At 36.8% G+C, this 144179-nt stretch overlaps 5 protein-coding genes across 6 annotated transcripts; 3 read left to right on the forward strand and 2 right to left on the reverse strand.

Moving 5' to 3' along the window:
* Nucleotides 1-6666: 6666 nt before the first annotated feature.
* Nucleotides 6667-27360, reverse strand: LOC140140896 (stromelysin-1-like). The gene is made up of 8 exons (XM_072162648.1): nucleotides 27135-27360; nucleotides 17716-17984; nucleotides 14633-14916; nucleotides 11095-11253; nucleotides 9653-9825; nucleotides 8757-8898; nucleotides 7825-8082; nucleotides 6667-7405 (listed from the first exon to the last, which is right to left on the reverse strand). Exons 1-8 carry the CDS (start codon nucleotides 27267-27269, stop codon nucleotides 7164-7166), a joined length of 1662 nt encoding a protein of 553 aa, XP_072018749.1. The 5' UTR covers nucleotides 27270-27360; the 3' UTR covers nucleotides 6667-7163.
* Nucleotides 27361-36004: 8644 nt separating this feature from the next.
* Nucleotides 36005-37051, forward strand: LOC140140368 (5-hydroxytryptamine receptor 7-like). Its single transcript, XM_072162129.1, has one exon. The coding sequence runs from the start codon at nucleotides 36005-36007 to the stop codon at nucleotides 37049-37051; it is 1047 nt and encodes a 348-aa protein (XP_072018230.1).
* An 8898-nt stretch (nucleotides 37052-45949) lies between these two features.
* LOC140140897 (uncharacterized) lies at nucleotides 45950-65906 on the forward strand. Its single transcript, XM_072162649.1, has 7 exons — nucleotides 45950-46080; nucleotides 50439-50682; nucleotides 51155-51429; nucleotides 53144-53350; nucleotides 53659-53799; nucleotides 55487-60562; nucleotides 65137-65906. The coding sequence occupies exons 2-6, from the start codon at nucleotides 50462-50464 to the stop codon at nucleotides 55669-55671; spliced, it is 1029 nt and encodes a 342-aa protein (XP_072018750.1). The 5' UTR covers nucleotides 45950-46080; nucleotides 50439-50461; the 3' UTR covers nucleotides 55672-60562; nucleotides 65137-65906.
* A 2035-nt stretch (nucleotides 65907-67941) lies between these two features.
* On the reverse strand, nucleotides 67942-89265 carry LOC140140902 (vesicle transport protein SFT2B-like). Its single transcript, XM_072162655.1, has 6 exons — nucleotides 89111-89265; nucleotides 82764-82850; nucleotides 81260-81348; nucleotides 75223-75340; nucleotides 74090-74148; nucleotides 67942-72787 (listed from the first exon to the last, which is right to left on the reverse strand). Exons 1-6 carry the CDS (start codon nucleotides 89186-89188, stop codon nucleotides 72718-72720), a joined length of 501 nt encoding a protein of 166 aa, XP_072018756.1. The 5' UTR covers nucleotides 89189-89265; the 3' UTR covers nucleotides 67942-72717.
* Nucleotides 89266-89323: 58 nt separating this feature from the next.
* Nucleotides 89324-99421, forward strand: LOC140140899 (citramalyl-CoA lyase, mitochondrial-like). Of its 2 annotated transcripts, none has more exons than XM_072162651.1 (7): nucleotides 89324-89469; nucleotides 90457-90762; nucleotides 91795-91986; nucleotides 93629-93824; nucleotides 94844-94957; nucleotides 96007-96185; nucleotides 97329-99421. In XM_072162651.1, the coding sequence occupies exons 2-7, from the start codon at nucleotides 90487-90489 to the stop codon at nucleotides 97413-97415; spliced, it is 1044 nt and encodes a 347-aa protein (XP_072018752.1). In that variant the 5' UTR covers nucleotides 89324-89469; nucleotides 90457-90486; the 3' UTR covers nucleotides 97416-99421. The 2 variants fall into 2 exon arrangements, with proteins under 2 accessions (XP_072018752.1, XP_072018751.1); XM_072162650.1 differs by having other exon boundaries at nucleotides 89330-89496.
* Nucleotides 99422-144179: the final 44758 nt, after the last annotated feature.

Below are 144179 nucleotides of genomic sequence, written 5' to 3' on the forward strand. Positions count from 1 at the left end.
AAAGGTGTTAAATACAGAGGAATGTCTCAAAAACAGAGAGGACATTCCTCTGTATTTGAGACCTTTCTGTTTTTGAGACCTTTTTCTGTTTTTGAGACCTTTCTATATTTGAGACCTTTCTCTGTTTTTGAGTCCTTTCTATGTTTTTGAGACCTTTCTCTGTATTTGAGACCTTTCTATGTTTTTGAGACCTTTCTCTGTATTTGAGATCTTTCTGTTTTGAGACCTTTCTTTGTTTTTGAGACCATTCTCTGTTTTTGATATCATTCTGTTTTGAGACCTTTCTCTGTATTTGAGACCTTTCTCTGTTTTTGAGACCTTTCTCTGTTTTGAGACCTTTCTCTGTTTTTGAGACCATTCTCTGTTTTTGATATCATTCTGTTTTTGAGACCTTTCTCTGTATTTGAGACCTTTCTCTGTATTTGAGACCTTTTCTCTTTTTGAGACCTTATTGTACTATTGAGACCTTGTTGTGTGTTTGTTTCTGAGACCTTTCTGTGTTTTTGAGACCTTATTTTACTTTTGAGACCTTATTGTGTTTTGAGACCTTTCTCTGTATTTGAGATCTTTCTGTTTTGAGACCTTTCTTTGTTTTTGAGACCATTCTGTTTTTGATATCATTCTGTTTTGAGACCTTTCTCTGTATTTGAGACCTTTCTCTGTTTTTGAGACCTTTCTCTGATTTGAGACCGTTCTCTGTTTTTGAGACCATTCTCTTGTTTTTGATATCATTCTGTTTTTGAGACCTTTCTCTGTATTTGAGACCTTTCTCTGTATTTGAGACCTTTCTCTCTTTTAGACCTTATGGTACTATTGAGACCTTGTTGTGTGTTTGTTTCTGAGACCTTTCTGTGTTTTTGAGACCTTATTTTACTTTTGAGACCTTATTGTGTGTTTATTTCTGAGACCTTTATGTGTTTTTGAGACCTTATACTTTTGAGACCTTATTATGTGTTTATTTCGGAGACCTTTATGTGTTTTTGAGACCTTATTCTACGTTTGAGACCCTTGTGTGGTTTTGAGACCCTTTTGGCCCTCACGGCCGCCCATAAAAGTGAATGGCAGTCATCGTGTGTCATTGAACAGCGCAGTGAGAGTTAGCTGTTAGCTCTGACCGCGGTCTATTCAATTTGGAGAGCATTATGCATGATTGTCTTGATTGATATCCATTAATACGTACCCTTTTACATATGACCTGCAACTTTTTGAACCGTACCACATTCCATTAACTCATCGAGTATCAATATCTTTTTCACGAGTTTAGTAAGACATCAGTTAAAACAATTATCTCACGTTCATATAAATTTTATATGTTAACTGTGCTCAAAAGTTAAAGCTCATGTTCAAAGTAATGATTACTTTTTTTATGTGTTTGAATACCTGGCTTAACCTACCTCAACATTTTAAAAAACGTGCAGTCTTGAAGGTGTTATTTACATGGAAAAAGTATTGCAACATCAACATAGTCAAAATTGCGTTATGCGGAGAGAATCGAGTGATGAGGCTATGTACCAAACTGATCAGAATTTCAGAAACCACCTCACATGTTAAAACAAGGGCAGTGTCTACTGTGTTATTTGTAGCTACTGACTTATGCTGCGATCAAAATCAAAATTGTATTATTCTAAAACCGTTGGGGTTAGACAAAGTACCCCACTGTAAGTATGATGTTTTTCAATTTGTAACTGCTAAAGGCCTGGTCACACAGTGACGGACGATAAGCAACGAAAGGTGACGAACGTGAAAATCACAAAATGTTGACGGCAAAGCGACGACAAAAGAGGAAAAACAAGATTCGCTGACGAGTGGGAACGACCTTTAGCGACAACACGACGGCAAGGGACGAAAGGCTGCGGCAGGAAACGGAGACTAGCGACCAAAACCGGACGTTGTCTGGGCGATGAGTGACGAAGTCTTGACGGAGCCCGACAACAAGCAACGAGGTCAGACGGCTGGCAGCGGATTTGCTTGCGGCAAGGAACGGCAGCTGACGGTGGATTGCAGTGATGATGACGTGACTCAGCAGCCGACATCAAAGCCTGTGTGTGTGCGGGTCGTATAGTCTCATTTGGCGTTCCCACTCTTCACAACGTTCTGATCATCCGCTCAAAAATATCAATATCAATAATAATCAAAAATATTAACATCAATATCAACAATAATCAAAAATGGTAAAATCGATATCAATAATAATCCAAACTAAAATATCTATATCAATAATAATCAGGATTATTAACATCAATATCAATAATAATCAAAATATTACACATATCAATAATAATCAAAAATAGTAAAAATTAATATGAATAATAATCCAAACTATTAATATCTATATCAATAATATATCAATAATAAAATATTAACATAAATATCAATTATTATAATCAAAGATATTAATATCAATATCAATAATAATAACACATACTACACATATCAAACATAATCAAAAAATTAATATAAATATCAATAGGAATCAACATATTAAAATCAATATTAATAATAATCCAAACTATTATATCAATATCAATATATCAATAATTATTAAAAATATTATCATCAATATCAATAATAATAAAAAATGTTAATATCAGTATCAATAATAATCACAAATATTAACATCAATATCAATAACAATATCAATAATAATCAGAAATATTAATATTTTTGATTATTATTGGTATTATTTTATTTTTATATGAACTTTAAAATTGCATCGTGCCGGGTAGTCTATTGAAATCGAACTGACGTCAATAAAACGTCAAACATCGCACAAAAAAGACTTGATTAGAATTTACAGTCACTCATCGTGAGTTGCCGTTAGTTGTCGCTGAGAATCCGTTAGCGACCGCAGACGGCCGAAATTATTCGTCGGGAAATTTTCAACATGTTGAAAATTTTGTGACGACAAAAAGTAGTTGTGATTCCGTTCAAATTTCGTTGTAGACCGCAACCCTCATTTCTTTGACGTTTACATACCGTGCGAAGCCGTCTCTAGTCGTTTTGAGGTCGTCACAATTTCGTTGGTAGTCGTTGTCAACGACCATAAAAAAGACTTGATTAATTTCTACAATCCTACAAATGCATATATCTATTTCATGAATCGCACAAAAGTTTAAAATCGTTGACCATCGTTTAAAAATCGTAACCCATCGCAGACCACCGTTTCAATGCCGCAGGTACTCGCAAACGATACTCGCAAACAATATCCATCACTCTCCGGACAAAAGTCACTGTCGCACCAAGATCGTTACAATTTCGTTGCTTGCCGCAACGTGTCGTCAGGGTTCGAGATGTGACGTCGCTTGCCGTTGTTTATTCGTCAATGGTCGTTGACAACGACTACCAACGAAATTGTGACGACCTCAAAACGACTAGAGACGGCTTCGCACGGTATGGAAACGTCAAAGAAATGAGGGTTGCGGTCTTCAACGAAATTTAAACGGAATCACAACGACTTTTTTGTCGTCACAAAATTTTCAACATGTTGAAAATTTCCCGACGAATAATATCGGCCGTCTGCGGTCGCTGACGGATTCGTCAGCGACAACTAACGGCAACCCACGATGAGTGACGATAAATTCAAAATTGCAATTCGCAGCTTATCGTCGCTTGCCGTTCACCCCTATTCGTCACTGTGTGACCAGGCCTTAACCATCTATCGTATACGTTACGCGTCACATGTCCTATACCGTGTGGTAAAAAAATATCGGTACCGTCGACCGCCCTCTATGTATAGGATAATGGCCAAGGATTAGAACGTGAGTGGGTAAGAATGGCTGAGCCGCGGAGCGGCGAAGCCATTCTTACCCACTCACGTTCTAATCCGCGGCCATTAACCGACTTAATACACACCTATGACGTCGCGCTATTGTTTTACCGCTCCATTATTTTTCACGAATGGAGTGTTATTGAAATAGGTTGCTCTTTACAAATTGATCAATTACTCATTGATGCCGGACAATACACTAATATAATGATCGTACTAAATTTTAGGTGCGAGTGCAAAAATAGTCCGACTCAGCTGTATGTAAAATTTCTATAGAAATACCCATCATATCACGATCCAGGTGTTTAGTTCAAATCATCCGTAACCACCTTCTTGAATTATAAAGATTTAAAATGTTTGTTACACAAATTGAATAAACGTAGATTCGTAAAATCATTAAAGTGATTAGACCATCAATAGTTCTTTATGCCCACTTCTAATGTATTAACTGTTGAAGTAGTTGCGTCATGTTGCGTTTAGGTCTCTATTTTGCATAATAAGGAAAATTGGCAAAAGGTCATATAGCATGTATAGGCTCATATGAAATGGTCATTACAGTTGTCAACCTCAAGAAAACTACACCTATCGCTATACCTGAGCAATGATACTCTTCTCTGTGAATCGAGTTTACGATTTTGGAACAACCATGCAATTATGGACACTATTGTTTATCTTGGATAATTTTGTGATGGAATCATTCCGAGGATATATATCGTTGATTCGCAGCAGAAGGACCAAAATCAGGTACGAAAAGGTACGAAAATTTTAAATGTACTACAACACATTTTACCTAGGCCTATTATTGTCCTTGAACTTTGTCGGCAAAAACAAAACAAACTTCGCCGCCTTCGACGCGAAATAAAAGCCACCTCAACTTCCAGTCCCCTTCCGAAATCAAATGGAGCGTCCCTAACATTGTAATATTTAATTACCGTAAAATGGGGTAACTTCGGTAAGCGGGGTAACTTTGGTCGTTCAAATATATTTTTTAAATGGTCATATTTCCGTACAGCAATATTGTTTTTAGTCATATTTGGTCTCAATTTGTTAAGAAATATATTTGGAAGAAGTCGCTCATGTCCAATTTCTTTGAAAGTTACGAAAATATTGGCATTTTGACCAAAATGAGCATTTTTTACATTTTTTTCAGACAAAATAAAAGTCGATATTTGTGAGCAAGGATGCGTGCTTGCTTAATTTTGCATGGGGATAAATGTCACAAAAAACAAAACCTTGCCCATATACAGCGAAGATCAATTTTTTTCATTTTCTTTTCTTCATGGAATGTAATACTCTGACCAAAGTTGCCCCAAATGCGGGGTAACTTTGGTCAGGCTATTTTCAACCCCTAGGGCACCCTTTCAAAATTATTCAAAAATCTTTTTCAACTTCAAGGTGTAGAAGGAACCCTAACGTCATAAAAAAGAGATAATTAGAAATATATTTGGTTTTGTTTGGAAGCAGTGGTTTAAAAACTCTGAAAAGTGCCCAAAGTTACCCGTTTTACGGTATCGGATAAGCCTACTGATCGATGTAAGTAAATATTCAAGCATGCCAAAATACCATCAGATGAAACATCAAATATACTAATGACAAATAACAATTATACAGAAAATAGACCTACTGTGGCTTTTATCATTATTAAACATGCCCGAAGAGAACGATTTGAAAATAAACAGATTCATAGGCCTAAATACATTGATACAGAATGTGTATTATATATATGTAGCAATGTTGCCCAAAATATGACAAATTATATGTAGGGCCTAAGCCACTGAAAACGTATAAAAATATAAAGAAGGAAAAAAAATGTTATAAAAAACAGTAAGCGTAGAAAGAAAGGTCCAAATAAATAAAAGTAAAGGCCTACGAAGTAAAGCCAAAGTGAGGGTAAAACACATCTTGCATAATAAGTACAACGTACTTAGCCAACAATTTAACCTGCCCGTTTTGATCTTGACTTGCTTTTCACAGATTGCATTGTAAGGGCTCGGATAGCGACGTTTTTACGTATTTTGTTTGTGGCACCTAAGAGCAAATCAGACACATCCTTCTGATATCAAATAATTTAGATTTTTATTAAATTCGCGATACAATACACATTTTAAGGCAAATTATTAAAAATTGATATTTTTGAAACTTAACAGTCCTCAAAGTAAATTGTATAAATCTAACGATATGCAGTAAATAGTAGGAAGTTGGGTTGAACAGCCGTCAATCATATGAAAATTGTGACCTTCATTATTAAAGATATAGATTTTTTCCTCAAAACACTAAAAAATGTAGGTCTTTTTGGAAACAAATGTTTAAGTTCTATATGAAAGGTCAAATTTTCAATTGAGTCGGCTTTTCATCCCAGCTACATAGGCCTATAGTTTAATTACATATCATTAGATTTATAAAGTTTACTTCGAGGACTGTTACATTTGGAAAAATATAAAAATATGAAATTTTAATAATTTGTATTATATCGCGAATTTCACAAAATCAAAATTATTATTATTATTAGATATAGGGACAATCCTCGTATTCAGCATGCAATTCGATATGTCTGATGTGCTCTCAGGTCCCATGACAATACTGTGCAAATGTTGCTATCCGCTTCCTCAATTTATTGTATTAATGAAAATCATTTTCTTCTTGTTTTTCGTATCATTGTTTTGCATGAATGAAGTGATGATAACAATACCGCACTTTTCGCAAATACTTGCTTTTCAAAAGTGCAATTGATATTAACACTACATTCGTAACTGCCAGTACTTTTTCCCTGAAAAGTATTTGCTTTTCAGAGAAAAGAGAAAGGCATTTACGAATGGCGTGTTATTGTGATCATCGCTCCATTCGTGGAAAATAATGGAGCGGTAAAACAATAGCGCGACGTCATAGGTGTGTATTAAAGACAGATTAATACACAAGGATGTGGATATTGTACAGTTTATAAATTAGTTCGGTGCTATTCGGCCATAGTCATGGAGAGCGAGTTGGCGCAGCGGTTGTTCCCTCGCCTTGCACTACTGAATTCCCGGGTTCAAGCCCCGGCCGTGCCCAAGGACTGTATGTGCATTTGTTTTCTCCGGGATCTCCGATTTCTTTCCGCTTTCACTAATTCGGTGATTAGGGTTTTTTTTTTCAAAAACATCCTTCACCCAATGGAATTTGGGGAGGTGCACACATAATTTTAAGTTCGGATATTTTTGCGCCGGGTTCGGCCGCAACCTAGTTGATGCGATCTGATTGTGATGATTTACCATGGCAGCGAAATTACAGCGCTTTGAATCCTCCATGATCTGGAAACGGCGCTATATAAATCCGAAATTTATTATTTTATTATGCGGTGGTCACAATTATATTTATAAAAGTCTTTGGTTTGAAGAACAGTTATTATACATGTTGCAAATTACAACACAGCAGATCTCAGACACAGAACAGCAGCAGGTATTAAAATTAAAAGTGTTGATGTAAGTGTTCTTGAGCCATGGTTGTGAGTCTCGGTGTCGGTTTCTGTATCATATTCATCCGTTTCAGGAGGAGGGCATCCAAGCCAGTCAACTGCAAAATATCGAGGATAATCCGGTTCTATCTGGCTAGATGTATCATTCAATTTCCAGTATCGTTTAGACTTGACAAAATAAGTTTTTTCTGCAAATAAGAACAAAAATTAATGTGGTTTTTATAGTACCGATCGATTATTCAAAAAAAATTTCTTAATTATTGGCAACGTGTTTGCATAGTATTTTTTGTGGTATATGAGAGCACATCAGACATATCGAATTACATTCTGAATACGAAGAATGTCCTTCTAATATCAAATAATTTTTGATTTCTTTTTAAATTCTCGATATAATACAAATTTTATGGCAAATTGTTAAAAATTAATATTTTCACATTTAACAGTCCTCGAAGTTAATGATATTTACCTAAAGTGTAGTGTAGCTGTGAGGAAAAACCGACGCTCATTCGAAAATTTTGATCTTTCGTATTGAAGATTGAATTGGTACTTTATTAAAACTGATACACAACATTGACATGATTGATCTTTTTATTATAATCACCCTTACCTTTGAATCTAAAAGCTGCGGCCAAATCATTCCCGATATCCCATACTTTCTTAATTCGCTTTGGATAACCTTCATCAATTATACGACTATACTCGTCATATTTCCAGACTTGAGTCTCAAAAAAGAAGTAAATTTTCCCTTCCGTATTGTAAGGTAATGCTGCATCTATTGATATTGAGCTGGGTAAGCCAAAATCTGTCATTGGTTTAGGTCGGGCGTGAGTTGGTGTTAGACCATTAAACTCCCAATATTCATTTCCTGCAAGAAAAGAACGAAATTATAGACATAAAAGTAACCACATTGCTCTGTTGTTTTGCAGTGATAAAAGAAGAATACTTTCTTGGAGTGTAATATTGGGCCCGTATAGCCGTTGAATTTGGAACACAGTGAGTGTGAATTTCAAATGAGGTAATATGGGTGGCTTCCACAGTCACTTCAACTGGAAAATACCCGCCCATATTCACACCTTGAGTTCATACGCGATTAACAATTGGTTAAGTTTTTAGCAGGTTTGCCGTCGGATCGGACAAGTTTAGAACTGCCAAGCTTTCGTCAGGAGTAGGCCTATCTCTGACATCTTCAGAACAAAGTACATAAGAATTAGACATGGAGGCCGCCCCTTACGTACTGATGGCTCTGAAAAGAATCGTTCACTGAAGACTGTCGCCTGTCAACAGAGAACAAACAGATCTCGCCGAACTGCTGATGTAAAAGGTTTGGTGGCTCTGAAAAGAGCCGTTCACTGAAGACGGCCCAAGTTGTCAACAGAGAACAAGCAGACCTTGCCTATCTCCCAATGTAGACGCGATTATTACAACTTATGGTTTAATTCCCTTTCAAATACTTAAGTTCGCTTCGCAAAAGCGAACAATTTGCCAGCATGCAAGTCGGTTCTGCCTGGCACCACTTCTTGAAAACACATTAGTACTCACCTTTAACAAAAACAATGAGACCATTTTGTCTTTCAAAAACAGCGGTGATGCCATCGGCAACATTATCCCAAAATAAATCGATATCAGTTGGATATCCTGGATACGGCGTTCCGTCAGTTGTAGTGCGCCACATTTGATCACCCTGGTTTAGAGAGAAGAACAGAAACAAATTAATTAATATCGAACATGTTGAACACACAAATTTACGACCGTTTCAAGGAGGCACTTTGTGATCCACAGCCTTCATCCCCCACTTACTCCAAAAAAGTTGAGATTTTTAATGTTTGTGTGCCAAATCTTGCAGTTTCAGTCGCTTGACAAAGACATTGTCCACTTTCTATTTTCTTTCTGTCGACAGACAGAAAATACAACATAGGGCTTGTGGTTATGCATAACACACAAATTTAAATACCGTAGTCTTGTTTAAAACAAGCTTGCGTTGAAACTTCATTAACAGAGAGGTTGTGACTTCCAAACGCCGTGTTCATACGCCCGTCTATTTATTCAAAATCACTCTCCTGCGATGGAGCGCGATCCTTTATTTAGCCAGTATAGAAGATTATACACGTACGAAATGAACACGCGGATAACGTAGAAAATGCACAACATTTGTCCATTTGATAATAATCCGAACATCCGAAGGAAACTATTAATGTGATCCATTTTGTTTGAACAAAATATTAGCCTATAATAAAGCAACAGTGCGATGTAAAAACATTGATTTAATATGTGCGTTTCATACGTACCGACTGTCCATTGAAACGAGTGTGATCTCGGCCGTATAAAAAGAGATTGCGATTTGCATCTCTGATGCAAACTTCCACGTGTAACGCACGGAGGACGTTAAAATTGACAGTTTAATTTGCGCTACAAAATAGCTACCAATAGAAACTTACTTTGAATAAGAAGAGTTCTCCTCTTATGGTTGATATGGCGTCGAATTTTATGCTACAAACGGCGTCCCCTGGTTGCTGAGTTGTCGTAGGTGGCGGTGGTGGTGGTGGCTCTGTTGCATAGACATCTGGCTTCTCAGGCTCTCTTGGGGGTGGTCTTGGTCCTGGATTCGAACCTAGATGTGCAGAAAGCGAAAGTTTAGAATCACTGATGATATGAACTAAAAGGATTTTGGACAAGAAATGTTAACTCCTCCATGGTTCAGTTATAATATAATAACGGTCGCGGAAAGGATGAAGTCGGAGTGTCCATACATCGGAAAACAAACGTTTAAACACAATTTTTCTCTCAAACGGACTCTTCACTTGTACTGGCGAACCCCGGGTGGCGAACCTAATAATGGACATCACATGATTAAAAGATTGGTTCAGTTGTTTATATTTATTTGTTTGTTACTTCCTAGCTCCAATCGTTGTTTTATATTTCGTAGTCTACGACTAGAGTGTTTTATAATGTCATTAAAGCGTCGCTCTTCCTCGGGCATGGAACGTCTTTGTGCCAATTTCAAATGGAGAAACCCCAATAAAACACGACATAATCGTCCACAATGTATGACACTGCCCACTCTAGAAAACGTTTTGTATTTACGTAAGTCTGTGTTTATCATCCTTCATAATAGCATTCCAGTCGCCATGGTCACCCTGTCAAAATGGGACTTTTATTTCGAATTTATAATTGGCCAGCTTTAATGTGCTGAGAGTATACTCAACCCAGGGTTCGCAGGTTTTTGCCGCAGGTGGAAAAAACCATGGTTTTAACCGCGGTTTTAACCGCTTGGCAAAAACAGTTTTTGCCAGCAAAAATGGCAAAAACTAAAAAAGTGATTTAAAGTTCAGTTTTTCATCTCAAAACAAATTAATTATTAAGTTACAAACATAATTTCCTGAGTGTAACAAGGCCAGATTTTGTTATTATTAGTAACATATTAAGAAATTAAAGGCATGCGTTTTCAATGCTCAAGTGCATTTAACCTAAATGTGGCATATATCAAATTCAAAACTTTTTCATTTTAAGGATTTAATGAGACAAAAATATGTTGAATGATTCATTAAAAGTTTGTGTTACTCTTTATGAGCTTTCTGTGTTACTTTATAATATTTGAGTGACTATATGTGAGTTTTTGCCAGTTTTTGCCAGTTTTGCCGGTTTAAACCAGGCAAAAACAGGTTTTTGCCGACCAAAACCGAACCCTAACTCAACCACATCTTTTTATTTTTAAATTATTTTTTATTGACGTCACTTTTCATGGCCAAAATGGCCCCTGAAAAGTCCGAAAAGGCCTTACAAAAATATGTATTTTTTCTTACATCAGCCCAAGTGATTGTGAACAGTCCCCTATTATAGGCTATCTCGTTATACAACAACGTCCAAAACCATTTCTTACCGTATAGCATTTGAATTCCAACGATATCATCATAGTCTAATCTGAAATCAGGATTCCAACCCTGGTAAAATGGCGCCATCAGAGCGGCTGGATTTTCGGAATGGCCTAAACCCATACTATGGCCTAATTCATGAGCGGCTACCGTAAAAAGGTCAATACCTGTAATAGAAGTAAATAATTATAGTTAAAGCAATTAAATATTGTAACATTTTCATTAAAAAAAGGGGTTTTTTCCACAAAATATTAGTATTCAATCACAGATGTGAGTTTTCAATTTTGACCCGAACTAAAAAGAGAGTTCCTACATTGAGTCATGTTAGCTCAATCGATAAGGCATTCGACTATTATAGTGCGAGAGGTTGTAGGTTCGAACCCCGGCGGTAGTTAGTACGCTCTCGTGTAAAAATTGAGTTAGCTTGAAATTCCCCTCGACAAGGAACTTACTACTAATTGTCTCGTTGAATTACCCGTTCGAAACTCGGAGAGCTGATCCTGTTGCCTGTTGTTTTAGAAGGATCTTATGGCGCTCTGAAGAACTCTTCTGGTTCTCTGAACTCACGTAGGACCTTTATTGGTTCTTAGATGTTCACCAACCCCTTTTGAATTTGAAGGACCTTTAGAGAACTAGAAAGTTTCTAAATGACTTTCAATGGTTCTCATGAGAGGAACTGTTTTTTCTAATAGTGTGGTTTACCAGAGAAGATATATCTTACACTTCCCATGCCTTTCTCCCATTTTAATTTCCTGTACTGATCGACTCGATAGTAACAATATATTTTCAAAGTCTATTTCATTAGGTAACCTTTACAAAGTATATTGGAAGTGTTATTTGATGAAATGAGGTGATATATCTTGTTGCAAAGGATTCTGGGAAAGGTAAGGTGTCTTCTCCGGTAGTTTACATTGAACTAGAACTACAAAACAGTTCACTTCCCTGCGTTCAGACTTACTGACGTTGTTTTGACTTTTTTTTATGGCGCAAAAAAACGAATACCTCTGCAATTAGTGGCGCTTCTAGTGACTTTGACAATTACGCATATTTATCTTTATACGTATATGGTCAATTCCAGCCAAAGGGACAAAATTCTCTCTGGGGCCATTTTGAAAATGTTTTCCTTTTCAATTCTAGACTTATCAAATGAGACGATCATATCTAGTGAATCATCAGGTGGAAGTGCCATCGGATTGAAAAATGACTTTTCTTGCTAGACCAAATAAAGTGTTAAATGCGCATATGCATGTTACCCACGAATTCAAGCCTTTTTCAACTGTTGTACGCCATAAAATTTCACTTTCTTTAATATCTTTCAATATTTTATGTGTGACTCATATACACTAGAAATCGGTGAAGACTTTGAACGTAAAATAGAATTTTATTACATATATCTACAAAGAAATATTTTGGTTATTACAAATTTTAAGAAAGAACCAGGTGTACAGTTAAGATTGTGTCAATTCTTCGAACTCTTTCCAAAGTGGCTGTCATTTAACATTACTGTATTATTTCGAAAGATTAGAATAAATACTTCATATAAATATAAAGTTAGATTTTGTATCTCGTCGCAGGATGAGGATCTCGGATGGATTCGTGGGTAACAGCGTCTGGAAAATAGCAATTCCTATTAAATTTGTTAAATAAAAATAAAAAATACTTTTCCGTATGTCAATAATTCAGGCTGCAATGGCACTAAAATGAATTTTAATCAAAATACAAACTACATGGAATATTTAGAATGGATCATTATGGCATTTTGGGTATAAAATTTTGAGAATAATGAAGTTGCCAAATTCAAATAGACAGAGCAAACAGTTTTATATTATTATTTTAGTAAAATCATTTCATATTTTCATGCAGCAATATTCTATTAAATCGTGTTTGACAGTTCCTATGTACTAAAACACTATTAATACATTGTTAACTATAATTTAAGTAGGAATTCGTGGGTAACCAAAATGTTCGTGGGTAACACATATTTGAAGGTATGTATTGGTAAGCGGCAAAATAGAAAATATTACAAAAGGTTGGAAACCATCATGCGGTTATTCCTCCATTGTGTTTCAACGATTCTCGTTTCTCTAACCAATTGCATTTACCCAAAAAATGGTAATTTAGGATAATCAATCAAAACTTCATGATACAGCTTCAGTATACCTTCAAGAGGACCCTATTAAACAGGAATGTTTTGGAACCTATTTCGCATGTTTTCAAAATGTTAAGATGCATAAGAAACTTGTAATTTACGAGTAAATCCTTGGATTCGTGGGTAACGCCGAATTCGTGGGTAAAGCTATAAGTACTATAGTACCGTTTGGGGTTTGCGTTTCTTAGGTGCATAAACTGTAAGTACTGTAAAAATTATATCATACCCATGGCTTGAATATGTGCTGATTTAAACTTAAAATAAACAATCTCCTTGTTTTTCAAGGTTAGCATCTATTCGGGATTCGTGGGTAACAAAAGTTTAAACCGTCGTAGATTCTTTTTTAAAGCGGTGAACGTATTTTTACGATTTACAATTTTAAGCGCTTGTCAAACTAAATTCAGTGTCCAAAGTCATTAAATGTTAATTTAAGTTATGGCAATTATATTTGCTGGACTCGTGGGTAACAGTTGATACGTGGGTAACGTCAAATTTGATTTTATGGAATTTTATGGGTAAAACGTATTCGCATAAAAAAATCACTTGGACCTCAGAATTATAGAACGAAACTTCGTTTCATGATATAGTCATTTATGGCATATTCACTTAACATTTTTCAGAACGATCATTTTATTTTTGATACGCGGGTAACAAAATTATTAGCCAAATTGACTTAATGGCCTCTAGAGTCCACAAACTTTGGTGGAATTCAATCGTTTTACATATGATGAGAGATCGTGCAAACGTCTTTCTAACGGTAATAATTTCATTTTGATGGAAGGACATTCAATGACATATATGGTGCTTTATCTTTGGATTCGTGGGTAACGCCAATTCATTTAAGCCATCATAACTTGTCCCCTGGTATGACTTGCTAGTAAAGGCCTATATGCACAAAGAGAGCACATTGGACGTGACATGATATACTCCATCAATAACGTGATTTCCTTTATTAATGACATTTTAAAGTGGAAAGTTAACATAGAGAGAATTTTGTCCCGCTTTCGCTGGAATTGACCATATATATATAGATCTGGAGTCCACTAAACTTTTAACCCTTCGTAACACAAGTAACCGTTCGTAAAGTTACGAATACCCAATACTAGACGTAATTTTACGAAGGGTCCCTGCAGTAAATCTCTATTACTTACGATGAATACCGTTCGTAAATGAGTTTAGTGAAATGGAACTTACGTCTCCTCGTAAGTTACAAACGATTTCAAGACTTAGGAAGATTCGCAAAGTTTTAATAGCAAAATGGACCCAAACTATTTGTAGTTTAAATTAAAGCTGCAAGAAAGATTCTTATTACTTTGGGTTACGTCAAAATGTTAATCAAATGGTTTGAAAATATATTGATTCTTTATACCAAATTCCCTGCATATTCGGTATCTTACCATTAACATCTGTATTATACAGAAACATTTCATCGTCATCAAAATGTGCATCACCACCAATACCTTCACCAGGGAAAAACGCATGCGCAAGAGTACCTCCACGCCCGTCAAAAGTAAATCCATCCCCATGCTCACGTGGTGCAAACATGATTTCAATATCGGCGATGCCATCACGCGAGATCTCGTTGAATCTTAAAGGTGTGACGTCACTCCAGACTTTGAGGGCATTTTCAATGGAGGTTCGTATCTGGGTTGGATGCATGTCCGGTGTGTAATTCTCAAAACTGCGGGAGAAACCAAAGAGTGTCACATTGTTATTGATCTAATGTACAGTCCCAATTATGAATGGGGTTAAAATGTCAGAAATATGTGCCGATTTTTCCTCCTTTTTTGTCAAATCTGTTCAATCGACAAAAACACAATAAGAGTTTTGGTGCTCGTTGAACTCTAACCTATCGAAAAAAATGGGGTTTTTGGTGCTTCGTACTAAATACGGTTAAAAGGTTTTACCAGAATTAAAAACAAATGAAAACATGTTTGTCTCACAAATCAATTATTTAAAATATTTTAATGATAACAGTCTTGCAATAATAAATAAATGAATAATAATTAAAGCAATTTCCCCGATAGTTCAGAATTCAACCCAATAGGTCAGGGTTCAACGGTCCCCAAACTATCGCACAATGCTTTAGGCATTTGTAATGCCGATGTCGATTATTATAAGGTTCGCAAGTTGTAAGGTTTGCTAGTCCGAACATAATGTACGCTAGTCCGAACATAAGGTTCGCTAGTCCGGACTTAAGGTTCGCTAGTCCGGACATATGGTTCGCTAGTGCGAACCGAACATAAGGTTCGCTAGTCCAGACATAATGTGCGCTAGTCCGAACATAAGGTTCGCTAGTCCGGTCCGAACTTAAGGTTCGCTAGAGTGAACATGAGGTTCGCAAGTCCGAATATATGGTTCGCTAGTCCGAACATAAGGTTCGCTAATCCGGACATACGGTTCGCTAGTCCGGACATAAGGTTCACTAGTCCGGACATAAGGTTCGTTAGTCCGGACATAAGGTTCACTAGTCCGGACATAAGGTTCGCTAGTCCGGACATAAGGTCAGCTAGTCCGGGCACAAGGTTCACTAGTCCGGACATAAGGTTCGCTAGTCCGGACACAAGGTTCGCAAGTCCGGACATAAGGTTCGCTAGTCCGGAAATAAGATTCGCTAGTCCAGACAAAAGGTTCGCTAGTCCGGACACAAGGTTCGCTAGTCCGGACACAAGGTTCGCTAGTCCGGACATAAGGCTCGCTAGTCCGGACATAAGGTTCGCTAGTCCGGACATAAGGTTCGCTAGTCCGGACACAAGGTTCGCTAGTCCGGACATGTGGTTCGCTAGTCCGGACATAAGGTTCGCTAGTCCGGACATAAGGTTCGCTAGTCCGGACATAAGGTCCGCTAGTCCGGGCACAAGGTTCACTAGTCCGGACATAAGGTTCGCTATTCTGGACATCAGGTTCGCTAGTCCGGGCATCAGGTTCGCTAGTCCGGATATAAGGTTTGTTAGTCCGGGCATAAGGTTTGCTAGTCGGACAGTTAGGGTTAGGTTAAGTGTAGGGTAAGGGTGGGTCCTATTATATAGCGGACCAGCGGACATTAACTAGCGCCGGTGGTATAGACTGACAGTCAACCTAGTTTGTGTAACCTTTGAAATAACATGTAAGCCTATAACTAAACCATTTTCCTGTATCCTGGATCAGAGGAATTTACCGATTGAAACGGAGTTTTTTAAAGGAAGTTAAAGACTATACAAATATTGTGGTTGCTTGACTTTCAATGTGTCTATGTGATGCCTGCATTTAGTATGTTATTTGAATGGCGTCAGAGAGGATGAACGAAACTGGGACGGCAATGAAGGGATGTTTTATCCGTTTGTGTTTCTTGGAACTTTGCTATACTGGATTTCCTCAGAAGTCACTCAGTGACGTAAGGCACCAAGCGACCGTAGCTACAAAGTTTAATTCAATTCAAATGCTTGCGACTTGGTGCTTCTAGTGACTTTTAATATTGATCAAATATGGGCAATCGCTTTTCTATAAGCGACGACAGAAGTTACGTCACAAAAAACGGCATGATGGCTGCCAATCATTTGTGGTAGAAGGAAAGTAATCTGAAGAGGAGAAACGTATGAGATCTCATTCTTTTGCATTTCATTTGAAATCCACCCTCCACTGTGACAGGGTTTTAGCTAAAATCTCCCTATTATGGGTTTCCAGTAGAATAGACAATTGGGTAGCTTCCATTTGAAATACTCACTCCGTTTGTGGAAGTTACAGGAAAGCCATATATACAAGGGGTATACGTTTTAAAATATTTAACCCAACAATTGAATATATGAATACAAAACCCACCCAAGTCCATACTTTGGCCAAATTGAGTTAAGCATGGGAAATTGTTGCTATACATAGGCCTGTAATATGTACTCAAATTCATCCTCTGTGTCTATTGAGCATGTGAAAAATAGCGTGTATGAAAGAATCACCCAAAGTCCATGATATAAGTCTTGTAACACATTGATTGAAATCCAGTATGTATAAAAAGAACAACTTGTAACACATTCATTGCTTGAGAGTGACTTTTGAAAAAAAATGGGTTTAATCAAGGAAAGTGTGTGGTTTATATTACATGGCAGTATGCTTATCAACAAACATACCTGTGTGCTTTATTTTGTATTATCTTACTCGTGGTGATCTCATTCCAACATTGTTGTCTTTGTATATGATTAAAAAAACCACGCAAGTCCAGCATATAAAATGAACCCCCACGAAGTCCCTGAAATGCTAATCGTCATATACCTAATACAGTTTAACCCACTCATTTGCACATAAAACTTGCCATATTGACCAGATAAATCTAAATGAAGGGATTAAAATGAGACACAAGTTTTTTTCTCTAAATTACTTCTCATGGACTTGGGTGGGTTTTGTATTCATGTATTCAATTCCATTATAAAAAAAACAGTCCCCTGTGGAAGACTTCTTAAATCTTCCACATGGGTATGGCAGATTTTGAATGAAATATCCAACTACCTACCTATATGTTAAGTCCGTCTTGCCCCATTTGAGATTTTGATTAATTGAATATCGTCTAGATCGGAATCCATTCTGATCTACGTCAACATCGGGTACCCCACAACGTGGCCTCTGCATCAATTTCATCGTCTTGTCGTCCATTTGTCCTGTTACCGGAAGGCGAAAGAACCGTTGCATGTGTGCTATTGAACGTCGCATTTCCATCTCTGTAATGAGTTCGGAAGCTTCTGGATCCGGTGGGGGCATCCAACCATATTTCTTCATATACGTCTGTAATTGTAATGAATGAATATTGTAACAGAAGTATTACTATCCAGGGATTAATGATCTTGAAAGTTTAAGGCAGTAAGGGCTGCATCATTTGATTTCCAAGGGCAGCATTGAAGTTTTTTGGAAAAAAAATCGCCTACTAGTACTATACCATATTTAATCCTGATGTGGCAATGACGTCAACGCGTTGAAGCAGCTGTTTCGTGCGCGCATCTATGCGGCGTCTTTAAGCGCGTGCGTTTATACATCATCGCTTTGAGCGAACACTAGCGATTTGAGGCTGCGTCCAATGAAATGCGCACTGACGTCACTGTCGCATCAGGGTGAAAAATGGTATAGTGAGACGAACATTATTTTGCTCCAATGATGATTAAATTTTTCCCCACCCAACTCTGTATAAAGTTATACTTAAAATTGGAAAGATTCAACCCGACTCAAACTTCCATTGTCCCCAGAAGTTTTAACGAAGCGCCCATGATGCAGTCATGTCTACAGTAGAATTCATCTCGACCTTTGCAGGACTTAACCCCATTAAAAGCTATTAAACCAAGATAACACTCATTGAAACAGCTCAACTGATTAAATCGGATCTTCTCTGGTTGTGCACAAGTAGCCTACAAGTGTCTGTTTTCATGTGCGATATCGCAATAAAGCTGATATTCATAGCTTCAGTTGGGTAACCGATTACAAAGGAAACGAAAGGAAACAATGTTATGTGTGGCTTTGTTCACGAAATCAGACAATGGCGTGCTTTTTGTAAACCAGCATTCTTGAAAATGAGCAACATAATGATTTTTGACTTAACACGGTTTGGAAATAATTTCTTCATATTTTTGGTGTTATCTGTCGTTTACATGTCCTTCCTAAAACACAAAAGTACGACCCTCTCCAAACACCTAAATTAGCTAAAAATTTAGGACATGTTACAAAACTATATTGTCTAGAATTTTAGAAGAGTACTTTTAATATTGGCCGGTTATTTTTCACACAGCGACGTTAACTAGGCAATGTACTATTACCTACAACATTAACTAAAATACCAAAGTACGAATATTTCCAAACATCTAAATTAGCTAAAATTTAGGACATGTTAAAAACTATATTTTCTAGAACTTTAGAAGAGTACTTTTAATATTGGCCGGTTATTTTTCACACAGCGACGTTAACTAGTCATATCCCCATACTGTTAACGTAGGGCTATTTGTAGGGGTCACGCGTCAATGGGAAAGAGCACTGTGTATTGTGTATAGGAAAACGGACAGTAACTGCAGTATGCCCTAAACCATTGTAACAGGAGAACGACAGACACTTCTGGCGATTCACATTACGATGCGCCGCCAGCGGTTGCTCTTTCCAGTTCAATTTTTGACCTTCAGTGTTGACATTGCCGTTCTAGCTATTGGATTTTTACACGAGTGTGCCAATAATCATGTTGAAATAAATGGATCTAATATAATTGTAAATTACTGTTTTACTGCGCATTCGCGTGTAACATCGTTATATTAAAAACACAATGACATTATATTCCTGTCTTGTATTCTTATTACTCGGGCTTTGCATGTCGACATTTTCCCATTATGCGCTGCTCGTACCGTACTCGTACTCAATATTTTGAGGTCGAATTGTGAGCAATGGATGATGAAGACCATTTTTGGCTATTGATAATAAAAATTATACATGTATTAAAACTGCATTGTTTTGCCAATGTCAATTGCACTTTTCGATGGAAGTCAAATACAAATCCGTGATTCAAGTTCAGTTATACTATATGACGGAAGTTCAAATGCAATGAAGGTTGATGGCGGGAAATCCTTGACCGGATCGTGCAAGAAACACATCACCCGTTAGCAAATGAATTAATTAACTAATATTATAAACCTTACTTAATACCTTACTGAACTCACAAAGTAATAATACGTTTTACATTGTCAGGATTGACCGATTCAAATTTATGCGATGGGTTCGATTTTACAAAGGGGATTTACGATTGGTAGTTTGATACAAATAGGCCAAGAATCCATCGTATACAATTTGTATAAGTTTACAATGGGTCAAAAAGGCCTACTTTATGAAACCCACCCTGCCAAATGGGTGTTTAGAAACTAGCGATAAAGGAAGGATTCACTTCCGGCTTAGGTCATGGGTCAAGTGCACAAAAATCGGCTGTCGTGCGACATTTTGTGCTGTATTTGGACACAAAAACAGCCCTCAAGAAAATAGTGCATAATTCTACCTGAGACGAACTTTTTACAAACATCATACCCCCGATCAAACAGTGCTTAAACGAGGCTTCGCGTTCAAATAAGAAAACCCGTTATCTAAAAAGATATGACCTGCTTAAATATAAAGAAAAATACTGACATAGGTTTCGGATGCGGTATTTTTACTGATTCAAAAACACCCGTGTCCTTGGTAAAATGGCATTACCTATTTTGTAATATAATTTGTAAATACGCTCTTACTCTTACTAATGTTTGACAATGGCCGGTAGTATTGTGATAACCATGAAGGTTATACAGACCTACGAACATTATGCTAATAGTCATGTGAAAACTTAGCCTTGTTCAAGGCCTTCTAAGATTTCCTCCCATCCCTCATGACCATTCTCGGGCTCGCCAAGTCAGTGAGGGCCACAGATTACGGCTACTAATGACCGTGCGTACGTTGAAAAATCGAGCTTGGACTGAGTTTACGAACCGCCAAAAATCGTCTCGCCCTGCGGGTTCGCAGGCTCAATCCGAGTTCGATCGTTCGACTTACGCATGATTATTTCAGCCACAGTCTGTGGCATGGACTTGGCGAGCCCAAAAGTAGTGATAGGATTCAAGTGGTGGTCATATGGGGGAGGAAATTTAGAAGGCCTTGAACAAGGCTAGTGAAAACTTAACAAGATATTAAAACAATGCCTGTATATAGCATTATTTCGATTAGCCAAAGCAGGGATATGTTTTGCATGATTAAAGAAACATTATGCTAAATGTAACTCGCTCTCGCTACTACTGGAAAAACAATGTGAAAATAGACAATTGAATTTTATATTGTGCACTTCCACACGGAATTAAATGTTCGCGTTAGTTTCGCTTCTTTTACGCAGTCAATAGAAAAGTGAATCACATAGCTAAATTTATATCGAAACCAAGTTGCTAACATACTAATAATAATTCATGATCTAGAGCACGCAGCCTCTTCCATTATCATGTTAATTGTCTCGAACATAATCCTGCATTCAGAAGTGATGATGTACCAGGATTAACTACCATAGCAATATGTTAAAACAATTTTTGAATATATCGCACTGCACTAGTGCGTTCACGCGGTACCTCTGCATTGAACCATATCATGCTGATCACTAGCACCTGTAAGATTAGTATCTTTTAAAAGAGCGGTATTGCATTCAATCTATGACTGCTTGCAGACATACACAAGTGATGAGTGCAACATGCTTGTAGTGCAGGGCGATTATTAAAAAAAAATGTTTTAACCTAATTGGAAGCGAAGTTACGTAATGTTACTATGTCAACGGGATCACGCGCTTAAGTAATGAACCACGACCACACAAAGTATATGGCACTCGAAGGTATACCAAAATAGCGTGATCCGGTAACCAAGAAAATTACTTAACTACTTCGATACTGAATTGCTATTCGCCGTGATGATGTAACTGGATTAATTACCATAGCAATATATGAATACAATTTTTGCATAGATCGCCCTGTACTACAACGTTCACGCGGTACCTATGCATTGAACCATAAAATGCTAATCACTCGCATCTGTAAGATTAGTATCTTTGAAAACAGCGGTATTGTATTCAATCTATGATTGCAGACATACACAGGTGATGAGTGCAACCTGCTTGTAGTGTAGGGAAATCTATTCAAAAAATTGTATTCATCTATTGCTATGGTAGTTAATCCGATTATTACATAACTTCGACGGCGAATGGTAGTTAATCCTGTTACATCTAGCCCGGGGACCGGACATTTCGTTGAATTCATTGATTATCCCATCATGATGCAGTCATGTCTACAGTAGAATTCATCTCGACCTTTGCAGGACTTAACCCCATTAAAAGCTATTAAACCAAGATAACACTCATTGAAACAGCTCAACTGATTAAATCGGATCTTCTCTGGTTGTGCACAAGTGACTGTTTTCATGTGCGATATCGCAATAAAGCTGGTATTCATAGCTTCAGTTGGGTAACCGATTATAAAGGAAACGAAAGGAAACAATGTTATGTGTGGCTTTGTTCACGAAATCAGACAATGTCGTGCTTTTTGTAAACCAGCATTCTTGAAAATGAGCAACATAATGATTTTTGACTTAACACGGTTTAGAAATAATTTCTTCATATTTTTGGTGTTATCTGTCGTTTACATGTCCTTCCTAAAACACAAAAGTACGACCCTCTCCAAACACCTAAATTAGCTAAAAATTTAGGACATGTTACAAAACTTTATTTTCTAGAACCTATTTAGAATAATTTAAATGTAGCTTTTACCGGTTTTTTTGTTGCATTCTTCAGAAGTGAGCGGTCCGATACCAATATTTTCGGTCAAATCTCCATTCAAATAACACGGGGAGTTGGCTAGCTATGCCTTGCCCTCACTCATATTTTACAAAAGTACGACCATTTCTGAACATCTAACCTAGCTGTAATTTTAGGTCATGTTAGAGAAATATATTTGCTAGAAGTTTTGGAGAATAAATAAAATATTGGCTGGTTATTTTTCACACAGTGATGTTAACTAGGCAAGTGTCCATTCTCCCAACATATATCATTTGTAGGGGTCACGCGTCAATGGTGAGAGCACTGTGTATTGTGTATAGGAAAACGGACAGTAACTGCAGTATGTACTCTTATCCTAACAATATAATAAAACGATAAAGTAACTCATACGTAACGTTATCGCAACACGACAACGTCTGCAACGTTACGGCATGGTTTAGGTGTTAACGTTGTACAAAATGTTGAATGTTCGGGACAATGCTCTGCGAACTTTAAATTAGGTTCTAAGAACGTTATTTCGTAACGTTCACAAACGGTCCTACAACATTATTGTATACACAGATAGAACTAAACATTCCTTTAGGCCTACAGCAGATGATATACACTTAACGTGCAACATGCAGTTCGACGTTTCGCGCGAATTTTATACCACTGCAACAAACGCATTGGCTATTTTGACCAACACATTACTCGTTGACTGCCGATAAAACGCCCAATAAAGACTTAGTCACCGGACCGCGCCGGCCAGTTAAAGTACATGCCCTATCACACCACTCCACACCATACATAAATTCTCCCAGTCACATTTCCCAAATATGAAATTAAAAAAAGTCAAATTTTAATTTACTTCTTTTAAAGTTTGGCAGAGGCGGGGTTCGAACTCACGGCGCAACGCTTAGTACTCTATGAGCCTAGCGCCTTAGACCACTAGGCCACTTGTCTTCTTGTTATTCATCTGAAACTTATTTAAAAATATAATCACAACTTCAACATAGGCCTGCCACGTGACAAGCAAAGGCAGAAAACGTATTATATTTTGGAATTGTATCTGCTTCATACTGCAGTTACTGTCCGTTTTCCTATACACAATACACAGTGCTCTTTCCCATTGACGCGTGACCTTTACAAATAGCCCTACGTTAACAGTATGGGGATATGACTAGTTAACGTCGCTGTGTGAAAAATAACCGGCCAATATTAAAAGTACTCTTCTAAAGTTCTAGAAAATATAGTTTTTTAACATGTCCTAAATTTTTAGCTAATTTAGATGTTTGGAAATATTCGTACTTTGGTGTTTTAGTTAATGTTATAGGTAATAGTACATTGCCTAGTTAACGTCGCTGTGTGAAAATAACCGGCCAATATTAAAAGTACTCTTCTAAAATTCTAGACAATATAGTTTTGTAACATGTCCTAAATTTTTAGCTAATTTAGGTGTTTGGAGAGGGTCGTACTTTTGTGTTTTAGGAAGGACATGTAAACGACAGATAACACCAAAAATATGAAGAAATTATTTCCAAACCGTGTTAAGTCAAAAATCATTATGTTGCTCATTTTCAAGAATGCTGGTTTACTAAAAGCACGCCATTGTCTGATTTCGTGAACAAAGCCACGCATAACATTGTTTCCTTTCGTTTCCTTTATAATCGGTTACCCAACTGAAGCTATGAATACCAGCTTTATTGTGATATCGCACATGAAAACAGTCACTTGTGCACAACCAGAGAAGATCCGATTTAATCAGTTGAGCTGTTTCAATGAGTGTTATCTTGGTTTAATAGCTTTTAATGGGGTTAAGTCCTGCAAAGGTCGAGATGAATTCTACTGCAGACATGACTGCATCATGTAAAACATTAATGTGTATTATAATAGAGCTACCATTATTTATATTGTTGAATTCTCAAGCGCATAGAGACAATTAATACGAGCGTCCTATGATACATACACAATACATAAAATCGATTTTGATCTTCGGCATTACTCGGTGACCTCCGATAAAACGCCCAATAACGCCGGTCAGTTAAAAAAATGCTTAAGTACATGCCCTATTGAGATAAGCAATCCTTTTGTGATATGTCCATTCATCCATATAATAATAGCAATCAGATTTTTGGATGGATGTTTTACACAGTGATTGGAGAAGAAGCTATGTAAATAATCAAAAGTACATGTCTACAAATTGACAAGGACAACTCCTTTTGTCAAAATTGTTTTCACCTATTGCTCAGTATGTTAATTAATCCGATTAATTACGTAATTTCGCCAGCGTATGATATATCAGTACTAATATGTAGGCCCAAGGAGGTTAGATATAGAAAGAAGAGGAAAAAGATTACGTATCGCATATTGGTCCTTTGTGCCTATTAGAGTTTCCGCCAAGGGAGAAAAGAAAAAAAGGAAGGATGGGGGGGGGAAGGAGAGGAGAGGGAGACCGATGGAGTCACAGGGCTCTAAATTACATAGGCGTAGATCGGGGGGGATAAATGCCACAATATTTTGCCAGGGGATGGTCAATATAATCACCCCCAATATTGACGCCTGTGTATTGGTTTGTGTCGAAATTAACCTCATATTTGGCCATTTTATAGCCACAAAATGCCATTTTAGCGCTTTGCGCGAATTTATTCCACTTTTGTCCCATATTTCACCAGTTTAGTTTCAATAGGCCTATGCTAAAATTTTCGCGCGCATTTGTACCATAAGGTTCACTGTACTGGGTACTTTTAAAAATCCCAACCTAACCTAAAACATAACTTTAACCCTTAGATTGGAGCTCTACTAGAAGTAAAAATATAGATAGTGAACAAATTTAGTATTTCTATATCTATGTGAGAATGATACAATAGAGGCCCTGCATGAAATTATTGATTGGCTCCAAACAAAGGTTTTCAACCGGTGTCCTTCACCGTAGTTATGGCGGAGTGCAGTCCATTCAATCAAATGTTGTCATCAACCTATTTGATCGTAGTGCAGGATTATGTGTGTGAGACGAACTGTCACGGTAGATTGCAATCATGCTTTTGTTGAATGCATTTGAGTAGTCCGCTATATTTACGGGATGATACGTCGCATGCAAGGCCTCTATATGACATGATGAACATAGTCATTGATGCATCAGTTTTAAAATAGACTAGGCGGTTACCCATATTTGGCGGTTCTCGGCTGGGCGCGATTACCAGGCTGATGGTGACATGCCCATATGACAATGTTTACTAATTTGACCTCAGATGACCCCAGGGTGACATTGGATGACCCCAAAATGACCTAAACTTATAACTCTAAATGTTAACTGTACCCACCAAGTTTCATGCCCATATATGAGCTTTTACTAATTTGACCTCAGATGACCCGTGGTGACCTTGGATGACCCCAAAATGACCTTCAAAAATGCTGCTTTAAATGTTGACTGTACCTACCAAGTTTCATGCCCATACGACACTTTTTAGTAATTTGACCTTAGATGACCCCTGGGAGGGGACCCCGTGGTCAGCTGACTTAACGAACATAAACATCTTCTTGCCAGCACAGAACTAAACCCACCCACCGAGTTTGAGCCCCGTACGACCTAGTTTCATGCCCATATGACAGTTTTTAGTCATTTGACCTCAAATGACCCCTGGGAGGGGGGGCCCCGTGGTCGGATGACTTAACGAACATAGACATCTTCTTGCCAGGACAGAACTACACCCACCCACCGAGTTTGAGTCCCGTACGACCTAGTTTCATGCCCATATGACAGTTTTAGTCATTTGACCTCAAATGACCCCTGGGAGGGGCCCCGGGGTCGGATGACTTAACGAACATAAACTTCTTCTTGCCAGGACAGAACTACACCCACCCACCGAGTTTGAGCCTCGTACGACCTAGTTTCATGCCCATATGACAGTCTTTAGTCATTTGACCTCAAATGACCCCTGGGGGGGGGGCCCCGGGGTCGGATGACTTAACGAACATAAACTTCTTCTTGCCAGGACAGAGCTACACCCACCCACCGAGTTTGAGCTCCGTACGACCTACGACGGCCTCACATTAGCAGTCACAGACAAAACCTAAATCTACAGAATATATCCATTACTCGTCGATACTCGAAAGAGCTCAAAATAAATAACTTAGAAAATTTTCTTTAACATGTTTTCATAGTTAACCATCGTTAGCCATGGAAATCTATCATGAGAACTGACCGGTGACTAAGTCCGATTTATTGGGACGTTTATCGGCAGTCAACGAGTAATGATTTTGGAGTTTATCCAAAATTTATATAAATGTAGTTTATTTTTCACAATTTAAAACTCTTCAAATTTATTTATTTTAAGGCGAGGTCGTGCATCTCGATCAGGAGTGATTTGGGGTGACCATGAATACATCAGCAGATTTCTGATGTGCACCTGTAGCATGCGCCAAAAATGAAAATCAATGTTTGTTTATTAAAAACCTTTATAGTATGCACTCGTAATAGTGACTTTAAAAACGTTGCTATTGCCATGTGTATACTAAAATTTACGTAATATACCAGTAATTCATTGTGCTTGAACTGTCAAAATCACGGTGTGCCAGTTTCCCAACCAGTCCTAAATTTGAACACTGCTTTATTTCACAACTGATCTTGCAAAATAGGTAGAAGTCTTCGTTATACTTACCACACCGGCTGAAAAATTTTCTGGTGACCATGTGGATCTCTTAAGTATTGCTGCTGCGCCATCTGTATCTGGGACCGCAAGCATAAATAATCCAATAAAAGCACTAATTAATACGCGTAAATTTTGTCCTTCCATTTTCGTGCAATATCTCTTAATTAATGTTACCAATGCAATTAACAATCCGAATAAGTATTGTGTTTGTCATCAAAAGTTCAAACCATGAAATGAAGAACTGTAGAAACTGTGCGCTATATGTATAGTTATCTCAATACCACTAGCCGGTACTTAAGTTTCCGGTATAAACATGCATATAGCTGATACAATGCCTAATACAGATGGTGGTGCAGCCTACAGGAAATAGATTCTCGTGACAAGACAAACTGATGATCTAATAATTATGACACATTTTTACAATTAATATTAAAAAGTGAAAAAAATACAAGGTCAGGCAAAGGTCGCCGATATTATAATCCTGGACTGGCTGTCGTAGGTAAGTATTAACCCGTGAACCAACTTTTAAAAACAATATAATAGCGCAGTGATTTGCACTACGCACTCAGGCACAACGCCTAGACGTTGATCCACAAGCCTCAGCACACTTTACCATGTCTACAGGTTGTCGCTGACCACTACGGTCCCATATCATTCCATAAATGATTTAACAACAACAAAGGGACTTTGCAGCTACAAGAGTGCACACCCTAGAATTCTACAATTGACCATCGCTGCATCGCAACCAGGATCAACTCCCCGAGTTTCGTACGGGTTACAACGAGACAATTAGCAGTAAGTTGTAAGTTCCCTGTCCAGGGAATTTCAAGCTAACTTACTTTTTCCACGAGAGCGTATAAACCATCGCCAGGATTCGAACTTTCGCCCGATGGTTTTTGAACTGTCGCCCTAAAAGCCTAAATGTTGCACCAAAAGTAGAGTAATTTGTTGTAACTTTCAATATTCATATCTAACCTACTCTGCACTGATTTTACAATGGATGAGTTATTTGAGGCATAATGATACCTACATCCTAACTCTGAAAATAATTTAGCAAAAACTTCATTTTGCATTGAAATTTGTTTTGTTTTTTAGCCTTTTGTTCAACTATATTCATGCTGTGCAGAAGCCCATACAGGTCCCGATTGACACATTAGAGACCTATATTATACCCATGATGTATTTAATGAAGCTATAACTCGCCAGCACGAAATTCTCGAAATATAAGGTTTCTAATGAAATATCATTATCATATTCAAGTATACCATAGAGATAAGGCCTAGATAAGATGCTTACTCATACATTTTTAATAGGTCTATACTTTCACAAACCAGGGACTCGGGGAGATTAGAGAAATGCCCAAAGTTTTCATTATTAGGGACCCAGTTATTGACAGAAAAGATAAGCAACATTACTGGATAGATATGTTCTCAAATGCTATGAAGCATGGAGGTTACTGGTTTCTTGATTATGCTCATGAACAGGGACTAAGTTTCAGTTGGTAGTAAATCGGCTGTCTGAAAATATCCAGTGTATTTTGCCTATTATGTTCAGCCTTATAGATGAATCCAACGAACCAAGTGATGGTCAGAATACATTCGGCCATTACTGCACCAAACTGGTGTTGTGACTGCCCAGGGTAGATTAAAGCCGCTTAAAATCGATGTTGTATTGTGTATAAACGTTCATCATTCTTTTGTCTACGTGCAACACGGGTGATGGAATGCAGATTATAATCCCCGCTAAGGCCGCTTCATTTCACATTTTAGGTGAGATGGAGCCAACGGAGACCCAGCTATGGCTGCCACTGAGGTGTAGGAATGCGTGAAATTGGATTCGTCTGTAAGTAAACAATTTATTGGACTAACCTTACTCACAAATCAGTAAAGCCTATTATAATCATGTGATGGCACAATCAGCCAATTGCAAACATGATTAGAAAAAATTTTCTGGCTGCCATTATCTCATTGTCTCATTGCAAGATTAAATGGGTTGCAGTCCTAGATAAAGGCATACGAACGAGGGTATGAGATATTGGAATTATTTTCTGGCCTCTTTACCACAGAGTTGCTGGGTTACAATAGCTATTAAAGACACAGGGTATGCAAAGGATGAACTGTTAATTGTTAACGTTTGTTCCGAACTAACGAACGAAAAAACGTGTTGATTGAGATGTTATTCAAAACACTTAATTTCAAAATATGATTAATTGTCGAGAATTGTAGTTTTATTTGGTTGTTTGTTTGATTTTGATGTTTTTGGTGTTTTCTGTTTGGTAACGTTTTTGTTAAAGGTATGGCTACCTCTGGCCTTTCGCCAATCTCCTCCATGATTCGTAAGAACTTTTGGCATTATTCTGATGATCACAGCACTTATTCTGAAGCAAACAGTGAATTTCAAGGTGATTTTCAGTTATCAACCCTGTTTGACCCCTGCATGACCTTGAACTTAAAATTTGGGTTTACCCCATAGACACCAACTATAATGACAATGCATATATGTGTACATTGTAATGCATTTCATTATTGAAGATGGCTGAAGTAATGCATTATTGCGTTTCCCCTTACCCCACCCCGTGTATCATACCTGTTACGTTTCTTTTTGATAGTCATGCGGGCTCTGACTCAGGAATTAATCATGTTAATTTAAATAGATTCCCGGAAAGTAATATATTATTTCAATGTTCACCACATTATTTCTGGACCATGACACAGGTCTACTGAGTTTACTTTGCACGGGGGTGGGTATTCAATTACACTATTTATATCTATACATACAATGATTATGTTGAGGGAATATATTTTGTATCATAATAACAAATCCCTTTCCATCCGTATTCCGTTGACGGCTCAGCGAGCGAAAGAATGAAAGAAAGTGCGAAAGGAAGAGCGAAAGGAAGAGCGAAAGAAAGAGCGAAAGAAAGAGCGAAAGAAAGAGCGAAAGAAAGAGCGAAAGAAAGAGCGAAAGAAAGAGCGAAAGAAAGAGCGAAAGAGCGAAAGAGCGAAAGAAAGAAAGAAAGAAAGAAAGAAAGAAAGAAAGAAGGAAAGAAGGAAAGGAGGGAAAGAGGGAAAGACTGAAAGAATGAAAGAGGGAAAGAGGGAAAGAGGGAAAGAATGAAAGAATGAAAGAATGAAAGAATGAAAGAGGGAAAGAGTGAAAGAATGAAAGAATGAAAGAATGAAAGAATGAAAGAGGGAAAGAGGGAAAGAATGAAAGAATGAATGAAAGAGCTATACAAAGAAAAAAGAGTGAAAGAAAAAAAGAAAGAGCGAAAGAAAGAAAGAACAAAAATAAGAAAGAAAGAAGGAAGGAAAGAAAGAAAGAACAAATAAATAAACAAACAAACAAACAAACAAACAAACAAATAATTAAAAAATATAAAAATATAAAAAAAAATAAATAAAAAAATAAAATAAAAAATAAATAAATAAATAAATAAATAAATAAATAAATAAATAAATAAATAAATAAATAAATAAATAAATAAATAAATAAATAAATAAATAAATAAAGAGCAAGAATGAAAGGGAGAAGTAAGTGAGTGTCCGGTCATACTGAGACTTTTGCATGTTTATATGAAACCACCCATGACAGCTTTACAAGCCAGTCGTCTGCAGATAGCTATCAGGAAAAAGTTTCCGGACTTTACAAAAAGTTGAATTACTTCCTCGATTGCGATTGAATTACACCGAATAAAAACACAATATCATGATTATTGACCAGTTTTCTGAGTAATACTAATTGGTGTAATTCGTCACGCTATTGGGACGAATTACGATTGCGTACGATAATGTAGACCAAATTTGGAATGGTATGTTATTTACAGGTGGGTGGTACTCTTCTTTGGATATAATGTAAGCAAATAATTTCTAGACATCATAAACTGCCTTAGACAAAGTCTTTGGAATCAATCTTATTTTAGTACTTTAGACACCGGTGTCTAGAGAAGACGCGTATATTATAGTATGAGATTATTAATAGAGAAAAATCGAGGCATTAAACTATACAATGCCATTGGATACAGTCATATATTCAAATCCAATTTCACGCATTCCTATACCTCAAAGGCAGTCAGAACTCAAGTTTGTTTGATGGCGTGAAAACTGTAGCCATTTTAAGAAAAGGTGAACTAAGATGGCGCCATTTATCTTAAATCTTGTTACCATGTTTAGAAGGGGTAGACATTTATATAATGGTATCAGAACATCAGAAAAAGACCGTAACAAATGGCAATGACATTTTCAAAAAACTTATCTTTTATCATAACATAATTATAAGGAATAACTCGTATTCCTTGGCTAATTTAAATTTAAAATGTATGAAAATAGCGCCCTCAAATTGTACACAAATGTACACTTATAAAAATTACCACAAAAAGGCAATGAGATCTATGTTTGAAATAGCTATAAAATATATGTGTATATTAGTGTGATAACTGTTGGTATTGTCCAGATCTAGAATTGAACATTACTATTAAATGATCACATCAAACAATCATGAGCTGGGTCCCGATCGTGTCCATCCCGCCTGAAATGTGAAATGATGTGGCCGTGGCGGAGATTTTAAACTGCATTTCAAAAGTTTACTAACAATATGAAAACGATTTTAAGCGTCTTTAATCCACCCAAATGGGCAGTCACAACACATGTTTGCCATTGTTTTGTGCGGAGGGGAATCAGTAATAGCCGAATGCATTCTGACCATCGCTTGGCTAATGGAATTCGTGATGAGAAGATCGACGGATACGAAAAAAAACGTAGAAGGGGAACATAAGAACGACAGGACGACAGAGAATAAAAGACAGAAAAGGATGAAGAATAAGAAACAAAAGGAGAAGAGAAAACCTATGAGGAAGAAATATCAAATAAATTCACAAAATAAATGATGAAGAAAACAATGTGTAGGCGACGATTCAGTTTTAGGCTATAATTCAGGAAAAGAACCGGGTATTAAAAGTACATAAGCTACGAAGTTCTGAATCAAGCGGACTTTGTACAAGTAATACAATGATACCCTGAATATCATGTGGGAAAAATGTCATTCTAATTTTAAAATACAAACCAAGATTTATCGATAGGACATATATTTTGACCTTAGAACCTGGAATATTATGACTATAGTATCCGGACATTGTGCTATAGGCCTAGCCAGTGTGACCATGATGATATGCCTAATATTCCTGGGCTCGGGCTTACCATCAGTGAACCACAAATATATCCTGTAATACGGTGATGTCATCTTGTATTGAAATGAGTCATAGCCAAATAGAACAACGTTAATGGAGTCTGTTTGGGAGCTATGTGATTGAACCGTAATAATGCTTAAATGGTCGCTCCGTGCGGAGACACACTTTGGCCCTGATGGAAATAGATTCAAGCAAAATGCTTGGAAATAGATTCAAGCAAAATGCTCAAGCCATGCTAAAAAGAGTGTAATGCTGGCCTAATGAAACATAATAAAAAAAAAAAAAAAAAAGAAAAGAAGACACCCAACAAAATGAAAATGCATAATTGCATATCATAATGTCCAGGATCATAAGTTTGCTGCCAGCCTCTTGGATCTGGGTCATAACCTATCCGCGGCCGAACAGGATTATGGGTAAAAAACAACAGGTAAAATAAAGTAGAAGGACGCCGCAAAAGGGCCTGACGGAGTTAGGCTAGATCTGGGTCAAAAGAGAGGAAGTTCTTAATCCAATCTCAACTACAACAGAGGCATGCATTTGGTCTTCATCAGCTAGTCATATAAGTTTCGCTATAGTCATCATGGTCTTAGGGTACGCTTGTCCAAAAATGTTTATACTATGCAGATAACTTTACCCCATATCCTAACCCTAAACCTAATTATAACCCTAACCCTAATTCGAACCCAACCCAAGCCGTAACTTTTCGACTAGCAAACCCTATTTTTAGACTAGCGAATTTTGTTTTCGGACTAGCAAACCTTATATTCGGACTAGCACACCTTATTTACGGACTAGATCAAATCATACTTTCGGACTAGAAAACCTTATTATTTGGACTAGCGAACATTATTTTCGGATTAGCTAACCTTATTTTCGGACTCGCGAATATTATTTTCGGATTAGCAAACCTCTTTTCGGACTTGCAAACTTTATTTTCGGAGTAGTGAACCTTATTTTGGACTAGCACACCAAGGAAAATAAGGAAGGAGTACAATCATGCAGAAGGTAGCCAGCTCAGAAGGAGCTATAACAGCCAAGTTGAGATAAGAGCTCTCAGATGGCAGCCACAGCAGCAAGAAATGTTGAAACACTGTTAACACCCTGTCTGGTAAGTGCGGAGTTGATATACCCTTGCGGATTGATGGGCAAGTTTACACTACATCAAAAAGCTGAACAATTTTGCCAGACCTTTGTCGCTAAATGTCGGCTTGCCAGCGCAGAAGAATCTGCTCCTGAGATCCAGCATTTAGCAACACGCTCAACAATGGAAAAGATAGCCTTCAAGGTCAATGATGTTTGGAAGCTTCTCAGGAATCTGTGTAACAAGATAAAACTACTGGTCTTAATGAAATCCCTGCAAGAGTCCTGAAGGAGTGCAGCGCAGAACTTGCAAGGCCACTCAGTCTGCTGTTTGAGCTTTGCTCCTCCAAGGGAGTTTTCCCAAGCCAATGGAAGTCTGCATCTGCATAGTTTTCACAAGAGAGATTCGAAGTCTAATCCATCTAACAACCGCTCATCGCCATGCTCTATATCACCAGCAAGGTCATGGAGGCTGGATCTTGGAGGCTGGACCAAGCTAGATCTTCTGTTTGGTACCACCAAACTGGCTGAGAAAGATGAGCCGGAGATCCTGAGAGTCACAGTCGACAGCAAGCTGACCTAGGCAAAGCACGATTCTAACGTCTCAGCCAGGGCAGGGCAGAAGCTGGGCGCTCTGACATTGTGTCTGAGGAGAGTTGCAAATAAACTTGATGTCGGTGGCAGAGCAACTATTTACAAGGCTCAAGTTCGCAGTGTGATGGAATACACCATGTCTTTAATGAGTGTCAGCGCCACCACTCTAGGATCGTCTAGACTCTATCCAGAGGCGTGAACGAAGCTATCGAAGAGGAGGCAAGTACAGAGCTGAACATCAAATCCATGACATCTCTCAATCAAAGACGTAAAGTGGCTGCAGCAATACTCTGCCAAAATGCACACCAGTTTATGCCCACTAGATTTGAAGGCACTTACTACCAAAGCCATTTGTAGTCAGAAGAGCTACCCGCTCCAGCTTGTACATGCCTTGCCATGCTCTCATAGGACCAGTTTCTAGAACCATATCTACTGGGATGACCTTCATGCACACTGCAGTTCACGTTTGGAATAGCCTACCAGATGGAGTAGTCGGTGACATATCTGACAACGGCGTACTATCCTTCAAGAACAGAATGCATAAGCATCTTATTTCACTTGTATGATGCTTTACTGTACCCCTTCCTAAGCTGCCGTGAACCACTGATTGGCCCATGTGGTTGTCTTTTATAGTGCCTTGGTGCCTTTATAAGTTCCTGACCTGTGTCACTCCTCATGGGATATTGTTTACTCTAGCATTTTATAAAAAAAAATCAGACTCCACGAATATACTGCGAATGTATTGATGATGGTATTCTCAAATGCGACACAAACCTCCGTAGGTTGCATGTCCGGATAAGACATGCAAGATGCGTGTGACGTATCATATCAGCTTATTTCGCTAGTCTTGATCTTGATCCTTGCAATCCGTAATCAACTGTCTCCAACTAGAAATATGTATCATACAATCTCAGGGTTCATCGACCAATTTAGAATCTTAAGGCAAAATTGCCAAAGGCAGGTACAATTGGCAAGGTCCATTTTCTACGCTTCCTTACTCTTATATGTCTGAATATTTGAGTGCAAATACCGCTAGTAATACTCCCCTCCGACCCGCTTTAACAAACCAATGAGAAATAATCAATAAGCCCAATCGCCATTCTAACTTCCGTTTTTTGAGAGCAGTTTTAGGACACTTTGACCTCTGATATATCAGGAAAATTGACGTAATTATCATTAATTTTCTTATTATTGTCACAATTTTGTTTTAAATATTGTAAAACGTTTTAGATTATATTTTGTACGTACAAAAACCCAATATTTCTGAATTTTCTGAAAGGTCAAAGGACAAAGTGTCCTAAAACTGCAAAAACTGTCTTACAATGCATTGCAAACTTCCAATGCCGATTGGGCTTATTAATTTGATATGTTTTACGTTTGTCTAGGTATGTTGTTTAACAGAATCTCCCTACAATATAATAATAATGTAATAAAGGATGTACAAACGCAGTAACGATGCTGATTGATTGTACAATTAATAATGAGCATGATGAGACACAAGTATCACACATGTATGTCCACGTGACCGGAGTCAGTACTTTGTAATGAATAAGCACGAAGTCATTATGCAATATGCATTACATCACTATGTTGTTTCGAATACCTCTTAACAATGTCAAATGTCATTTTCAATGATTTCTATACTAATCGTTGAAAATAATTACTTCCACGGCGGCCTGTGTCAATATTGTTTTGTGAATGAGCACGATGGCGTCGGTAATTTGTGCAAATTGATTAAAAATTATTTATTGAAGATAATGGGAAAAACATTTTTGCAAAAAGTGTCGACGGTCGGTGACCGATGGGAGTATTTTTGTCTTATTCTTCGCGACCATTGACACATGATTGAAGTGCAATGATTTTACTCCTAACTCAGTAGTTTAACAATGGGAGTGGAAGTTAATGACCTATAAAATACTGCGGGTAAACTATTATGACATAAGTAGAGGCTGAAACATAGTGGCAGTAACATTTGTGCACAAGCTAACAGAAGAAACGGACACAAGCAACCATTTTCACCATGTCGAATAGCTCCATCATCTCCATGATCACAGACATATCTGATCACGAAGTCCTGAATGCTGACAATTTAGTAATTCACAGCAATGTCATCGTATGGACGATATGCCTTTCTCTCATAACCGTCTTAGCCAATCTTGGTACAATCATAGCATTCTGGAAGGTCAAAAGCTTAGGAGAGAAACCCGCAGATCTTCTGATATTAAGTCTTGCTTTTATCGACCTTTTCCAAGGATTGATAATGCTCCCATTTCATATGTCTCTTGACATATTGGACGGACGCTGGATTTGGGGAGAGCTTGGCTGCAAGTTTTACGTCCCAATGGCTTTGGCATCTATAACCAACGGCCTCCTGATTCTCTGTACAATTAGTCTGGATCGCCTTCTCCTCGTCAAACTTCAATATCCAAAATATATGAAGTTCCAATCAAAACCACGGGTTTTGTTGGCAATATCCATATGTTGGCTACTGTCGTTAGTTCCTGCTGTTATAGATGTAGGATTTTGGGAGTATGCTAAATCTCTTAACAATTCTGTGCCTATCAACTTTGACTTCGTCTGCCTGTCACCGACAAGATGGATGATGCCCAAAGTATCCCTTGTATTTTTATTCACGTTTTTCTTCATGCCTGTATTTCTTGTCGCTGTGTTTAGTCTATCCTTTCTTCATGCGTTACATCTCAGGCTCCAGAAGATCAGAAGAGTGGGACCTGAAGATGAGATTGCAATGCCTAATAGTAATAGTAGTACAACAGGTTCAATGTCATCGGGAAAACGATTGCAACGGAGCAGAAATCGATACATAAAACCTGCTATGACATTAGGTGCTTTAGTAGCAGCAATGTGCGTTTCTATATTGCCTTACTTATCATACGTGGTAGTTGTTGGTTTAATTTGCCCAACTTGCCTGAATCCATTAGCCGTACACTACCTGGTGTTTCTGTTGTATTTGACTCCATTATTGGATCCGATAATGTACGGAATCACAGAAAGTAAACTGCGTAAGTTTTATGTCTCTTGTTTCAAACGACTCATAAAACGTCGGTAAGCACGATCAGCTATGTAAATATTACTATAAGACCACTTGACATCGTTGTTTATCAACAAAGGCGAGGGACTGGTCTATCGATATGCTTGAACGAATCAATACACTGTTCAATGTCTTTCTTGTACTATATGAAATATGGTGGGCCATTTAAAATACACGTGGTCTGAGCAAACTACGATGCGTACGCATACACTGCAGGGCAAAGAACAATGGAAATGGAAATTGGCATAATTCGCGCGCATATTGCCGGGCAATGACGTTACATGCATGTAAAATCGAATGACAATAACGTTCATTAAATGTTAGTCAAGATAGTCTTCTAAATATGTCATATGTTATGTTTTTTCCTGTTACATAATGTTAAAAATGACATTAACAAATTATTATTAATTGTATCCCGTTTATATTCTCGAGTGACCAAAAGCCTCCAGATTTTCTCTGCACCATCAGTCTGGATCGCCATCTCCTAGCTTATGCTTGTTAACCCTAGTGCTAAGGTTTTTCATCCGGCGTTAAAACGTGTGCTTACGCCAAAATCACTCAAGCTAATCGTAGATCCAGTGCGCTTATTTTGGTGATAAAATTCCCCCACACCTTACCGCGTGGGAGTAGGACCGACCATCAAAAATGGTGGTGAATCCTTCCATACCCTCTTAATGTAAACTGAAAGTGAAAAAGAGTACTGTAATGTCCCCTATTTTATACCTTGAAAGAGTGGTTTCCACTCTTTTAGGAGTGGTTTTCACTCGCTTAGGTGTGATGTTATATTCTTCTCACTCATTTGGATAATGAGTTTTTCCCATTTTTACATTATGCATGGGAGTAGGTTCCTACAGTAAAATCTATGATTTTCATTTTTATCTTGTAAGATTATTCTGAGAGATATTGACTTCTTACTTGGTAATTAGGTTGAAATAATCATTTTTCATTTATCAGAAAACACGGTGAAAATTGCATACTCGTTGAATTTTGTGTACATATATCCATAATATTGCGGGGGCGCGCACACGTTATGACGCCATAGTGACATGTTGGGAATGTTTGTACTTATTTTGGTATCACTGGATAGAGGAGACCCATAGCTATATTTCGTACCAAATATAACGATATGCGTTTATAATGGAAAATTAGGGGTTGCACCAACTCCTCTCCACGTAGTGATATAGTCTAAGACATTATCTTCATGAGCTTGCAAATTGATTTGCATTTTTAAGAACAACAATACCAGTGATAAAGTGTTTATAATGTCTTTTTCAGAGATAAAATAATAAATAAAAATATACACTATTTGTAACGACCATATTTTATTGTCAATTTGTCAACCAATAAGGAAATACAAATGTAGAGTAATGCATTTTGTAGGCCTACAATACGAAGTAGCACAAAAGTATCTTTAAACTAAACAGAAAGCCATTAGTTTTAAAAATAAATAGTATATTTGGGTAATATTTTAGTTCAATAGCTGCAAGATCTTATCCTGCGCATTTCAACACCTTTTTGGATCTGCTACAATTTCTGACAAGCAAAGTTAATACTAGCATTATATGACCGAAAGAAGCATTTTAAAAGTGCAACTCTGTCAATTTAATCCATCAAAAATCAATTTGACAAATTAATAAAAAAAAAGTTTAGAAGTTTGACATTGGTGTTTAAATTTTACACATGTTTACAAATCGAGGACAAAAAAAATCTCTAGACACAGTTTTTGCAGTGTATAAGGGAGGTATAGAATCTATCCCGATGCTAATTAAAGTACAGATATCATGTATCATTTTATGAAGTACTAACTGCCCTTTATCCCACCCTTACCAGCACAGACGGTCAATTCAAACACTTCCAACATCCGTGGGCTATTTTAGTCGGGAAAAGTCACTGCATGTTGGCAAGTGTTTTTTCGCAGTGCCTGCCCTTCCGAAAATACAGGGAGAAGCGGAGCCACTGTCAGTGTCGCCGGAAAATTTTGACTAGATGTACCAGAGGCGTTATAAGGCAATCTTTGGTTGAATAAAAAATATTGTTTATAGGCCTACTGAGAGGAAAACTATACTAAATATCATTTTTACGTAGGATTTGTGACTCGATCTTATTTCGCGGAAGAACTTCATTTCCTGGTCATTTTTACCGGTTGAAACTTGAATGGATATATGTTTTAAGCACGGATTTGTAATTCGTACTCATAGGGCCTGCACTTTGGCTCGTTTTTTGCAGGTTTACATGGTCCAATAATCACAAGATGACTGACATGTGGTAACAAAGGAAGCAGTCACTGCAATATGATTATGTCCCATATGATTGGCCATTCAAGACACCCATGTGAATATACTATAGCGGCCTTTACTGCGCCGTGATTACGGTGAAGGACACTTTTCAAATCCTTTGTTTGGAGCCAATCAATAAAAGCATGCAGGGCCTCTATACCCATGTACAGTTTATCCCTTACATAACCTATGTCTTGAATACGCTGGCAAAGTTATGTAATAATCGGATTAATACTATATATAGCAGTAGGTAAAAACAAGTTTTGAATAATCCGCGCTACAAAGTCCCATTCAGTGATCCCAGCGCGAGCGAAAGTGAAAAAAAAAATCAAATTGTTACATTTATAAATTTTTTAATGAAAAAAAAAAATGGCAAAAAAAACAAAACAGGAAAACGACAGTATTGACGAAGTTGAAGCCCCATTCAAATACATGTAGCTAATTTATATACTGTCAGTACCGGTATATAAATTACAGACTCACGTAAATGCATTATGTTTTGCCTTAGACACACGGCTTTCGGCTGAACCACTGCACTAGCAAGCTTTGTTAGCACATCTATGACAATGACGAAAGGTACAAAATCAGCCATGTAAGGCCTTTAGATAGCAGAAGACACCAAATGACCAAATTGGTGTTTTATGACCTTTGACATTCTTTTGTGGCGAGTGACATGGTCTTTCAATTCACGCCAAGTGTCCTTGACAGGTTTGACTATGCTTCAGTGGTCATGAAAGAATTCAAAAGATAACCTCTGCCCCAATAATCCCAAGCAATTGTCTGAAACTGCTCCTCGGATCATAAGAACTCAGTCCTCAAATGATAGTCATAGTAATGTCCAAAATATAAAAATTACTGACTATCATTGAAGACCGATCCGCAGTCTAGTATCCAAAATCTAAATTTTGCTGATTTTTACGACCGTCGGGATGAAAAAAAAATCAAAAAATCACTGAATATTCCTTTAGTTCCCTCCTCTCCTTACCCTGGCAATATAAAAAAAAAAAATAAATAAAACAAGAAATTTTAAATTTGTCATTATATACTCAAAATGCTGAAATAATACTAGTAATAATTATCGGGAATGGTTTCTGTTAATTTTGAGCTGAAATAATAAGGTAAAGTGAAAGAAACACTGCTTGTTATTTTGGCCGTTTAACACGCAGTTCTATGGGAGGACATTATGACTTTATGTCGAACTTTGCTCTATTTACCTACAAACACAAGCAATTTAGGTGCAAGTTGTAAACATTACAAATATGCTAAAAAATCAGGTTTGAAAAAAATTTACCAAATTCATATTATAAGATCGTACATTATGACTTTAAGGGATCTGGAATGAGCGTTTTGAGCGTTTCGATAGTATTTTTGTGGGACATGAGAGCACATCAGACATATCGAATTGCATTCTGAATACGAAGAATGTCTTTCTGATATCAAATAAATTTCATTGAAATTTATGATATAATACAAATTTTATGACAAATTATTATAATTTGATATTTTTCACATTTTTGATATATAACAGTCCTCGAAGTAAATATCATAAATCTAATGATATATTCTTAAACAGTCCCTGGCATACCATACATGTATAGTCCTATGTATAGTAATTTTGCTTTATCTGTTTTGTGCTGTTTAAACAAATAGTTAAACATAATTTCCATAAAATGTAAGCTTTTACTGTCAGATATGTCCCTTTTAATTTTGAGCAGAACAAGTGAGGTAAAGCAAAGAGGTGTGTGTGTGTAGGTGTGCGTGTCCTGCACGCGTATTTTTTTTTTTTTTACTATAATGGGACGCAATACGATACCGGTATGTTATTAGAATCAAACTTAAGAAAGATGGCTCTTGTCAAATCCTACAATTCTGTCAGAGAAAATATGCATATTTGCATTAAATTTTAATTAATTGACATAATTGATTAATTAATAAATATTTTATTTAATGATTTACCATAATTCCAAACATGTCAAACAATGTGTCAAATTAAAGCTAATTAAATGCTTTATAAATTGGTCAGATAGAGCACATTTTGCAGAATGCATTTAGTATTTTAGTTACATGACTCCAAACATTATATTCCAATTTTTTGCTATACATGTACACGCATAGGAGCTGTACTTTTAAAATCCGCGCCTAATCAATAATAATAGTCTTTCACTCCATTGTCAAACCTAGAGTGTGATGGTTTTGTAGCAGATGACAGTGCTCATTCAAGCCTGTCAAGGTCAGTTAGTAGCCACTTGCTGAATGGATGGCCATTATCAGCTATCAAAGAGATGCCTTGTGCAGCTGCCAAGGTTTGATAACATTTTGTTAAAAACCCAAATGTGATATAAGGACAAAGCTGTGCATGTTGGTACTTAATTGTTTGGATTCTTATGTTGAAATGCCCTTGTATTAGTATTTTTTTGTGTAGTGTATATTGTTCATAAATTATATAGCTTTTAAATTATGGGCATTTTTGCTCTGTTGCACTGTACCATTATGGAATATGAGCAAATCAATTACCGACACAAGCAGGTATACAGTGCATTATTTTATTTTTATTTCGTATCTCAGGAGCACAGCTCACTTGGTAAGGCATCAGAATTTTGTTCACGAGCGCTTCGAACTTTAAATCGGAAGGTGGTGAGTTCGAGCCTCATCACGGTCACATTAATTTTATAAACCAAATATTGTTCGAACTTTTCATATTTGTTTTTCTTTTATTGTTTCTTTTCTTTGTCTTTTTTTTCTTGTTTTATTTATTTTTCTTTATTTTTCTTTGATTCATATTGCCAAGGTAAGGAGAGGAGGGAACTAACGGCCCATTCAGTGATTTTTTCATCCGGACGATCGTAAAAATCATCAAAATTCAGATTTTGTACTGCGGAACTCAGTCTTCAATGATATAGTAGTCAGTAATAATCTTTTGGTCATTATATGACTATCATCATTTGACGACTGAGTTCTTATGATACATCATCCGAAAAGCAGTTTCAGACAATTGCTTGGGATTGTTGGGGCAGAGGTTATCTTTTGAATTCTTTCATGACCACTGAAGCAGAGTCAAACCTGTCAAGGACACTCGGCGTGAATTGAACTGACCATGTCACTCGCCACAAAAGAATGTCAAAGGTCATAAAACATCAATTTGGTGTCTTCTGCTAGTGGTTCAGCCAAAAGCCGTGTAGGTCTATTTAAGACAAAAATAATGCATTTACGTGAATCTGTAATTACAGACAGTATATAAATTAGCTACATGTAGGCCTATTTGAATGGGGCTTCAACTTCGTCGATACTGCCGTTTTCTTGGGTTTTTTGCCATTTTTTTCATTAAAAAAATTTATAAAAGTAACAATTTGATTTTTTTTTCACTTTCGCTGGGATCACTGAACTGGGCTTTGCAACGCGATAGGCCTATATTCAAGTTGTATTCACTTACTGTTATAGCATTAGTCCGATTATTACACAACTTCGCCAGCGTATTCAAGACATACAATGCAAATAATCACCTAGATTATGACGTAGCATACCGTAAATATGGCGGAGTACTCAAATTCATTCAACAAAAGCATGATTACAAGCTATTGCGATCTACCGCGACATCTCACACACATAACAAAGTGTTACGATCAAATAGGTTGACGACAACGTTTGATTGAATGCACTGCATTGCGCCATGATTACGGTGAAGGACACCGGTTCAAATCCTTTGTATGGAGCCAATCAATAATTTCACGCACATCCTCTATTATTGCCAAATTATTGCCCGGGGTGATTGCACACTGTAAAAGAGCTATTGTTATAATGTTTGATGAAATCGTGTTTAACTATTTGCTTAAGAACGGCACAATACAGATAAAGCAGACAGATTTACTACATGTGGTACATGTATATACATAATAGGGAATGTGTGTGAGTCGAGTATTACCTAATTATAATAGGGCGTATCCAAAAATGAATTCACGCCCCTTTCAAATGTCGAGCCAAAGTGCAGGCCCTATGGCACGGATTTTTAATCTCACTGCACAAGCGTGCCAGGAGGGAGGAGGCACGTTAATAGCCCCTGACCATCATAATTCAACCAACTGATTGCTCTTTGCAACTCTATACTTCCATCACGTCTTCATGGTCGTTATATAGGCCTACTTAACCCATGAAGACAAATCAGTCCACTTCTATTTTCTAAAAATTCGCTTCTTGCTACTTTTTTCAGCAAAAAAGTCCAAAGTGGGACTTACAAATTTAAGGTTGTGTTTTTAAACAAAAAGCGCACTTTTCATTCCAAGAAGGTCCACTTTCTGAAATACTGCTGTTATTAAAACTCATTTTAGGTACAAATTCTGTACTGATTCTGCTGCAGCATACAACCCCTCCCCCACCCCTCAACCCGGCAGCCTCTCTTCAAATAACAGTAGGCATATTTTTATGTAGGCCTATATATCCCACCGATAATGCCGGGTCAAAATGATGCAACATGTGAATTTGTTTTCATCTTTGCCCTGTTCCCACCAAAACCGGGAAGAAATTGGTATTCCCCCCCGAGAAATCTGGCTACGCCCGGCCCCTGGGAGAGGGGCTTGAAATCAGAAAAGGCCAATGTCAAAAAACTGTCCCCGAAGCCAACACTGGTTTTAAGCAAATTTAAAAGTAGGCCTATAATTGAGAAATCAAAACAAAATTTAAGATATAGGCCACAAATAAAACAAACGAACATCATATAGGCCCTAAAGTAAAAACTAAACACAAAAAACAGCGAAACAAAATCATAGCAAAACAAAGGAAAAACAAATAAACAACAAAACAAAAGAAAACAAAAAACACAGCATATAATAAAAATGCACAGAACAAAACCAAGCAAAGCAAACAAAAACAAAAACAAAACAAAAACAGCTAAACAAAGTAAAAGCAAACAAAACAGAGTGAAACGAAAACAAAAGAAAGTAAACTAAAAAAAGCTTAATAACTAGACAAAAACAAACAGAGCTAGAACCAGTAGCGTAGCCAGCGGGGGGGCAGGTGGGGCAGAGTGCCCCCCCCCTGACAAAAAATGAAAGAAAAAGTGCCCCTCTGACAAAAAATGAGAGAGAAAATCAGGAGGGCAAAGGAAAAGAAAAGCGCAAGGAGCCCCTTTTCTAGCAAAATTCAGGGCCAAAATAGTGTAAAATACAAAATTTTTCCGCGCTACGCGCGCAAATTGTAACAATAAAGCCCTTTTTAGCCGGATAATGGGCGAAAATAGTGTAAAATACCATTTTCTTCACGCTACGCGCGCACATCATCCCAATAAGGCCCTTTTCGGGAAGCTCGAAGACATACAGTCTCTAGGGTAGGTGCAGGTAATATGGGACAGCAGGTAATATGGGACACCTGTTTTCATTTTAACAAAAAGTAGCTCAGAGAAGGTAAACACTTTAAGTTGATTTGTTAAGTGTTTAGAGACATCAATTGTGCTTCTAGAAATGCAGTTTTGGAGTCTGTGTATCAAACTCTTGGAAATCAATGCCAAAAAGAGTGAAATTGCCCAAAAAATTATGTCGTTTTTTTGGCCTGATATAAAATCAATGACGTCACATTTTATAATGGTGTATCCAAAAACTCTGGTACTGAGGGGGCATTTGTCATTTTTTTATGATCTTTAGGTGATGGGTTAAGCTTATCAGCAGGTAAAATTCCACTGACAAGTGGCACTTTCCTTTATAAATGATTATTTTCTCTGATTTTCAACTGAATGGGTGCAGGTAATATGGGACACATAGGAAATTGTGTGCATTGTCAATGCGAAAAGCAAAACTATTTAGAAAATTGAATTTTCTTGTAGAAATTTGCATTTACCATTCAAAATCATGTAACAAAAATGTTTTTAGAACAAAAGAGTGATTTTCTGAACTTTTTGATTTTCACCATAGAGATAACACAGTGTCCCATATTACCTGCACATGCAGGTAATATGGGACACTTGACGATGACGTCATTTTGACGTCATAGCGTCCAAACAAACATAAAAACAAGGTAACATTGCCTGTTTTATTAATCTTAAAGGACAGGTTGTTCATCATAACAATCTCTTGTGGGCATATCTTCTTTAGTTTTTATGCAAATAAGCTAAACGTCCTTAATGGTCCCATATTACCTGCACCTACCCTATGTATTGTATGATGCAACTGCAATTTTTTTCGTCTTTGCCCCCAAAATTTTATTTTGCCCCCCCCCCCTGACCAAGAAAGCTGGCTACGCCCCTGGCTAGAACAAGAACACAAATGCAAACAAAACAAACAAAAACCAAAGCAAACAAAATAACATAAACAAAAACAAAACAACAAAATAAAACAAAAACTAGACAACTAGGCCTAGCCAGAACCAATTACGCGAAATAAAATCCCGGGAATAAAATATAAAAATGATTCAAACCAAAAACAAACAAAGCAAAATTAACATTAAACAAACTAAAAATACAAAAATAGTTGCAGTTAATACAAGAACACAAAAACATCTTGCAGGCCCTATTCGAATTTACCTTTTATCATTTCATCTTGATTGAGTTTGTGACAGCAGGCCAAATAATTCATCCGGGAATTCATCTGACATGACATTGAAAACTTTTTCCCGCGACGGTTGACCTCATTATTAACAGCCAGTGTCCCTAATTAAATCGACAGCCTGTGGGTTAAAAAGATTTGCTGAAATCGTATCGGAAAGATAAACAAAGGTCTTTCTTCGTCGGCAAATCTGGAAATATATCAGATATTTTCAGGAAAATACTGGTCAGCGGATTCATAAAAGGTAAAAGCTTGAGTTTAACCACATATCTGCTTAAAATTGTGTCCACAGAATTGCATTTTAAGCATAACTATGGCCTCGTAAATTCCTTATTTTGGCTTTCGGGAGCATAATTCGACAGCAATGCTCGAAATGACACGTACATCATGATCATGTACATGTAGTATGAATGATGTACAATGATGAAGATAGTGGCGATCTATGAGACGAAAATGTATTTTCGTTTCAGCTGATGATTCTCCGGGCATGACGGGATCATGCTTCAGCTCCGATAAATACCCAGATCCGACCACGGATCCACAAAAACAAAAAATACAATGACTGTCATGATTGTAGGTAACCCAGGCAAACCTTAGTTAACACATTTGCTGGTCAGCCAAATTCGCCGACAGAAAGAAACCTACATAAATATGTTTTCTATACTTCACTTGACCCAAATATATAATTTTTTATGGTGATAAGTCACCCGCACATGGAATTTCAGAGGATTTTGATAGCAGTTCCATTAAAAAAAGCTGCTATCGCCATGAGACTAAGATCTAGAAACACCCCGAAATGCCGTTTTGGGGAATTTTGCTAGATGAATCTTTTTGATGAAAGTCAGGCTTTGACAAGATGTAACTTTGCTACGGAAAGTGCTATGAAAAAAAGGTTTTCAGTTTTGGCTTTGTTTACTCAAGGGCTTTAATTTGATATATAAAATGATGCAGTTTGATGGCAAATTTGAATTCACCTAGGATACCTAATGATTGATTGTCAATGACAGTCAATGTGAAGTCAATCATCTATTTATGCCAGGCAAACCTTAGTTAACACATTTGCTAGTCAGCGAAATTCGTCTAGACCGGGGGACCAAACACAATACATATTTACATAGAAATTTCAATTTTTTTCAAGAACAGGTCGGTCAAGGAAACCTACATTTAAATATATGTTTTCTATACTTCACTTGACCCAAATATATGATTTTTTATGGTGATGAGACACTCACACATGGAATTTTAGAGGATTTTGATAGCAGTTCCATTAAAAAAATCTGCTATCATCATGAGACTAAGATCTAGAAACACCCCCGTAATGCTGTTTTGGGGAATTTTGCTAGCAGAATCTTTTTGATGAAAGTCGATCTTTGAAAAGATGTAACTTTGCCACGGAAAGTGCTATGACAAAAAAGGTTTTCAGTTTTGGCTTTCTTTACTCAAGGGCTTTAATTTGATATATAAAATGATGCAGTTTGATGGCAAATTTTAAATTCACCTGGCATACCTACATCTATAGTAAGAATTCCAATTGAATGAATGCAGCTTTCAATAGCTGCACTCGATCCAACCGCGATCAAATATCGCGTATTTCAAACTACAACGCGAACGCACGATCTTGGATACAATGCTAACCAATCACAAGTGCGTTGGAATGGTTGGATTCACTTCCGCGTTACTCACGCCCTGTCGCAGACGCTGGCGTATATCTCGCAGTGTACGCAAAAATTTGTCGCGTTATTGAAAGCTGCGTTCATTCAATTAGAATTCCCACTATAGTCGAGTACTACCGTAAAGTGGGGTGACTTTGGACAGTGGGGTGACTTTGGATACACATATTGGACAGGGTTGCTCAATTTAAATCAATAATTTTTTTCTAAAAAATCATTGATTTAAATTTAAATGATTTTTTGGAAAAAAAATTGTGATTTATATCAAGCAACCCTGTCCTATATGCATGTCCAAAGTCACCCCACTGTCCAAAGTCACCCCACTTTACGGTAGCAATGCAATCATATAATAATTATAATGCTTCAGTACAAATTTGATCGAGAAGTATCCTCAATCCAGGCCACTGATATTGATAAATGGTGATGGATAGAGCTCAGTCAGAATCAGTGGTGCATGATATATCCAGTCTGGACACATTACACTTCACGTGTGATGTGTCCAGCTAATCGCAAAACTAAGTAACATATAAGGTGGACAGACGGCCTGCCAATTTACGCTTCCTGAAAACACTCTTGCACATAACATACAAAACCACAAACTCGCTAACTTCAACTTGCACTACTCACAAAATAAAAACAAATATTAATTATTACTGATCCTGCAGAATAACTTAAATAATCGTCAATTTCATGGAACCCCCGTTGCTGAGAATTGCAAATTTCACATTTAACTGTCAAATGCACTGTGGATGCACTTCATAAATCACAGGTGTGAAACTGACCACTCGCTCGCTTTTGCAGAGAAGCAAAGCCTTGTGGGCAGTCATGGCACTGGGGCATGATGTCATGGACATGTGCAAAATTTCCGACGGGCGCTATATAACCCGTTTTGTGATTGGTTGCAAAAACCATTCATTGCATTTGCAATCGTAAAGCAATTAATGAACACGACGGCCTTTTTCGGTATTAAATAATGTGACCCCGCCATTAAGGGGTACTACACCCATTGATTTTTTTTGCATTTTTTGCATTTTGTGAAGAAATTACAAAAAAAATTGGACAAAGTGGTATGCAAAATGAAGGGCAAATCTTCTCGTTTTATTGGTGGTATCGGTATCAATGTAGCTTACATGCTTTTACAGATAGAAGCCAAAAGGAGGTACATCACTGATGATTTAACTTCACTTCATTTTGGAAAGCTTACTATCAACGGATTTCGTTAAAATTTTGGATATGTGTTGCTAACACATTAGGGAAATAAAGTTGATATGTAAAATGGGAATAAGTGGTTCCTGATTTCTTTTATGACTTCATGAACTTGGTGCTCCACAACTATCAAAAAAGGAACTGGTTAAAATGCTTCTATTTTCAATGTTGAGCTATATTTTGCATTTTTAACTTGCGACATTATTGCACTGAAACTTAATTAAGCCATAGGTAACAGGTTACAACAACCATACTACAGCAATGATGAAAAAAATTGTATTTCTTGTCACCTATACAACCATATTGGGTAGTTTTCCGTAAGCTTAAGTTTTGTGATTTTGGTAACTATTTTATATTTATTTGTGAAATCCGTCTCAACTAGGCATTCTAAATTGTACTCACCATTTACATCCCAAGGTATATTAGTATATCCACCATGCACTTCTCGATATATATATCCAGTTAAAGACAGAATATCAAAATTATGCCTCATATGATATCACAGACTCTCACATGTGTATTCAAAATTGATGCTTAAATTTGACCTGAACCAATTGACCTATAACCTGACATACGGTGACCTAATAGCCTTTTCTTCTCCTAACAACTAATGACTATGCATCCATTGTATAAGTGTTTATTTAATTTATTCAGTGTTATATCATGGTAGGTATTTTGCATGCACCACTATAGATTTTCTATAGAGAGTATAACAAAGGATTTAATGTATTCTATTCATGTACCCTACTTGAACATTTTCAAAAGAATAAATTATGGTTTGTTATGAAACACAGATCTGAGTTACTAGGTTACAGTAAACAAAAAATATATAGGGCTAAAATGACTTACTAAAATTGTTGAAATTCACTTTATATGTAGATATATTTTTTAAGTTCAGGACATGAGGTGATAAACATATATATATGTACTTAATAAATTTGCAAGAAAAAAAAGAAGAGGGGTACTGATGAAAATCGGGGTATTATATCGCCTTAAAGTATGTCTAACCTGATTGGTTTACAAAACTACTTTGACAATTGCTAAGCCAGTCAGCGTGATCGATGCTATTAACAACCTCACAGAGGTTTTCGAGAGGTGAATTCACGTGGTGATCAAGCGATCGAGTGTAAATTCAGCTTGACAACTGCTTTCGCAGGTGCAGGAACAATACATGGACACAAATATACTGACATTTACACAATGACTTTAATGAATTATTTATGACATGCATCGGCTGGAGTTTACGATCGAGGTAAGGTTTTCGGCCTGTCCCTACGTGAATATCCTTAGTTTTCTGCATCAAAGATGCTTGCAATTACCAGTTTTTTGCGGACACTTTGATAACAGGTAACTTTTATACGTCATAGGGTAGAAACGATAGCTGTACAATTACAGGTTATCCCTGACCACTATGGCCCACATCATTCCATAAACCATTAAACAACAATTCAAGGACTCTACTGCTTCAAGAGCGCACACCCTAGACATGCCACAAATAATCTTCGGAACCAGGATTAGCTCCCCGAGTTTCGTACGGGTTAGACAAATTACAATGTAGCAGTAAGTTCCTTGTCCAGGGGAATTTCAAACTAACTCCACAAGAGCGTACTAGGCACCACCAGGGTTCGAACCCGCAACCTCTCGTACCATAATCGAACGCTTTATCGCTTGAGCTAACTTGACTGTATAGTTTTCATGCTTAGAATATATTAATATTGTCTTTCAGATATTGTCATATCTTGAATCCTGATGTCTGCACAAGAGCAAGAAAACTGGGGAGCAGTATCCACTGGGAGTAATGAAGGGTCACATGAGGGCGCTGGACCGTACCCATTCGGTGAAGAGAAGGCAAATCGAGGGTGTAACTGGAATGACCCAGAGATGCAAGCCTTGTTGATTTTACTCAAAGAGGAAGCTGACACTAATCCGGCGGACTTTCATAATACATACAGAAAAGGGCCAATTTATAGGTAGGTGCAAATACTAAAAAGAAAAGGCAGGTGGTATAGGACACGCGACAAGTGATGTACAATGTGCAAGGCTAACAAAAGTACAAAGGCTGACAGCCCGTTCAAAATAGACGGTTAGCAGAACATTTGAAAAACAACATGCTTCAGTGGGGTACTTTGTCGCATCTCAATGGTTTTAGAATAACATAATATTTTGCTTTGACAAAACACAACACATTTAGAATTGCTTGTGAAGATTTCATGATTCAAAAATGTTTATATCGCATCCGACCCCTTCAGGAAAGTGCTAATTTATTTTTTAATTGTATACGGTAGTAGATTATTTAAAAACACCATAATTCAAAATATCAACATTTTGATTTTATCAAAAATAATTATTGTTTTTCTAAGCAAAATAGCAAATAGACTTTTTTGACCTTTTAAAAGGGATATCAAATCATTATTGTTTGATCACTATCATTTTACTGTACAGGCGAATATCAGACCGTATGAAAGCTATTGGCTTCAACAGGCGACCGGATCAAATTCAGTGCAAAACAAAGAAATGGAAATCACTCTACATTAACGTGCTGAAACAACGAGCAAAGGGGAAGCGTGTGACGTGTCGATACTTCAAGGATCTGGTGGAGATATTCGGAGACACCGCTGACAAGCTTGGTGCATCGGCTGCTGCTGAGGGCGGGGATGACACAGTGGAGGTAGAATTGAGTCATGGAGCAGCTGTAGCTGCTAACAGAAATAGTGATAGTAAGTAACATGATGAAGCATTTTGAGGGTTTAGGCCAGGCGCACGGGAGCACGGTGGCCTAGCGGAACGGGCACTGACTCATAATCAGAAGGTTGCGGGTTCGAGCCCCGGCGACGCCATCGTGTTGTGCCCTTGAGTAAGGCACTTTAACTCAATTACTCCTCTCCACCCAGGTGTTTAAATGGGTACCGGCATTCTTAAATGCTGGGAAGGTAACAGACTCGCTGTAGAGGAGGTGTAGCGATCCCCCTATAGCAGCATTACATGGAGGAGTCTGGCCCAATCGCCAATGAAAGAGAGATGGGCACTCCGATCACTGTTTATACAGGATCGTCTCCTTTACCTTTACCTTTTTAGGCCAGGCGCCATCTGCAATAGCTGCTCTATAAACAATATCTGTATTCTATTTTGTACACGTCTAAAAATATGACACCTGGCAGCTATTGCAAATGAGGCTTTATTGCACTACTTGACCCTTTTCGGTAAATCCCATAAGCCTTTGCGAGTACACCTGAGATGTCGTCATTTGACGTCACGCCGATCTGCGCCGATGCGCACATCGTTTATCGAACACCGTTACTGCGCATTGCAAGTCGGCATGACGTCAAATGATATCCGAGGTGTACTCGCAAAGGCTTATGGGATTTACCGAAAAGGTCAATTCCTTGAAAACTACTGCGGGCATTACTAAGTACACAAGATTCCTATTGGGGCCGGCTGCACAAATTTTGAGATTTTCTCAAAAACTGTCAATTTTGCAGGAATCTATATGCTAGTTGGATTCCTTGCATCATTTCCTTTCTGAAAATGTATACTTTTATATCAATACATCTAGAGATACAATAAAAAACAATATCTAAATTACTGACTCAAGGAAGGTATACAGACTATATGCTATCCCCCCTATAGTCTACCTGCACTAGCTTTGAAGGTCAGCGTATTCTGTGTTAGCTCAGCATTACTTGGTGCGAGTACATACTTTAACATGCGCGATCAACGAGTCGCATATGTACACTCAAGAAACCACGCTAAGCCAACACAGCACACGCTGAACTTCAGAGCTAGTGCCAGTGACTCGAGGTAGGTGTATAGACTATAGACTAGGCACCGGAGTTTCGCGCGGTTCGCGCAAAAGCGCACATTTTCGCGCATTTGGGTGTCCAAAGCGCATTTTGGATTCCATCGAGAATGTTCACGATTTTGACCCATCGATAAGCTTAAAGTTAAAACTTACGATTTTATGCCCCAAATCGGCAGCATTTACAAGAAAATTCACGCAATATTGGTTCTAACTTCACTTATGTACATCAAAATACAAATAACGATCATTAAACCAAGCATAATGTGGGAAATTTGCCCTTGCTTTCGACATTTCGATCGACGATTTGTGATGGTCGCCATCTTTATTTTAAATTATTTTTTCCAGAAACGGGAAATGAACCGGAAGTCGTTCGTAATTGATTGACATGCCATTGTTTTACCGATGTTTTTTTCGTGTTTTGCATTGAAAACAGGCGATCGCGCATTTTAGCGCATTTTGACCTATTTTTGGCGATTTTCAAGATTTTGAAAAAGTGGCCAGCGATTTTGCCGTTTAAATCGCTGCGAAACTCCGTGCCTACTATAGACAATGATTATCTTTAAGAATCCTACAGGTCCATAACTATTTTAAACATTAATGTTATGTCAATCCTCCCCCCCCCCATCCTGCAGGTCCGCCACCAAGAATCAGAATACAAAACCCAGATGGCAGTGTAACACTTCAGCAACCAAGACAAGGTAATCGTACAGCCAAGAAGATATTACAGCGATCCTTGGCTTTACAGAGGCTTAGCCAGAAAGGAGATGGAGTAGGTGGAGGCTCAGGAACGTCATCGGGTGAATATGCTCAGCCGGCTTATCCAGCACCGGACAAAGCAGGTAAGAGGATGCAACTTTCTCAGATTTCTGGAAATGTGGCGATAAAAGGAATAAATATAAAATAAATCTTTTTGGAGAACTTTTTTTTCACAACGCACCTATACTCTGTACAACTCATAAATTATATCAAATTAATATCTATGATTTTGACTTTAGATACACTTTATGCGCCAAAATCCAACTTTGGGATTTGATTAGAGATGATGACCATATGTGACCATCCACCAGGAACCAGAAAGTAAAGTCAACAGCTCCTATTTAGAGATACTTGTATGGCTAAATAAAATTTTGATTTCCATTATCTACAGAGATGGTCCATTTCATTGAGGCCTCACCAGATGAGTCCGTTGAAGATGATGCCTGGCAGAGTTTCTTGTTGGACAATGGGCTGTTAAAATTGCACCTGTTGGAAGAAGAGTTTGGTCTCACAAGAATCAAGATGAAAATTGGTAAGAAGGTGGTAAAATTTTACTAGTATATCGTGACCCTGCTACAATAAGTGCCCAGCTACAATAATATTTAAATCACAATTCATGTCTCTATTAGCATGTGCACCTGCTGTAATATTGCCATTGCCATTGATCAATCATGAAGGAGATTTTGGGGTGAGTTAGGTAATTTTGACAGGTGACAAATGGTGCGTTAGGCATTTTAACACCAGAATTTATGCTTATAAAGGCCAAAGTCACAAAGTCATATGTATCAGTTATGTAATCACCTTGATCGTATTCTGATAATTCCCTTTGATTTGTCTCATTACCATTTGTTTGTGTCCAAATATTGGTGAATAAATGTGACACAATCAAGGGAAATGAGTCGGGTGTTGCTAATATTGATTTTGAGATATTGAAAGTGTTAAAATTCTTTCGTTTTATATTGTTTTTTGCGATTGATAAATTGATGTAACTTTGCAAAGAAAAGTCATATCAACATGGGGTTTTCAGTTTCTGAAAGCTCTGAATGTCCTCTTGAGAAACATGTGTAAAACTCATTTTCCACCAGGGTCGACATGTGACTCATTCCCCTTGATCATGTCACAAATATCTTAGTATTCATGCCTGAACCATATTCTGTACTTTTCTTAAAATCACAACCCCCCCCCCCCATAAAAAATAGCCGATTATCAAATCAGTATGACGATATCTGGTTCTGATTTCTTGACCAAAACAAACACACTGGCTCAAAAACTTCTGAGGTGCTGAGAGCAAATTTTACTTGGAGTTCATAAAAAATATACAATTTAAACATTTTCATTTGAGTATTAAAGATACTTCACTTGGTGCCCCAAAATTCTAGAGGAATTCCACTCTAAAACCTACCTGATAAGTGACTAATTCTATGTCATGAAGTAGCTTTTTGTAACATAGGCGTAGATCTTGGGGATGGGGGGGTAAATCCCCCAATATTTTGCCAGGGGGTGGTCTATACACTCATCCCCCCAATGTTGACACCAGTATGTGGGTTTCTGACCATATTAACCTCATATTTGGCCATTTTAGCCCCAAAAGTGCCAAATTTTGCACGCTTCACACAAATTAATTCCATTTTTGAATCATATTTCACCTATTTTGCTTCAATGTGGCAAAATTTTTCATGCACTTCGCGCGCATTTGTACCATGAACTTATTTTGTCGCCAAAAGGCGCTGGATTCACATTACCGTAAACACCCGGGTATAAGCCCACCTTCGGCTATATGCCCACCCCCTATTTTTCAAAACATTCTGGGAACAAGGGTGCACTCAGGTATAAGCCCAGTACTAAATTTTGGCCAAGCTCTTAAATCAAATCAATGCTTTGCTCACATATTTAAGAACAAATATAAAAAATATCAGTTGATAATTAACATTCCACACTTATAATTTTAAGAAATTGACATAGACGATAGAAATTACTGGTACATTGGACATATACAAATGGGGGTGATTGTTCTTTATTTTAAATTCAAGCACTAGCCCTTCCCCGGTTTTAAGCCCACCCACATATTTGAAGTGAAATCTGCCATCTAGGGGGAGTGGGCTTATACCCGAGTGGTTACGGTACTTCAAGAAATTTTTTCCAACCCCATCCCCCAAATGTCAAAAAGAAATCTACGCCACTGTTTTGTAATAAGTTCTTTGACCATTATTTACCTACAGAGTCCCACTGGGTGAGGCTGACGACAGACGACAACGGCTGCATCCCGCTGACGTTTGCCGCCGATTCTAGCCACGTCATCAGAGGCTTCAGAAAACAAGATCTGTTGAGTAGAGATGCGTCACAACTGCACCATCATCATCACCATCAGAACATGAATCACATGGGTAATGCTGGGCCAAGATAACAGAAAACAAGATCCATTCATCACAGATGTATCACAACTCAACCCAGAAGCATAGCCATGACACACAGGGGGGGGGGGCAAGGCAACTATAAAACCTTTGTCTTGATAAAACTGATGATATATCATTTGTAGTAAATTTTGTGTCGCATATCAATGAATGTAATTCTTTCGTTCAAGGTGTAAATAGTTCCAAATTTGCACAGACCATTTTTATTTGAACGAGTAACAACTCCTGTACATATAGAGTCCAAAAGTTAAGTGAATCTGTGGGTTATTTATTGGTAGCTAGTGTGTTTTGAATTGAGTTGTGTCAGTATAATAATGAAAAGTGTAAGCAGTAACATAACCCCATGAGGACTACCGGTCAGATCATCGGCCTCAAAGAACTATTCTGATTAGTTACAACAGTGTAGTGATAGCCAATCAGAGATAGGACTGCACAGGGATTAAGCTTAAAATAATTGCCGAGAGATCTAAAAGCTCTATTTTGATTGGTTACTCAGATGATTATATCATGTGATTAACCAATAAGAGGCTTTGTAAGAAGGCAGTAGTGCCCATGGGGTTAAGTCGCTTGTGTCTCTGTATTATGTACATCACAGTGTCAGAATAGTGTACCCTTTTTTCCATTGACTACTTGCCATAAAATGTTATGCAACATTATTTTTAAGTGTAAATAGAACAGTTATAAGTGATGGATGCCCGGAGGGAAAGTTGTATTCTGAGGTGGACATCTTGCTCATGCATGAACTTTCAAAACTATACTGTGTTCAAATTGTTCGGTTTTTGTTCATGCATGAACTTTCAAAACTATACTGTGTTCAAATTATTCGGTTTTTGTTAATATGCATTAGACCTGTTCTCACAAAATGAGCCAAAGGCCCCGGGAAGAAAAGGAGATAATGTGGTTCATTGAACATGTCAGAAAACAATAGAAAACATAAGAATTCTTCCTTGAAAGATTGACTTTTGAAGACCAATTGCAAGTGAGTGAGCAATCCTGGCAACTTATATATGAAGAGCTTACCTGTGTGATATTGCAATGGGTTGTGATGCTATAGGTATTATAATTTCAGTTATAATTTTTGTTGGATGTACTATTACAAACCAGTGGATGGATGCACAGTAACAATACTGTGTGAGGCCTTTGATTCCCAAATGAGAACAATAGTCTGCATATTGTTAACCAGCATTGTTGTGGTAAATAATGGCTTGTTGATGGTACAAGTCATTGCTGCTAATGTCAAACTTGTCAAGTAATTGTGATTGTATCGCAACAAGTAATTGAGAAACATGTGGTTGTGGACTTAACACGGTTTGGAAATAAGCTCTTCATATCATTTTAAAGGTTATGATCCAGAGATTATGAATGTAGACCAAACTCTAAAGTAAAAATGATGAAGCTCAGTGCTTTGTATTGACAAATTTTGTAAATATTTACTAAATGTGAAACTAGACAACTCAGTGTTGTAAAATATATTTAATGTTGGCATTTATACAGCGCCTTTCACATGTATAAAGCGCTTTACATTTATTCGGCTGTTGTTAGAATGTCAGCTGCCATACAGTGCCCAAGGCATGCTCATACCTTTGGGCGGTGCTCAATAGACAATATTCATAACAGCTCCCCATTTCACCCCTGGGTGGAGAGACTACCCAAGGGTTAAGTTATTTCTTAATACTATGTTTTGTGATCTTCAGGAAGAGTATAAGCATTTCTACATCTTCCAGCTTGCTTGGAATACTTGGGTCAAATTCTTTTAACTGTCTTAGGCTGTCTGGGCATAAATGGGCTTTTCCACTTGAAATCCATACACCCCTATATGGAAGACATTAGCTTTATCTTCCACACAGGGAGTGTGAATTTCAAGTGGGGGTACCTGAGTGGGTGATTCCTTTTGAAATCTATGGATTTAAACTGGAATAGCCAAATGCCAAGTCACTGATAGACTATGCCATAGTCGATTTTTTATAAATAAAAGCATGTTATTAATGTTAATCATGATGAAAGCATTCAGTTGAACTTGAAATTATACTGATATTTATTACATCAAAATACTAGTTTATATAATTATATTAGTGACAGTAAAAGTAAAGTGTACGTGAGGCTTATATTATTGAATGCAACATATCATAATGTCATAATTGTATAGGCACTTCAATACTGAACAATTCTGATTTTAGAATCTGCCAGTTTATTAATCGCGAAATTCCAGGTTAAAAATCGACTATGGACTTTCAATTTTGAACGGGATTTTGAACGGGCAAAGTCCCTAACACTCACACTGTCAATCATACTTGTTTATCAATCAAATTTAACCGCAAGCAAATACAAGACGCGCTCATGCACTTACTGACGTTCATGCAATTACACAACACAAAGGCCGCATACTTGTGTACCATGTAGTTATTAATGGTAATGACAGGTACCGGAGGATTTAAACCATAACGAGATCTGGGCGACCAATCACAAGCCAGATCCATTTAAAGATGCATTACATCATGGCCAATTTTAGTAGGCCAGATTTCCGACAATCTCATCCATAGAGGCTCATAGACAGCCGTGTTAAGCATGTAAACCGCAATCCAAGTCAGTAGTCCACTTGGGAAGCTAACAAACAGAGCGAGTAGGGTGACTGAAAAGATCAGATGTGAAAATCTATCTATTGTGCACACATTAATTAAATCAGAGTGTTAAGCTTAAATACAATATCCAGAGTATGCACAATGGGCAAGTGGACTACGGGGTAGTCTAAGTCACTGACTGTCTGTACCTCTGTATCAGCCACAGGGTATGTCAGCCACATAATTGTTGGATAACAAAAGTGAAAAAGAACCAAAACTATTTGAGTACGATTTAATCATTTCTAAATTGCTTTCAGAGGGTAGCCCTCTGAAAAATGGGACTTCTCTAAAGATTACATTCTACTCATGTTTACCGACTAGAGTACCAAGTAATTTCAAATCAAAGCTGGTTTTTGTTGAAACATTTGATATACTAGGGTAATAACTGTTTCTTTTGTAGATCACCGAGTGTAAATTTGAGTAACTGTGACAACTTAATGTCAACATAATTGTATAATATTGTCATGTGACAATAGTAGTTTAATATATATTCATTATATATTAACTGCAGGACATAAAATTGCTACACTCTACTTTTTAAGGGTAAAATTATTATGATAGTTGACCATTTGCCAGATTATAGATTGTGGGATTTTTATTGAATGTACAAAAACAACTGTTGATTGTAGATTTAAAAACCATACAATATAGTCCATACTGTTAAAATTTGTGTTTTATTTGTTGAACTTGGATTTTATCCTGTTGTGGATGATTTGAAAGCTCTTGTGGTCTTTCTAGCATAATTGTCATTAACACTATACTCTGATCAGCTGGTAATAGGCGGGACTGATAACATCGTGGAGCGATATAGAATGGCGTACACATAGCTGGGCGTGGCACTTACGCGAAATGCACTTTGCGTATGCGTGTAACTGACGCACGCTTTTATGAATTTACGTGGGCGTAAATTTGAACTTTATTGACTCGATTGCGCAGTAACAAACACCGAATAATTCTTGCCTATTTTGAGTTGATAATAATATAGTTAATATTTTCAGTGAAGCACATCCAATTTTATAACTTATATGTGATTTGGGTACATGTAGCCCAGCTACTCACTGTACATTAGCATTGTAATGAATCATGTGACAAAGTAAACGTTTGCGATAGATTTTTATAGCGTTGTGCATGTCAGTAATTAGATTTTTTAAACTGGATGTGGCTAAGCTGTTAAATCATGAGAAGTAAAACATTTGTGATGCGATCAAGCAAAATGAGTCTGATGTCGATCAAAATTAAAATTCAGTTTTCAATTTTATTAAATGAGCCATTCTCAGAGCTTTATTTTGTTCAAAACCCCATCATAATAGACTTAAGGTTCCAGAGATATGGCCATTTTATTGTTGCTCAGAACAATAAAATACAAAAGAAGTTGAATACTACTATTGGTTATATCTCAAAATCAATATTCCCGACATCCGACTCATTTTGCTTGATCACATCACATTTAATGTAGGTTCATTTCGCTGTGATCTCTGTATATTGATAAAGATATAGGAAGAATTGTTGAAATGTTATTCATACACTCGTAGATAGCGAGAACCAGTCAGAGCAAGCGTTAGGAAATCCAAACCATGCATTGATTGTGTGTATATGCACTGGTGCGTACTACGCGCAGTGCTTTCGGACGCGTTCATTTTTCTTGCGGGTTGATGCATTTATATTTGCTTGTATATTTTCCAACACTTTCAGTGATGATTTTGTTATAAAAACTCTTGTGTATGAAATAGGTTAATGAACACGTATTATTTGTAGCTTGAGAAATTAGACAAAATAATGCACTTGCGCTGATGTTGATGCGTCTAATGCGCTCCCCCTTTGGTGCTCGTACATTAGGTGCATCAACATCAGTGTGTGTTATTTTGTCTAATTTCTCTCCCAACAAGTAATACACGTTCATTAACTTATAAATATTATTTTGATGTTGCTGCAGTCACCTTAGATTCCCAGAGAATCTTATGCTTCCCATAATGCATTTATCCCAATTCAATTTTGCTACATGGGTCGGTGACGTACCTCAATGAACAAGTAAATTTAAAGCTTACAAAGTAAGATTTTTTTACACTTTTTACTCAAATTGATTGAATGTGGAAGCCTAAACTTTTATTCTGTGTTTGGAGAATTGGGACGTTTCATTTGGCAAACATGAGCACATGTGACTACTAAGTATCAAGTACCAGTATTAAAAAAATGTTTTTAAGACATTAAAAAAAGGTATAAAAACAAACTAGAATCAACCTGTCAACTCAGCGTAAAGGCCTTAAGAGTAGTATTGCGTACCAATCAAAGAAAATCAAAAATAGTTGGCAGACTTCAAAAAATGGAATTTCTTCTTACTTTATATCAGGATGCAACTTTGGTCAAAGTCTACAAAAATCAAAATTATTTCATCACTGCACCTTCGTTACCATAGCAACGGCCAAAACATCAAAATGACCGGTTTTAGACTATTTCGCACTTTTACAAGGCTAAAAAATAACAAGTTTCAGGATTCACCATATAAAGGAAAAATAGAAGTAAACCTTGAGAGTTCCACGACATAATTGGCAACATCTAAGCTTTCTAAAAATACAGTTGTTTTAACAAACAGTCTGTCCTACTTGGGATATTCCATTGTTTCAAATAGGGGTGTTTTTCGTAATTTTTGACTTTCTGAAATATAGCAATATTCAATGAGCTGTAACCCCCAAAGTGGTGCTTTTTATATGTTATATTTTTCAGTGTGGCTGGACTAGATAGTACTGTACCCAAATAAATAAAAAAAAAGTTCTGGTAATTTTAATATAGACAAACAGTGTTGCCATAAAGATAGGTATTTTTCCATAAAATAAGAGTTAGACCAGGTTAAAAATGTTACCACACATGAAAGGAAACATTCTCACATAGTTTTTCTGGACCAGTTTTTCATGAGCAACAAGAATTTATAAAGTAAAAATAAAAACCATGTATCCTGAGAACTTCCTGTGAGGGCGCTTTATTCAAAATGGCTGCCAAAATCCAATGAAAAGCTACTATACGTTTAAAAAGGTCGCATAAAAGATAAAAGTGACTAGATTTCGGATTTGTATTGATGAAAGTAATGTATAACTATGTCAAGGTATTAATAGAATGGTACCAACAGGTCACAGTTGGGACCGCTTTTCAAAATGGCCGCCAAAATCCAATGAAAAGCATATATATGGTTAAAATAGTCACTTATGAGGTATGATTGCAGTGGCGTAACGTCATAGGGGCACGGGGTTACATGGCCCCCAATCGATCTGAATTTTAAGAATCCAAAAAAACGGACTGTCACCCATATTGGTTGGTGCCCCCTCCCATATGATAACTGGTGCTACGCCACTGTATATGCTTGACCAGATTTTGGTTAAGCATTGATAGCAGTAATGTAAATATTCGTCAAGATATTAATAGGAAGGTGCCTGGAGGTCACAGCTGAGGGCACTTTTCAAAATGTCGGACCAACATAGTACACCGTTAAACTTAAAATAGTTACTTAAAAAGAGGTATAATTGACCAGATCTTGAATTAATATTGATCCCAGTACAGTAAAATTAAGTCAATGTAATAATAGGAAGATTTCTGGGTCACAGTTGAGGTTGCCTTTCAAAATGGCCACCAAAAAGAGCTGCATGATATCAGCCACAAAGCCACAGATAAAAGTGTTAAGAAAGAAAGTTGTCTTTGATAAGAGAATGTAATAGTTGTCTTTGATGAATCATTCAATAGTTGTCTTTGATCATTGTCACCTCTAAGCAAGTGTTTCAGAGTGCTATATAGCGAGCTACAAAGTGCTATTTAGCGAGTCAAGATGGCTAATATGATCACCAAATCTCCAAAATGACCACCAGAGAATTGTCCCTATGTATTGACTATTGACAAAGGGCAGGATATTTACTTCATACTCTTCTTGGTTTCACTGAATTCTTTTATTGTGTGTTTATCTTGAGATCACTCACATCGATATCACTACATTAAGAAAATTATTCTTCATTATCTAGCCTATCTGAAATCAAAGCGGCATATAGGTCATATATATCTTCTTTTGTGAAAACGCGTTATGTTCTCTGAAAAGAAGATAGCTGCACTTTGAGTCTGCTAAAACCTTTTCCTTCTTTGACACCAATAGACTGCTTTGTTCTCGATGTTGGTAAAGAAACTGTTGAAATCACAAGACAACTGTGATTACCTGTCGATAACTTTAGATGTCATTATTGTCATACCTCTTGTTTGTCTCTCAACATACTTGATGCTTTATGTCAAGGAAAAATGCAACAATGATCAATTGTCTTGCATATAGGCCTACTGGCAAAGGCGAAATCCTCATACATGACTGGTAGGTATAAATGTCCTGACTAAAGTCATCGGGTCAATGGCACATGCAATGCCAGTTGCCTCTGCTGTAACTTCAAGAAGCAAAGTTAAAAAGTGACACACTGGCCTATTCAAAACAACACGGACTAGACATCTGGTTTGAGAGTGGTAAATGGCTAATTTGTGTGTGCCTTTGATTTAAAAGAAAAGGAACAAAAGAAAACTGAAACAAAAGAGCTGACAAAAATACAAGTTATGAAAAGTACAGAGAAGTAAAAACTGAAATAAATATTGCTTTAAAATAAAGCTTCATCGAAGAAACTGTGTATAGTCTCTTTGTTGCGCTTGTTGGAATCTTTTTGCACATCGTATAGGCCAATTAATTTGTCACTTTTAAAACTGGACCTTCGTCTATTCAATTGCTTGTAACTTTTCTTCTTGAGATCACATTGGATTCAATGTGGTGTCATAATGTGCAGTATTAGATAGTGCATCTGTTACAAAAACCACTTTACCCCAATATGGTTAAGTTTTGAAATAATTGTGCTTATTTTTCCAAGTGTAACTTGGATCGGGGGCTCTCAACTTTAGAAGTGACGGGTATGTGCCTACCGGTGTCGCTAAGTAGGGGCCTATCGGTAACAAAGAGTTATTTAAAAAAAAAGGGGGTCATTGGGTACAAACAAAATAAAAGGGGGTCATTGGGTATAATATTTTGAAAAAAGGGGTCATTGAGTATAAGATTTCAAAAATGGGTCATCGGTAGAAATTTTTGAAAAAATGGAGCAAAATTTGAAAGTTTTGACATTATTTTGTTGCATTTTGATGATGTTCTTCTAGAAAAAAAGGGGGGTATTGGGTAGCCGCAACCAAAAAGGGGGGTCATCGGGTATGACTTTAAAAGAGGGTTGACAGGCACATACCGTCGCTTCCAAAGTTGAGTGGCCCCCTGGGGTAAGGATACTTTCTTAGTGCAGTATATTTAGTTAATATGTTGCCCTTTGTGAACATAAATTATTCCTGTGGACATTTTAGTGGTCATCTTGACTTGGTGACTCGTTCTTTTGCACCCTCAAAACGATAACTTAGAGGTGACAATGATTGAAGACTACGATTACATCAAAGACAACTATTTCAATGTTTCAAATATTTTTTCAATAACATTATCTGAGGCTTTGTGGCTGATTATACTGTACTTTGATAAATATTAATCCAAATTCAGTTCAATTATGCCTCTTAAGTGACGTGTACCATATATATAAGCTTTTCATTGGATTTGGCAGCCATTTTGAAAAGCGTCCTCAACTGTGACCTCCTGGTAGCTACCTATTGAAATCTTAATTTAGCGTTACATTACTGTCATCAATACTTAAACCAAAATCTGGTCAATTATACCTCGTAATTGACTATGGTAACCATATAATGCTTTTCTTTGAATTTTGGTGGCCATTTTGAAAAGCGCCCCAACTGTGACCTCCTGGTACCTTCTTATTAATATACCGACTTATTTATACATTACTTTCATAAATACAAATCCATAATCTAACAAATTCTATCTTTTATCCGCCTATTTTAAGAGCATAATTGCTTTTCATTGGATTTTGGCAGCCATTTTGAAAAAAAAAAAAGCGCCCTCATAGGAAAGTTTTCAGGATACAGGATTTTTACCTTATACATTCTTGTTCCTCAGTTTCTCCTTTCATGTGTGGGACCTAGCTCATTTTTAACCTGGTATATTTGGCCATTTTTCAGCATAGCAGTATGATAGGTAATAACAAGATGAGCAACAGCTTCACTGAGAGACGTTTTTCTGGCAACACTGTCATTAAAATATTATCAAATCGTGTCTCACTTTACGGTGTATTGATGCCAATTTCTTTTGGTACATTATCAACCCTAATCAGGATTTTCAGTGAAAGTAAATGCTCAAAATCCATATTTTTCCACACTACCTTATAATGTCAACAATCCTAAAAAGTTTAAAGTTTCTGGCAACACTGCTCTCCAGTAAAACAATTACCAGAACTTTTTTTTCTATAGATAGGTAGACCAATACCTTATCTACCTACCCTGCAAAAAATAATTTAAAAAAAGCACCACTTTGGAGGTTACATCATTTTTAAAAAGATCATTTTTTTCATAATTAAATTAATGAAAAACACCCCTATTTTACAAAATGGTATCTACCATATTGAAATAATTAATTGTTTTGTTTACTTCATTTTTGGAAAGGACAAGGATGGATACTTCATTGTATGGGAGAAGATTATTTTAATTCACGTTCTTCATACAGAAATATGACCTAATATTTAAGCATTTTTCCAGTTGTATAAAGGGTAAAAATAGTGAAAATTGGGTCAATTCATATTTTGGCCGTTACCATGGTAACCATAGATGAAGAGGTAAAATTTTAACCAAATTTATACATGTTGACTCAATGTCTAACCATGTGCAATGTATAAAGAAAATCGATTTTTTGAAGTCTGCCACCACATCTTTGATTTTTATACACAAGGTCTCTTAAAGTCTAATAGTGGAAGATGCTGTTAAAATGTTAGTCTGCGGAATACGCCAGTGAAACATTAGGCGCTGCGCCTGTCGCAACGGAAACAATGTCTACAAGACGTTGGATTACATACTGGTCTTTAAGAGAACAGTATTACAATTATTGTTGTTTATATTTATAAAGAATGTATAATATATTTGAATTCATCAGTGTCTAAGGTGCTTAAATTCAATATGTAAAAATTCAAAATGTATAGCGGGAAATTTTTGTTAGGTTTTATTTTTTAGGCTAGTTTCAGAACCATAAATTTAAAAGTCTGCAAAAATAAGTTTGACCTAAATGTTGTAATGTGCAGCTGTTCAGAACAGCAAATAAAAGAAACATGCACAAACTGTTCAGAACAGTGAAAATCATGAAAAATTAATACAGCGAAAATATCCCTAGAATACTGTAGTGATGAATTTGTCATTAGTCTTTTGGAAGTATGTTGTACTCAATGGAAATAAGCTTCAATAGAGGCTTTCTTGGGTTATCCAGGGTTGTCAAAACCTGAACAAATCAAATCAAATCAAAAATCAAATCAAATAGGAGAGCAGTATTCAATCTGGGTAAAACCCAGCAAATTTAAGAGACTGTACCACTTTGTGCAGTGCCACCATATTGTGTCCACCATACCTCTATAAGGCTAAATATATTGTGTATGTGTACCAATTATGTTCAGATGTATGTATTGTATGAATTGCAAGCTGTAGCATGTAATAAAATGTCTTGCTGATATTTTGAAGTCAAATTATTTCTCTCAAATGGTTTTTATAGGGTTTTCAAAGTAGTCTATCCTCTATCTCCTGAAGCTTGCATGGCAGCAAATTCAATTGGCGAGAATCGATTCTTGCAATGATTCTCGGAAGTTAAGTTTGTTGTGATTTACCCAAATTTCACTGAAATTACACCTACAAAGTGTAGTAACTAGTGTGTGACCTGATGGACAGCCTCATCCCCCACTTCATCTCATCAATATACAGCTGATATTTTAGGCCTGTAAGTTTCATCTGGGTGGTATGATACAAAAACATGGTAGTTTGGTGTTACCACCCCTGAAGTTGCATATAGGTCTGTATGGGCCAGTGACACACAGTTCTGCTTCTAGAGCCTGACCCCCCCAATTTCTCCCCAGTAAAATCCCCAAAATTTACAACAATTTCAACCTTTTTTGCAGCAAGTTAGTAGAAGATTTGTTGATTTTGCCCTCCTGAAATGTGCTGCCCTCCAATGCTCCCCCTTAAAAAAATTCCTGGTACTGCTACTGATCCTAACCGTGACCCTAATTTGGTGTATAATTACATTAATAACCCATTCCATTTTTGACTGAAGTCCTTGCATTAGGTAAATTCTGGGCCGAGTAATTATACAGGATAACCTCAAATGTTGCTCTTTTATGAAGATGTTCACTTTCCCAGCTCACCAAAAAAAATGAACACATTTCTAGAAAATCCAAAGGGATGTAAATCAGGACACTTATGGGGCAAAATCCTGGGAGTCTCAGTTTTTGATTGAATGGGGATGTTTTGTTTTAATGATCCTCCCAAAGGTGCAGAGCTATTTTACCATCACCAAATCACGGAGGGCACTTCACATGTTATGGCAGTTCATAGTATAGGCCTACATCATTATACAGAAATCAGAATGGGTGATTTCAGTTGAAATTCATACACCCCATGTGGTAGACATGACCATAATATTCCACACACTGAGTGTAAACTTCAAACGGGGTTACCTGAATGGGGGACTCTCATTTGGAATTCATACTCCCTGTGTGGATGATTAAGGTCGTGTCTTCCATAGAGGGTGTATGGATTTCATCTGAAAAAGCACAATATAATTGTTACTTTCTATAGATGAGTTGACATCAATGTTTATCAACAAAGGCAAGGGACTGATATATCGATATGCTTGAGTGAACCGCATACAACCACTACACTGTTCAATAGCCTTATCATGATGTGGCAGGTTTTTTTTTAAAAACACAAATCCTGATCAAAATATGATGCACACGCATACTGCCAGGCAAAAAACAATGGAAATTGTTATGATGCGTGCGCATACTGCCAGGCATTGACGTCAGAAATCAACTCATCTATCAAAACAATGACACTAAACTTGCACAACTGAAACTCAAGAAATATATTGTTTTATTTGCATGCACTGAACCTGACAGACTAAACAAATAAAATATACTGTTACCGATGATACAAATATGACTATAAAAGAAAACATTTGTATAAATTTTAATACAAAAGTGGACAACCCCACGCCTAATGAAAATAACTGATTTTAAGAAGTTAAAATATTTCTTTTTGAAGAATCATGTGATGATACTACAAAATACCAAACTTTAATTTGAACAATTACAAAATGAACTATTCAGAATATATATGGAATCCAACAAATTTGTCTAAATTTATCTTTATAATATGCAATGTGTACAAGGCATCTCTATAAGGCATTTGGAAGTGAAGATTTACAGCCACGGCCTTTATTTGAAAACATATACCTACATTCTATCTACAAGCATATGCATCTAAATGAGGGGTTTACTTTATGACAGACAAAAGGTAGACATGCTCCACAAAAACATTATTTGGAGTTTGAGCAACTATATTACTGATACAGGTGGCTGTATGAACATGTATTTTTGTAAGACCAATCTATTGTAATGTTTTTGTGAAGGCTGCCTGCCTTTCTTCTCTTTCGGCAAAAAGAAATTAGAGGCATATAAAAGTAAAGATTTGCCACATGGGTGCCTTTGCCTTAGGTACAATGAGATAAATTAAGCGTCCATGCCCTATTTGCAAGTGGGCTTATAAGGGAGGGCAGTTTAAGTTGGTGCCTAAAATTCCAGTAATCGAGACAGCCCATATGCGCCATTAGGTGAATCTTTACAGTATGCTTGCAGACGGAGTTCTACAGTACCCTACTTAAAGGATCATACACTGTCAATCCCGATTTGCTTTCATTCTTCTCTGATCTCATGATGTTGACCAAAGTATTTTTCAGTGTCCTGAACATTACTAAATGAAATGACACTCATCTGATTTACAATGCTAATTCTGTTTAAAGTATGATCCATTTACTTTTTAGTAGTGTACAATAAACATTCAAAATGTCCTGTAAATAAAAAAGGATGTGTTCTTTGGTAAAGCATAATAGCATTGAGATAAAAGATTGTGTAAACAGAATTCCAAATCATTCAGATGTTAAAAATTATGCCATTTGAAAGGTTTATTTGGTGTCTAGCTAATAAGCCCCAAGACATTTTACTTTCCTGAAAAGGGTGGCTGTCAATACATGTCATGGATTGGTAAGAACATACACTCTCTGCAGTCTTTTGAATATCAGCATCATATTAAAGTGCCCATCAAAGTGTATTTTCATATACAGTAATCATGGTAATATGGATATTCCAGTCGAAATCCATGGAAGTAAAATTACATGGAATAACCAAGACATTTCCTTAATCTTCCACAAAGGGAGTGTGAATTTCAAATGGGCTTACCTGAATGGGCAGCTCCATTTGAAATCTACACTCCCTGTGTGGAAGATTAAGGTCGTTCTTCCATAAGGGGTGTATGGATTTTAACTGGAATAACCCATTTCACCCATTTTCTCAAAATTGATAAAATCCGAATGATTTGCAATTATTTTTACACAAGTGAAGCTTAGAACTACAGCTAACAAAATTCTGCTCACATTTATATCACTTTCAATGTTCTTAATCGAGCATATTAAGAATCATGATTAAGTATGAACTTTCTTTTTGTATGTTTTATATACTAGCCCGTATGCAGCCTGAATAATCTCAACCTTTTCCAAATTTACAAAACAGAATTCCACAATTTCCATCAAAATATTTTTATCACTTACAAAAGTCACTCTTGGTCATGTTGAAAAAATATATAAAATTAATAGATTAGATAAAAAATAATGTTTGTTAAAATTATTTGACTGACTAAACTTTTAGTCAAAGATACTGTTAGTGATGGTGACAGTAATTAAAGTTTATGCAACAGTAAACCACAAAAATTAAAATGTTACAAACTTGTATCAATTTACCACAATTTGTGCCCCATACATGTACTCAAAGTGAAGACAAGATTATATTTGTGACTTAAACAAAATATAAGTTTTTGATTTCTGTGTAAATTTGTTTTTGATAAATCTCAAATCACTATATATACATTGTACAAAGTGAATAAGTAGGGCTATTACAGTTGAAATCCACGCACCCCCTATGGAAGACACGACCTTAATATCCCACACAGGGGGTGTAGATTTCAAATGGAGTCACCCATTCAGGTAACTCCATTTGAAATTTATACCCCCTATGTGGAAGATTGAAAGGGTATGCCTTCCATAGGTGTATGGATTTGAACTGGAATAGCCCCTAGTGGTAATGAATGAAACTGATTCCTTATATAATGAAATGGATTACAGAGTTCTAACCTCAACACTGCACAATTTCACTCTCATTTGGAATATTTTTGCTAAGCCCACTAGAATCTTTAGCAGAGGATGTAACCTGCAAATGCTGGGGTGGTGGGAATGGGGGTGTGGCCATGCAACAACATGATTCATGTCATCTTCCTATAATTTTGAAAACTTTAATCAGTTCATCATCAATTGTAGACCAGATATGATCACATGACTACATACTATCTGCTAAAAATGTCCAGTATAAGGTGAACATGACATACACCAAAATGAATGATCTTACACAAATACGGCAAAGGTCATTGGGCCAACTTATGGTACAACATATTTTAGTTGTTATAGTTTGATCAGCTCGTAATTGGCGGGCCTTTAACATTGCAGATTAATATCAATATACTTTATTTTGAGAATTATCTTGTGACATCTTATTCATTGAAGTCCTATACTTTGTCTACTTTCTTTAACATGCAAAATATAGGTCATACAGGTTAACTATATCACTCTTAGCATCTGTCTACTTTTCGGTGTAGTGATAAAAGTATAAATATCATTTAGGGAAAGACGGAACATGACACTGGACAGTGTGTATCAAATAACGCAGGTTAAGGGATAGGGGTCATGCTCCACCTACCGAACAGACCTCGACCTAGCAAAAAAGAATTCCAGATGAGTGCGAAATTAAGGTTAAAATGATATAATTACAAATAAAATATTAAATATGAGGCAGCTATTATTTACAATAATATGATAGTTATCATAATGGGCTATTTGAGTTGAAATCCATAATGGAAGACATAACTTTTAAGTCACCCATTCAGGTAACCCCATTTGTGCAGATTAGGGCCTAAGGTCATGTCTTCCATAAGGGGTATATGGATTTCAACCAGAAGAGCCCAATTATGTGACACAATCAGATCCACTCAGACCAAATAACCTTCTAATTTTGCAGTCCCTGGTTGTAATTTAAGTTATCAGCTTTTTATATATGTCAATTTTCTTGTGCTTTTCTCCTTATTTTTGTGTATAAACAGTGCTAAATCTCAAATTTCATTATTGCCAACTTTGGTCTAAATGGATCAGATCGTGTCACATATGTATGCGTCTTGTTTTTGTCAAAAAATAACAGTGTTTTAACTGTGATCTCCAAATACTTGTAAAAATTGAAATCTCAAAGAGAAGATTTTAAAAGTTTCCAGGCAACTAATTAGGTTGAGTATGTTGTAACATATAGAGCACCTTCCATAAAGACACTATTCTTTCATATATACATGTACTACATTTTGTGTACCTGAAAAATCTCCCCTATCTAGCGAACAACTGGCTGACATTATTCATTACACAGCATTTACTGAAAAGTAGAGCTGTCCCAGAGTAGATGAAAGGTTCCAGGGCCGTATTTTTACAAAATGGAGAAAAATGAAATTCTCCAACAAAGTGGGCCTCTAAAAACAGAAATTGGCTGACATTTGGGTTTCCTGACCCCCTTGCCATGGCCCAGGCACACCACCTCTTCTCCATGATGTGTGTACTGGTGTACACCATGGCACCAATGGAGTACACCATGGCAGTTCGACATACTACGTTCGACTGTGCAAAGTGGAAGTAATAAGGCTAATGTTTGATAACTGTACCTATGTTTCATAACCACTGAAGGTATAGATAGGACATTGTTTCGGTTGTAGCCCCCTGTTTAATTTATTTGTACTTGCTCAAGTAACATTTAACACCTATTTTGTTACACAATTGTATAGGGTTCTTTTTTTATCCTTTTTTATGAGCCAATTTAGATACTAAATAGTGTATTAATTAGCTAAAATGTAGCTATAGTGCCCTTTCCAGCATCCCCTAATCTTCATCTCAATACAATTTACATGTAAAATGTAAAGGTCCATTAAAAAAGAACCTCATTCAAGTATGACATAAAATTTGCACAAAATTAATTGGGCAAGTTCATAAGCAATGCGCTAGTTTTCGGAAGGGGCTATATTATTTTTTTATGTATTATGTGTCACTGGTATGTATGCTTTTAAAAATAAAATGTCTGTCCAAAACATAGATGACTGTTACATACCCAGCACTGTTACACCTTCATGTGTGTACTGTGGGCATTATCCACCTACTTTGCCACAATGGCCAAAAACAATGATTCAAAAACTCTTCCTATACCTTTGTACATGAGTCAAGCATTGTTTATCGGTATATGAATTCACAGTCCAGTAGCGTATACACATTTTGTAAGTGTAAACCGTAACAGTATTTTATTTCTCAGCATAGTTGCATTGGCTTGGGTCTGCAGCTTGGGTTCCGGGCACGCCGATAAGTTAACTCCCCGAGCACTACCTGCTGATCTAACATTCCCTCTGATTGGTCAATTACATGATATCTTCACTTAACAGCGGAATAGAGCTTTGCAAATAATTCACCCCAATTTTTTTGCATGGTGAAATTATTCTGACATTGCTGATTGGTCCAACTGATAATGGAAACTTCTTTTTGGCCAATCGGCAGGTAGTTCTCATGGGGTTAATCGGCGAGATAGAGGACCGGATGCTTAGTACATTGACCTCTATTCAGGAGGTATTTATTTACACAAGAGACATCAAAAGTAGGAAAAAAAAGTTTTCAATACAATGGCAAAATAATAAACTAATGAGCTTTTCTGACATGGCTGGCAACAAGAAACTTGGTATCGGATACCATTAATCTTATTACTATGTGACATAGACCACTCTGCAACTCTGTGTAACCATTCCTCAGAAAAAACAATCATGTTTCTAAAGCATTTTTCACCCTGATGTGGCAGTGACGTCAGTGCACATTTCATTGGGCGCAGCTACAAATCGCTTATGTTCGCTCAAAGCGCTGGCATACACATGCACACGCTTAAAAATGCCGCATAGATGGGCCCGCAAAACAGCTGTCTCAACGCTTTGACGTCATGCACTGCCACATCGAGGTGGAAAATGCTTTAATAACTATCCCTAATACAGTACTTGTTGCGCCACCCTGATATTAAAATGATTGAATTCACAGCACAGCACATACAACTTGGCCAAGTACTGTATGTATGTACAACAAAATAAATAGTATTTTTGTACAAATTGACATTAAAGCTATTCAATACAGGCACAGATGCATTTCCTCACTGCGTCTCTTGCGTACGGGATGTATGACAATGAGTACCTGGGAAGAAGGGAAAAACAAAATAGAAACAATTTTAATCCAATAAATATTATTGAAAGTAAACAACTACTGGCAAGTTGTTATACCAGTCATGTATATTATGCAAAGCAAAATTAGCATAGGTGGGTATGCCATTTTATATCAATCCATAATGTACATGTATATGAGCATCAAGTTATAAGTTCCCCCAAATGCTTTCTGAAATATATTGAAAAAATATTTTACGAAATGTCTAAATGTAAAAACGTCTGTGTAGCTTTATTTGTGCTACACATCTGAACCAATTAGAGCGTCAAACATCATTGCATTCGGTCACAATGGCTCATTACATAAAAATGGGCCATCTTAAAAGTTGCACCCGAGACCATGGCAGTTAACTTTCCAAACAAACACAAACTGCGAGCGTTGACTCCTATAGACTCAGACACAACTTTTAAAACAGCCTCTTTTTTTATATAATGAACCATTGTGACCAAACGCAATGATATGTGATGCTATAAATCAGTCCAGATGTGTACAGCAATAACCACTACACATACCTTTTTACACTTTTACATTTTGGAAAATATTTTTTGATTTATTTCAAAAAGCGTTGGGGGAACTTCTTAGGTTTCGCAAAGTTGGTTGTGAGATTACCATGATGTTTAGATTATTATAGGATATCTAGCCTACAATGTGAAGAGCAACATGAGAAGACGTCTGTGTTGACATGCCACCAGGATGTTAGCTAGCTACTTGTCCACCTGTCATTTTGGATGGGCAGATTGCTCCTGGGACAGGCAAAATTAATGGCTGCGACATATGCTCAATTCTAAAAATAATGCTTGAATAAGTTCTGTGAACTCAAAACAAGACCAGACAAATAAATCAAGGCTGTAGGAATAGCTATTTGAACTGACTGAGCAACCAGAAGGGGCAGAGGTCTGGTTTATGTTTTAAGGGTCAAATTTTGGACTGGAAGTTTTTGTCAAATTTTTTGTCAAATCCTTGCTAAGACCCTGCATGTCACTTCATGCACCCTTGGCAATACAGCCAAGTAATTTTGCTGTGCAATCCTTTATAGCCTATATATCTACCTCAAGTCACCAGCACTAGCTTTGAAGTTCAGCAGCGTGTTCTGCGTGTACCTACTTTTACGCGCGCGATCAACATGCCACATATGTACGCGCAAGAAACTAGGCTAGGCCAACGCAGCACACGCTGAACTTCAAAGCTAGTGCCGGGACTCGAGGTAGATATACAGACTATAATTGTAGTATGTGTGCAACATGAGCATTCAGCCTATACATATATTATACTTACCAGATAAATGCAAGAAATTGGCATATGCAAAATATTATAGCAAGGATGGCAATGTCCCACTGAAAAAAAGAAAGAAAAAGAGACATGTTTCATTGGTTAAATTGAAAGCATGTTGTTAAAGTCTGTTGCATGATTAACAATATCTTTACACAGGCTCATACCCATTTACCATGCAGCCTTCCCAAGCCAAGCTGGAGCTTGCTGCAGCCACAATGCTTAATCTCCCATTGAATAAGGGATTCCCCAGCAAAATTGTGAAAACATTTTAAAGTTTTTCATATTAAAATTGTTTCTTTATGAAAGCATGGTGGCCTAACGATAAGGGCATCTGACTCATGATCGAAAGGTTGCAGGTTCGAACCCTGGCAGGGCAAATGTGTAGCAAGACACTTGGGCAAGATACTTTGTCTTACAACCACTCCACCCAGGTGTATAATGGGGGCTGTTAGGGGTAGTCATATCAGCCTATAGTTGCAGCAGAATAAATGCAATGCCCTTTGATACCCGTTTAATTACGGATCCAAGGCGCTATATAAATGCCTACATTTATTAATTCAAAGACTGGAACTGAACCAATGTATGCATGCTCAGTATCCAGGACTTCAATGTAATGGTATAACATTGCTTCATCTATATGAAAAAGACATTTTCTGGCACAATGTCATAGGAAACTGCCATACATGTACATCAAGGAGGATATTACTTTTATGACAGTCAGTACAAAATTGAGATATTTTACAAGTTGTACAGGAGCATGCTTAAAGCAAACCATCTGTATGGTGCTTACAATAATTGTACTCTGACATCAAAACGGTGAGGCAGCTGTTTTGCACACGCATCTATGGGACATCTTAAAATGCGAGTATGTGTACACCGGTACTTTGAGTGACCGCTTGATATTTGTGCACTGATATCAATCATGTCAGGCTGCACTACTCCCCATTCCAGAAAAATACTGCACATATTTTTTTGAATTAAACAAAAATTATCCTGTTTAGCCAAATGAAACATTAGGATTTAGCTCTATCTCAATTTGGCACAACAGGATAATATTGTTATATAACCCAAAAATTTTAGTGCTTCATTTTTCTGGAATCGGGTGTAGTATACATATATGTACATTGTATACCTACCCATAATGCTGCACATAAAGTTAAAGCCAAGAACAGAAGTGCTATTAAAGTTGTAAATATCCGCTTCTCCTTGAACATATTTTTCATCTGCTTAATTGGCCCCATGAGGAATATAGTACTGCAATAAGAACAGAATAGAAACACAGGTTATGATACCAATAATTAACATTTATCACATGTCAAGTGCTAGGCTATGATTTCATTGGATTTCACTTTAAATGATGTGGACGGCTCAACGGGATAAAGATGTATATCCATTATCTGCTCAGTGAGTGATTGCTGCTAGATAACCCAGGACTCAGTGGCACAAAGACTTATATCCATTATAGTTGCACAATGAGAAAGGGTCTGTAGATAACCCAGGACTCTGCAGCTCAAAGACATATGTCCATTAGCTGTCATATAAATCAGGACTCAGTGGCACAAAGACTTATGTCAAAAAGCTGCCCAATGATAATGATCACAGCTAGATAACCCAGGACTCAGTAAAAAAGTATACGTCCATTAGCTGCTATATACACCAGGATTCAGCAGCACAAAGACTTATGTCCATTACCTGCCCAGTGATTACAGCTAGATAATCCAGGACTAGTAAACGAAATATGTTGTAGGTCTCGAGACCAGGTCTCGGTCTCGAGACCATCTCGAGACCTGGTTTTGCAGGTCTCGGGTCTCGGATGTCAAGGTCTCGGTCTCGGACCTCAAAAGTCTCGATCTCGGACCTCAAAAGTCTCGGTCTCGGACGTTTTTTAGTTCGAGACCTCAGACCTGTCGAGACCTGAAGAAAAAGATTTGACTTTCTGTTGTTGATCATTACTTTTTCCTTACCCTAAATTTCAATGAATGTTGAAGAAATTGTTAAGAATAAAGATGCAGAAATCATTTTTATGATACTGATGTATGAGGTTAGGGATTTAACAATATGTGACTCAAAAGTGAGCATGTTCGGATGTGAGCTTTAAATTTTATTTCATAATCATATTTCATAATCAAAATTGCTAATACTTCCGCCGCCACTCTGATTAAGCTGGGGTGGGGTACTCAGTACAAATGGCCATATGGGGGCCGTGCTGCAAACATGGGTAGCAATTTCAGCCTTTCGGAACATGTATATCAATGACCTCCTTTTTCTAGACCAAATTTGGTATTTGGATGGGCCCTTTTTTCAAATTTTCATGGAAAAATAGCTCAATTTTGCCTCCACTATAGCCAACATTTTTGAAATTTTCACAAAATTTGGAGGAAAAGTTGCAAAAATTAAGACACATTTTGTTAAATTTGGGTCCATTTTCTTGAAAAATTGGTACATTGATGGGTCTCCTTTCAAATTCCCAGCTGCACACCCCTACCCAAACCAAACTTGAGTATCCCCCGGGATTAAACCAAGGTCTCGGTCTCGGTCTCGGAACTTAGAGGTCTCGGTCTCGGAAGGGGTGGTCTTGGTCTCGGAAGGTTTGGTCTCGGTCTCGATCTCGGACGTGCAGGTCTTGGTCTCGGTCTCGGACATAGATGTCTTGACTACAACACTGAAAATTATATACATCCATTCACATGTTAATAATGCATCGGGAATACCAACCCTCCACATCTTGTGTGTACTGTATGTACATTTACACATACATCTGCATATATGGTCTGAACATTGGTACATGATGACTAGAAAAGAGGTCTATTCAATAAGAGTACATGTATATAAGGATGAAACAAATTCATGAACAAAAATGGCCTATTCCATTTGAAATCTGACCTACCCCTGTGGAAGATTTAAGAAAAATATTTCACAGAGGGAGTATGTTTTTGAAATGGATTTGGCTAAGTTTAATTATTTTGAAAATCATACTCCCCCTGTATACATTGTGGCTTTACCTGTATCTTCTACAATTGGAGTGAGTATTTCAAATGGAAGTTACCTAATTGTCTCTTATAATATTGAAATCCATACTCCTTCGTTTAATTCCGTTTAAGATTTTAGCTAAATTTCAAATGGAATAGCCCAAAAGAGGAAGAAAGGGGACAGTGAGTGTAGAATACAAGCAATAAGGCTAGGTTAGTAAATGGTAAGTTTCGTTTATAATATGCTTGGGAATTACACAAGTGCAAGGATCTCACAAATGTATAATTGAATGATGAGTTACCAAAAGAGGAAAAATCTACCAAGGGAGAACAGCCATAATGGTTCACTGAGCTCAGCCATGCTTTGCTGTCTTCGATAATGGTTCATGTTCACCAGAGCGTTCGATAGGAACAAGCGAACAATATATAGTTTGCTGATATGTATCAGAGCGTTCGGATTATAAACACATTAAAACAAGGACCGATCACACAACCATAATCTATTTCCTTTGTGTTCAGTAAGTACATAACGATGCACTCATCAAATTGTAAAGTGGTCATTTTACAAGCATGTCTGGGGTTGTGTCTGCGGTAGCAAACCGTAGAACTAGTGGGCCTTAGGATTAGTGGATGAAGATCCATAAATTTATGGGAATTGTCTGTCCCTATCAAAATTTGATGTAGTCAATCTGGTTAAGGTGGCACCTAAATCTCAGATAAATCCTGCTTAGGGGTACCTTTCAGATACAATCTTGGTGTTGCAAAACCATGCTAAATAAATGTTTTGGGTTGTTTTTTGCTCAGAAGGACAAATTGTGTGATGTTTTGAAAATCTCTGGTTGCGCATGTGTAGTACACTATGAAACTTGAGTGGCACTCCGGGGTGGTTCATTCACTTTAAACTTCTACAAGTCTGTGATTTAGGTCAAAAATGTCATGACCTGATCATGATGACAGTGATTTCACTCTCGTTGATGGAAGATGGAGTACCATCTGAAAATTCTGTGGTAGAAATTAATCTTGTGTTTGGATCAAAATCACAAATCTGCCAACACAGATGAAGTTTCATGAGGGTCTATGAATGGTGTGAAAACAACATGCATGGGGCTATTCCATTTCAAATCCATACACCCCTGTGGAAGATTTCACTGTCATCTCAATTCCAGTTGCACAGTACTGTTCAATCCAGCTGGAAAATGTTGCTAGTTTTGAGTTAAATTCCAGTTGAAGATTACTGAAATTTAGAAACTCCAGTTGAATAATGCACAAATTGGCCTAGTAAAATATGACAATTTTATTTGGAATTCCAAAATCTTCCACACATGTACCATTTTTTATGGATGGTTGGATGGTTGGATCTGAAATAATGTAGACAGTTGAATTTGGCTAGAATTCCAAACTCTTCCACAAGGGGGTGGTTTTCAAATGGAACAGCCTATTGTGTTAGTACTACCTGGTTAGTGCAGCTAAATTTCCAAGGGTATAGAAGACAGCAAACAAGCGTATATTGGCTTCCCCAGGTAATATCAAGAAGAAAGTACTCTGTATCATAAGCATGCAATAAACATGAAGTATTGAAAACGTGCAACTTAAAATAATACAAATACAACTGGCCATTATGGCATTAATGTGTTATGAACATAGATGATGATATTAAAAAACACAAGAAAGTTGAAAGTCAAGCAGGCTAACAACTATTATGGGATTCATGATCTTGTTCAAATGTACATTGCACATATGAATCTGAAAATCATGGTAAGAAACTAAAAGTTGATATTTCCCTCAAAAGTGCCCCTTTATCTTTACTGTCGAAAACTGAAGCGCTGGTTGAAGCAACTGGTTTCTATTGCTCGGAATAGTAGAAAAATAGTAGCTAGTATGTTCAAGCACTGTCACAGAATAATTAAACATCCCTCAAAAGAAAACATGCAGTATCTTGCTCTGCTTAGGAAGTAGTAGATATTGCCTTTTACTTTGTGAGCAGACTGATTCAATAAAACATCTGTCTTCTAATTAAGTAAGAAGGCAGTATTTATGTTGTAACATAGAAAACACAATGTCTCCCAAGAGAAGGCAGAATCTGTCTTGTAACATGTTCACTGCATTAATATTCTCTGAGCAGACCGATTCAAATACACTTGTCTCCAAGTAACAAGGCAGTATTTACGTTATAACATGTTCACTGCATTCTTACTTTCTGAGCAGATCGATTAATTAATCAACTGATTAAAAAATAATGTTGCCCAAGTGGGCCGTATTTGTGTTGAATGCATTCCTAATGATAAATTAGAAAAAAGAAGACAGAATCTGTGTTGTAACATGTTTGTAGACACTGTGTTTTACTTAGGGAGGGCAGATGAGGATGGACAGAACATATATACATGAATGATTTACCCATGATGGCGAATGTGCAGGCTCCCCAATAGCTATAGTACATCTAGCTAGCAAGCAACAGTGAGGGACTAAATCAATAGCAATGATATCAGTGTTAGGAAGGACATAGAATATACATGAATGATTTACCCATGATGGCGAATGTGCAGGCTCCCCAATAGCTATAGTACATCTAGCTAGCAAAGCAACAGCAGAGGACTAAATCAATAGCAATGATATCAGTGTATAATACAAAACGTGTGTAGTGTTAAAATTAAAAACATGACCACCACCAGTTATGATATCAATTAAAATATCATATCAAGACAGGTGTACTACATGCATGTCAGTGCTGGGTACCTCCCCTAGATTTCACAAACTCTATAAGGGCCCATACCTATTTACCAATGTACAGCGTTCCCCAGCGAAGCTGCAGCTTACTGTAGCTACAATGGTTTTAAAGCTCTCAAGCTTGAGAAAGCTGCACACTGGCAATTAGGTATGGGCCCTAAACTGGACAACCATTTATTTTGGACTGACACCCAGTCAATGCACATCAGGGCTGTCAACTCTCACGCATTGGCCATGAGTCTCACGCATTGGGTCACTTTCTCACGGTCTCACACCAAGGTAGTATAATCTCACGCCTAGGTAGTAAATCTCACGCAAAAAGCTAGAAAATGAGTAAAATCTCACGCATCGTCATGAATAATTTGTTGCCCCCCCCCCCGCTTTTCACATTCACGAACGCTGTGAATAATGGTACAAAATGAACATTGGAGTCGGCAAATCCCGGTATGCCTCTGTCTCACGCTAAGCATTTCCAAAAAGTTGACAGCCCTGATGCATATACCCCACATGTTGCCCAACCTTGTGTATGGCCGGTGGACTCACAGAAACACTTTGGGTTGGTGTGATGGCTGAAATATTGAGACTCATTTTACTGTAAAACAGTGACATGTATGCTTCTAACATGACATAGCTGTACATTGTTCAAATGCAGTATTGCATCCTGGGAAATGAAACTGGGGGAATGGGAAAACTTGCATAAAATTTTCTCCCCAATATAGCATGATTTTTTGTTCTGACCAACATGCAAGGAGGGAAATTGATGCAGCTTTTTTGTGCGCACATCCATAGCTTTGAGCGAACTCTTGCGATTCAATGAAATGTGCAATGATATGTCACTGCTATGCCAAGGTGAAAAGTTAGTCTCTATGCACTGTATCCGAGTTCTCCTCTGTCCAATTCCATGGTGTTAATGCTTGATAAATCAAAGTTAAGACTGATGTGAAGTGTGTTTGGAATGTACATATCGTTGTCTGCTTCACATACTGTCCTATTTCAAAAGGCTGCCTTTTGTGATTTTTCATTATTGTCATTATTTTGTGATGAGATTATTACTGTTTAACTTTGTATATTAATTTTGAGGGTATTACTATTATCACAATATTACAACCTCATGTCCATTCATGAAAGAGAGAACCATGCTCCAATATCAAATAACAAGATAAAATGCAACAATGAAAATAAAAATCACAAAAGGCAGCCTTTTGAGATACGACAGTCACAGTATGTGATGCAGACGATGATATTGCACTGTGCTTTAATATGAAGATCTTAGCTATGGACCATCCGCTATGTTAGCTACACATATGAGTAGATCTACGAGCTGAAAACTTACAATTTGCTAGATTAGTATGTAAATTATTTAATCATGGATCATTTCAACATGTACTTCTTGTATTCACATTTGTGAGCATTAATGATCCTGGTTGTGATAACATAGTGCATGATGGGTCCTTGACTCCTCGTTCCTATGACAACTTACCCTGATAGAGCTGTAAGGTTTCCAAAGGAGTAAAGCACTGCGAATAACTTGAGACTATTTTTATTTGGAAATGCCAGGCAGATGGTGGACTGCAATGAAATGAATATGATATTATGTAATTTGAGATGATGAATTGAGTCTTCTTGAGATGAGTCGACAGAAAAAAACAGATCTATAAACTTTTAAGTAGGGCCGCTGGGCGGTCGGGCATTTTGTTATTTTCTTTTGCAAATGACTATAAAAATCACCCAAATCTGTAAATAAATTGCAAATTTTGGCAATGTTTTTCCATCAATTTGCTCAAATTTTGTCAGGCACTGTCAAAATAAATCTACTTTTTGCCTAGAATTTCTGACTTTGTAAGTTATGAATAAGTAATAAAAATCCCGAAATGGAAAATCTGGGTCGGCGGGCCCGTAAACAGGGTTTTTATTTTTATATCTTGTTGCCTGATGAAAATTGAATGTTCTGTCTGAAATGTTTTTTCTTAATTGGCCTGCTGACAAATCAAATGGATGTGGATGTTGACCCCAGAGAAGATTTCTACCCTTCGCAGAATCCTTTGCAACATCCCACATTCGTGACTTTGCCAATGTCAAAACTTTTAATAAGAACCTGAAAACTCACCTATTCACCAAATGTTTGGACCTCCCTCTTGCATTTGTCCTTTTCCATGTAGCACTTTGTTTCTTCATTTAAAAAGTGCTCTCAAAGTCTATGTATTATTATTATCCCCTCATTACATGTACAGGTTTTCTGTTTTCATTTTGAGAATAGACTGGCTGAACATGGGTTGCTAGTCAAGAAATAAACACATTTTGCAAGATCTGGATGTGCTGTTGTGCTCTGTTCACCGAGGTATATTTAGTCACTATCGACCCATGAGGCACAACATATAGCAAATCAGTACAGAAAATTTGAATGAAAGAAATGCATTATGGGAAGTGTAAGACATCTTCTCTTGTTCACCCTATCATATCATCCCCAGATGAAAATATTGGATATTTCTAAATCAAATCAATCATCTCATAGAATGTGTGCATGTTTTCCAATATTTGGTACACGTTGGACTTTGGACTTGAAGGGGTATGCAAAGTGTGTGAACGGGTATGCACCTTATTTGTGTGTTAAGAAAACCCTGCTGACAGCTCTCCTAATACATCAATTTCTACATGCAAGGGCTGTTTCTCAGGGATTGCGTTTGAAGGCGCACAGGTGTGATCGCACACCTTAAATCGTCTGAGTGTGATTTATATAGCACAACTTAAGATTCCTACACTTCTTACAGAAAGCACACCTCACAGCCCACCTTAACATTTCCAGAAGTGCGATATTCATGTTAACATGTCTGTTATTTTCAAACACAATCCCTGGTTTTTACAACCCTGGTTCGTTGAATTTACAGAACTCAATGATGTTGTTAAATCACTCTTCTGACAGCTCTCCTTAGGAAAGTGACTTGTAATTCACCTATTATTTTCATATCTAAACCCTAAATACTTACTAATATTGACAATACACAGCCAACTGCAAAACAAATAACAAAGGCTTTTATTCTGGTTGACCAACTTAACGTTGTACCGTCATAAATCTGCAAGAATAAGAGAAATAAGTTGAAAAATTGGTGAAAAGGGTGGCAGTTTGCTGATAGGGGCTGAAGGGCTGAGGCCCCTAGATTTTACAGACAGAAATGGTACGTCACAAATGATTATTAAGCCAATTATATATTGAAATATATTTATGAATATAAATATGTATTGAAACTTTATGCATTTCTAACTTTATGTATTGAAATGTTATAAAAACAATGTTTGAATTAAATACACCTGTCATTTTTGGATTATTCCCTCTCCATCACTCTCTTGTGTGCTAGGGCAAAAAGAGATTTGTATTCCCCTTTTTACCTACCCTAAAATCTGAAAAAATAGGGCTGCATTTTGTTCATATTTCAATTTTCATATTTGATATAAAATACACAAAAATGTTGTGGAAATGTTTTGCTTGTTTGTAATTCGTACTGCTCAACTCGTGATATATTAAAAAACAAGCCTTACATTTGTAGAAACCATATAAATAATTGTTTACCATGGTATTTTGTGGTGAACTTGCATTTCTTGATATTGTTTGTATGTGGCCAAAAAAATTAGAATTACGTGGTTCTTAATTAAGGTGGCCCCCACACATAGGTGTTTGTAAATACAAATAATATGCAATGTGCAAATAAGCTCATTAATATTCAGAAATTTGCAAATAACATTACATTACATGACATAAAACTATGTCACAGCACATCAGGCTACCATCCAATCACCAAACCAAATTTAAAGTTAATCAGTTATTGCATTTCTGCTGCGCATGTCTAGTGGATTAATGAAAATGTTGGAAAAATATGCAAATAAGCTCATTAAGGGGGTACTACACCCCTGGCCAATTTTGTGCCTATTTTTGAATTTTTCTCAAAAATTATAGCGCATTGGTGACAAGTAAGATATGTATATTATAGGGGCAAGGACTACATTGCAACTACTGTACTGAAAATTCAGCAACTCAAGGCAAGTAGTTATTGATTTATTGATCAAATATTGGTTTTCCCTCATTTTTAACTGTACAATGTAACTCACAACTGCTGTCTGTGCTGAAATAAAATGTCCAGTACAGTAGTTGCAGTCCTTGCTCCTATAATAAACATATTTTACTTGTCACCAATGCCCTATAATTTTTGAGAAAAATGCTAAAGTAGGCACAAAATTGGGCAGGGGTGTAGTACCCCAAAGGGTTCTTAAGGGCAATACAATTTTTTAAAGGCCTAGTAGTAGTATGATATTACAAGTAGCTTGAGTGTGTTAGTCACGTTTGCTTGACTCGGTATAAACAGGGTACATGTAGTGAGAGTGAGAGTAGAACTTGCTTCCCTGATATAAATCATACCTAATTACTTCCTATGACAAGACTTGTATTCAATTTCAGCTTTTTTGTTTATGATAGACGGTCCTGTGTAACTTTATAACATCAAAGTAATAATTGTGTGATCAATTTCATTGTCAACGTTTCAACACTTTGTGTTACAAAAACAAAAGATTCAATGTCATCCCATATCCACATGAAACTGAAACCTTTTGTTGTTGCTTCTTTACACAACATGATATAATGTTTTTATATTATTCTGATATTACTCATTTGCTATGCACTGCCTGCATGGCCTGCTATGTACAATCAAATCAGTGCATATTGAACTCAATTGCATTTCTTTTAAGGCAAGTTATATAATACCGTAATAATTTCTTTGTAAATTGCAACTGTGCTGATTTTCTCTCCCTCTATGCGGTGTTGACTGCAGACAGCAAGTTTGAACTGTTTATAAAAATTCAAAATAATTTCAGAAGTATGTAAATTGTCTTGACCATATTTTTATTTGGAATCAGCATTAAAATGAGTACAAACAAGCTAGGATTGGTTCAGTGGTTCTTTTAAGATAGCTTGTACTTTTAAGGTGGTATTGGAGGCATTTTCTAGAAATTTGGAAATGTTTTGAGCATGTTTTAAACATATTATTTGAGTAGGGTAAAGTACACTGATCAATATGCTTTTTGTTTGAAGCAAATCGGACATACATTTTTTGTAACGGTTTTCATAATACATCAATATATATTTTCTTTGTATCCTATTGTTTTTGTCAATAATCAATATAGTTTAAGAGCTAAAAGGACTGGAAAGGCTCATTAATATGACATTTTGCCAATATTTTGCTAAAAATCAATGCATAAATGTTCAGGGTACTTTATTTTGCATACTTTTGCCCTGAAACTTGGTCAAAGTGTTTCTAATATGTCATAATGTATTGATTATAATTTATATAGTTAAGCGCCCCCGGCTTCACTACATGTATATAGGTTATGAACGCATATTACTTGTTGGAAGAGAAATTAGACAAAAAAATAGTGCACACACGCTGATGTTGATGCGTCTTAGAATGCACAAGCCCCGAAGAGGGGAGTGCATTAGATGTATCAACATCAGCGCAAGTGGATTTCTCGAGCAACAAGTAACACGTTCACCTATTTCATACACAACAAGAAAAAACATGTGATTTTTGCTGTTTTTATAACAAAATTATCACTATAAGTAAAAATATTGGAAAATAGAACTAAATCATCAACCCGCCTGAAAAATGAACCACGCCTACGCGACGCGAACACGTACGAAAGCACTGCGCGTAGTATGCAGACCCGGTGGGTTCAGTTTGTATTTAAAGGTAGGACGTATGACTGTTCCAGGATTTGAAAATGACCCCTATTTCACGGGGAATCGAGGACATTTGCAGCAATTTTACCCCCTCTTTTGCGCGAAATCAAGGAAAATTTTCCCCCAAATACCTCCCCTATTTTTATCATTTTGAGGACGCATTTTCATTTCACCCCCTTATCACGAGGAATCAAGGACATTTTTCCGAAATAAATACCCCTATTTTTACCATTTCAAGGACGCTTTTGAATTTTCCCCCTATTTCACGGGGGAAATGAGGACAATAATGAAAACTATAGCGGTAAAAGCGCGGACGAAAGTCCTAGAAATACACCCTATTTTTCATTTCAAGGACAATTTTGCTCTAAAACACCCCTAATTTGGACAATCGCGAACAATTTTGTCCTCGAAAATTCCGAAAATTGTTAGTAACTAAGACTCCTCGACCTCGTGTCGTGAACAAAATCTGAGCGCTGGGCAAATCAATTGTTCTCTCGATTATCAAACATTGACTTCCCATTGCAAACCGATGGCGATACTCTTCCGGTCTCGTCTTATCTTGTACATGTGAGCCCATCTCTAGATATGTTTTGCACGAAATAGTTTTTATCCTGGCGAATTTTATCAATATTATTACCAAAGTTACAGCTGTTTCATCGCTGTTTTGAGTCAGTTTTTTTAAGCAATCAGGTTAGTTTTAGTGTACAGTTGAGAGTCGAATTTTACTTTGGTGTCGAATTCAGCTGACGGTAATGCATCTATTCGCTATTGAAAAATTGCCTTGGTGCCCTTCTCAAATTTTCAACAGTTGCCTTGATGCCCTTTTGAAATATTACAAATTGCCCTGCTACCTTGCCTTTTCAGTGAAAATCCACGGCAATTATCAACTTGCCCTAAAAAAGTTGCCGTGCCCCTTCAGATCCTTAATTCGAGGGCTGATGCGTACACATTGTCAGTGAAGACTGAACCCACCGGGTATGCAGAATGCACATTATACACAATCAATGCATGGTTTGGATTTTTTTTAACGCTTGCTCTGATTGGTTCTCGCTATCTAAGAGTGTATGAAAATATAATGATAAATGCAAATCATGAAAATGTATTACCGGTATATGTGTGAAGCCGAGCACTGTATGTATAATATATCATAAGTCCAAATCATGAAAATTAAGAAATTTTGTAGGGTAATATTTTGCACTAAGCAAATTACTCCCATGATGGAAATTACAGGTTTTGCCAACTCAGGGAATGTTAAACCCACCCAAAAGATGATCAATGAAGATCAATTCTTAACTGTGTTGTGTGAATGTGAACATAGTACAATGGGATTAAATTATCCACAAACACCAAAACCCTGGTACATTGGGATTAAAATCATCCATGCATGCCCACTACTGTCATTGAGACAGTTCCTCTCTACATCCTTGGAGCCCAAAATGAACCCATATTTGTGATGTTTCTTATAATTTGTGGAACAGATGTCAATAGAGCACCCTGTAACTCGTATCCAATAATGTCATAATGATAATAAATTAATATGAAGATACTGAGTTACAGTTACTGGAACTAGAGTTTCCTCAACACATAAAAGTCAAATTTGTACTTCTTATACAGTAGGGGAGATTGGGGTTAGTTTTTCACAAAAGCCGATTACTTTCAAGAAACACTAACCATATCAGTATAAACATATACATATACATGCTACAAATACAGCCTCAAATTGTATTGGACCTGCTTATGATTATTCATATAATCCAATTTGAAAATTTGAAAAAAAGTGTTTCAACTAACCCCACCCCTGGGGTAAGTTGAAACATAGGGTAAGGTTAGTTGAAACACGGCTTGTAAAAATTTCAAAATAATTATTATTGTGTTGTTAGGGTTATACTTCCCTTGAAAGCACCCTTTAACATACAATCAGTGTGAAAAAATGAATAAATAAATATGTGGGAGTGCGGGTCAATACTTTGGACACAAGGTGACGAGTGTCACCATGGACCAAAATATGAGAAGCCTAAAATATTATAAAATGTACTTTCTGTGTGCACTTTTTGCTTGTATTAATTGCTTTTTAACCATATTAAAGCAATATTGAAGAAATGGTAAACATGTTACAAATTTTTAAAAAGTCAAATTTTTAACCATATTTTTCTATGTGATTTTCATGTGTCAACTAACCCCACCTCAAAAGTTTCAACTAACCCGATGCCTATTTTTACATTTCAAAGTTCATTACACAAAATAAGAAATACAATAAAACTTTTATTTAACATTATTCTGGGACTTACTACTAGTGCTTATGATACTCAAAAATAATCCCTGAATCTTCAAACAACATGGAGATAACGCATCTTTTCTGAGGGGTATAAAAATTAGTCAGTAAGTCAAAAAACAGATATTCCTTTCCCAAGCCAACACTGGTGGGGCATCAGTGCTGTTGCTAATTTGGTGGATGACCCTTACTAATATTTACCTATTACTAGGTGCCAGAATTTTACCAAATTAATTTTTTGTGTCAGAAAAAAATACAATGTTTCAACTTACCCCGCGTTCCAACTAACCCCAATCTCCCCTACGGCAAATGTTTAATGGATTGTAGTATAGGGTGTCTAGTCTACGTTTAAACGTTTCACGTGTAATCGCCCGTTAAATGCACCATCGCTAACCGTTTAAATTGATAGAAGAAAAACTTCTCACATAACTTTGGAAATTAAAAAAAAATTCTAAAATTCTAAAAATACCAAAAAATTACATTTGCAATAAGCTTTTTCTTCTGGGTAAGAATTATTTTTTTACATGCAACAGTTTATTTCTTGCAGGTTAGAAATTTGATAAATATTTTGAGAAATTCATAATAGTAAATACAGCTGAATGAGCTGATCACGACAGGCGATATCGCATCAAAAATGTTGCTAAAAAATTGCGAGTTCAATTAAAAGTTCAGACAAAATTTAGACTACGGTAGTCAAAACTTGTAGCAAATTTTACTCAAAAGATATATGGTACCGTAGGTTCATTGAAATATCTTTCATCCAAATTTCAACATTTTACAGAATAAATAACATGCGTTGCAAAAAATGTCAACGCTGCTAGACGATGTCAACGGCAACGCCATCGCCAGCAGGTCAAAATTTGGGGATCCATCGCGAGTGACGTCATGACGCGTCATGTCGACCGTGTCTGAGAGATGTCTCTAGCCTCGAAAGCTGTAGCCAACCACATCAAAGAGCAACATCAAGACTAACCAAGCACACCGCACGCACATTCCCTGACCGTCTGACTCCAGGAGGAATGTTGGCCAGTACTAAATCAAGATCAAGATCAAGATCAAAGCTAGCCTTCTCGAGTAAATCATCATGCTTGCATCAATATCATGTGCATAGCCCTATCATATCTCATGCTGGTTTCATACTACCCTGTCCCTGCCGCTTGCCGCCGCGCTCAATAAAGGCTTGTCATAGGTTGAAACGCTCTGCCGCTTGTCGCAGCGGCAAGTGGCAGGAAAGTATGCTGGAGGCTTTAGTTTTACATATGAACATGTCATGATAATCATGATAATTTAAATTTTAGGTAAGCTTAAAAATCATTTTGTAAACACAGTTACAGTACCTGTGTCAAAATATTTTCATCGTCTTCTCGCTGTGCTTCAGCTTCATCCGCATTCCAAAATCTTTTGAACTTATCCATTATTGTTTCAAAAGTTGGCTATTTTGGCGTAATTTGACTAGAGTACAGGCCAGATTGGAGTGAGTATTCACATACACTGCACCAGAGAAAATGACTGCACCGTCATCGATAGAGTTGCAACACTGGTGCCACTTCTGAAAAAAGGAAACGCATTTAATGTCAGCGCCCATCGAACAGCCCGTGTGACGTTTTCCAGTCTTCTTTTTCTTCAAATTCTGGATACAGAGTTGGACCAGACGAGAAGGGCCTGGAAAGTAAGCGGGTTTCTGCGTAATGCCATGGTAGGATGTTAAATTGAAATAATAATTGTAAGTTCATATTAAATTTCGATTCATGACAAAAAAAATTGTAAGCTTACGTACCTTCTCACCTTCATGACCTTCATGCTTATCATCCATAGTAAGTATTAGGCACTGCAAGCAAGACTAGCGGGATGCCCATTCTGCACAGGCCCCAGCTAGGGTACATTGTGCATAGTAAATGGTAGCATTGATTCACGAAAAACGGGAATTCACTGGAGCTGAACACACCCCGATTTTTTAGTTTGTTTCAATAAAAATGAAAAATAAATGTGCAATTTTTGAATAAATCACCAGAAACATGAGGGAAACCTTAAAATTTCATTATTGACTACATGTATGATCCTTTACGGTACCCCTAAAACTAAATAAAAATGGCTGAAATCATCAGCAGGGCATGTCTGACATAATTTTTGAAAGTTAAATTTTGGATTATTTTCATCTAAACCTTTTAAGGAAATAATGAGTTTTGGCCAAAATGAATAAGTGATGCAGGCTGGAGATGGGAAACTTGGAATAAATTTTTATAGCCTGATCAGAAAAATTACACAAACAAGTCAAATTGTCACCTAAAGTGTGTTTATGTCCATCAAGTATTTGTAGGGTTTAATGGCTGGGAAGTAATACCCAGAAAATTGTGATACCTGGGTGCAAATACCAGCTGTTTGATATGAAGGCCATTACTTCATGTTTTGTCCTGTAGTTCTCTAAGTACTTCTCTGCTCTTTTGCATGAAAAGTTCAATAACACCAATGAGTTGATGAACTTGGTCGCTAGCCATAAAATCAAATTACAAGAGGCCAGGGTTCAATTCCTGAGATGTCAAACAATATGATTAAATGCAGTTGCTTACATTAAATATGTTGCAAATTCCGCGCTTCACTTTAACCACTCAACTTCTAGGCACTAAAAAAGTGCATAAAGTTGGAGACCTGAACACCTTAATGAATTTCTCTTTTTTTCTTCTAGGTAAAACAAAACTTGTAATTTCGACTAGACATGTTTAAGCTTACAAGACAGGTTCTTCAGGCTGCATGCAGCAGATGCTCGTCGGCTCATCAGCTTCTGCCCAAGAAAACAGGCCAGCAGTATGCAAGTGTTCGTCGTATGTGCATCAAGATCCTAGACACAGATAGTGAGGACGAAGGAAGTCTACCCAGAAGAGCCATGATATACGTCCCCGGAAGTGATCTGCGTAAATTAGCGAAGCTGTCATCTTTACATGTAGACTGTGCTGTAATGGATTGTGAAGATGGGGTTGCTGCAAACCAAAAGGTCAGTATATTTTTAGGGGCTGGAGGGGGAGAGAGTTATTTGTATGGGGAATAGTTGAACTAGAATGTATAGTTGAAGATATTTTAATTACCGTACTGACTTGAGTATAGTCCCACCCCATTTTGGGTGATTTTCCAAAATTGGGGGTGGGACTATACTCGAATAAAAAAAAAAAGAAAAGGATATTTATTTTTTCGGTTTTGAAGTGACCCTGGACCTAGAGCTGAATGCTAGGATCATTCATGGCTGACTTACAAAAACAAATAGTAGGCCTGTGTTTTTAATATGCAGAGTGATAGGCCTAATTTGTGTTTATGTCATACTCTATTAATTGATACAAATTCAATGCATTTTGAAATCATTAATAGCGTATGACATGAGTACAAATTGTCACTTTGTATATATATTCACAACACTATAGGTCTCTTTCCAAAACTGGGAAAAAGCTTTACTCAAAGGTGGGACTATACTTGTGTCAGTATATGGTACACACCCAGACATAGACTTTTAGAGCCATATAGGGTGTAGCAGAAGTACACAAAATTTGTGTATGACCTATGATGACATTATATTGACACGATACATGTAAGAAGTCTTTCAATTCATGCAAGTGTCCTTGACTGATCAGTGGTCATGATTTGAAGGATTCAAAAGATAACCCCTGCCCCAATAATTCAAGCTTTTGTCTGAACTGCTGCATGGAGGATGTATGATAAAAATTTGGTTTTCAATAAGTCATCAAATGGCCGAGAGATAAATGATGGACTATTATTGCAGACATAATAAGCCTGTGAGTAATACCCAGGAAATTAACCAAATTTGGCACTTTTCTCAAAAACTGCTTATTTTTGCAGAAATCTGCCATGCTAGTGGGATTCCTTGCATCATTTCCTTTCTGAAAATGTATACTTTTATGTACTTCATCATTACTTTTAAAGATACAATACAAAACAATGTCATAAATTTCCTGCTTTAAGTGATCCTGCCTGTCACCTAAACTCTAATCTTCAGGTCACACATTGACTTTTACAGGATGCAGCACGACAAAACATCAGTCAGATGCTGGACACATTACACACACCGCACGTGAGGGATATGACGGTAAGGGTCAACTCGGTGTCCAGCGGTTTGGCTGAAGATGATATCAAGACCATCCTTAAAGCTGACCGACTGCCGGACACAATGATACTACCCAAGGTGGATTCAGTGGGTCATATTCAATGGGTAAGACTTAACAATTGATATCAAGGGTTGAGAACCAGAAAGCCTTAACTCACAAAGGAATCCTTTGTGAGTTAAGGCTTTCTGCCTCACAGCCCTTGATATTCTGAGTATACACGTTTTTAGGTCTTCCGAACTTGAGGAGAGACCTTGTTGCAACATGAGTTGTGTCTGTTTGTTTTTTCACCTTACAGCTGTCAAACTTTTGCAGTATATCCACCATCCCCATTCTAAATATGCCAAAAATTGACTTTTTATAACCAGGGACCTCTATATTAGGGGTATTAGAAGTCCCAGACGATGCAAAAAAAAACCCTTGAACTGCATGGAAAAAATTGGCAAAAAGTCTGTTTAGGAAGTAAACAACTTGGAACTGTGTGCTTTTGTCCCTGGTTGGCCAATAATTGTCCTCTGTTGAAACATGGTACTTACAATTAAGGGTGTGTGTGGGTGTATGTATATGTCTACTTCCCATCATAGGTCAATGTACATTGTCTCTATATTTTGGTTCACTCAAGTTCGGTAGTGACATCAACTTTGCGCACACAATTTGATACTGCAACCAGTAAAATACGCCCATTCAGATTTAGGGTCATCTTCTTGATGTGATATAGTTTCATTCTCTTGTCTCAGAAATTTTTAAGTTCACTTTCCAAACACTTGATATTCTCCCATTCAGTCTAGTGTCCACTGGCTACAACACATTTATGATTGTTTTGGAGCGCAAAGGCATTGGATGTGTGTTCTGCGATGAATGCAGAACTTTTTCTAACTTGCAATTAGACTTAACAATGTATTGTGAATCAGAGTCATAGCCCCGGGGGGCACTTCCATAACATATATGCATCATGTGCCTCGGGATAGACCCCCTTTTTCAAACCGGCAAACTATGAGTTTGTACCCAATGACCCCCTTTTTTTGTGTTATGGTCCTACCTATTACCCAATGACCCCCTTTAAAAAAATTCATGTACTCAATGACCCCCTTTGTTCTATTTCCTGCTACCCAATGACTCCCTTTTTAATTCCCAAATTTAGGTGGTATTTGTGTTCTCCTCTAGAAATAATGAGATTTCTCAAATTTCCAAGGTGGCCAAGTTGTTTTTTCGCAGTTTGGCACTTATTTTTGTGTACTTAGTGATACTCTTTTGGCAATCCTGTACCCAATGACTCCCATTTTACAATTTGTTACCCCAATGACCATCCTTTTTTCAAAGTTTCATACCGAATGACCCCATTTTTTTAAGGTTGTGTACTGAATGACCCCATATTTTTGTAATTGTACATTTGACCTGAATGCCCCCTACTTTTAACATGACCGAGGCACATCCCTGCCATTTCAGATAGGGAGTGCCTCCCCCGGGGTCATAGCTTATGTATACTAGGCACTACAAACAACAGCCCTTTGACATCCTACATACAGATTACAATAAAAATAAATAAATATTAACAGTTGTCAAGCTGAAGGCTTATTACTGCTCTTCCTCATCCGACTCATAGTTTAGTTCGCAGAGCATCAGTCCAATGATCAAAGGACACAGGTTCAAATTTTGGATAGTCAGTGAATTTTGCACAAGGCATGAATTATGTATGCGGAGACTTGTGTTCAAACTAAAAATTAAATGTTTCTTTTACCTTTCCCCCAGTTTGGAGACAAGGTGGAGCAGGCATTAGATGGCAGGGAATTACACCACAAAATGCGTCTACTGATCTGTGTAGAGAGTGCGCTGGGATTACTGCATCTACCAGCACTGTGTGAGGAGGGACTCTGGCAGAGCCATAACACACCCTTTGCACTAGAAGGAGTGATATTTGGATCTGATGACTTCTGTGCTGATATTGGTAAATATTTGAGGTGGAGACCATGGATGGAGATTGCGCTATTCCTGTTGCATGCACCCCCTTTTGAAGACATGACCTTAAATTCCCACACATGGAGCTACATGGGGTGTAGATTTCAAATGAAGTCACCCATTCAGGTAGCCCTGTGTGGAAGATATATGTTTTCCTTAGGGGGTGTATTTGGGGTTGCGATAAATCAGCAGACATTCAGTTTCATTTTACTTTAAAAGTGTGTGCAAGACTGATTAATTTGAAAGTAATTAGGTCTTTGCAGTGATGCCATGTCAGGATTTGGGCACCAACAGTATAATTCACATCAAGGGTTTGGGATATTAAGGCCGCATCTGCACATTAAGATGTCTGGATTACCTAATAAATGTTTATGTGGTATGTAATATGGCCTTTGTGAACCATCACTGCATAATGGGACATTCACACAGGTCATACTACTGGCATATACAGGTGCATATCAAAGAAAGAACATAAACTCAGCAGCCAGGACACAGGGGTCTTGAGTTGTCTATAAGCTAGCTGTAAGGACCGTCGATGTCAGGATTTAAAAAAATCAATATGCTTCTCAATATTGATAAAAGTCGATATATCGATTTTCCTCCCAATTTTTGTGATCTGAAAATTCAAGTCACTAACAGCTTCAAAAAGTAGAATATGCAATATGAATTTTCAACTGCTGTAAAGTAAAGCAACAGTTATAGATTCCAAAGTTTTGACATTTCAAAATGTGCCTGTTCTGGTGTAATAATGGTGGAGAACACACTGCGTATGCCCAATTTTACAACACTTTTTTCATTATTGGCAACTAGGATTGATTGAGTTTCTTCAGATAGGGATATGGCAATTTTGATATTATTGGATAGTCAATTTAGTGATTATTATCGATATATTGATGGTCCTTAGTTAGCTATTGCAGCTCAAGGGTCTCGAGTTTTGATAGGTTAGCTATTGCAGATATTGGCTGATACCATACTGATACCCTGTTTGTTTTTGTGTATACATTACAGGTGCTCACAGGACAGATGACGCTATGGAGTTACTGTATGCTAGACAGAAGATAGTTACTGTAGCAAAAGCTTATGGTCTGCAAGCGATAGATCTTGTACACATTAATTATACAGGTAAATATCTGCTCCCACAAAATGAGCATGAAGTTGCTATGGAACTTTAGAAGATACAGTTCATTAAGGCGAGTCGGAGTGGTCACAGTGTTTTCTGATGTTTGGTTTGGATAGGGGTGTGCCGCTGAGAATTTGAAAGTTGACCCATCTATATACCAAAATTCAAAATTCAAAATTTTTGGCCAAATTTAAAACAAATAGTCATAATTTTTACAGTGAGGCTAAATTGGGCTATCTTTTTAAGGAAAACTGAGAAAATTTTGAAAAAGACTCATCCATTACCAAAACTGGCTTAGAAAAAGGGGTCATTGATATAGCAAAAGGCAGAAAATGCTACCCATGTTTGCGGCACATTCTTGCATGGTCATTTGTACTGAGTACTCCTCCAGGCAGTGTTTATGCTCAAATATTGAGAAAAAAATAAAGCCCACACTCACAGGGAAATGAGTGGGTTCAATATGTGACAACAGGCTTTTTGTAATGGGTCTTATTTTCCCTCATGTGCATGCTTTTCACTGGAGGGAGGATACAAAAACTTTTGTTTTGACCTATTTAATATTTCTCATAAATCAATAACTGCAATATATGGAAATATAAATGTGACCAGTGTGGCTTCCTTAACTCATTTCCTACAAGATCAATGTATTACTCTGCAGAAATAAACTGTATTTCTTAAGCAAAATATAAACCCAAACAGGAATATATGACCTGACGGCTCAAACCTCAGGCTTAGACTCTCCTCAAACATGATAAAATTCAACAGAAAAGAAATGAACTTCTGGAGGAAATATTGATGTTTGGTATGATTTTAAAACTTAGAAAATAAGGAATTCAAATCTTGAAAATATCTTAAGATTATTTTGTCAACTTTATGCTCCTTTGGTGATAGTAGGCCACATTGTATGAATCACATAAAGGCCACAAATAAATGGAGTCACTCCCATACAGAAGTGCTACCTATACTGTTCAAGCATCTCAAAATTGCAATTTATGGCGTATTCTGTTGCAGCTTTTAATCAAAATTTATCATTTCCCTCTTTGTACATCAGATTTGCAATGTCTGGAGAGGCAAGCACTAGAGGGCGCTCACATGGGCTTTACAGGAAAGCAGGTCATCCACCCAAATCAGATACCAGTTGTACAGAAATCATTTACACCATCACAAGAGAAGATAGAATGGGCTAGGGAACTCATCGACGCATTTCATGAACACCATGAAGATGGAAAGGTGAGTAATTAGTTACTTAATTAAAAGTAGGTGACCTGATGTACAACATGTGCATCATTGAATACCTAAGTGGAAGGAGGGCCCAACTCCACAAAAATGAGTTAGACCCAGCATTTTATTGCTAGCAGACAGTTCTTCCTTGTGTGTGAAAGAAGGGCTCAAATCCACTCTCTTAAATAGTCTTCAAAGTATACATAATCATGGTTTCCATGGAAGAAAGGCACAACTCCATGGCCTTTCTTCTCCATTATATTGAGTATATTAAAATCTGCACCGTGGAAACATCATATATCATTTCACATATGTATGTAAGTACAAATGTATAATAATTTTCAATAATGTATGTTCATGTATTACAGCAGCCACGCTCGGCGCCGCTCTGCAAAAATTAGGGGGCACGTCCCCTCTAGATCTGCCTCTGTATCAAAGGTCCCCTGAAGATGAAAATATTTTGGCTGTAAAGTTTTTTTAAATATTTTAAAGTTTTCTCTTAATATCTCAACAATAGTTTCGATAGAGTTGGGCCCTTCTTCCTCTTAGGTATTCAATTATGTTATCTGTAGTACAAGAGATACTGTCAGGTTTCCAACTGCTATTGTGTCAACTTGTACAATCTGTATCACACGTATGTGTGGCAAAAAGTTGCTTATTGGTATCAATTTTTTGAATGGCTACTGTAGATCAATTGTGATATAAAATTAGATCAAATGAGCCCATATTATCAGTATAGCTATGGGTTTTGAACTATTGGACGAGACATATTCCAATGCTGGACCCAATGCATTACTAAAATTGTATTCAAAAGATGGGCAAAGTTTTCTTTTAAAAACAATTGTTCTTTTTTAACACTTACTATTCACCAACAAAATCTAAGAGTGAGGGTGTGGTGTGACTCACTTTGCGGTGGGTGAAACAAATAATTTCAAACAAATCTGTAGATATGCAGTTCAAGGCTTTAATTAATGCAAGGCCTATCTGCAATAGCTGCCTGTACATGTAGACATTTCACATTTTCTCCATTCTATATTGTACACAAGAGCTTGTATTATACACATACAAAACAGTAATTGCAGATGTCACCTTCTTGCACTAAAACCCCTCAATTGTTCCTATTAAGTTTTCTTTCCATTTGTCGTTTTCCAGGGAGCCATGTCATTTCGTGGGAGCATGATCGACATGCCATTGGTACTGCAAGCTAAAAATATACTACGGATGGCTGAAAACACATGAACTCTGGAATGCTAGATGCAGCATGTTATAGACAAGTAAAGATAATATTACAGATCTAAAACACTTGAACTTTGTAATGCTATCTGCAGTAATCATGTGTGGACTGTGTTGACAAGCCAAGAACATACTACCAAGGGCTTAGCCAGTGACCCGTCCGCCCGTCTTTTGTACCAACAATTACAAACATGGACAGCCCAAAAATACCCAGGCCATCCATAATCCATCCGATAAATTTCTTAACATCAAGGCAATTTCAGATGCATTATTGCAGGTGGAGCATAGAACAACAGTCGGTAATTTGATATTGCGAAATATGAATGGTCGTAATTCGTCTTGTGCTGGCATACTCACTGGCAGCTTAAATCCCATGATAGATAGAAATCTTTCTTTATTGAGGGTAAAACAGCTTCAGTGACAAGCACTGCTTTCCAAGCAGGCCCTCATACAAAGTACATTATAATATATACAGACATAATTAAAATTTACACAAGATGTACACAAGGTATCAAGTTACTAGAAATAAAACAAAAAAGTTATGTGATAATAATGAAATTGAATGAAAATTACAATATACTCAAGGATAAACTTTTCAAACAGGAGCTTGGTAAACTTTTGATTTGAATTGGCCTATTGAAATATTCTCCAACTCTGCTCTAACTACCGGAGATACATTATTCCATGCATGTCAGATTGGTCGTCGGGTTTGTGGACGGCCCGGGGATGGGTGGACGGGCAGTTCATTAATCCTGGCTAAATCCCTGCAAACTACAAGCATGTATGGTCAACAACACATGAAGTTTGGAAATTAGCTGCAGCATGTTTTTAAAGCAAGCAAAAGAATATACATTGTACAATGAATGTCCAAAATCTACATTTAACTTTGGAAAGCTAGCTAGGTCTATGAGACAAGGATGCTGGCAGTGTTGCCAAACCTGTGATTTGGTAGCCCAATTGGGCAACTTTTCAAAATTTTCCATGCAACTTTTGATCAAAAAAACTTGGAATAAGAATGTTTGGGTGATCGGTGTGAGGTACAAAACACCATGTGTTACAATACGGCCACCCACCTTTCTATATGTGACATTATGGAGTAGGACTGCTGTACCATTTTCCACCCTGATGTGGCAGTGATGTCAGTGTGCATTTCATTGGGCGCAGCTACAAATCACTGGTGTTCGCTCAAAGCACTGGAGTGCACGCACACAGGTTTACAGACACCGCATCGATGCACGCTTTGACGTCGCTGCCACACCAGGGTGAAAAATGTATAGGATTTGAAATATTAGGCTATTCCAGTTGAAATCCAAATACCCTTATGGAAGACATACCTTAATCTCCGACACAGTTTTCAAATGGAGTTGACCATTTTAAATTCACGCTCCATGTGTGGAATATTTTAGGGGTGTATGGAATTCAACTGGAAGAGCTCAATCTTAGGATTTGACACAAGCAGTGTGGAAGTAACTCATTGATGCTGTTTTGCCAATGTTGTATGAATATTTGGACATGCCACCCCAATGGGTCTGTTTTTCACAAGTCGCTAGCCATGGGTTGGTTTTTCACAGAAAAGAAATTTAGTTTAGATGGTTCTTGGCAAAAAGTGGTAACCTCACGGGAAGCATGTATACCTCATAAATATTTATTAATTAATCCAGATATCTTACTGGTTAATAACGCCAGCATCTGAGTACATTATTTTGACTACTTCCCTGCACCTGTGCACATGCGGGGAATTGGTCAAAACTTCCACACCCCTACTACAACACGGTGTCTCAGCCCGGGCTTCACCGTTCCTTCAGATGTTGCATTATGCTACACAACGATATTTGTGCAGATGAGTGAAAATGACGTCTGTTGCAGTTATTTTGCCGGATTACCGATGAATAATAAGCCGAATTTGATGTTTTATGAAAAAAATGTTATATTAAGCGTATTTACAATGCTAACCGGGATGCTGACTGGTACCGGTCTGTTTTGACTTTGTTTACATTTTTATGAGGTATAGTCCCGGGGGGGTCACTCCCATTGTGGCCTGTACACCATCCGCGATAATCAACTTTTGAAAAGCACCCTAAACGAGGATTTAACCCTTGGCTAAAACGACACCCTAAACAGGGATTTCATTCCTAACATCAAATTTCATACCCTAAATTTCATTTCCGCGTATAGCAATTGCAATTTTGCTACCCTTTTTTCCAATTTGTCATGTTTTTGACACCCTAAACGCGATACGCGCGTATTGTGCATACCCACGAAAAACGACCCTTTTTACGCGTTTTCATTATCGCGGATGGTGTACAGGCCACAAAGGGAGTGACCCCCCCGGGGGTATAGTAAAACAAATACAACATGTTTCATCAAATGCCTCTTTGGGGAAGCATTCAAAATATGTTGTATTTGTATACTATCCTATGGAGCATTTTGATACGCATTTTAGCTGGTCATATCAAACTGCTAGATTAATACATCGCAAAATTTGGAAATGGATTGTTTTAATGGTAGGCATCAATGTAAAATGAATGTGAAACCCACCTTTAATAATATCTGAAGTATATTTAAACCATATAATAATGTTGCTTATCTTTTATTGCATCTGAGTGAAATGTAATTTGGCCATTCCATTTGAAATCCACACTCCCCCTGTGGAAGATTTAGCTAAAATTTTCCACAGGAGAAAGGGTTCCAATAAAATAGTAGAAACTTTGGTAACTTCCATTTGAAATACTCACTCCAGTTTTGGAAGATAGAGGTAAAGCCATATACAGGGGGAGTATGGGCTTCGAAATAACTAACCTCAGCCAATTACATATGAAAAACATACTCCCTCTTTAAAAAAGTTCCTTAAATCTTGGTATGGCAGATTTCCAATGGAATAACATTAGTGTACCATTTGGAATTTCAACCTGAATCCTAAAGATGTAAAAAAAAAAGTGATTTTATTGTTTATTCTTGCATTAGACTGGTAAAATTATGCTTTTGTGCAATATATGGTCTTGAGCTATTAAAATGCATTGGAATGTATAATTGAAACAGTTACGCTATTTCAGAGCAGCCTTTTGTCCAACCCCGTCACACTTTCACGACAGGCGATTAGGTACCTAACAAGCGCTACGAAGCATGCCTGTTCACACCTAACGAAATGCTTACTAGTGTTACGTTGGTACTTAGGCTATTTCCTCTTACTTAATAAAAAGAAACGAAACATGTTAGATTTAAAATTCTACCTAGGTGCGACCGGGGTTTGAACCAGCAACCTCTGTATTCACAGTCAGACGCTCTATCACTACGCTACGAGTTGTCCTGCCAGAAAGCTGTCTATTTATCATACATATTGTTTACGGAATAAAGCGCATATACACGATATACTATTATTAATATATTACCAATGAATATGTATATAATCTACGATCAATGAACCCTAACCCTAAACCCTAACCCTAAATGTGCTGTGCTGTGCTGCGCTGCGCATGTTTCATTAGGCAAACAGGTACCTAATGGACGCTACAAAGCGAATCCCAAAACACCTAATCGATCGCTACAAAGCGTGCTAAAGTGTGACAATGGGGTGTTCAGAGTTAATCCAAGCGATGTATGGGCTAATCCATTTGTAACTCACACTCCCACTGAGAAAGATTTTGGAATTACAAATTAAAAAGCATTAATTCTAGATCCAATCATTTTCATCCATAAAATGTGGAAAAGGTGTGCAAGATTTTGGAATATTCCAAATAGAATGTTCAACTTTGAGGCCAAATAATTGAATACCTAAGAGGAATAAGAGCCCAACTCCATCAAAACTGTATTTGAGATTAAGAAAAAGCTTAATATTTGGAAAAGCTTGAAAGCCAGAAAAAGTGTTCATCTACAAGGACATACATTATTACATATAAATGTGAAATGATTATGATGTTTCATGACAAGGGTACAAGTCTTAATGCAAGCCGGAGTTGGGCCCTTCTTCAAATAATGTACTGAAAAGTTTTAGAGACAGAATATTTTCATCTTCAGGGGACCTTTAATACATGAACATTATTACATACATGTGAAATGATTGGTTAATATGAGGTGGAGGTGGTACTTTGTTCCATAACATACCCAATATTTGTGGAAGAATGATTAAGTGTACTTAGAAGATTTTTTTTTATTTTAGAGATTTTGAGCCCTTCTTTCACACACAATGAAGAACTGTCTGCTAAAAATAAACTGCTGGCTCTATTAAACTTATTTTTGTAAAATGGTGGAGTTGGGCCCTTTTTCCACTTAGGTATTCAATTATGTGAAATCTAACTGGACTTTTTTAATTTTATCAGTTTTAAACTGATTTTAAATAAAACTAACAAAGGTATACTGATAGTTGGATTGATGCCACTGGAATTGAAGTGGCAAAGTAATCTTCCACAGGGGGTTAGTGGATTTTAAGTGGAATAGCCAAATTGTTATTTCTAATAGCAACATAGTATTTGACTATTTTATGTAAGGCTATATTCCAAGGCCAAAAATAAAATAATACTAGTATGTCTCAAAGCTTGCAAAGATGTAAAATTCCGATGCGGAATATGTTTTATTTCCTCTTGATCAAAATGAGCTTGAGGTAAGCATGGTTAAGTTGAGATGCTCTGAAGTTTCAATTCAATAAACATTTTTAAAGTGTTGGAAAAATGGATCAATTTATTACTATTACTACCACAGAATTAGAGAAGGAGAACCGGAACTCGACAGCCATCTTGATACAAGCATAGAGCAAAAATTGGGGGTATTCGGTTTCCCTCGGAATGCGCTTGAGGCATTTTCGTTGTCATGCAAGGGTGGCATGGATGATGGGCGCATTTGTCAGACGCACTTGATGAGACCTGCAAGCGAGTACCAAGAGGCTTCAGATGAGATGGAGAATGGTTTTCGTTCGTCTCCGCGCACAGTCGGCGAGGACCCAAATACCCCCAATTTTCTCCCCATAGCTGACGGCGCGATTGTGTGTGGCAATATAGGGAGTCCCGGTTCTCCTTCTCTAATTCTTTGATTACTACAGAAAAGCCTATGAACTTGTTGTACAAGTCTAGATAAAAATTCCTTTAAAAAGGAACAGGGCGAACAAATGAGGAAGTGTCAAGATAAAGGTGTAGTTATTTTATTGTTTGAACTGTTTCTATAATTCGCATCGATCATAATGAGTATGTTTACGTACCTCAAATGACAAGGACTACGGTACTTAGCCTATGATCTTGCAATGAGACTGTACTCAGTGTATGGACAGTGTAGCCTATTTGTCTAATCATTTTGGCTATTTAATTCTGACCATTGTGATTAAAACAGGCTTTCAGATTGGTGAGCTATTGTGTACCAAGTGATAAGATAATAATAAAGTATAATAAAAATACACTGGATAACTCATGACAGCCTATTTACTGGCAAAAGGTGGGCCAAATAAATCTTAGTTGATTCTTGAACACAATTTAAGCAGGAACCTTGAGGCAGAATTAGAATACATAGGCCCTATTATCCTGTAACGTTTACTTAGCCTAACAGTCAATGAACGTTCATTGTTAGCATAATAAGTAGCTTTAGAAATGAAGGATAATGAACAATAATTACAGAACATTTATTGTTGTAGCTATGGTATACAATGTTTACAAAATAAGAGCGTTAATGTTTTGTACATGAAGTTAACGTCTTTGCTATACATAGCCACATAGCTAGTTGTTAATACATTGAAAATGTGACTCGAGATTTACAATTTGATGACATTCAAAATAATTTAGTATTGAAGAATTTCAACAAATTACAGAACTTTCATTTGTTGACATACTAGCAATATTGTTAACAATGTTGAAAATCATGTTCATAAGCGTAACATCCTCTACACATCTATTTATTAATGTTCATAAGCGTATAACAATTTGTTACATCTATGTCTTAATGCTCATAAACGTACATGCTCGATACATCTATTTATCAATGTTCATAAACGTCCGTTCTATTTCAATGCTATTTTATCTCCGTGTTCTGACAATAAATTTGACCCGAATAACATTTGTAAGAGGTAGAAACCTATCAGGCGGCGAGTGGCATGATAGAGCCGGCAACTTGTGACACCGCCCGGCCGTATGGCATTTTCCAATATACTCGGTTAATTTTGTGGGGTTCATTATCGAACCCCAACGGTTTTAGCTTGTATTTATATTATTTATTAACATAGGCCTATTTGTTTGTGATATTTCAAGCGTTTTAAAATTTCAAAACAATCCCATTCAATTACAGGGTTGACGGTGGAAATTTACTGAATTTAGAGAATGCACTGCGACCACCACCTGAAATCTATCAAAATAATATTATTAACTAATCCCATAACTGTTCAAATAACAGCCCTCACTTAACAGACATTAAGTCTCAATTGACAGGATCTATAAGTGCTAAAGTAAATATATTTTCTCTTTATCGCCTGCCTAAGTTTCCCCATTTAAGGGATGGGGTATTAACGTTTGGACAGTATTTATTGTGGGACATTAGAGCACATCAGACATGTTGAATTGCATTCTGAATACGAAGAATGTCCTTTTGATATAAAATAATTTTGATTTTTGAAATTCGCAAATGATGATTTTTACTTAAAGTGTATGTAGGCGGGATGAAAAAGCCCGACGATCAATTGAAAATTTTGACCTTTCAGTATTGAAGATATGGATCTTTTTCCCAAAACACAAAAACATTAGGTCATTTTGGGAAAAAAGTCCATATTTTCAATATGAAAGGTCAAAATTTTTCAATTGACCGGCTTTTCCTCCCAGCTACATACACTTTAAGAATATGTCATTAGATTTACATGTATAAAATTTACTTCGAGGACTGTTATATCAAAAATATGAAAAATATCAAATTTTAATAATTTGTCATAAAATTTGTATTACATCGTGATTTTCAAAAAATGAAAATTATTTGATATCAGAAAGACATTCTTCGTATTAGGAATGCAATTCCATAGACCTATGTCTGATATGCTCTCATGTCCCACAAAAAATACTATCGAAACGCCAATTCCAGATCCCTTAAGTACTCTCTTTAATTTAGTCAAGGTTGTGTTTGTATAAATGAATTCAGATATATAAACACAGCCTCGTGAAATGGACATGTTGATTGTTGACATAAATTAATTGACTGTGTGCTTATAGTATTATTCTATACGCTATAGCAGAACAACAAGCACTTACAGGCAAGTATTTTGCCAGTATCAATAAAACTATAATGAGGCTATTAATGTAGCCCAACTGTACGCATACAATCTGGCAATACCGCTAAATCTTAAAGAAATGAAAAATATCTGTTGCAATTTTCTGATTTGCATAAAAGTAATTCTAGTTCATCCACGTTGTAAAACAATTATTTCTTTTAATACAAACACATGCCTTGGTAAGACAACTTTATAGCACTGTTTGAATATCAACATGAAGTAGTAATGACAAATCTACCAAAAAACGTTTCAAAACGTAAAAAGGGGCCAAAGTTTAAAAATCTTTCCTGTGTGGCTTTTCACCCTTTTTAAACTTGGTCCCATTCAGTATAGTAATTTCTACAATTAGGTTTAAGACTGTTCAAAAGCATAGGCTATGTATTATCAAAATCATTTGAAGGTTTATGTTTTATTATATTGCGTGTTCATAGAGAGTAGTAGATTATTATATATACTTAGCAAATTGACTGTCTGTCAACTTGCATATAGGCCCTACATCTGTACATGAGGCATAGAATCGCACAAGCGATGAAGAATTTAACAAAGTGAGTATTTGCTACTTATGCCTAAATCAAAATACATTATAACGTCTTTACGGAAAAACTTCAATCACGCACGAACATTAATTCATTTACTCTACAAAATTAACAATGACAACTAAGAAAACAAACAAGTAGCCTAAAGATGACTTCATATGGGTCTTTCATAAATTTCATAAATGAGACCAAGTTTAAAAAAGGGTGAAAAGCCACACAGGAAAGATTTTTTAAACTTGGCCCCTTTTTACGTTTTGAAACGTGTTTTTGGTAGATATTAATTCTTTTTTTGAAGTAAATGGTTAATGGTTCTTTGTAGCACTGCGGGGCAAACTAGTTGGATATCCATATTTCGGGATGAGTGGTTTTTGAAGCTTGAGGGCAAACTAATTGGATATCCATATTTCGGTTCGTGGTTCTTTTTTTAACCCAAGGGGCAAACTAGTTCGATATCTTCATTTCAGCGGTTAGTGGTTTTGACGACCCATAACCACCCCAATCAGCTGCATGGGGTAAGAATTATTAAAAAAATTAATAGCTGAACCCAATAGTTCAGCGAGGGACTGGAAACGACATATTGATGACTATTATATAGAGTGTATTCAATAAACCCAAGCAGAACGAGAGCTGCTAAGTAACCGTTATCCATAACCATAAACACATGCATGATCAGACAACGAGTGTTCAATTTCCTCATAGCTTCCCACGTTGTACACACGTCAGTCGAATTTGGCGGTGTTGGTTTGTTAGCCCTCAAAGCTATAACATCGTTCACTTTTGTTGGGCCTCACTGTATAATAACATAAAGATCAGTCTGATCAGTGTGATATCATTTCAAGAGGTCACTTCACATGATTAAGCTAAACAGCCTAATTCGGCCCTGATTTGGTAAAATGATCTAACTTGAAATTAAAATCGCTGTTTCGAGAAAAAAGAGCTTTAAAGTTTGAACACTTGACGTTTTTCTTTTTGAATAAAATAAATTATGAAACAGATCTAATGTCTTAGAAAATATATAAAGTCACTGGCTTTCTCCAAACCTCAGGTTCAGATCACTAGCGTTGGTTGAAGGAACAACATACAATCAATCAATCAATTTATACATACTATATGCCGTTACGGCACCCTTGCTGGCCCTGATAGCATTGGACTTAATGTCCAATTTTCTGCATTCAAACTTTAATTTCCTTTCTTTCTCCCCTTCTTTCTTTCTCTCTTTCTTTCTTACCTCCTTTCGTTTTTCTTTCTTTCTATCATAGGCCTACTTTCATTATTCCTTTCCTTTTTAGTTCTTTTTCTTTTCTTTATTTCTTTCTTCTCTTTTCATTTTCCTTCCTTGCTTTTTTTTCCTTTCTTTTATTCTTTATTTCTTCCTTCCTTTCTTTCTCTCCTTCTTTCTTTCTTTCTTTCTTTCTTTCTTTCTTCCTCTTTTTTCTTTCTTTTTTCTTTCGTTTTTTCTTTCTCTCTTTCTTTCTTTCTTATTTTCTTTCTTTCTTTCATAGGCCTACTTTCATTCTTTCCTTTCCTTTTTCCTTTCTTTATTTCTTTCTTCTCATTTCTTTTCCTTCCTTTCTTTCTTTCCTCCTTTCTTTTTTTCTTTCTTTCTATTTTCTCTTTTTTTTTCATTCTTTACTTTCTTCCCTTTATTTTCATCAGTCTCTCTTCCTCTTTCTTTGCATTTCATTTAATATCTAGAGTTTGTCTCGACTGCTTTTTTCGCTGCTTTAATTTTGCGTGTTGCGCCATTTCTAATACTTGCACCTTTTAACATCGCGTTTCTCATTTTTATTTTCCGCGACTCGCAGACATTCTCTATTTTGCTTACTTTGATAAAGTACTTTTGTACGAAATGTCAAGTGTATAATTTTATATTAAAACATCGTTGAACAACACGATGTTCCAAAGGTTAATGAACGAGAATGAAAAGTACAGATTAACTTTATCATGTTTGTCTCCTATGCATGAGTGCGTATATTTATGGCCTTTACAATATTTCCTTATGTTCTTGTTAGGTATGGGGTATTATTAAAATAAAAATAGTTATATTAAATGAAATCCTGGCATAAATAAATCGTCTTCATTCAATTGTGCTCTCTCTAAAGCAAGTAGAAATAGCTTGTACACTTTCAACATGGGAACACGTTTTGACGTATCTATAATTAGTAAAAAGATGTAGCTCAGCGGCCAGCCAACAAAAAGAAAATGTCTATAGTAGGCCCTTAGCTGGCCCTATACGTGAAACAAGATTTTCTCTCTGAATTGGCCGTATTTTTACGTGTAAGAAAATCAATCGCATTATCGTGTTCACTCAAAAATTTAGAAAATAAATGGGTACTTCTGGGTTGGGTATCTATAGATTGTATAGAATTTAAGTATGATATATTTTCGATGGTAAATATATTTCACTTTCAAAGTTTGTAGTTTTCCTAATTGCAATTTCTGAATATTATATAAAAGGTGAGAATAAGACTATAAATGTAAGAGTATGGGATAATTTTGATTGTTAATAAATGCGAAACGTTGGTGTAGACATCAGCAATATCAGGGATTGCCGCGATTCTTGCAGTAGCTTTTATGAATAGAATACAATAGTGGATACAATAGCGGATACAATAGCGGAACAATAGAGCTCTCTTACGGGCAAATAAACCCCGTCGCGTTTTGCTAGATTTCACTTCTTCTTTTTCATGAACTAACCGTTATTTTTTTAAACTTGTGGCAAAACTTCGACCGAAGTTTTTAATTTAAATGTACACTATCGCCACTGTAGTTTCCTGATTACATAGACAGCACGATTATTTTATTTTTATTCTGCAACGCTGTGAGGAAATAAGAATGCCAAAACCCATCGCAATAAGGACGAAAAATGCTTTGCATTTTTCGCCCAAAAACCTCTGGTCATGCATTGCATGCATACATTATGAAACCTGGTTGGCCCCTTGGGCTACTGAAGTCTTACAAAGTGTCACAAAATGTGGACCAATTTAACACTAAAATTGTACATATTGAGTTGGGCCTATGAAAATTGATGAGGGCCCATATATTTCAAACATTTGGGCTGCTGAAAATGTTAATGTTGACTTATTTTGAGCACTATACATTACATTACAAGCAGGCAATTTAAAAAATTTTCACAAGGGTTTTATTTTCGCGTATTTCACGAATGGAGTTCCAACCACAAAATTTTAAAACACCTCGCACAAATATATTTAGGGATTCAATCATGTTTCACCTGTGTACATCACCGTTTATTACAACGATGCATCTGCGTCGTAGATGCGCCGGACGCAAGTTGGTAAACGGTGATGAACAATGGAAATAAGAATACTCATTTGGAAGACTGTTAAGGGATCTAAAATGAGCGTTTATTGAGTTTCGACAGTATTTTTGTGGGACATGAGAGCACCTCAGACCTATCGAATTGCATTCTGAATCTGAAGCATGTCTTTCTGATATCAAATAATTTTCATTTTTGAAAATCACAATATAATACAAATTTTATGACAAATTATAAAAATTTGATATTTTTCAAATTTTGATATATAACAGTCCTCGAAGTAAATTATATAAATCTAATGATATATTCTTAAAGTGTATATAGCAGGGAGGAAAAGCCGACGGTCAATTGAAAATTTTGACCTTTTCATATTGAAGATATGGATTTTTTTCCCCAAAAGACCTAATTTTTTTTGGTGTTTGGGGAAAAAATCCATATCTTCAATCTTAAAGGTCAAAATTTTCAATTGATCGTCGGGTTTTCATCCCACCTACATACACTTTAAGTATAAATCATGAGATTTATAAAGTTTACTTCAAGTACTGTTCAATATCAAAAATATCAATTTTAATGATTTGCCATAAAATGTGTATTGAATTGCGAATTTCAAAAAATCAAAATTATTTGATATTAGAATGACATTCTTCATATTCAGAATGCAATTCGATATGTCTGATGTGCTCTAATGTCCCAAAATAAATACTGTCTAAACGTTCATACCCCAGCCCTTAAGACCAAATTTTGTCAGAAATTTGTTCCTCAATTCAGGAAATAGTGATTAGATTTAGATGGCTTTGAGGAAAGCTAGGGAGTGAAGCAAAATGGGCTATTCCATTTGAAATCCAAACACCCTCTATTGAAGACATGACCTTAATCTCCCATACAGGGAGTGTAGATTTCAAATTTGTCACCCATTCAGGTAATCCCATTTGAAGACTTAAACTAAATCTTCCGGGTAGTTAGTATGGATATTAAATAGAATAGCCCATTTTGGTAAATTACTACTAGCAAATAATAATAATACAACTGGGGAGATAATAACAAATATGAACAGGACTACCATATCATCTTTCATAGTACAAAACTTTTATTTGATTGTTCATGATCACTTGGTGGTAAAATTACAAATATAAATAAATAGTCAAATTTGTATTTACATTGTTCAAATAATACAAATTGTGGCAACATAAAACTGTGAAACACAAAATTGATAGTAAAAATAGTAACATTAAATAAATACATCTAATTTCTTTTTACAGGAAAATTACATTGCATAAGGAAATATCTGTTAGGTGACAAAAAGCAATGCTGTTCTACGGGCGGGCAGAGCTTTCAAGTAGGGTCGGGGTCAGGCCTTTTTTTTTTTTTTTGCAAATGACCTTAAAATCACCAAAATCTAAATATTTCTCAATAAAAGAAAAAAAAAAAACAATCCTGAAAATTTTGGTTGGCATTCCACCCCCCCCCCCCTCCTAATGTCTTAAAATTGAGGTCAGTCAAGCCCGTAGAACAGGGATTCCTTTTTGTCACCTTGCATTATTTTTCACACACAATAAATGCATACATGTATTTATACTGAACTTCTAACAGCATGACGACCATACTATGAAAAATCTTTTTATTTTAGGCAACATATCCTAAAATGTCGTGTGATCAAACAAAATCAGTCTGAAGTAAGACATTTCAAATTTCAGTTTCCTATAAGATTGTAAACAGCATTTGCAAAACTACATTTTGCAGAAAACCCCATTGAAATTGAACAACCAGTTAAAGAGTTTCCAAAACAATAGGAAACAAAAGGAAATATTTCCTTTGTTTGGCTATATCTCAAAATTAATATTTCAGAATTCCAACTGATTTTGCTTGATCACATCACATTTACATATTTTGAGTCAATTAAGGGGGTACTACACCCCTCGATAAATTTGTGTCTATTTTTGCATTTTTCTCAAAAACTAAATAACACAGTGGTAACAAAACATTATAGGGGCAAGGATTCCAATTACTACACTGGAATTTCAGTGACCCAAGACAAGCGGTTTGTTATTTATGATAAGAAATAAGGTACCAGTAGGATGTACCTCGTTTCCTATCATATATACTAAACCGCTTGTCTTGAGTCACTGAAACTTCAGTGTAGTAATTGGATTTCTTGCCCCAATAATATACATCACTTTTATTACCCGTGTGTTATTATTTTTGAGAAAATGCAAAAATAGTCACAAATTTACCACAGGTGTAGTACCCCTTAAGGATCCAAAATGAGCGTTTATTAACGTTTGACAGTATTTTTGTGGGACATGAGAGCACCTCAGACCTATCGAATTGCATTCTGAATCTGAAGCATGTCTTTCTGATATCAAATAATTTTCATTTTTAAAAATCACAATATAATACAAATTTTATGACAAATTATAAAAATTTGATATTTTTCAAATTTTGATATATAACAGTCCTCGAAGTAAATTATATAAATCTAATGATATATTCTTAAAGTGTATGTAGCAGGGAGGAAAAGCCGACGGTCAATTGAAAATTTTGACCTTTCATATTGAAGATATGGATTTTTTTCCCAAAAAGACCTAATTTTTTTTTTTGTTTTTTTTCAAAAAATTCATATCTTCAATACTGAAAGGTCAAAATTTTCAATTGATCGTCGTACGGCTTTTTCATCCCACCTACATACACTTTAAGTATAAATCATCAGATTTATAAAGTTTACTTCAAGTACTGTTAAATATCAAAAATATCAATTTTAATGATTTGCCATAAAATGTGTATTAAATTGCTAATTTCAAAAAAAATCAAAATTATTTGATATCAGAATGACATTCTTCGTATTCAGAATGCAATTCGATATGTCTGATGTGCTCTAATGTCCCAAAATAAATACTGTCCAAACGCTCATACCCCAGCCCTTAAGACCTTTAAAATTAATTGAATAGGAAAATAGTACCCTTTTCTCATCAATCCATTTAAACAGACTATAGTCCTGAATATGCCTTCTAAAAGGCAGTAAAGTAAAATTAAATTTTGTGATTTTCTCAAAAACTTCACATTTTGTGCAGGAATCTGTTATGCTTCTTGGATTCCTTGCATCATTTCCTTCCTGAAAATATATACTTACCATTACGTTTAGAGATATAATAACAAACAATAACTATATTGGGCTATTCCAGAAAATATGTGCACATCCCCTATAGAGGAGTAACTTTTATATAAAAAGAAATGTCTGGATTTCTGAAAACAACTGCAATTCCAGTTGTCATGTAACTTGAAAAAGCTCGGAAATCAAATTAAATGAAGGGAACATCACGGAAATGTCCCAAATGAATTTTTGAATTGAGGATTTCTGATTTTGGACTATTTTTCTGCCGGATTTTTTGCCTTTGGACACTTAAAAAGTCTGGATTTCCAACAGTCAATATTGGACAAAAGTCCGGAAATCCAAACTCTTCTATAGGGGGTGTGCATCTATTTTCTGGAATAGCCCATTACTGCCTCAAGGAAAGCATATAAAGAGACGTCATAACTCTTAATCAGAGCCCTCGTCATGATATGATCATAGAAGTCCAGAGACTGTCCCTTCTTTGATGAGAGGGTAGGTCACACATACAGTACTAATCAAAGATCTCAGCGGCTTTTCTTGAAGCTTGACACACAAGGCAAAATTGACGCTCATCTGCATGTGTGGCATTTTCTTGCCACCATACACCAATAACCTAAACATGGTTGCACTGTGTGTCTGCTAGACAGATGTCTCACCATCCAACATGTCCAGTCGCTATGAGCTCTACAGGTATGATATAGTTGGATTCAAACTTTCGCATGTTACTTGCATGTAGAATTGACACTCGAGACAATTGCCCACATATTCCACACAAAACCTAGCTTGAAGACAGACAGAAGACCGTTGCTTAGTACTGTAGGCACCCATTTTAAATTACATAAAGTTACCTCTGTCTGTGTGGCAGATCAAAACCACAAGGGATATTTTACATGCCCAAAGATCCACATAAAAAGAATATTTCTCATGATCAAGCACTGTACGTACGTAAACTATTGTGAATAGGGTAATCTAAGAAAAATGGTAGCCTATACCTTGCACAATAAATCAGTGTTTAGGGTCCTTTGAGAAAAATGTTGCATAACATAAAGGTTACAAGTAATGCCAATACTTGTTGAGGGCAGGAAATTGCACTTCCCTTACCATAAATTGAGGCTAAATAAGCCTTATCTTAGCCTCGATATTATTTGAGGCTAAAAATTAACCTCAACTCATCTGCAATAATGACCTTTGAGTCTTGAAATGAAGTAGGTAAGTTGTAACTCAGTGTTATCATTGCATCAGCATCATACTTTATTTGGAAGATAAAAACTGTGAGAAGTTCAAATAGGAAAGTCATGAATTGAAAAGTGGTTAATATATATAAAAAAATTATTTTAAGTAAGTTGGATGAAAACAAAAAAGTAAAAAAAAAGTGAAAAAACAGTTAATTGTTATTATTGAATTTATAATGTATCTATTTGCAGGTGAAATATTCCCAGTGACTATAATTTTCTTTATTTTGACTTTGTGTTATAGGAGATGGATTTGCGCAGAGAGTATCGTGTGGACTACAACAAATTGCACAATGGGGGTGTAATAAATACTCGCAGGCCCGTATGCAGGGGTGTGCGGCGATGCGGCCGCACCTCCCCCCCCCAAAAAAAAAATTTTTGCAAAAGTCTCAAAGAAAGTCCCAAAATATTACACTTTGCGAGCGTAGCGATAAAAAAAAATCACGTTTTTTTATGCCTTTTTTGGTCAAAAAAGGTCCAAATTTTGGGAAGAAAGTCCACTTTTCTCAAAATTGCCCCCCCCCCCAAAAAAATCCTGCATATGGGCCTGAACACTCGGCGTGAAACAACAAGAACTGAAAAGTGCGGCCCTGATTTGGTAAAACGATCTAACTTGAAATTTGGAAATTTTGAGATAAATCCATATCTTAGGTAATGTGAGGGCGCTCATTCCATTGGTGAAATCCTCAAATCACAGGGTACAGATTTTCCATCAAGTTTCTGTCAACAAAGCACAAGAGTATAGTGCAAAACTTGCCAGTCTCCTTTTGCCAGAGTACAAATGTATCGTCCACCAGTTAACTTGGGAAATAGAAGTTATCGAAGGTGAGGGCTCTCTATCTACAACCCCGACAAAGAAGAACGGGGCAAGGCCGGAGACAAAATTACCTGAAAATACCTGCCTTAGATGGTACTTCTTAAAAGTTGATATCTAATTTAATAGAAAAAGCCAAAATAGCTGTTTAGAAGTATTAAGAAAATCAGAATCAAACAAAAATTGATGGGGGGGGGGGCTTGCATTGACAACCCCATGTCATAATTCAATATGACCAATCATTGCTCGGGAATCATTGGATTTAATATAAGGGAACTGGAACATCCGTCCCTTTTTTGCCAGTCTGAAAAATTGTTCATTGGGCTCCTGAAAAAGGGTGCTACTTTGACAGTTTTCACTTTCTATTGGGGTTGCTTATAGGGGAGGGGCAGGTTGTATTATTCGGTATACCGTTATGCAACTGCAGTTGTTGTTTTGTGCATTCTCACTTCGGTACATTTTGTTGATATATAATTACTTTTGTCTACTTTCACAGAAAAAAGCTAAAAGAAAGGTACCGAGTATGAGAAGGCAATGCGTTCTGTGAAGTCAAGTATTTTGGTTGTCCAAGCTGAAGCTGATGCACGTCTTGAAGAAGCAATTAGAGAATCTTTGCGTAGCCAACAAGAATGGGAGGAAAAGCAACATGAGAAGAAACTTTTGGCACTCCAGAAATTTCAGGTCAGCCGAAAGAGATTCGATGAACCAACTAGGTATGATTATGAGTTCCATTTTTGGTTCACAGCAGCAGATGGCCTTTCATAAGACTCAGCTTCTTCAACGTAATGCTGCTCCACGTGCTAGCCCATCATTCGACTCTCAAACTCAGCCTCTTCGGCATAATGCTGCTTCACATGCTACCCCATCATACAACTCTCAACCGACGCCTCTTCAGTATGGTGCACCACTATGCCTACCCAATATGAGACCCCACATAGATTTGTGCCTGCACATGCCGTTTACAAGAGACCGAGTTTTCTTCTCTTTTGAGTGAAACTACTGCTGTACTGGCTACAAACCCTAGGACTGGCTGGTATAATTTTGAACTTGCAAAAATTTCGAAAATTGAACCCTTCGACAAGCAATCGCAGTTATTTGCACTTTACCGCTTATCTGAACAAAGAACCGCTTTGTCTACGAATGTTTTAAAGGTAATATTCCGTCTGTTCTTCAAGTGGATTACATCGGCGGTAATAAAACAAACAATCACATCGACAATCTTCAACTTCTTACAGGTTCAGAAAACTGTCAGAAAGCTCCTGTTGGACGAAGAGATGGTGCAAGATTTTTACCACCCTCCGGAAGAAACGGGAAGAGCTCTAGGAATTAACGTCGGTGCTATTTCAAACATTGTCAGTAAAAAAATAGGACCCAAATCAGCTCGCTCAAGAGTAAATGGACATTGGTATAAATTTTAAAAATTAGATTTAAAAATCCGCCAACATATTTTAGGCAATTTTTAGGGGTTTTTTGCGCAAAATAAAAGGATATATAGGGTGGTGCGTTTAAATGTACACTAGCTGGAAATTGCTTTGTCGCCCTCTGGTATTTGGCCTACGGCTGTGTTTAGTCAAAGAAAGTTATTTTCTGCATCTTGAAGACTTAAGCTTTCATTCCATACCGAACTCGACTAATTCTGAACGGATTTTCAATTTTTTCGCTGTTTTTGTGATTGGTGAGGAAAAAGCTCCTTCCGGCCTTAAATTTAAAAGAACAGAACGTAAACAAAGTCACATGATGGGAGGAAAGAGAGGGAAATCTGCCTCCGATGCTGAACTGGATCGTGTTGTTAAGCTTCACAGTGATATGGCAATAGCTTGACAGAAGTGGCTAAGATAATGAATCGCAGCCGTAGTTTTGTCTGTAAGGCTTGGGCCAGGAGATTTCATCCAAAACCAAAGGACCGGAAGCGGAAAAGCATACAATTCTCCCAAATTTGCTGGAAGGCGAGAGAGGATGGAAAAATAGATGCCAAAAAGTTATTGAAAACCAGGGAGGTGCCAGTTCCTAAGCAAATGTATAAATGTAAGCATACAAACATTTGACAATAACATTTAGAAGGTTTCCAATGGTGTAAAACACTGTTAATGCTTTGTTTACCAAAAAGTTTAATTGCTAGTGTACATTTAAACGCACCACCCTATAGCTTCGATACTTATGATGGCCAGAGGAGCCTTGGTGAACGCTCTTGCATTCAGCGGCTCAAATTATCTTTTTAGCACTTTCTCTAGTTCTGCTGAGCGTCTCCTTTCCTACCTATACTCTTGTCAAATGTTTGTATTCTCTTTTTGATTTTGAAAGCATTAGTCAAGTTACATAAATTAGTGTAAACAAATGGGGCTCAAATTTGATTGCAAAGGTGGTTTCTAGAAAAGGGGTAAATTTATTTTGTTGCAAAACCCTTACATCCACAAAAGGCGCGATGTTAAAGAAATAATAAAATAAATAGGAAGGCTTGAAAATTGTACCAAAACTATTCTTTTAGTTTCTATTCATCAACACTTAATCCGAACCCAAATTGAATTAAATCGAACAAGTAATACTTGCACAATTAAAAAAAGCTGTTTTTCTCAAAAAGTCAAAAGTGGATGTAAGGGGTTTTGAAACAAAGCTCTTCAGTTGTGTAAAATTTCAAGTATGAAAAAAAAAGCGAAGTTGTATTTTGAAATTTTATATTTTTAGTGGTGTTTAATAAATCTTTAAAGATAGAATATTTAAATATAGTTAAAGATAAATAAAGCCTAATAATAGTAAACCTTTTACTTCTTTTTTTCTGATACACTCATACGTGATCCCAAAAGACCAGAGGCATTCAGCACTGTCCTGGTGGATGGTGTCCAGTTAGCTAAAATAGAAAGAAGAGCATCAGATCATGTTCATTAAAAGTACTAGTTCGGGTCCCAGGAGTAATAAAAGGTCTTCCAGAAGTGCATTGTCTAAAGGGAAAGAGTATGCAATCCTTGAGGCAGCTACCTGGAAGGTGCAGCTGCAATGCCGGGCCATTACCTGGCAGAATGCAACAATCTCATTTTTAAACGGCCTTGGTGTTTAGTAAAAAGGAACTTGCAACAGCCCAAGGGTTGGGTATGAGAGCTAAGGGCAGTGATGGTCCTTTCTTAAACGAAGAAAAGGTCTTGGCAATCAAAGGCATGTCAAATGTTTGGTGAGCTGTAGAATACTACATTTTGGATACATACTTCAGTTCTGTTGAATCATGTATATCCTCCCAAGGGTTGCCAGCTTGTAATAAAATTACCGACAAAACTTTTTCTCACCACATTAAATTTCAAAGGCTATACCCATCTAATGGGGAATCATGATGCTAATTTGTCTTTTTTCCTACAGCGGTCCAGAATCAACTGTCACAGAAATAATTAGCATGTATCATAATTTGTACATGCAGGGAAGAACATTAAATTTAGATGGCAATGAAGTTGAGTGCAATCCCTACTTCGTTGATGGGAATGTATCTGAAATTTACATCGCTCGTCAAAGTATTTTTGACTCACTTGTAGACAAATTAACTAATGCTTCATTCAATCCACGATTGGCACTTCAAGTTAATTTTATGGGGCAGAAAGGATCAGATTTAGGTGGCCCAAGGAGAGAATTTTTACGAATGGCTTTAAAAGAAATACATGACCGACTCTTCTTTGGACCTGAAGATGTGAGAGACCTGATTGTTCAACCAATTAATTTCAAAAGGAGATCATATTTTGCAGTAGGACTATTCATTGGTAAGACTATTATAGTTGGTCTATTTGCCATATGACAGCCATATGACACAAATGTCCCTATGACAAAAGAAGAATGTATTGGGCATGTTGCCAAAAGACCTGGTACCAGACTTTGCAACTTGAAGCAACGATATTGAGACAGCGATAGTTCATCTATAAGAGAGTGTCAGAAGAACAGCCGTATGGCACAAATGTCCCTATGACAAAAGAAGAATGTATTGGGCATGTTGCCAAAAGACCTGGTACTAGGCTTCGCAACTTGAAGCAGCGATATTGGAGACGGCGATAGTTCATCATTTAAGAGAGAGTCAGAGGAACAGCCGTATGGCACAAATGTCCCTATGACAAAAGAAGAATGTATTGGGCATGTTGCCAAAAGACCTGGTACCAGGCTTTGCAACTTGAAGCAACGATATTGGAGGCAGCGATAGTTCATCATTTAAGAGAGTGTCTGAGGAACAGCTGTATGGCACAAATGTCCCTATGACAAAAGAAGAATGTATTGGGCATGTTGCCAAAAGACCTGGTACCAGGCTTTGCAACTTGAAGAAACGATATTGGAGGCAGCGATAGTTCATCATTTAAGAGAGTGTTAGAGGAACAGTTGTATGGCACAAATGTCCCTATGACAAAAGAAGAATGTATTGGGCATGTTGCCAAAAGACCTGGTACCAGGCTTTGCAACTTGAAGAAACGATATTGGAGGCAGCGATAGTTCATCATTTAAGAGAGTGTTAGAGGAACAGTTGTATGGCACAAATGTCCCTATGACAAAAGAAGAATGTATTGGGCATGTTGCCAAAAGACCTGGTACCAGGCTTTGCAACTTGAAGCAACGATATTGGAGACAGCGATAGTTCATCTATAAGAGAGTGTCAGAAGAACAACCGTATGGCACAAATGTCCCTATGACAAAAGAAGAATGTATTGGGCATGTTGCCAAAAGACCTGGTACAAGGCTTCGCAACTTGAAGCAACGATATTGGAGACAGCGATAGTTCATCATTTAAGAGAGTGTCAGAGGAACAGCCGTATGGCACAAATGTCCCTATGACAAAAGAAGAATGTATTGGGCATGTTGCCAAAAGACCTGGTACTAGGCTTCGCAACTTGAAGCAGCAATATTGGAGACGGCGATAGTTCATCATTTAAGAGAGTGTCAGAGGAACAGCCGTATGACACAAATGTCCCTATGACAAAAGAAGAATGTATTGGGCATGTTGCCAAAAGACCTGGTACCAGGCTTCGCAACTTGAAGCAGCAATATTGGAGACGGCGATAGTTCATCATTTACGAGAGTGTCAAAGGAACAGCCGTATGGCACAAATGTCTCTATGACAAAAGATTTTCCTTAAATTAAGTACATATTTATTGGCAAAGATGAAATAATTGTTTCATGTTAACATTGCTTCTTTACAATTTGCAGTGAATTTATCAAGCAAATGGACGATGACCTCCCCTTCGGGTATGAAACAGCCAATCAGTGTTTTGCATCTGGCTCATTTGAAATGCAAGGTTCTTTTGGCCTTGAGCAAGATGGAAATCCCCTAAGACTCCACATTCAATCAAATTGTGTCCCCACAACAAATTACATGAAGAAGTGATGCGTAAGTTCAACATTACTCCCCCCACCATCAGTTCTGGCCACTGATCAATTACCATGATTACCTTGATTGGTTTGAAAGTCATTTTCCCAACTGTCCTAAAAACTTTGAGGGGCCTTCTCAAAGTATGGAAGCCAACAGGGTCTCCCGCATGTTTGCTAGGTAAGAGCAACATAAATTTGCATGCTGCCTTGACACTATGTTATTTTTCAGCAACTATGGGTAAAGAAACTGCACTATAAATTTCAGAATAGATACAGTAGCAGGAATGGAAAGCTTAGAAATCTTTTTGAAGTTCAGCAACGTAAACGAAAGCAGCCTCCGCAAACCCAAAGCCAAATGCATAAAGTAGCTAAACAAGTAAAATTCCCACCCATGTTTGGAGTATCCAATTTCCTCTGTGATCAGGATGCTACGGAGGATACTGAGACCATCAAAGACAAATCAAATGGATGCAAATCGAATGTGAGAAGAAGCAGACAGACTACAAAGGTGAGAGCACAACCATGGGGAAACCTATACCTTGAAGAAATTCCAGACAACTTGACCCCTTCGTGTATGGTAAATAATCAGAGTACCAGTAAGTGCAGACATTGGTGTCTTTTCCAGGGGCAGCTCTATCTGTGATCCTGAAAGGCATCTCCCTGAGACCCTGAGAAGTGCGACATTTAAAAAAAATAAGGGGTCAAATGTAGTCATTTGGTGTATATATTAGGCATGACTTGAGTAAGAAATCTTCCCTCACCCTGTCTTTATAAAGTGGTGCATTTCCCACATATCGATTAGAGCTAGGTTAATGACTGCGCATCAGTTGTTTTGAGGGTATTGTGAAATATCTAAACATTGTGCTTTGGAACCGAGGGATATTCCGAGGTCCAAAGCATAATGTTTAGATATTTCACAATACCCGAACAATATCTGATGCAAAGTCATTAACTTCATTCATAACCGTCACTTTTCACTTTTTTAAATTCAATTTACGTCACATTTTCTTCTTTTAATTTGAAAACAGAACACAATTTTAACTTTATCTGTCGTTTTCCCTGTAAAAAAATCGAATACTAGTAGTCCATTAAGGAAATACCGCTAGCGACCAATCACACTAGCACGCAATCATGCGATGTCCAAATACGGCGGCCAGCGTCCGCGTAAATTGTAGAGCGTACTTTTAGCTATGTCACGAGACGCGGTCATTATACTCTTTCAATGACCTGCATTTGTGTCCGCGTATTTTAAAAGTTATTATCTGTGATTGGATTGCACTTGCTGCGTATATTAATAAGGTTATGAATTTTCCTTAAATTATGTACCTATATTTATTGATAAAATTTATAGATAAAATGCTTGTTTCATGTTAATGTTGCTTCTTTACAATTTACGGTGAATGTATCAAGCAAATGGCGATGACCTCCCCTTAAACAGCCAATCAGTGTTTTGCATCTGGCTCATTAGAAGCTGAAGAAGGTTGCTTTGACCTTGAGAAGGCAATGCGTTCTGTGAAATCAAGTATTTTTGTTGTCCAAGCTGGAGCTAATGCACGTCTTGAAGCAATTAGAGAATCTTTGCGTAACCAACAAGAATGGGAGGAAAAGCAATGTGAGAAGAAACTTTTGGCACTCCAGAAATTTCAGGACAGCCGAAAGAGATTCGATGAACCAACTGGGTATGATTATGTTTTAAAGGTAATATTCCGTCTGATCTTCAAGTGGATCACATCGACGGTAATAAAACAAACAATCACATCGACAATCTTCAACTTCTTACAGGTTCAGAAAACTGTCAGAAAGCTCCAGTTGGACGAAGAGATGGTGCAAAATTTTTACCACCCTCCTGAAGAAACGGGAAGAGCTCTAGGAATTAACATCGGTGCTATTTCAAACATTGTCAGGAAAAAAAATAGGACCCAAATCAGCTCGCTCAAGAGTAAATGGACATTGGTTTTTTTTGTGATACGCAGAGGTTATGAATCAACCATATCATCAGTATATCAAAACTTTGAATCAGGAGGCTTAATTTATAAACCATCTCTATATTAGTGTGTATGGCTTAATGCAATGTGTTTCAAATTTTTTATTTACAGGCACTGGATTAATAACAGCCCTTGAGATGGGTTGAAATGCCGTTGGAATAGATAATGACCAAGACATGATTTGCCATGCGACTGGCAGATACAATTCCCAAGATAGACGAAAATCAAGTGATAACAAGGAGGAGGATGATGATGATGTAAACAAGGATGGTGAAGTTGATGTAAAAAAGGATGATGTCTCAGATGAAAGCGAGGATGATGATTCAGATGTAAGCTATGATAATGACTCAGAGGTAAACAAGGATGATAAAACCGGTGAAGACAAGGATGATGACTTTGAAGAAATAAGTCAAGTCAAGGCTGATGAATTAGATAAAGGCAATTTTGATAGATCAATTACAATGGACACAAGTCAAGTTCAAGCACCAGCAAAGAGTGAAGATGGTATGGATCAATCAGAAGGTGATGAACGTGATCGAGAAAATGGTGATGGAGGAGATGGGAAGACAGAATAAGAAGTGAAATACATTAAACTGAGGAAAGAATAATACAAAAAAGTAACTGCACAATAGAGAGAAGCAGTGAAAGTAACTTTCTGAGTTTCCTTGTTATTCAGGTAATTTACAAATCACTATTTTCCAATTAACTACACTGCAAAAGGAATGGAAACATCAGCAAAAATAAATGACAATTCATTAATTTCACTAATATATATGTAATTTATGAGGTGTCCAGGTCTGTTGATCATTGCTCTTGTCTCAAGTTGAGAACTGCTGAGAGAGTGTTTAGGCGATTGCATAGCCATCGTACAGAAAAAAACACAATACGGGCAAAGATACCAAACTGTCGCTGAGAAATTCAACATGGCATCATCTGTGATGGCATTACTCTGAACTTGACATGAGACTCACTATATATTTGCTTAAAAAGTTACCTTTTTTAGAGTCTTCATTGAGCAGCGACATAGCTTGTGACACCATCACAGGGTCTTAGTGACGTTTTGTTTATAATCCTCCGGTTACATGACCACCTAATGCATCATGGGTTTTTGTGTGACCGGAGGATTGTAAACAAAACATCACTACGCTCAATGAAGACATTGTGATGGTGTCGCAAGCTACATCACTGCTCATTAAGCAAATGTCAAACTTGGCAGAGTCCAATATCAATGTGAGTATCCATGCTGCAACTCACTATATAGTTCCATATCACTCATGTCATGGGAAAGAATGATTCAAATTGCAACACTGCATTGCTGCTTGAAGTAATGTGTCAACTGCATCAAATAAGCATAACCTAAGCTTTTGTTCACAATACAGATGCCAAAGATGCATGAATCTGCATATGAATAGTACAAATAATAATGTGAAAACATCCAAATATATGGCCCATGCCTGTTAAAAGACAGTGGTAATTTCTCCCCATTTCTATGGTTTCAGTTCATCTGCTACTACTATGGCAAAAATAACATCTTGTACAATACACCTATAATCACAGAAAAAAGATGCTGGCGCACTTTGGTGAATCTATACACCCCCATTCAATGTTGATCATAATCATGTTGTCCACAGGTCCAAGAGAGTCCATAAGACTCTGTAACATTGAATGATTAAAGGGATTGAAGATTTTACAGTACTAGAAATTACAAAAGCAATACGCTGGCGAAGCTACGTAATAAATCAGATTAACTACCATAGCAATAGGTCAAAACAATTTTGAACATATCGCGCTTCACTACAAGCAGTTTGCATTCATCACCTGTGTATGTCTGCAATCATAAATTGAATACAATACTGGTCTTTTCAAAGATACTAATCTTACAGGTGCAAGTGATCAGCATGATATGGTTCAATGCAGAGGTACCGTGTGAACGTATCAGTGCAGCGGTATATTCAAAAATTGTTTTGACCTATTGCTATGGTAGTTAATCCGATTATTACGTAACTATGCCAGCATATACGAACTTGTTTCAGCTTCATATTATTGGTTTTGCAGGTTTTTAATTGCTTGAGCAGGAGTGCCAGGTGTGAGCTTGAGCAGGTGTGGTGTAAGATCAGGAGATCTTAGGGGCCGTTCACTTGCTGCTTTAAAGCAGTCACAAGATTCTACAAGGCATTCTGTCAATTGCTGTGAAGAAAGTGGTGAAACTTTGATTTTCATGTTATTTTAATTGTACGACTGTATTTTTACACGGCTCACAAAAATGGTCGCGGAGTCCTTAGTAATGGCCACATGCCAGTGATTTTACAGTTTTGGGAGGACAAGATGTTGATTCAGCTATTAAATAAATCATCTTGACCAAATACCTCTTACTTTTCATTCCAGTGCCATTTTTCCAACTGTATACTTTATTATGATACACCCTGTATGTTAGCACATCAATGATGCTAACAAAGATGCCAAAATCTAAATTTTGATGATTTTTATGATCCTCCGGAGGAGCAAATCACTGAATAGGCCTTTGTGTTGACAAAATATTTTACACAAAACTTTTTGACAACATTCTAACAATGTAATTGTACTGTACTTTCCTTTAAAACATTCTTGTGATCTTTATATCCAGGTATTTGAGGTAACATAATTTGACCAAAAGAAAGTTTTTATGTTTGTTGGATGCTCCTTCATCCACCAAAACTATTGGATTTTGATAACATCAGTCAAGTAGTCATTAGGATAGTATTTCCACTGAGGTATTCAGGAATGGATCATTTGGAACCATTATTAAAATTTTGGTTAAGATTTCCAAAAGTTTAAGGCATTTGACCATGTAACCTAGACATATATTTCTACAGTCTACTTTGTAAACCCTTTTTTAAACAGTGCTACTGATATTGAATACTTCCACAAATTCAACCAAGTTGCTGTAATTGCTGTCCAGAGGAACAGCCGTATGGCACAAAATGTCCCTATGACAAAAGAAGAACGTATTGGGCATGTTGCCAAAAGACCTTGTACCAAGCTTTGCAACTGGAAGCAATGAATGAGAGGTAACAGTCCATCTCAACTGTGATGAAAGTACTTCAATACTATCAACCACATTTGTCGCATGTAAAAATGAAATGTTTAGTTCATCTGTCAAACAAGGAAGGAATGTTCAGGAATCGGTACTCATCTCACCATATATCCCTCACTTTCCATTTTGCATTAGGCTCATTAGAAGCAAGATGGAAATCCACTAAGACTAAGACAGCATCTAGACTAAGTGATAACTACAAACATCATGAAGAAAGCATGAAACTATCAACTGATGATTGATCACACCTGTTCCTCCTTCCATTGATCACACCTGTTCAAGTTGATCATGAGCCAGCCCAAGCTCGCTGGATGAGACCTGTACAAGCACATCTTCAAGAGCCAGTGAATCATTGTTTAAAAGAAGTAAGAAATAGTACCTTTATCGTCAAGATACTAGAATTATGCTGAAATCAAAAGAGTTTTTTTATATACATTTGTATTCAATACAAATGACCCTTGAAGGAAATTGGATCAAGACATGCCTAGAGAGACATTCACAGGCATAACAACCACAATTGAGTCACAAGAACACAGATGCCTAGAAACAGGAGTGTCAGTGTACATGTAGCATCCTAGAGCTGGCGATACCAATGATTGTGAGATGCTATTAAGCATTTTTAGAGAGCACAACCATGGGGAAACCTATACCTTGAAGAAATCCCAGACTATGTATGGTAATAATCGATAATTGATAAAGAATAGGTGTAGACGAATGATGTCATTTCAAGGGGAAGCTCTGAAGTTAGAGGGCATGACATTGATCCTGAAATGTTCAACTTTTTTTTTAAATAGAGATCAAATGCAGTCATTTGGTAGTAGTCATATGGTAATGTAGTCATTTGGTGCATCATTTTTACACTATTATTATTTTGCAACTATATATTATGAAGTATTTATAAATTAGACATCATGGACCAGTCAATAGTAAAATTTTGTTTTTTCTCTTCTCATTTTTCTGAAACATCTTTTTAGCTGTTACGTGTAAACATGGTAAATGGTACAAGACAAATTGAGGTATATAGGCCTACCTTTATTTCACCATGTAGAAGATTGACATCTTGCACAAAGATTCATAGTTGCTTGAAAATCTGAAGGATGAGCTTAATGATACAAAAGCAAAACTTTAAAGAGGAAGTGGCCAAAAAAGGAAGTGGCCAAAAACTCCAAACTGACATAGCCAAAAATAAACAGAAACTAGAGGCAAACATGACCAAAATGAAAGCACAACTAGATGGACCGCGGTTCTTGGATGTCGCGGTTTTCGACGCATAGCTTCGACCGTGATTCCTCCACCTAAGACCCAAGCATAACCTTTAAAGAATTTGGTAAATGGTGACAATACCCACCAAATTTCATGCCCATACGACCAATTTTATTAATTTGCCCTAGCAGAAATTCTATACAGCAAGAAGTGTATCAAAAGTGTATCAAAGTGTATTAAAACTGTATCAAACAGCAATTTAATACAGTTTTAATATACAAAGGGTGTATTGAAAATGTATCAACTGAAAATATAAGGTATCAAAACTGTATCAAATACCACCTAACTGTATCAAAAATGTATCAAAAGTGTATCAAATTTGAACTTAGTTAATTTTGGCCATGCTTGTGGTGTATCAAAAGTGTATCAAATTGAACTTTGCAGTTTTTTAGTGTATGTAAAGTGTATCAAAGTGAACTTTTTGGTGCTAGATGTATATCAAAAGTGTATCAAATTGGACTTAGTCAAATTCTGGCTGCATACAGTGTATCAAAAGTGTATTAAATTGGACTTTGCCTGTTTTTTAGTGTATGTAAAGTGTATCAAATTGAACTTTGTTAATTTTTGGTGTCTAGAGGTATATCAAAAGTGTATCAAATTGGACTTGGTCAAATTCTGGCTGCATACAGTGTATCAAAAGTGTATTAAATTGGACTTTGCCTGTTTTTTAGTGTATCAAAAGCGTATTAAATTGGACTTAGTTTATTTTGTGTGGCTAGAGGTATATCAAAAGTGTATCAAATTGGGCTTTCATAAACTGACCTTTTGTAGTGTATCAAAACTGTATCAATAACTGATCACATGTCTAGATAATGACTCATCATTTTCAAATTTGCCCATGTGGCATGTATGCAGTTAACACCAGGATTTGCATTTGGAAATGTACTGTATTTTAGAGCAAATTATGGTGTTTTATTTATCATGATGAAGATACAAACATGCTTGTAGACTGCACATTAGGTTACAATGTAGTTGTAATCAGGGACTGTGATTAAAGAGGAAATATCTGACTTTGTTCTGATAAGGTAAGCTTACTATATATTATATATAGGGCCTCAATGTATATGTATTAAGCATGAATATAGCACATGCCTGTATAGTAGATGTTATTGGTAGCCTTTTTGTCTCTTTATTGAGGGTAACAACTTCAGTGACAAGCACTGTCACTGAAGTCTCTGATGTATGTATGTTCCATTTTGGTTGGGTTTTGCTTCTTTTTTGCAAGACTTTCTCACACGTTTATCCTATTGCGTTGTAATTTTGAACGTTGATAGGGGAAAGTGCATTGAGCTGCTCCGTGATGGGGAAAGTGCTAGAGGTCAGCATTAGCAGTAGAGGGCAGTGTTGAATTTGAGCTTGATTAGACTAATTTCAAAATTTGACCTTTGATCCCTTCACTTTGGGGTCATTAATGTTTGCAAATATGTTTAGATCATGTAAGGATAATTCTTGTTGAATTTGAGCTTGATTGGACCAATTTTGAAATTTGAAAAACTGTATCAAAAGTGTATAAAAAACTGTATCAAAAGTGTATCAAAACTGTATCAAAAGTGTATAAAAACTGTATCAAAAGTGTATCAAAAAACTATCAAAAGTGTATCAAAAAACTATCAAAAGTGTATAAAAAACTGTATCAAAAGTGTATCAAAAACTATATCAAAAGTGTATCAAATGGCATGTATCAAAAATAGGGCGGTCCGCTGGCCAGCATTAGAATTGGAACGCTGATTTGATACAGTGACATATTTGATACACTTTTGATATAATTATGTATAAAATGTGTATAAAATGAAAGGATAAGAATTTCAATGCTAATTTGATACAGTTTAAATTGGAACGCTGATTTCATACAGTGACATATTTGATACACTTTTGATATAATTATGTATGAAATGTGTATGAAATGAAAGGATCAAAATTTCAACGCTAATTTGATACAGTTTAAATTGGAACGCTGATTTGATACAGTAACATATTCGATACACTTCTGATATAAATTATGTATGAAATGTGTATGAAATGAAAGGATAAAAATTTCAACGCTAATTTGATACAGTTTAAATTGGAACCCTGATTTGATACAGTTACATATTTCATACACTTTTGATATAATTATGTATGAAATGTGTATGAAATGAAAGGATAAAATTTGAACGCTAATTTGATACAGTTTAAATTGGAAGCGCTGATTTGATATAGTTACATATTTCATACACTTTTGATATAATTATGTATGAAATGTGTATGAAATGAAAGGATAAAAATTTCAACGCTAATTTGATACAGTTTAAATTGGAACCCTCACTTGATACAGTAACATATTCGATACACTTTTGATATAAATTATGTATGAAATGTGTATGAAATGAAAGGATAAAAATTTGAATGCTAATTTGATAGTTTAAATTGGAACCCTGATTTGATACAGTAACATATTCGATACACTTTTGATATAAATTATGTATGAAATGTGTATGAAATGAAAGGATAAAAATTTCAACGAAAATTTGATAGTTTAAATTGGAACCCTCATTTGATACAGTAACATATTCGATACACTTTTGATATAAATGATGTATGAAATGTGTATGAAATGAAAGGATAAAAATTTGAACGCAAATTTGATACAGTTTAAATTGGAACCCTCATTTGATACAGTAACATATTCGATACACTTTTGATATAAATTATGTATGAAATGTGTATGAAATGAAAGGATAAAATTTGAATGTTAATTTGATAGTTTAAATTGGAACGCTGATTTGATACAGTTACATATTTCATACACTTTTGATATAATTATGTATGAAATATGTACGAAATGAAAGGATAAAAATTTGAATAAATTTGATACAGTTTAAATTGGAACCCTCATTTGATACAGTAACATATTCGATACACTTTTGATATAAATTATGTATGAAATGTGTATGAAATGAAAGGATAAAAATTTGAACATAAATTTGATACAGTTTAAATTGGAACCTTCATTTGATACAGTAACATATTCGATACACTTTTGATATAAATTATGTATGAAATGTGTATGAAATGAAAGGATAAAAATTTGAGCATAAATTTGATACAGTTTAAATTGGAACCCTCATTTGATACAGTAACATATTCAATACACTTTTGATATAAATTATGTATGAAATGTGTATGAAATGAAAGGATAAAAATTTCAACGAAAATTTGATACAGTTTAAATTGGAACCCTCATTTGATACAGTAACATATTCGATACACTTTTGATACAAATTATGTATGAAATGTGTATGAAATGAAAGGATAAAAATTTCAATGCTAATTTGATACAGTTTAAATTGGAACCCTCATTTGATACAGTAACATATTCGATACACTTTTGATATAAATGATGTATGAAATGTGTATGAAATGAAGGATAAAAATTTGAACGCTAATTTGATACAGTTTAAATTGGAACCCTCATTTGATACAGTAACATATTCAATACACTTTTGATATAAATTATGAATGAAATGTGTATGAAATGAAAGGATAAAAATTTCAATGCTAATTTGATACAGTTTAAATTGGAACCCTCATTTGATACAGTAACATATTCGATACACTTTTGATATAAATTATGTATGAAATGTGTATGAAATGAAAGGATAAAAATTTGAGCGCTAATTTGATACAGTTTAAATTGGAACCCTGATTTGATACAGTTACTTATTTGATACACTTTTGATATAATTATGTATCAAATATGTATGAAATGAAAGGATACATTTCATTTGATACTTTTTTGATACATTATCTTGGCATTTGATACACTTTTGATATGTATAAAATGTGTATGCAATGTTAATTTGATACAGTTTTGATACATAAAAGTGTATGAAATGAGGGTTCCAATTCAAAGCCTTTTATTTCATACATTTTTCATACGTATCAAAAGTGGTGTATCAAAAGTGTATCAAATTTCAGCCAGGGTGACCTTAGATGACCCCTGGGTGACCCCAGATGACCCTGAAATGACCTTCCAAAAATTTGGCTCTAAATGTTGACTATACCCGCACAAAAAGCAAGTTTGGTGAAGAAGATATGGTATAGGGATAGACAGATTGAGAAGATGAAGTCTTCCACTTATTTAGAAAATGATGTGAAATACTACCAAAATAGGGCAGCTATTCTTGAAGCTCGGGTGAGAGAATTGGAGGACTGTATAGCCCTATGTGAATATCAAACAGTGACAACTTTTAAAGACGGGAAGTTCACAAATACGACAAGAGAACTTAGGCACCAGAAACAAATTTGTTCGATCTTTGGATCGACCGTCGATGCTGCTTCGATGCTTGTTATTAATGAAATAACAACTAATTAATCGGAATTAATGCTTAATTTTTACTTTTTAACACTTCCTACGACAAAGTGATTCAGAAGTGAATCACTTGGGTCACGTGACGTTAAAACGATATTGCCTGCCTTATGTCGCCAGTCATTGTTCGGAAAACAATGAAAAAAATCGAAAAAATTGCGATCAAAAAGCACCTAATTTGCAATTGCTCTTCCGTCGTCATTTTTAGGTGTTTTTATCTCAAATCTAAAAATTTAAATTCAGACAAATTTTATTTTATAATATTTATGACCTTTAGCCTCTAGATAGCCTAAGTCCCTTGAAAATCAGTGGTAAAGTAAGGCATGTCAACAGCTAAAAGACTCACTTTTCGCCGGAAGCTGCTAAAATGTTTTTAGGAAAACAATCTAGAAACGCCGACGTCTTTTGGAAAATTCAACAATGTGATCTCGAAATGGCGAAGCGGCGAAGCGATGTGCTAACGCTGATCTAAACCGTGTTTTTCAAGATGAATTGGATGATAGTGAGAGTAAATTCGAAGGATTTACGGAAGAATGATAATCTGGGCAACTTTGGGAGCAGTTATAGCTGTTGACAGGGATGAACAAGCATCGGAAGGTCTGAATATGTGTTGGCCACTGGGTGACCGTCTTAGCGGGTTGTAGTATCATGTATGCAATGCAATGCGTGGTACTGTATTCAATTCGCGTAGGACGGTTACTCTTTAGCATACCATAAAAAACATCAGGGCAACGCTGTGTTTCACGAGTAAGCAGTGATCATACAGGCTACGTACCTCTGTATGTAAGTTTGTTATACATGTATTTCATAGTTCATAAGTCCGAGATTCGATCATCAAAATAAATATTCAATCACAGTTCGTACACAGATTTTTTAGTTCATCTCAACTCAAGTTGAAATTTCGGTGACTGCAGTATCGAATTGTGCGAGTAACATTCATCATAAAGAGCGTACGCATAGCGTACAAGTGCGGTTTGTCCACACGCTTGCGTCTCAACTGCGAAAAAATCATTGGCGTCATCGTCAATGCTCTACACCGAACTTGAAAGTCAGGAAATTGAAACCAGTGAAAGTTGAAGTGAACCAATGTATATACATGCAATGCATGCATATGCTTTACATTCAGTGTTTATTTTATTGAAAATAAATGGCTTTCGTAAATTTATATTGAAATACTAAAAAAAAAAAATAACACTTACTCAAACTGATCAATTTTTATATTTTATTTGTATTTTTATTCAAAAGCAATTGTATAAATAATATTCTGATACATTTGAGTAAATAATATAAACTCGACACAAAATCTACACAATGTAGAGAATTTTATTTGCAAAAATCAGTAAACGGCAGCTATTATAAAAGCACCCAAAAACACCCAATTTTTCAAAATTGCTGCCCTTGGTCGTAGGAAGTGTTAATATCAATATCAAATATTTGTATATTATCATAACTAATAATGGTCAATTAATTGATTTCATAAATAATAAGGATCGACCAAGCATCGATGGTCGATCGAAAGATCGAACCAATTTGTTTCTATTGCCTTATAATGGAGCTGCTGTCGCTAAATATCTCCATGTCAGCAGTGAACATAGTCATCCGGTCTACATTGGAAAAAAAAAGGCCAATATTGAGGTAGGACGATTACCATCTATGGGAACGAAGTCAAAACTGGTGACAGAGGCAAGGATTCTTGCAGATATGGTAGAACTGGCCTTGCTATGAGGGAAGCACAGTCAGAAAACATGCTGGGAAATGTCATACATGGGGATGAAGCAGCGATATTGGAGATGGTGATAGTTCATCATTTAAGAGAGTGTCAGAGGAACAGCCGTATGGCACAAATGTCCCTATGACAAAAGAAGAATGTGTTAGGCATGTTGCCAAAAGACCTGGTACCAGGCTCCACAACTTGAAGCAACGATATTGGAGACAGCGATAGTTCATCATTTAAGAGAGTGTCAGAGGAACAGCCGTATGGCACAAATGTCCCTATGACAAAAGAAGAATGTGTTGGCCATGTTGCCAAAAGACCTGGTACCAGGCTCCACAACTTGAAGCAACGATATTGGAGACAGCGATAGTTCATCATTTAAGAGAGTGTCAGAGGAACAGCCGTATGGCACAAATGTCCCTATGACAAAAGAATGTGTTGGCCATGTTGCCAAAAGGCTTCGCAACTTGAAGCAGCAATATTGAAGACGGCGATAGTTCATCATTTAAGAGAGTGTCAGAGGAACAGCCGTATGGCACAAATGTCCCTATGACAAAAGAAGAATGTGTTGGGCATGTTGCCAAAAGACCTGGTACCAGGCTCCACAACTTGAAGCAACGATATTGGAGACAGCGATAGTTCATCATTTAAGAGAGTGTCAGAGGAACAGCCGTATGGCACAAATGTCCCTATGACAAAAGAAGAATGTGTTGGCCATGTTGCCAAAAGACCTGGTACCAGGCTCCACATAAATAAGAAGTCAAATTTAGTCATTTGGTGTATCATTTTTATTTAATTATATATTATTAATTATATTATTATTTTTACAACTATATATTATTAAGCATGACTTGAGTAGGAAACCTTCCATTACCCTGTCCTAATATATTGATTTTAAATTAAGTATATATATATGTATTGGTTTATTTATTATTATTTACTAATATCCTAACAAATTCAAGTACTAGCAAATTGAATCAATTAACCACACCAGGTCTTCAAAATCTTGCAAACCAAAAGCTTAATAAATTGACCCTTTCCAAGAAAAAACTATCAGCCAATTAATTAATAAAGACTGAGGCAGCAAAGAGGGCAAAGTTTTGGTGTTATACAGGCAGTGTCCTATATGTATTATTATTAATTATGTATGCAGCTGAAATATTCATTTTGTATCATAATGTACTTATTATCTTTATAATATATTAATTAATACATTATTTTGTATTCAATTTTGTATCAAAATGTTACCATTTTCTGTACAAATTATTATTTTATAACACTGTAATATTGATGTTTGTCTCATTCTAATGTATATCATTATATTGTATTATTAATGTTTTTATGATAAATGATTGATGAATAAACTTAAATTGAATTGAAAGATGTGGATATATATAAACCAAATCAAACTAGGGCAATAACTTCATAAGCGGCCAAGACCAACATCTGATGAATTTGATCTAAGGCCCAATTTTCAACATTTGTACATTTCAAGCATGCCAGAAGATGCAGGCTGTCAAAATGAGACACTTCCTGAGAGCTGGACTTTCAATTGCCTTACAGTAGTTGCAAGACTGAAGTTGGATCTGAATTGACAAACAACAATACTCCACTATTGTCAACAAGCATGTACATTATAAAAAAAAGAATTGGACGAGAACCAAAACATTAATTTTATCTAGTCTAAAATTGGAATGTTTTGTGTTCCCCAATTTTCAATGTAAGCCAATATCATCAGAGGTCACTGAATTGAAAAGGAAGTTGACAGAAGTAAACCCCCCCGTGTTTCATCCCAAGAAATCCTGGAAGTGCTTTTGTGCATGTCCCAACACCTACTCGACATTGATCATCATCACCATCTTCAAGATCTCATCCCACCATTTCTGGCAGTACTTATTAAGAAGTACCATGCTTTTAGTTCCTGTGGATATGTAGTCATCAACTCTTACACCTCGCATCGCAGTTTGTATTACTCGGGATCTGAACCGACTCTCACATCATACTCTGACTCTGAAAACGCTACTGCTACAACTTAGTACCAACGCAAGTATGATCTTTAATATGCAACTATGTATGTACCGTAACCACTCGGGTATAAGCCCACCTTCGGCTATAAGCCCACCCCCTATTTTTCAAAACATTCTGGGAACAAGGGTGCACTCGGGTATAGGCCCAGTTGTAAAGTTCACAACACTTTTAAAAGCATGTATAAAAAATATCAGTTGATCATTAACATTCCATACTTATAATTTTTTTTAAATTGACACAGATGATAGAAAATATTGGTACATTAACACCAGGCATATGCAAATGGGGATGATTGTTCTTATTTTTAAATTCAAGTACTAGCCCCCCCCCGGTTATAAGCCCACCCCCAGTTTTGAAGTGAAATCAGCTATCTAGGGGGGTGGGCTTATACCCGAGTGGTTACGGTACTAATTTGGATCAATATGGACAGTTACTTGATCAATTATGCCATTTGTTTTACATAGGGAATTAAACAAACAAGAGGACATTATTTTGTTGTTAATTTGAATGGGAATTATTTGAATGGGAATTATTTTGTTATGGGAATTATTTTGTTGTTAATTTGAATGGGAAAATAACACAGTAACTTTTCTTTTCTTTACTTCAATTGCAGTCTGCGGTTGTAAGTGATTCATCACAGGTAAATATCAACATTATTACCACATTATACAATTGAATATATGAATACAAAAGCCACCTAAGTCCATACTTTGGCCAAATTGAGTTAAGCATGGGAAATTGTTGCTATACATAGGCCTGTCATATGCATGAAAGAACAACTCAAATTCATTCTCTGTGTCTATTGGGCATGTGAAAATAGCATGTATGAAAGAATCACCCAATTCCATGATTTGAGTCTTGTAACACATTGATTGAAATCCAGTATGTATAAAAGTCCACTTGTAACACATTCATTGCTAGAGAATGACTTTTGAACAAAAAATGGGTTTAATAAAGGAAAGTGTGTGGTTTATATTACATGGCAGAATGCTTATCAACATTATACATACCTGTGTGCTTTATTTTGTATTATTTTACTAGTGGTAATCTCATTCTAACATTGTTGTCTTTGTATATGATTCAAACAACCACCTAAGTCCAAAATTTAAAATGAACCCCACGAAGTCCCTGAAATGCTAATCGTCATACCTAATACAGGTTAATCCACTCATTTGCACGTAAAACTTACCATATTGACCAGGTAAATCTAACTGAAGGAATTAAAATGATACATGGGTTTTTCTCTCAAAATAACTTCGCATGGACTTAGGTGGCTTTTGTATTCATGTATTCAATTGTTATAGGAGATAAAGGATTTATTACAAACATGAACAAGGAAAGTGAATTTACTTTAATTGAAATTATAATTGCAATAGACTACATTAATATCAAAGGATGTGAAATCTGATTCAAAGACTGACTCTATATAATTAACTCAATGCAGCTTGATCAAAATATAATATGTAGTTGTATATTCATAAATCCACATCAAGCATTATTTTCATCATGTTCTATTGTCATTATATAAATGTTGAGGATGCCATTTCCTCCCAGCAGGGTTGAATGTAGCTGTCACCCCTATCTGGGTAACTTTATATTATGTTTCTTATATAATTGGTTTTTAAATGCTTCATTTTATGATCATGATATGTGTGACATCTATCCCCCCGAAAGATGTGGATACATATAAACCAAAACTAGGGCAATAACTTCATAAGTGGCCAAGAGCAACATCTGATGAATTTGATTCAAGGCCCAATTTCCAACATAAGCCAATATTATCAGATGTCATGGAATTGAAAAGGAAGTTGACAGAGGTAAACCCCACTTCCCTTTGGCTAACAGATTCTGATAGCAATTTGTACTTTTCGAGCATCCCAGAAGTCAAAGTCAGCAAGGGGTTTGACATTAAACAGAATGCCGATAAGAAGTGATCAAATTCTTTGTACAGGGTGTTAAACATCCTTCAAAAGAAAGACCACTCCATAGCTTACATCAATCGAGATGATACTGCGGGTTTTAGATTGGACACATTGGCAACATCAAGTAAATTTCAGTCAATTATGATCAGGGGAGAAGAGGATCTGGCAACCAGAACTGAATTCACAAACAAAGAAGTCAGCAAGGGGTTTAACATTAAACAGAATGCCGATAAGAAGTGGTCTAATTCTTTGTACAGGGTGTTAATTAATAAACATCCTTCAAAAGAAAGACCACTCCATAGCTTACATCAATCGAGATGATACTGCGGGTTTTAGATTGGACACATTGGCAACATCCAGTAAATTTCAGTCAATTATGATCAGGGGAGGAGAGGATCTGGCAACCAGAACTGATTTCACAAACAAGAACAGAACATTTTACAAGTGTTGTCATATTTCTGTACTGGGAGTGAATCATCAAAATTTGATTGCTATGCTGACATAGTAAAGTGCAACAAAATAGAGCCCAAGAATGCTGGACAACACTTTTCTGACTTGAAAATGCTTCAGTCTACACCAGAATTCAAATCAGTATTCTTTTCATCAGACAACACTAGTAAAGACACAACACCACCAGATAATATGATTTCAAAAATCTTATCATTCTAATCAACAAATAGGCTGTGAAATCTTTGGATGTGCGATAACACACAAAATAATATCAAGTGAACCAAAGGGAATGTAATAATTATCCATTGGCCTTCCCGACGTTTGTTGTCACTGTGGTGGTGAGGGAGCTTCTAGGCCACAAGATCTCATTGCCAAGTTCAAAACTGTACTGCCTGTCTGTGCTACATGTGTGGCCTCGGAAACTGGAGGTATGAGAATAATTATTTCATTGCAATGCTTCTTTGGCGCGCCAACTGCTGCGCGATTTGTACACCACGCTCTTTACGCGTCGCATCGCGCTCACGTGTTACGCAAAGCATCAACCCCCGATGCCACAGATTTGGTTTATACTTCTATGTGGACAGACTGTACCCAATGCCTTTTTCCTGGACAGGCTGACCGCACAGAGTAGAAGATGAACCAGTAGCAATAAAATCATAACATAAACTGAACATTTATAATATTCTCAGTAGAGGACATGGTGTAGTACAACAGTCAAAACATGCTTTAATACTCAAACATGTATTTTGAGTATGAAGTTGGACAAGTTATCCAGTTTCTAGATTCACTGTTGTACATTTCCAGGTTCATTTAAATAAAAACATGAATTGGTCATAGAAAACACGCTAAGTGTATTCTCAAGAGTATACATTATAAATTGTGTAGTTAGTAGGACACCAGAAATCAAAACTATGTAGTAGGGATGTTGATGGTCCTGTACTAGATAGATTGTTCTTCCATATTTATTAATCTTTTATTGTTTATATGGTTTAGATATCATTGTAAATCCACAGGTTCTGAGTTTTGGGACAGTATTTTCTAGTCTTTCAGCATGGATTTCATAGGATGGATTTAATTTGCGCTTATGCAACTATGTATGTACTAATTTGGAACAATATGGACAGTTAATTGATCAATTATGCCATTTGTTTTACATCAGTAAGGAATTAAACAAGAGAACATTATTTTGTTGTAAATTTGAATGGGAAAATAACACAGTAACTTTTATTTTCTTTACTTCAATTGCAGTGAAGGAGAGGATCTGGCAACCATAACTGATTTCACAAACAAAGAATTGAACATTTTACAAGTTGTCATATTTCTGTACTGGTATTAATACCAACATGTACTTGAGAGTTTCCACAAACAATTTAAACACATCACCCTCAAAGGCGTGCACACTAAAGCGTGTAGACAAACTGATATGCAAACTGCTAGACTATAATAAACAGCGTTTCAGCGAATGATCAAAATTATGAAAGAGAATTGTTCTAGCAGAGTTAGGGACATTAGGACTAGACATGCAGCCAGCATGATTATGCTTACAGAAGATGTAGCTCCAAGCGCAGATCAGAACAAGTGGCTGGTTAAACCCGCACAGTTAAATGACTCCGGACTTTGTGCAACACAACTGGATGTCTTCAAAAGTGCAGTGTTTGCACTGTTTGTGTCCACATGAATGAATGCTCCTGTCCAGATGCAAACACATTCATCTTGAGTGTCGTAGTCTTGTAGCGGAAAGTCAGTCCGAAGTTGATCGAAGACCAGCTGCGCCTACACCAGTGAGCCGACCAAGAATACAATCAGACTTAAATGCCATGCTCAAACCTGCTTCTGATGTGTCAAAGGATAAACTTGTAGAAACAGCTATGTCGCTTTGCAACCAGTTAACTCGAGATCAGCTAAATCACGACAAGGTGTATCATTCATCATTGAACAGTTGGGGATGGCTTAATCCCATGTGGTGACATCATCTGGTAGGTCTTTCAATGAAATGTGTAATATAAATATTTGAAAGATCTGAGATTTTACTTTAGGTTAAATATTGTTCATTTTCACTTTATTACCATTGTATTTTCTCTTGAGGTAGAAACAATAATAGAGCATGTTCCAATTACAAGGGAAATTACACTACTGTTACATGGTGTATTATGTAATAACTTCAATTATGACAACTTTAACTATGTTTATCCTTGTTACTTGTAACATTTGTTTTATTTTGGAATTATTTGATTATTTCTGTCTTATTTTTCTTATTATACCGATCAAATGCCGCAATATACACTGGACAGAACAAATTACACAAGGGCAATCATCAAATTCCAAATGGTTTGATTTTAAAACAGGTTTGGTTACAGCGTCAAAAGAAAGACACAACACCACCAGATAATATGATTTCAAAAATCATGAGATATCCATATTATTCCAAAAATGGCAAGGAAAACTGTTATTTGACCACACCTGCTATAACACATGGGATAAAATGTGACCGTACAGCACGTATGAGCCGTAAATGTCCTCAATTGTATTCTGAGTTACAGTGTAAAATGGGCATGAAGGTCGTATTCATAGGTACCTCAATTGGGTGCTACGTGTACCTCATTTAATGAGATACACGTAGCACCAAATTGAAATACCTATGAATATGACCTTCATGCCCATTTTACACTGTAAATCAGAAGACAATTGAGGACATTTACTGCTCATTCAGGTTCACGGTCACAAATGTGAACCATTTGCTTGTGACAGATATGCACAGACTCTGGGTGATGGGATTACAGTGAGTAATAATGGGTGACAACCCATGGCTGGGAGCTAGCCCAGACGGGTTAGTTTCCAATGGCACAGACTCCTGCAACTTGGAAATAAAAACTTGCTACACACCTACTTTCATGCCAGTTAAAGAGGTAATGGCCACAAGAAGGCAGCCGAAAAAGGTGTTCTACCTGCAACTGTGCTGCTGCTACCTTTGACAGTACAACCATTCATGATGACGAAGATATCTCATTTCACCAAGATTTATTCAATTGTTTTACATCTTCGTATACACAGGACATTGATTCAATGGCAATAGAGGGAATAACTCAAGGGCAATCATCAAATTCCAAATTGTTTGATTTCAAAACAGGTTTAGTTAGCTGCCGTTATATGTAAAAAGAAAGACACAAGACCACCAGATAATATGATTTCAAAAATCATGACATATCCCATTCTATTACAACAATGACCTACTATTGCATCTATAATTGCAGTTCTTGAAAGGGATGGAGACAAAAAAGGTTCAAAGATTTCTGTTGTCTTTGATGATTAGGAAGAATCCGCCCACATGTATCATCCAACAATCCCAATAAATGATCAGGAATATTCCAACTCCTTAATTAAACTTATCAGTAGTCTGCCTCCAGGTTTGGTTAAGACAAGTGCGGAATGACCGCAGGCCCGTGCCATATATCAGTTTTGGTTTACCCTACCAAATATGCAAACATTTTGGAAACAACTGACCAAGGAGAACAGGATAACATGACAGAAGTGCTCAGTCTGCTAAAGAAACTAGTTGAAAAAGCTGATATACAGCTAGGAATCCAATAATTATTATAATAAGGAAATGATGGCGGAATTCAAGGCATACTACTCGCACCACACTGAACTTTCGGTGTGTAACAGCTGCATCCTGTGGGGTATTAGGTAATTGCCTGGTTATTCAACCACAAGGACAAGTATTACTATTGCACAATGGACACAGTGGTAATACCCAAATGAAGGCTTTAGCCTACAGCATAATATGGTGGCAAGGATTAGACGAGCAAATAGAATTGTTGGTAAAAAAAGTCTTGGCCAGAGAAACCTTGGTCAAGATTTCATGTTGATTATGTTGGTCCACAGACTCAACGTGGATAGAAGTATACATTGCAACATCTACATCATCTGAAATGACAATTGACACACTCCATCACACATTTGCTCAATTTGGCATTCCTGATATGATTGTTTCAGACAATGCCACATCCTTAACGAGTAAAGAATTTTGAGATTTTTTTTGTGCCAACTGCATACCACCCAGCTAGTAGCAGAAAGAGCAGTTCAAGCAGTGAAAAATGGCTTGAAACGCATGGATGGTGGGCCTGTCGCAACTAAATTGTCATGTTTCTTGTCAAGTACCGCATGTCATAACACCTTACACTACTACTGGAGTGTTACCCACAGAACTGATTGGTCGTAGAAAGAAAACAACAATCATGGTCAAATTGTCTTGAGAAAAAGTACACTATTTTATGGAGTCTACTGGTACTGCCCCTTCCCCCATTAGTGCACTCGCTAGATGATTTCATTAAATGACAACTCAATGTGGAGTGTGCTACATGGCAGCAATCAGCAAAGCAGCTGATCCAGGAGCAGGGGTAAAGGAGGTGGACCAGAAGAAGCACTTGCTTATTCGTCAGGCAGGCGACCTGGTCCTTGTCCTGGGGAAAGCATCCGCAAAGAAAGGACAGTTAGTCATGCCAGACGACTTCAAAGTATTCAGCAAAGAACGACTTGCTCATGTGCTAGCAAAATTGACAAAGTTTGATGCCGAGGTCCAACGTGAAGACAAGACAGGATCTTTGAAAAATCTGAGGAATGGTCAAAAGAGGCACTTACAAAACAAAGGTAAAGCAATAGATTTATGTACTGATGCTGCGTTTGCTGAGTCTAAGTTCACATTTGATGCAACAAAAATTGAATTGAAATGTCACAGATTTGGTGATTCAAAGTCACTTAGCGATGAAAATGACAATTGTTTTTTTTTAATGTGTATAAAGTATGGGATGGAAGATACTCGAGGCATAATAATGATAAAATCGAATGGATTCTTTCGCATGATACACAAAGATATTGTTCTCGAGTTTATAAGATATCATTTAAAACTCACAGCTTGACCAATATCTTTGTATATCATGCTCAATCCATCCAATTTTATATCAAAGTTGGACACAGTTGAGTGGCAGCAAGACCAACTCCTTCTGGCCCAATTCATCTGTGGCTGTCTATATGATGATTACTTGCTTCCAAAGCTTCAGCTGGAGCAAAAGAAGACCAATCCCCCGAACTTCATTACCTTTCTTCATGATGTCAGGATGACAGCTGCATGGTACAGAAAATGACAAAGCAGGAAGAAGCAACAGGTTATAAGCCATCATGTGCTCATGTAAAATCTGCCACTGTATAACAAGATGCAGATGAAGCTTCAGCATCCTACATTACCAAACTGGAGGATCAACTTCAGAAGTTAAGAAATCTTGTTCAAGTCATAGCTACCAACAAATGGCATCCCAGATTCATCAAAAGTATGGCCTGAAACTAAAGCCATCCAAATGACATCTATTTCAACGGTAGGTCCAATACCTTGGCCATGAATTCATCATCTTTTTAGGAGCCACTACCATCTCCATTATCATACCAGACAACAAGAGACTCTGAAAACATCACCTCTTCAGGAGCTACTGCCATCTCCATAACATACCAGACACCAGCAGACTCTGAATGCATCCTCTCTTCAGGAGCCACTGCCATCTCCACATCATGCCACAGAGCATAACATTGTGAAATCACCACATTTTCAGGAACCACTGCTATCATCGCTATATATATGCAGGAGTACCTGCAGGGTCATGGTACTCTGGGAATCCACCTTTAGTGCTCCAACAAATGTCCACACCGAATCTGCAGCCATTCTCTGGGTCACTGTCGCCAAAATCAGGAGAAGTAGACTATAAGATATGGTGAAGAAACATACATCAATTAATACGTGACAATCACCAGTATTGAGACAGCACCCTCACAGTAGCACAGCCACACGACAACATAGCAGATATGCTCGCTGCTTTGTATCGGGTATACCTCACACCTGACAATGTAACCAAACTACAGCATGAACGTTTTGCTTCAAAACAACAAAAGGGGGAAGCATCACAAGATTTCTTCATTCGCATTGACGCCATCAGGTAGACGATTGCTGCAATAAACCCAACATCTTCGGTTGCCAAGACGATCAACTGAGAAGCATATTCTGGCATGGTTTGAGTGACTCAGAGGTGAAGGCAGCACTTCATTATAAATTCACCAGCCACTGTTCGATAGCGGAATTGATCGAGGTTCATCCGAACATACAAAGAGGACCAGCGTGGAGCTACATCTCATAGTCCTAAGGTTACCACTCAGGTTCATCATGCCGCCCTCCAGAACCAAATGGCAAAACTGAATATTGACAAACCTCGGAAGGTGGTGACCTTCAATGCATCTGCTTCTGATGAGGAAGCACAACGTCGTCAACGATGGAGTTGGGCAAAATGTTTTGTTCAGCGATGAGTGCAGGTTTTATTTGAGGAAAGTGGATGGGTGAATGCGAGTTTGGAGAAGAGAAGGGGAGGCATTGCACCCAGATTGCATGCAAGAGGTTAAGCCCTGGTGGTGATCCCAGGGCTTTTGAATGCTCGCCGGTACATCGACGAGGTGCTACAACCCCATGCGATACCATATGGTGCAGCATTTGGAGACAAGTTCATATTCATGGACGATAACACCACCCCACATCGAGCGAGAGTAATATATCAGTTCCTCGAAAATGAAGGAATTGAATGACTGGAGTGGCCTGCCAAGTCCCCAGACTGCAACCCTATTGAACATCTCTGGGACCATCTGAAGCAAGCTGTATACAAGAAGGCGGTGACCTTCAATGCATCTGCTTCTGATGAGGAATCACTAAGATATTCTCCACTCCTCCTTTAGATGGCTCGAGCGTCAGTAATTAATGGGCATGAATCATTCTGCTTGTTGGATACAGGTTAAGATCACTTAGCGCAGAAGATTTCTATTGTGAAAAGTTACCATGGCCACATCAGAAGCTTCATCCCATTAATTATAACGAATTGTCATTGACAGGCCAGAGGTGACAGGTGCAGCTGGTCAAACGGTTCCCTATATCGGGTACATTGTGCTTAATCTCCAGGTTGAGCAAATAGGAGTCACAGATGTAATGGGATGGGTAAAGGCATTTGTGTGATGTTGAATAAATGCTATCTTCGGTAGAACTGGTTATTCCATCAACTCAAGAGAATGAAGAAGTACCATTGCTAATAGGAACCAATACAAAGCTGGTGAAAGATATGGTAAGACAATGCAAAACTTCAACAACAATGTAGGGAGGTAATTCGTGAAATTAGAGAGATAACATTCCTTGTAAGTGATATAAACACAGCATTACGTGACATTAAAAGCTCACTGACATCATGTTTAGAGGATGCAAGAGAGAAAGTCCCACAAGAACATGGTCTTCCCCTCCTACCATTTCCAATGACGAAAACTGCTCGAAAGGGACCATCACAAAAATTGGCCTAAAGCTTTCAAACTAGCCATAAAGATAGACTCAAACGATGGAAGATTGGGCTTGTGAAACTACCCGGAAAACATACAATTACCATGGGGAGAAGGTTACAGTAACTGGAATCACTGGATTAATTAAATGATAATTCATTGCACTGATAAAAAGTGAGAATAAATAAACTTGTATACATGTATATCTTTGACTACTACATAATTATGAATTTCTGAACTTGACTTATTTATTGATTATATTGTAGTTATTATTATTATTCTGGTTGACCTATTGAGTATCAATGAGTGAATGAACCCCACCACTGCTCACAGGTCCCAACTATTTGGTGAGTGGTAGGCATGTCTACATTCACATTACCCTATCAAAACCATCCTAAGACTTATGGCCACTATTGTACATTAGATCTGGTGGAACCTCATATTCGCATGCAGGTTACAACTAAGCAAGCAAATCAGAAATGACAACATCACAAACATGCAACATTTTGACCATTCCGTTCCAATGTCATGATCAATTACCAATTTTGCTCTAAACGCGGATATGGCTACCTGGAATTATTATACAACAGACAAGCTTGGTGTCAGCGAAAGTAGAACTATTGCCAAAGAATTGTGAGTAGACACATGTCATTAAGAAAGAATTGTGAGTAGACACATGTCATTAAGAAAGAATTGTGAGTAGACACATGTCATTAAGAAAGAATTGTGAGTAGACACATGTCATTAAGAAAGAATTGTGAGTAGACACATGTCATTAAGAAAGAATTGTGAGTAGACACATGTCATTAAGAAAGAATTGTGAGTAGACACATGTCATTAAGAAAGAATTGTGAGTAGACACATGTCATTAAGAAAGAATTGTGAGTAGACACATGTCATTAAGAAAGAATTGTGAGTAGACACATGTCATTAAGAAAGAATTGTGAGTAGACACATGTCATTAAGAAAGAATTGTGAGTAGACACATGTCATTAAGAAAAAACCTCAAGTATCATCAAATATTACAAACAAACATATTATGATAACATGTTCGCAGCGCCCTCCTTGGCGACTGCTTGAGAAAAGGCACTGGACACATTAATAATTAAGGCTTTT

Source organism: Amphiura filiformis, chromosome 19, assembly GCF_039555335.1.
Source record: "Amphiura filiformis chromosome 19, Afil_fr2py, whole genome shotgun sequence".
Taxonomy (NCBI): Eukaryota; Metazoa; Echinodermata; class Ophiuroidea; order Amphilepidida; family Amphiuridae; genus Amphiura; species Amphiura filiformis.

Excerpts from the sequence above, each read along its gene's own strand:
- LOC140140896 (XM_072162648.1), bottom strand. The coding sequence starts at position 27,269 with ATGGAAGGACAAAATTTACGCGTATTAATTAGTGCTTTTATTGGATTA. Across the intron at positions 17,985-27,134 it reads AAAATTTTTCAGCCGGTGTG|ACGTATATGAAGAAATATGG; the intron begins GTAAGTATAACG and ends TTACAATTACAG. Across the intron at positions 14,917-17,715 it reads AAGACGGACTTAACATATAG|TTTTGAGAATTACACACCGG; the intron begins GTAGGTAGTTGG and ends TTTCTCCCGCAG.
- LOC140140368 (XM_072162129.1), top strand. The coding sequence starts at position 36,005 with ATGTCGAATAGCTCCATCATCTCCATGATCACAGACATATCTGATCAC.
- LOC140140897 (XM_072162649.1), top strand. The coding sequence starts at position 50,462 with ATGTCTGCACAAGAGCAAGAAAACTGGGGAGCAGTATCCACTGGGAGT. Across the intron at positions 53,351-53,658 it reads TCCAGCACCGGACAAAGCAG|AGATGGTCCATTTCATTGAG; the intron begins GTAAGAGGATGC and ends CATTATCTACAG. Across the intron at positions 53,800-55,486 it reads AAGAATCAAGATGAAAATTG|AGTCCCACTGGGTGAGGCTG; the intron begins GTAAGAAGGTGG and ends ATTTACCTACAG.
- LOC140140902 (XM_072162655.1), bottom strand. The coding sequence starts at position 89,188 with ATGGATAAGTTCAAAAGATTTTGGAATGCGGATGAAGCTGAAGCACAG. Across the intron at positions 82,851-89,110 it reads ATGAAAATATTTTGACACAG|ATTTATGACGGTACAACGTT; the intron begins GTACTGTAACTG and ends TTATTCTTGCAG. Across the intron at positions 81,349-82,763 it reads GCTGTGTATTGTCAATATTA|TCCACCATCTGCCTGGCATT; the intron begins GTAAGTATTTAG and ends ATTTCATTGCAG.
- LOC140140899 (XM_072162651.1), top strand. The coding sequence starts at position 90,487 with ATGTTTAAGCTTACAAGACAGGTTCTTCAGGCTGCATGCAGCAGATGC. Across the intron at positions 90,763-91,794 it reads GGGTTGCTGCAAACCAAAAG|GATGCAGCACGACAAAACAT; the intron begins GTCAGTATATTT and ends TGACTTTTACAG. Across the intron at positions 94,958-96,006 it reads TGTACACATTAATTATACAG|ATTTGCAATGTCTGGAGAGG; the intron begins GTAAATATCTGC and ends TTTGTACATCAG.